At 41.8% G+C, this 144179-nt stretch overlaps 5 protein-coding genes and 3 pseudogenes across 6 annotated transcripts; 3 read left to right on the forward strand and 5 right to left on the reverse strand.

Moving 5' to 3' along the window:
• Positions 1-4370: 4370 nt before the first annotated feature.
• On the forward strand, positions 4371-11976 carry TRIM21 (tripartite motif containing 21). Of its 2 annotated transcripts, XM_060605792.3 has the most exons (7): positions 4371-4435; positions 5518-5962; positions 6445-6540; positions 7625-7855; positions 9646-9668; positions 10546-10646; positions 10915-11976. In XM_060605792.3, exons 2-7 carry the CDS (start codon positions 5555-5557, stop codon positions 11463-11465), a joined length of 1410 nt encoding a protein of 469 aa, XP_060461775.3. In that variant the 5' UTR covers positions 4371-4435; positions 5518-5554; the 3' UTR covers positions 11466-11976. The 2 variants fall into 2 exon arrangements, with proteins under 2 accessions (XP_060461775.3, XP_060461774.3); XM_060605791.3 differs by lacking the exon at positions 4371-4435 and having other exon boundaries at positions 5512-5962.
• Positions 11977-22541: 10565 nt separating this feature from the next.
• Positions 22542-23480, reverse strand: LOC132662348 (olfactory receptor 52B4-like). Its single transcript, XM_060607823.3, has one exon. It carries the CDS (start codon positions 23478-23480, stop codon positions 22542-22544), a length of 939 nt encoding a protein of 312 aa, XP_060463806.1.
• Positions 23481-38360: 14880 nt separating this feature from the next.
• LOC132674485 (olfactory receptor 52B4-like) lies at positions 38361-39335 on the reverse strand. The gene has a single exon (XM_060627099.1). The coding sequence runs from the start codon at positions 39303-39305 to the stop codon at positions 38361-38363; it is 945 nt and encodes a 314-aa protein (XP_060483082.1). The 5' UTR covers positions 39306-39335.
• A 22753-nt stretch (positions 39336-62088) lies between these two features.
• Positions 62089-63032, reverse strand: LOC132662345 (olfactory receptor 52B4-like; annotated as a pseudogene).
• A 13404-nt stretch (positions 63033-76436) lies between these two features.
• Positions 76437-77399, reverse strand: LOC132662346 (olfactory receptor 52B4-like). The gene has a single exon (XM_060607821.1). The coding sequence runs from the start codon at positions 77379-77381 to the stop codon at positions 76437-76439; it is 945 nt and encodes a 314-aa protein (XP_060463804.1). The 5' UTR covers positions 77382-77399.
• A 3767-nt stretch (positions 77400-81166) lies between these two features.
• LOC132661340 (myosin regulatory light polypeptide 9) lies at positions 81167-81808 on the forward strand. The gene has a single exon (XM_078433137.1). It carries the CDS (start codon positions 81277-81279, stop codon positions 81793-81795), a length of 519 nt encoding a protein of 172 aa, XP_078289263.1. The 5' UTR covers positions 81167-81276; the 3' UTR covers positions 81796-81808.
• A 1406-nt stretch (positions 81809-83214) lies between these two features.
• On the reverse strand, positions 83215-83842 carry LOC132662347 (RNA polymerase II subunit A C-terminal domain phosphatase SSU72 like protein 2 pseudogene; annotated as a pseudogene).
• Positions 83843-135235: 51393 nt separating this feature from the next.
• On the forward strand, positions 135236-136197 carry LOC132660595 (olfactory receptor 52K1-like; annotated as a pseudogene).
• Positions 136198-144179: the final 7982 nt, after the last annotated feature.

The following is a 144179-nucleotide window of genomic DNA, read 5'->3' on the forward strand; positions in this document are numbered from 1 at the left end:
TTTTACTTAGATCTTGACAGTTTTTCCATTAGTATCTACTTCTTTGGTCCTGGATCCAGCATAGGGAACCACATTGTAACTAATCATCATGTCTCCTTAATCCAGCCTGGTCTGTGACAACTTCTCAGCTTTTCCTTGGTTTCCATGACCTTGAGAGTCTTGAAAAATATTGGTCAGTAATTTTGTTAAAAGCTCTGATGTTCTAACTCACTAACTTCAGCCATCCTTTCCTCCTTTCTCACCCCCCTGGAGAGGAGGACAATGTAGAGGTGCCAGGCTATCCTGCAGGGTGTGCTGACTCCTCTTTACTCCCCTCCAGGTCTCCATATGTCCTGCAGATTCAAGAATGGGACATTTCAGGGTTCTGTCTGCTTGAGGTCATTAGCAGTTCCTGAGGTTTTCCTGGAGGTTCTCCCAATTAGGAAACCAAACTCTGTCCTCCATAGGCTGCACCCCAATGTTAGACTTTCCCATTTCTATCACATCCCTTTTTTCATTCATTGAAATTTTAGACATTTTTCAGGTTCTTCTCATGCTCCAAGTTCTAAAAGGTAAAGAGATCATTTTTAATGGATTCTTAACTGTGTTGAAATACTGACATCTCTGATGGAATCATTTCTTTAGCTTTCCTGGCATTGCATTCTGAGAGGCATTCTTTGCCTTAAAATAATAAATATGGCTAATGCCAGGTTGTCTCTCAAATCTGGCATTGGAGGGAAAATGATAAATGGAGGTAAATTGGTGAAATCTGAGACCAATTCCATTTGCTGATGAGAGATTGATCCCTGTTGTGTTGATTCCAAAATCTACATTATCCAACAGTCTTTAAAATGGTTCACAATATTGGAGTTCCTTTTATTCATTGTGCTTTACCTAGAGATTAATCAGGTACCAATCCTATTCTTTAGTAGACCATGCCTCTGAAAGAGTAAAGCATGTGCAAAACCTAAAACGGACTTGACAGACAAGAGAAAAATAGAGAAGTCTTTATATAAATAAGATGGTGTTTGAGTTGGCCTTAAGATCTGGAAATAAAAGGCTTACCAGGATTATATTAGTTAAGAATATTGTATATGGAATCAAACAGGGCTTAAACTCCTTATTACTACACTAAATACCCCGTCCCAAGTACCTAGACTCTAAATGCATCAATTTTAATTAGTCATGGGTAAACAAGAAGACCCATTCTATGGATATTGATCAGTTTCTGCCCCAGGCACCTATTGCTATTCAGTGAGCTCCTGTGCAAGTGTCCATATTAATAGTCATAAACAAAGAAGACTTAGGAGAAACCTGTTCTCAGGCAGAGCCTCTATCCCTACTGCTATGGATACATACATTAAAGGACAACTCTGAGCCTGATTTTTCACTATTTCTAGGAGAGTCTAGACAGTCTTCTAGTGTCACGTTAATTGTATTAAACTAATTTGTATTGCCCTTACAATATAGGTGGTAATATTCCATAGACAGATTCATTTTCTTTCCTACACTGCTTCTGCCAACACCACCATTTTTAGATTTACACCATCAGGGTATCCCAAAAGCATCACTGGCAACCAAGGAACTGATTTTGTAATCAAAGAATTCTGTTAATGGGCTTGCCCTATGGAATGCATTGGTCTTACAGTATACACCATCAGGCAGAAAAAGTTGACCCAATAAAACTATGAGATGCCCTGCTGAAGGCTCAGGTATGACACCAACTTGGAAACCCCACCCTATGAGATAGGAAGGTTGTCCTATAAATTCTGGTACATGATCAAAATCAACTAATATATGGTTGCATTTTTTCATATGCACTATATACACACACTTTAAAGAATCCATGGGGGGAGGTGTAAGTGACCCCTATCACCATCAAACAAGTAACTCATCTATAGAACATTTTCTTTCCATCTTCCAACATAGGACTCAGCCCTGTTTTAGAGGGTGTAGTAAAAAAAAGGGGGGGGGGTTAGAGGGGGGAGAAGACCTACCAGAGTAAGCAAACCTGGTTCTAATAAACTGGAATTTGCAACTATCCCCTGGCTCTATGGGGCTTCTTCAGCCACTGATTAAAGAGGCACGGGATGGAGTTTCTATACTGGCTGGAGTGACTTATTTCTAATACCAAGGAGAATTTAAGTTGTTGGTACATAATGGGGCAAGGAGGACCTTGCCTAAAACCCAAAATATACATTGGAAAGATTCCTACTTATGATTGCCTGATAACAATAACCAGTGCATTAAAGACAGGAACATTAAGGATACTGATCCTTCAGGAATGATTTGGATTACCCACCAGGGAAAGAACACTGAAGTACTAAACGTACTGGCAGTGAGTAAGGGGAATTTGGAATGAGTGGCAATTTTGATCTTCTAGACAATACCAAGTTGGGGACTGTTGCAGCATGTATATGTTATATTGATCTGTGTGTGTATTATTGAACATGTACAAAGCAACCCTGTGGTGTATATATTAATATCTTTATTTAATAAATAAATTGTAGCTCAGAGGGATGGCACATGGCTGGTAAATAGCAGGGTTAGCACTGAATCCATGTCGGCACTATCATGAGATCTATGCTCTTTTCTACCCCACCCCACAGCAGCTTGCTCGGTGCCTATAGGAATGAGTGAGGGCAGTGATGTGAAGTACTCATTTTCTGAGTGTCTGCTAATTCACATATAGGTTTCTTTTTCTTCTCCTCCTCCTTCTTCTTCTCCTTCTTCTTTTACTGTTTCCACTTTTCTTTCTGGAACTATGTTCCTGGAATAAAATCATTACGGTGATACAATTTGAATATTAGATGTCACTTGATAACCTTCCACTAAGCAAATTCTCATAAAAACAGAACTGGAATTTACAAAGAGGCATGAAGTGTTTTTAGGTTTCCTAATCTATACAAAACATTAAGCAAATTTCAACTGATGTTTTTAACCTTAAGTTATACAGGGACCAAAAAAAAAAAAAAAAAATCTGAGTTGGAAGGAATTGAGAATCCTAGCCTCCTCACCCTTCCTTTTTTTCTCCTTCCTCCTCCACAGCTTGTGACCACATCCCTACCAGCTGCCCCTACAGCTTCTGCTTGAGCTGACAGGGCAGCCAGTCTTCTCTGGGCTGTCACTAAAATGAGGTTCTTCCCTGCACATTTTAATTCTCATACATCTACTTTGTCACTTCACTCCATTCAGCCTCAGTGTCCTCTCCTGTAACATGAGTTTAATAACTCCTGAATCACTAAATTGTTATGTGGCTTAAATAATATAACTGAACATAGCAACAGTATTCACAATGGTCAAAAGCTAGAAGTCACCCAAGTGTCCACTGACAGATGAATGGGGAAACAAAATGCACATACAGACATTGGAATATTATTCAGCCTGTAAAAGGAAAGAAAGCCTGTCATGTTATTCACAACATGAATAAACCCTGAGGACATTGTGTTAAGTAAAATAAGCCAGTCACAAAAGGACAAATACTGTATGACTCTACTTTTATTGGGGCACGTAAAGAAGTCAAATTCATAGAGATGGAAAATTGAATGGTGGCTTTCAGGAGCTCAGAGGAGGAGATAATGGGCAGTTATTGTTTAATAGGTAACAGTTTCCAATATGACGAGATGAAAAAAGTTCTATGGACGATGCTGATCTGATGGTCACACAATGAGGTGAATGTATTTAATACCACCACTGAACTGTATACTTAAATGATTACGATGGTAAATTTCGTTATGTAATTTTACTACAATTTTACTACAATTTAAGTAATTGCAATTTTTTTTGCAATTTAAGAAATAACTTTTTACTACAATTTTTACTATAATTAAGAAATACAATTTACTACAATTTAGGAAATAACCTGTGAAAATCCCTAGTTCAGTGACAAGTACACAGTTGGTGCTCAATAAATGTCAATTCCTTTCTTACCACTCACTGGTGTGATACCTGCCTTTGGGTCAGGCAGTATAAATCCCTCACCCCTTGATGTTAAAAGAATATCCACACTCTCCTGAAAAGGACTGGTTTCTGGAAGTAGGAAGCACAGGATGGCACTTTAGGAAGAGCTCCAGGAACTCTTGTCCCCATCCAGACCTCCTTAGGAGCAGCTCCCACACGTAGGCACAGCATAGGGCTGTGGAGTGATGGTGACCAGCGTCAAAGAAGGCAGTATGAATCCTCCATCTAGTAGGTGCTGAGGACCATTAGTTACTGAGGACCTGGCAGGGAGCGCGCAGCAAGGCTGAAACGCTGAAGGGCTTTCGCTTAGTGTCAGCCCGGGGCGTCTGAGCCTCCTCCACCCACTGCCCCTTAGCTCCGCCCTGCGCATCACCCTCTCCTCCCAAGCTCCTCCCACTCCCTGCCCCTCGGCCCGCCTCCCTTTCAGACTTGCCTCTGAAGGAAAATCGAAAGTGAAATAGGGAACTTGCCGCCAGCTGCGGACTCCCCTGAAAAGGTGAGTGACTTGCCCAAACCCAAGCGCCCCAGCCCTGGCTGGGGGACATCTCCCCCTTGCCCCGGATCTGAGGGTCCCCTTGCATCCAGGTCTCATCCCTAGAGCCTGGGGTCCCTGTTCTCCCTTCTCCGCAGAGGGACTGGTCTCGATCAGCCCAAGCCCAGCGGTTCCTCCCGGGCTGACAGCCTGCCTGGGAGGGGGCCTGGCTGTGTACGTGACTTCCAAGTTACAGGAAAGGGGGAAGGGGCGAGGGCCGCCTTACTGCTGCTGCCGCCTGGGCAGGGAGAACGGGGCAGCAACCTAGCTTGGAGCGTGGTCTAGGGCAGCCCAGCGTGGGTAGGTCCGCAGTCCTGGAGACCCTCCTCTCCACAGTTCCCCTCTGGGAGTGAGAGGGGCAGGGTGGTAGATAGGTCTGGGTCTGTGCCCCAGAGGCAATGAGGACAGTTACCAGGTTCCGGAAGCTGAGAGGAGAGCCCGGGAAGTGCTCTACCACGTGGGTGGGTGGGTGTGAACACGTACATACACATACAAGCACAGACATGTATACGTACTACACGTATATGTACACACTTGTAAACATATTCTTATGTATGCAGTCCTGTAACCTGTGTGTAACGCCTGCCATCATCGCGCAGACTAACGAAGACGTACGCAAAGCACGCAGCACCTCCTGTAGCGCATGGAGAGTGCGTGGTAAAAGGCCGCACCTGTTACCACGAGCTGCTTGGCAGTGCACTTGGCACCCGACATGGGAGAAGACGCACAGGAAAAGGCCAGGGGCCGAGGGTTTAAGTAGCGGTGGACCTGATGAAGATGGAGTTGCACACAGCTCTGTCTCTGAAGTTCCCAAAAACAATCTTGCTCTCTTTTGGGGACTGCGTTTCCCCGCTGTCTGGCTGGATCAGTGGATGAGATTAGGGAGGAGAAGCTCTTGTTGCTCAAGTTAACGTTCTCATTTTATTTTCACACCCTCCACCTCACTCTTCCTCAGGGTTTCCTTGGGATTGCTTCCCCCCCCCCCCCCCCCACAACCCTTCTCATCTTCTCTTTTCCTTTTCTCCCCTCCTACTATGCTTCCGCAGGCTCTCCACAGGGCTGCCTCATAGGAACGTTACCGCAATGGCCTCAGCAGCGCCCCTGGCGATGATGTGGGAGGAGGTCACTTGCCCTATCTGCCTGGATCCTGTCGTGGAGCCTGTGAGCATTGAATGTGGCCACAGCTTCTGCCACGACTGCATCTCTCAGGTCGGAAAAGATGGGGGCGGCGTCTGCCCTGTGTGTCAGCACATCTTCTTGCTCCGGAACGTCAGGCCCAACTGGCCGCTGGCCAACATGGTGGACAACCTTAAACAAATTGGCCAGAGTGCCAAGGAGGGCATGCAGCGGGAGCGGTGCGAGGTGCACGGAGAGAAACTGCACCTGTTCTGCGAGAAAGACGGGAAGATCCTTTGCTGGGTGTGTTCCCAGTCCCAGAACCACCGTAACCACCACATGGTCCCTATTGAGGAGGCTGCTCAGGAGTACAAGGTGAGGCCTCAGCACAGAGGCGAAAGCATGTAGAAGGAGAGGCATCCCTGGTGGGTGCTTTGTTCCCCAGAGCCGGGGAGGTAGAGTCACCTGTGGAGTTGAGGGGTTGGGGAAAGGAAGGGTGCCTCCCACCTTCCGTGTCTAACTTAAGCCAAGAACTGCAAACTTGGTACAACTTTCTCATTTCCCAGGAGCGGGGAATACACTGAGGAAATGCTACAAGAATCACATTTCCTTGTCTCCTGATTAATTAGGAATGAGCATGCCCCCTACCAACAGTGTAGCTCTATGTTGTAAGAAACATTAGGCTTTTTCCAAAGTCTTCCCATCCACAGAATTTCCACCCCAGTCAGACTGTAGTCTCCCCTCTTTCTCAGCACTCAGTCTTTTCAAAGAACCAGCATGGTTTTCTCCTTTCTTATGCCACCCCACCCCACCCCACTTCTTGGTCTGATTGGGCACTAACCTATCGTTCTCTACAGGAGAAGCTCCAGGTGGCATTAGGGAACCTGAGAAAAGGACAACGGTTGGCGGAGGAGTTGGAAGTGGATATTGCAATGAAGAGAGCAGCCTGGAAGGCAAGAATCATGTCCTAAAGGAATCTCAGATCAGAAGCCAGGGCAGAGTCCAGCGTCCCAAACTCAAGCTCTAACCATAGCTATGCCCATCTGAGGAGTGATAGTCAGTATATCTCACTCTCCAAGAACCAGCTATCCTCTAGGCCTCCTGACAGAGAGGAATAAAAAGGAGAGAGCTCCCAATCAGATAGAAAAATCAAGAGTCTTAGGAAAAAGTGCTGAGAGGAACAAGCCATACCCTAAAGCTTCTGCTCCCTGAACCCAGTCTTAAGAAATGACAGGATCACTGCCTCAGCAGTGACCTCCTGGGGACAGAGGTCTCCCAGGAGAGATGCCCAGTGTCCAGGCCTGTCAGTAAATGACAAGGGCTGTGAGGAACAGACCTAAGGGAATGACCAAGACCAAATGTAGAAAAACCAATCTGACCAGGTGGTTGCTTAACCATATCCAGATCACTGGTCCAAAGTAGAATGGAGACCTAAAGCTTGTTCTATACCCATAACTTGGAGGTAGGGTAGTCAGGGATTAGAAGAGTGGAGGGAACTCATGGCCTGTAGAGCCCAGAAAAGGAAGATTTGGGATCAGAGAAGGATGAGTCAGGCTGTGGTGGCAAAAGGAGTCATCCTGTGTCGTCAGGTGACCTTCCAGTCACCAGCAGGAGAGGACAAGCAGAGATTATCCCAAAGACTCCCTTTCCTCAGGACTTCAGAGCAGTGTTGTGAGCCTGTCTTTGTGAGGTTGTTGGGGGTAGGGATGGATGTGACTCTCTCAGGAACTCCCTGAGAAATGAAGACACGGGGGCACATTTGGGTACTGGGTGGGTTTTGAAAGTCTGTTACCATACATATGCGACTGTAGGACAGCTACAGTGTGCCCCCCAAAAATAATCCCATTCCCCTCTGAGCCCAGAAGCCTCACTCACTTATCTCCTCAGAAAAATTCTGTGTGTGTGTGTGTTTGTGTTTGCTCTAGACCCAGAGTTTGAGTGGTGAATCTACAGGGAATAGAAACCGATAGGAGTACCTTCATTCCTGAAGCTTAGGAGATTTTGATAAAAACCTCTCTCTTTCCATTTACACCAAAGAGTCAGGTTGAGACACACAAACTGAGGATTCACACAGAGTTTGTGCAGCAGCAGAACTTCCTGGCTGCAGAGGAACAGAGACAGCTACAGAAACTAGAGATGGAGGACAAGGAGCAGCTGAGAATCCTGGGCGAGAGGGAGGCCACACTGGCCCAGAAGAGCCAGGCCCTGCAGGAGCTGGTCGTGGAGCTGGAGAAGAGGAGCAGGGGCTCAGCCCTGGAGCTGCTGCAGGTGAGCCATCCCCCTCCCTGAGGTTCAAGGAACAACTGAAAAAAGGCTAAACCTGGTCCCTGGAATATTCCCAAACTGGAATTCAGACCCATGCTTGGTTTGCACTCAAGTCATGGGAAAGGTGCAGAGTTAGGAGGAAATATTCCATCCAGCAATTCAAAGAACCAGCCATCCCAGGTAAGTGCCTGCTCTGACACCTTCCAGGTTCATGACCTTGAGAAAGTTCCATAACTTTTCTGAGTATCAGGTTTCTCCTATGTTAAATGTATACTATAATGTTACATATCTCAAGGGATTTTTGTGAGGATTAAATGAGAGAAACCACAAAAACTTTTACGTGAGCATTTGACCAGGAGCAGGTTTTCATAAATGTAACTAAAGACAGTGCCCTGGAAATTAAGAGACAGTGCCCAGCCCTGCCACCAATTCGCTCCATAATTCTAGGTTAAGTCCCTTCCTTTTCCTAGATCTAATGTCTCCATCTGTGGAACAAGGGGAGGGAGTGGACTGAATAATAAGGATCCCCCAGTGTTAGTCATAAATGTACCCTCTTCCCACTTTCTGCTGCTTCTGTGAACTACCCAAACCTGTTGGCATATGTTTGTTCTTTACAACTCACTCTTTCACCTGAAGAAATTTAGCTTAACAGGAAATTTGTCCTAAGCAATAGGAGCCAAGAAATCCTGTGTTGATAGGTTACTGATTTTTTTCTAATTTTGTAACCACCGCCGATTCTTAAATGGCACATAGTATCTGCCTCTGTGTACTCAGGCTGTCACAGCAATACAGTGAGTTGGATGTCGTTATCCCCATTTCATAGATGAGAAAACAGAGGGGCAGAGATGTTGAGAAACTTAGACACTACAGCTAAATAACTTGACCAAGTTCACCCAAATAGTAAGTGGCAGAGCTGAAATTAAAATGAGCACATAACTATTTTTTAAACACTCATTGATGTGTGTGCTACTTAAAATCCTCTCGCATCCCTTAATGTGTTTGCCTCGTTTGGGGAAACTATTGACTAGCGGGTCTCTAAAGTCCCCTCTGCTCTAACCTTATACAGTTTTTCTCTTCCCAAACTTGCCAGTGTCTCTGTCAGATGTGGTCATGAAGCCAATTTTTTTGTTTAGTTTGGTTTGTGCAGAAAGGCTTCCTGGATTGGCTTGACTTGGTAGGCCCTCTTCTCATTGTCTAAATCTTGCTTCTGCCCAACACTGAGCCACACTTTCTAATGCACTTTTGACTGAGCCTAGGAGTGTGCCAATTCCTGGGTAAGGGTTCCCAAGCCCTGCAACAGCATATTCTCAAGTGATTTGATTTCACATACATATGAGAAGGCAGCATTAACTCCAACATAGGACAGAGCCTTTCCTTCCCCCAAATGCAAGCCTGCAAATGAGATAGAGCAGTTTCTGTGCATCCTGACTTGGCCATTCTTTCCCTGTGACTGCCTCTGGGACTCAGCCAGGCTGGGCTACTTGTTCCTTTCCACTCTTCTTCCAGGAATCGGGGCTTTCTAATTTGTCCTCTGAATCAGAGTCCTTAAATTGGTCATCCTTCTCTTAGCTATAGGTCACACCCATGGTGGTTACCCTGGTTACCCCACAAGCATCCACACCCCTTCTGCTTCAAGCTGGTCAGAAATGTCTTTCAGGCATTGGCCCCAGAGGAATGGGGTAAAGCAGTGTCTTGTGGGTCTTGGGGGCTGGGGGGCATCACCCAACCCACAGAAATGAGGTCTAATGGTAAACCAGTGAGTCCAGAATTTACACACTCTCTTTTCTCCTCAGGAGGTGAAAAGTGTCCTGGGAAGGTAAGGAGTTTTCTTTGTAAGAGGAAGGGGCAGGGGGTTGCCTGGGTGGCTCAGTGGGTTAAGTGTCCAGCTTTGGCTCAGGTCATGATCTTGTGGTTTGTGGGTTCGAGCCCCACATTGGGCTCTGTGCTGACAGCTCAGAGCCTGGAACCCGCTTTGAATTCTTTATCTCCCTCTCTCTCTGCCCCTCCCCCACTCACACTCTGTCTCTCACCCTTTCAAAAATAAACATTAAAAAAAAAGGAGGGGGTGGTAGGAAGCACATATACCTGTGGAAGAGGTTTTTGAGTTAGAAAAACATGCACTCATTTTTCCCCCCATTCTCGTCCCTATTCTCAAATACCCAAACCTCCATAAAATATTTTCTGTTGTGAAGCTAATTAACAGACATCTTGGTGAGCTGCCGAAAGTAATTAGACTATATCATCCTTACAAAGTGAAGCCCCAACCAACAGGGAAATTTCTATTAAGTTCTGAGTCTACAGCCAGTTATGAATCTCCTAGAAAGAGCCAGAGAGTAAGACCCATGATATGGGGAGACGCCTTGAGGTTCCTTACAGAAGTGATTCCATCTGTATTAGATGCCTTGTGATAAAATGAAACAGTGTAAAACAGTGAGTGCCTGTTGACCTCAGGCTTGGAGAGGAGATACAAACTATCCATAGCTGCAGGGGCTGTGTAACCAGTAAGGCCTAGAAAGGAACTAAATCCTACCTCCTTTTGCCTCCCACCCCCACCCCCAGGGATCCCAGCAAAGGAGGTTTTTGTAAATTTGCATTGAGTTAAATTTTCATCTACAAGGGAGGTTATATAGTGTCAGGGTTCAGGAGGGTGAGGTGGGAGTTGGGGACAGGGTCTGTAACTCTGTTTGCCTCAGGAGTGAGTGTTGGAACCTGAAGAATCTGGACATCACCCCTCCAGACCTGAGGAGTGTGTGCCTCGTGCCAGGGCTGAAAAGGATGCTGAGGACTTATGGAGGTGAGGCGACCACCAAGAGACTGGGACTGGGGAACAGAAGTGGGTGATGAGGAAGCAGAGTCCCAGAGTCAGGGAGAGAGAGCAGGTCAGGGTAGGTGAGGCAGGGACAGGTAGAGAAGGTGGTTCCCTCAACGGTCAGGCCTGGCTGGGGGTCATTTCCTTCCACAGTGAGGCTCACAGATACCTCCTCATCCTCATCCCCAACCAGAGACACCAGGTTCCTGATTCCCCACACTCTCCCAGCCTGACTCTGGTCCCCTCTCTGCAGTAAACATCACTCTGGATCCATACACAGCCAATCCGTGGCTCATCCTGTCAGAGGATCGGAGACAAGTGAGGCTTGGAGGCAGCCGGCAGGAAGTGCCTGAAAATGAGGGCAGATTTGACACTTATCCCATGGTCCTGGGTGCCCAGTTCTTTGACTCTGGAAAGGTTTACTGGGAGGTAGATGTGACAGGAAAGGAGGCCTGGGACCTGGGTGTTTGTAGAGACTCTGTGCGGAGGAAAGGGCATTTTTTGCTCAGCCCCCAAAATGGCTTCTGGACAATTTGGCTGTGGAACAAACAAAAATATGAGGCTGGCACCAGCCCCCAGACTCCCCTCCACCTTCGGGTGCCTCCGTGCCAAGTTGGGATCTTCCTTGACTATGAGGCCAGCACTGTCTCCTTCTACAACATCACTGACCATGGCTCCCTCATCTACGCTTTCTCCGAATGTGCCTTCGCTGGACCTCTGCGGCCCTTCTTCAGTACTGGTTTTAATGATGAAGGAAGTAACTCAGCCCCTCTTGTCCTCCGTCCATTGGGGGTGGGTTGGTAGGGATCCTCTGACCACTGGTAGCACCCCCTCTGTGGGTGCCCTTCTCAGCCACTGACCCTGCCTCATCTCCGCATGAACTCTGAACCACTTTGTCTCTGCAGACCTGTCAGGACACCAGCAAGCAGACTTTGGCAGGGACTTCACCGAAAATTTATGTCAGATGACCTTCACCATCAGCGTCCCTCCCTAGATTGCTTTATAATTCCCTCTATGAAACAAACTAATTGGCCCAAATCTTCTGGATCAACCAAAACATGTTTCTTTCTTCTTTATGTGACTCAAGTCTCATTTTCTCCTCTCCATCACTAGGCCTTTAGTCAGATCTCGGTTATTTACCTTTGCAGAGTTTGCAAAGGGGCTTCCTTTGTACGTGGGGCCTCAATCTAACCCATTCGATCCTTGTTCTCATATACATCTAGGATTATTGTTCCAATGTACACACATATAAGTAGCTCCACAACACCTATAGAAAAACAGCCATACTTTGAAAATAAAGACTGAATGATCCAGACCTTAGACTTCCACGTTACATATCCAGCCTGCTGTACTCCCCATCCCTGCCATGCTCTCCCAACCACATCTTGTTGATATTGGAGTTGGTTAAGGGGCGCATCAATCTAAATCGAAGGGGTAATGGTTTTTTGATAGGTGAGCTTGGCTAGGCTATAAGCCATCAGGTTTTCAATCACTAATCTAGATATTGCTGTGAAGGTATTTTGTAGGTGTTATTAAAAGTCCATAATCATTTGACTTTAACGGAGATTGTCCTGGATAAATTGGGTGGGTCTAATCCAATCAAGTGAAAGACCTTAAAAGCAGAACTGAAGCTTCACTGAAGATAATCCATCTATGAGTAGCAGCTTCAGCTCATGCCAGAGTTCCAGCCTGCCCCTCCTAATGGCCTGCCCTGCAGATTTAGGTCCTGCCTTGCCAGCCCTCACAATTGTATAAATGCAATAAGTCTCTGCATGTCTCCTACTAGTTCTGCTTCTTTGGTTGAACCTGATTGATGTGAAGGCCAGGACTCAGGTAATGGCATCACCTGGTGACAGCAAACACTTTCTTGAATTTAAGCTCTTAAGGTTGGAATGAAGCTCTACACCCAAGCAATAGCAGGCTGTGAGGGAACCACTATTCTTCAAGCACAATACTATTCTTCAAGACAAATAGATTCTATTTGTCTAAAATAGAATCTCAGGGGGAGGCGGGGAAGATGACAGAGTAGGAAGACCCTAAACTCGCTTCATCCCATGGATACAACTAGATAACACCCACATCAGCATAAATAACCCAGAAAATGACCCAAAGCCTGGCAGAACAAACTCCACAACTAAAGGCAGAGAAGAGGCCACACTGAAGAGGGTAGAAAGGGTGGAGATCAGTCGGGAGATAAACAGATGGAAAGCTGGGCCCTCCACAGGAAGAAGGGAGCCAGTGGCACAGAGAAGGGCAAGAAGCAGCCTCTACCACACTAGGAAACCTGCACAGGGAAAACAAATTCCCATAACCTTTGGCTTTGAAAACCAGAGGAGTTGAATTTCATTAAGTTCTTACAACCAGTGGGACTTAAAGCCTAGCATTTTACAAATCAGCTGACTTAGCTTTGGGAGAGACAATAGGAAGCTGAGTGCCCGCCTTAAAGAGACAGTGGGACAAACAGCCCTCAAAAATACAGCATAGAAGTAGCAGTTTGAAAAACATCTGGGGCATATGGAAGGGAGACTTACTCCTCTCAGAGCCTGTACCTGAAGAGCAGGGTATGCTGAGGGACTCATCCAGGAGACACCATTCACTGGCACATCTCTCTCCCACAATGCCCAGAATAAACATGGCAATCTACAAGAAACAACATGATGCCAACACTCATTACCTAACTTGCTTATACCAAGTCCCACCCACCCACATAGCAGTGGGTCTGTCCTTTCTAGTCATGCTTGCCTCAGTCCCAGCGCTGCTGTCCCCTCCCCCAGAAGACCAGTGCAAACTGTACCAATACTACAGCCCCCAACCATGCACATTGTGCAGCCTTGGTCCTTGAGGCAGATGCAGCAGGCCCCCTCCTGAGGAAACAAGCACACACCTTGTTAAAATTGCTTGTTTCACCCACCTGCTTTGCAGATCAGCTCCTACTGACCTGGTACCAGCAGCTGCAGTGGTAGCAAGTCTCATTTCACAAGCAGACCATGGTGCACCCTGTTAAACCATGGGCCCTACCCTGACCAGCCTGGTTTCAGAGGTGGCAGCAGGTCCCCTCTTGCTGGCATGCAAACCTTGCAGGCACAGCGCAGTCCACCTCCTCCAATATGCTCTTTGCCAGAGGCCACTCAAACCGGGACCACAAGCCTGACCACGTGACTCCAAAGTGACTCCTTTCCTGGGTTGAGGGTAAGACAACCACATAATGTCAGTCCGAAGGGTGCCCCAGCAGTGGGCTGGGGGAAGACATCTGGTCTGACAGCAGACCGTGCCCAATAACAAAAATTTCTCAGGAACAACACAGGAAAGGCACCTTGGTGCTACTGCATCTCTGGCAAATGTATGATCTAACTCCAGATGAAGGAGGCTCCCAGCTGGTCTAGTAACACCACAGAGACAAAACACTGCCCACGATAGGCAGAGAAAACCACTGGAGACAACTGGACTAAAGGAAAAAGCATCTAAGACACAACAGCAGGGCATGTGCACACACATAGGAGATACTTCTGAAGTGCCAGATTCTGGTGAACAGGGGACACTGCATTACAGGGTACTACAAGACCTCTCCTTCACATGGCTGTTACTTTCCAGAGAAGGAGACATAGCTGACTGTCCTAACACACAGAAACAGAGTAAGACAAAATGAAGAGACAGAAGAATATGTCCCAAATGGAAGAACAGCACAATACCACAGCAAGAGACCTAAACAAAACAGATATATATGCCTGATAGGGGATTTAAAGATACTGGACTTGAGAAAAGAGTGGGGAACATCAAAGATACCCTTAATAGTGAGATAAAGAACCAATCAGAAAAGAACACAATAAAAATTTTAAATACACTAGATGGAATAGATAGCAGGCTAAGAGAGCAGAAGAATGAATTAGTGACCCGGAGGACAGAGTAATGGAAAGTAGTCAAGCTGAACAGATGATAGGGAAAAAATTAAAATGCAAAATGAGAATAGACTTAGGGAACTCAGTGAGTCCATCAAGCATAATAACATTTGCATTATAAGGATCCCAGAAGAGGAGGAAGAAAAGAGAGAAGAGAGCAGAAAATTTATTTGAAGAAATAATAGCTAAAAATGTCCCTAATCTGGAAAAGGAAACAAATCCATATTCAGGACAGAGGTCCCCCAATAAAATCAACCCAAGGAGGTCCACATGAGGACACATAGTAATTAAAATGGCAAAAAGTAGTGATAAGGAGACAATTTTAAAAGCAGCAAGATAAAAGAAGACAGTTAAATACAAGAGAAAACCCATAAGGCTATATGTATATTTTTCACCAGAAACTTTGTGGGCCAGAAAGGAGTGGAATGATAAATTCAGAGTGCTGAAAGGAAAAAATCTGCAGCCAAGAATATTCTATCCAGCAAGGCTATCATTCAGAATAGAAGGAGAAAGAGTTTCCCAGACAAACAAACGCTAAACCACTAAACTAGCCCTCCAAGAAATGTTAAAGGGGACTCTTTAAAAGGAAAGGAAAGACCATAAATAAGAGTAAGAAAAGTAGGAAGGACAAAAGCAGTAAAAATGAGTATATCTGTAAAAAACAGCAACAGACTCACAAAATAAAAAAATGTATGACACCATTACCTAAAACATGGGAGAGAAGAGTAAAGAATGAGTCCAATCTTAAGCAACCATCAACTTAATATAGACTGCTATATGCAGATGTTACATACACAAACCAAAAATCAGTAATAAACATGCAAAAAATAATAATAAAGGAATCCAAGTATATCACTAAAGAAAGCCAGCAAACAATGAGAGAAGAGAGCAAGAGAAGAAAGGATCAGAGAAGAGCTACAAAAACAACCACAAAACAAGTTTTAAAAAGTGGCAATAAATACATATGTATTAATAATTATTTTGAATATAAATGAACTAAATGCTCCAATAAAAAGACATAGGGTGACAGAGTGAATTAAAAAAACAAGACCCATCTATATGCTACCTACAGGAGACCCATTCCAGACCTAAAGACACATGCAAATTGAAAGTGAGGGGATGGAGAAACATTTATCATGCAAACAGATATGAAAAAGAAAGGTAAGGTAGCAATATTTGGACAAAATAGACATATTTTGGGACATATCACAAAACAAAATCAACAAGAAACAATGGCTTTGAATGACTCACTAGACCAGATAGATTTAACAGATATATTCAGAACATTCCATCCTAAAACAGCAGAATACACATTCTTTTCAAGTGCAAATGGAACATTCTCCAGAATAGATCACATATTAGGCCATAAAACAAGTCTCAACAAATTCAGAATATCAAAGTCCTACCATCTATTTTGACCACAACATTATGAAACTGGAAATCAACCACAAGAAAAAAAATCTGGAAAGGGCACAAATACATGGAGGTTAAATAACATGCTACTAAACTATGAATAGGTCAACCAAGAGATCAAAGAAGAAATAGAAAACTACATGGAGAGAAATGAAAATAAAAACCCAACAGCTCAAAACCTTTGAGATACAGCAAAAGTTCTGAGGGAAACTTATAGCAATAAAGGCCCATCTCAAAAGCAAGAAAAATCTCAAATAAGCAACCTAACCTTACACCTAAAGGAGCTAGAAAAACAACAACAATAAAACCAGTAATAAAGGATATAGAAACAAACAAACACAATAGAACAGATCAAAGAACCAGGAGCTTTGTTCTTTGAAAAATCAAAATTGATAAACCTCTAGCGAGACTCATCAAAAAAAAAAAAAAAAGAGTACTCAAATAAAATCACAAGAGAAATAACAACCAACATCACAGAAACACAAAGGATTATAACAATATGAAAAATTATATGCCAACAAGACAACCTAGAAGAGATGGATAAATAACTAGAAACATATAACCTACCAAAACTAAAGCAGGAAGAAACACAAAATCTGAACATACTGATTACCAGCAAGGAACCTGAATCAGTAATCAAAAAAACCTCAACAAACAAAAGTTCAGGTCCAGATGGCTTCACAGAAAAATTCTACCAAACACTTAGAGTCAATATCTATTCTCAAACTTAAAAAAAAAAAAAAAAAAAAAAAGAAGAGGAAGTAAAACTTCCAAATTCATTCAATGAGCCCAGCATTACCCTGATGCCAAAACCAGATAAAAACCCCACAAGAAAAGAGAACTACAGGCCAATATCCCTGATGAGCATAAATGCAAAAATCCTCAACAAAATATTACCAAACTGAATCCATCAATACATTTTTAAAAAGCATTTAGCACAATCAAGTTAAATTTTTTCTCTGGATGCAAGGGTGCTACAGTATCTACACATCAATCAACATGATACATCACATCAACAAGAGAAAGGATTAAAACCGTATGATCATTTCAATAAATGCAGAAAAAGCATTTGACAAAGTACAACCTCCATTCATGATAGAAACATTCAACAAAATAATTTTAGAGGGAACATATCTCAACATAATAAAGGCCTTATATAAAAAAAACCACAGCTAACATCATCCTTCCTGGGGAAAAAGTGAGAGATTTTACCCTAAGGTCAGGAACAAGACAAAGATGTATGTCCACTCTCACCACTTTTATTCAACATAGTACTAGAAGTTCTAGCCACAACAATCAGACAACAAAAAGGCAACCCAATTGATAAGGAAGAAGTAAAACTTTCACTATTGCAGCTGACATGATACTATGTATAGAAAACCCTAAAGGCTCCACCAAAAAAAACCTGCTAGAACTGATAATTCAATAAGGTTGCACCATACAAAATCAACATGGAAATCTGTTGCATTTCTGTACACCAACAATGAAGCAGCAGAAAGAGAAATTAAGAAAACAATTCCATTTACAATTGCACCAAAACAATAAAATACCTAAGAATAAAAATAACCAAAGAGGTGAAAGACCTGTACTCTGAAAACTATAAAAAATTGTTGAAAGAAATTCAAAACAACACCAAGAAATGGAAAGACACTCTATGCTCATGGGTTAGAACAAATATTGTTCAAATGTCTATACTACCCAGAACAATCGACACATTTAATGCAATCCCAATCAAAATAGCATTTTTCACAGAACTAGAACAAACAATCCTAAAATTTGTATGGAACCACAAAGGACCTTGAATAGCCAAAGCAATCTTGAAAAATAAAATCAGAGGCATCACAATTCCAGACTTCAAGTTCTATTACAAAGTGGTAATAATTAAAACAGTATGATTCTGACATAAAAATAGATGCATTGATCAATGGACTAGAATAGAAAACCTAGAAATAAAACCACAATTATATTATCAGTTAATCTTTGACAAAGGAAGAATGAATATCCAATGAGAAAATGTATCTTCAACAAATGATGATTGGAAAACTGGACAGTAACATGCAAAAGAATGAAACTAGACTACTTTCTTTCACCATACACAAAAATTAGCTCAAAATGGTTTAATAGACCTAAATGTGTGGCCTGAAACCATAAATATCCTACAGGAGGACACAAGCAGTAACCTATTGACATAGGCCATAGAAACTTTTTTCTAGGTATGCCTCCTGAGGCAAGGAAAACAAAAGCAAAAATAAACTATTGGGGCTACATCAAAATAAAAAGCTCTGCTTAACAAAGGAAATAACCTAAAACTAAAAGACAACCTACTGAATGAGAAAAGATATTTTCAAATGACATATCCAATAAAGAATTAGTATCCAAAATATATTAAAAACTTACACAATTTAACACACACAAGAAAAAACCCAAATCATCTAGTTAAAAATGGGCAGAAGATATTAAGAGACATTTCTCCAAAGACATAGATGGCCAACAGACATATGAAAAGGTTCTCAACATCACTGATCATCAGGGAAATACAAATCAAAACCACAATGAGATATCATCTCACACCTGTCAGAATAGCTAAAAGCAAAAACTCAAGAAACAAGTGTTGGTAAGTATGTGGAGAAAAAGGAACCCTCATGTACTGTTGGTGGGAATGCAAGCTGGGCATCCACAGTGGAAAACAGTATGGAGATTCCTCAAAACATTAAAAATAGAGCTATCCTACTATCCAGTAATTGCTGTACTGGATATTTACCCAAAAAAACATGAAAATACTAATCCGATGGGATATATGTACCCCTATATATTTATTGCAGCTTATTTACAATAGCCAAATTATGGAAGCAGCCCAAGTGTAATTGATAAATCAATGGATAATAAGATGTGGTGTGTATATATATATAGGAATATGTATATTTTATTATATGTATATAATGGAATATTACTCAGCCATAATAAAGAATGAAAATTTGCCATTTGCAACAGCATGGATAGCACTAGAGAATATAATGATAAGTGGAATAAGCCAGTCAGAGAAAAACAAATACCATATGATTTCATTAAAATGTGGAATTTAAGAAACAAATAAAGAGAGACAAACAAAAGACAGACTCATCTCTATAGAAAACAAACAGATGGTTACCAGAGGGGAGGTGGGTGGAGGAATGGATGAGACAGGTGAAGGGGATTAAAAGTACACTCACCTTGATGAGCACCGAGTAACGTAAGGAACTGTTGAATCACTATATGGTACACCTGAAACTAATGGAACACTGTATGTTAACTACACTGGAATTAAAAATTTTTTAATAAAATAGAATCTCACATTTCCTTCAGGAAATCTGCTAGTCTTTAGCAAATCTGCTATCCACTTCATGAAATGTAGATACTGTACAAAGATATCAGCAACCTTAAAATTTAGTGATGAGTTATTTGTAAGTATGAGTAATGGTCTGTCTTAACACTGGACAGAAGGTACTTTGAAGAAAAGATAAAGAGAACAAAATCCTCAGGCGAGATGGCAACATTGCAGAGCTAAATCAATATAAGTTGACAAAATTAATCATGCTTTGGTTGATAAACTGAAGGAAGAAAAGGAGAGCTAAGTTCTCTATGAATGGGGATATAACTGGGGAATGGTTGGATTCTGCATGTCAAGGTTATAGAGAAATTTTTTTAAGGGTGAATTATAAAATATACTTTTCTGCTTCTGTGTCTCTGCTTTGGAGTTGACCAATGTAAATGATGATTTGTTCCCTTTAATTGATACACTTATGGGAGAAAGCTATCATGATATAAACTTAAATACTCTCATTTCTCAAAATCTGAATTCCTTGGCATATCAGGTTACTCCAATACTTGGAGATGTCTATTACACAGATGACATACTACCATTGCTTTGGTCCCCACTGAAAGAAATTAAGTGGTAAAGATAATAGTATCTTGATTTCTATCCCCATCGGTAATTACTAACAAGTGATCTGTATACCGCACAGATCACACATCCCTTTATGAAACTATGTATTTATATTTAATTTTTTCCATTCTCTTGAGAAATGAAGATTCTACCAGCACCAATTCCAGTTATGATTAATATTTTCCTTTAAAATGCAAATAAGGCCTGTTAACTTTTGTGATCTCCTTTGATTCCATAACTTCTTTTTGAATTAGAAGAGGCAGAAATTATTGCACTACATTTTAAAAGATAAGCTAAGGTAGAAGTTAAACACTTATCCACTGCTTACTCTATGTCATGCATATCAAGATCCTGTTTATATTTTTAGTTCTATCACAGCCCTATGATAAAGGTATAATCAGGGGACGCCTGGGTGGCGCAGTCGGTTAAGCGTCCGACTTCAGCCAGGTCACGATCTCGCGGTCCGTGAGTTCGAGCCCCGCGTCAGGCTCTGGGCTGATGGCTCGGAGCCTGGAGCCTGTTTCCGATTCTGTGTCTCCCTCTCTCTCTGCCCCTCCCCCGTTCATGCTCTGTCTCTCTCTGTCCCAAAAATAAATAAAAAAAAAAAAAAAAAAGTTGAAAAAAAAAAATTTAAAAAAAAAAAAAAAAAGGTATAATCAGGGAATTTAGAGATTGTGGTGCCCATCCCTTTATGAAACTATGTATTTATATTTAATTTTTTCCAGTTTTATTGTGGTATAAGTGACATAAAAACTGTATACACTTAAGATGTACACTTAAATATATATGCATATTTTGTAAAATGATTACCACAATGAAGCTAATTGACAGATTCCTTGCCTCACATAGTTACCTTTTGTATATGTATAGTGAGAACACTTAATATCAACTCTCAGTATATATTAACTATAGTCATCATACTGTACATTAGATCCTCAGAACTTATAACTGAAAGTTTGTAACCTTCAACCAATACCTATTTCCCCCACCCCTGTGCCCCTGGAAACCACCATTCTACTCTCTGCTTCTGGAAGTTTGAGGTTTTTAGATCCCATCTATAAGAGAGCACACAGTCTTTGTTTTTCTATATCTGGCTTATTTCACTTGGTATAGTGTCCTCCAGGTTCATCCATGTTATCACAAATAGCAGGCTTTTCTTTTTATGGTTGAATAATATTCCATTGTATATATGTACCACATTTTTTTCATCCAGATTTATTAAGGTATAATTGACATAGAACATTTTGTAAGTTTAAGGTATACAACATAATGATTTGACACATTTATATTGCAAAATGATTACCACACAATAAAGTTTGTTACCCCATCCACCACCTCATGTAGTTAAATTTTTCTGTGTGTGTGGTAGGAACTGTTAAGATATACTCTCTTAGAGACTTTCAAATATGCAATACAGTATTAACTGTAGTCATCATGTAGTACATTACATTCCTAGAACTGATTCATTTATAACTGGAAGTTGTACACTTTGACAACCTTCATCCCTTTCTCCCATCCCCCACTACTCATCTCTAGCAACCATCAAACTGTTCTGTTTCTATGAGTTCAGTTTTAGATTCCACATACAAGTGAGCTCATATAGTATTTGTCTTTCTCTGTCTGACTTATTTTACTTAGCTTAATGTCTTCAGGATTCATCCATGTTGTCACAGATGGCAGGATTTCCTTTTTATGTCTGAATAGTATTCCAGTGTGTGTGTGTGTGTGTGTGTGTGTGTGTACGCGCACGCACCCCACATTTTTTTTTTTCATCTGTCAGTGGACACAGGTTGTTTCCATGTCTTGTCTATTATAAATAATGCTGCCATGAACATGAGGGGATACAGACATCTCTTCAAGATAGTGATTTCATTTCCTTCATATATATACCCAGAAGTGGAATTTCTGGACAATATGGCAGTTCTAGTTTTCAGTTTTTGAGGAACCTCCACACTATTTTCCTTAATAGCTCTACCAATTTACATTCCTACCAACAGTGCACAAGGGTTCCTTTTTCTCCACATCCTCATCAACATATATTATCTCTTTTTGATAATAGCTATGCTAAAATGTGTGAGGTGAAGTTTCATTGTGGCTTTGATTTGCATTTCCCTGATAATTAGTGATGTTGAGAACTTTTTCACGTACCTGTTGGCCATTTGTATGTCTTCTCTGGAAAAAAAAAAAAAGTTTATTCAGGTCCTTTTCCCATATTTAAGCCAGGTTATTTGTTCCTTTACTATTGAGTTTTGTTATTGAGTTATATGGATTTCTTATATATTTTGGCTATTTACCCCTTATCAGATAATGATTTGCAAATATTTTCTCCCATTCCATATGTTGCCTATTTGTTCTGTTGAGTGCTTTCTTTGCTGTGCAGAAGCTTTTTGGTTTGATGTGGTCCCGCTTGTTTATTTTGCTTTTATTGCCTGTACTTTTGATATCATATCCAAAAAACCTCATGCTCTTTTCTAAACATTACCTTATAAAGGCAACATGACAATCTATCTTTCAAAGTCATGATAAATCCATTTGTTCACAGTCAGTAGAACCCTTAGTTAATAAGTTTCTACAAAATAGGGAAAGAAAATGTGAGACACCATAGTGGTGAACATACCACCAGATCAGTCACACAGACTCAACATGTTTCTACTGTGAAGACAGAGTACTGACCACACACTCTCGAATCTGCCTGGTCTTGACCCCATAAATGATAGGGTTCAGCATGGGAGGGGCTAATGTGCAGATATTGGCCAGCAGAATGTGAGTATGGAGGGGAACATGATGCCCAAACCGCTGGGTAATTACAGTAAAAATGCCAGGCAAATAGAACATGGAAATGACCCCAAGGTGGGAGCCACATGTGCCTAGAGCCTTTTGCCGAGCTCCTCGGGAAGGGAGGTGGAAGACTGCATTGAGGATGAGGGTATATGAAACCAAGATGAGCAAGGCATCTGGCATTACAGTAGAGAGAAGAACAGACAAGCCATACCAGACATTGACACGAATATCAGCACAAGCAAACTTGGCAACAGCCATGTGCTCACAGTAGGTATGTGGTAACACATTGCTATGGCAGAAAGGCAGTCTCTTCACCAGGAACACATCTGGGAGTATCACAGAGAAGCTTCTCAGGACCACAGCCAGACCAACCTTTATGATTACTGCATGACTGAGCACTGTAGTATATCGCAGTGGGTCACAGATGGCCACATAGCGGTCAAATGCCATGGCCAACAGAATCCCTGATTCAGCAATGAAGGTGGCATGGATGAAGAAGATTTGAGTGATGCAGCCATCAAGGGAGATCTCCCCAGCATGAAACCAGAATATGGCCAGGGCTTTGGGCACAGTGGTAGTGGACAGGATGAGGTCAGCCACAGCTAGCATGCAGAGAAAGAGGTACATGGGTTCATGGAGGCTGCGTTCAGTAATGATGATGAAGACAAGGAGGCTATTCCCAAGGACAGCAACCAGGTAGGAAATAAAGAAGGGAAGAGAAATCCATATGTGCTGGTCTTCCAGGCCAGGGATGCCCCGCAGAATGAAGAGTGAGTGGCTGGCACCAGTGTGGTTAGGGGTTGCCATTCCCAGGACAAGTCACCTAGATGTTGGTGTATAAGATTTGCAGTCACTTCTATCTTGCCAAAAAAGGTGAAAAGGGTTGAAGTAAGGGAGGTAGGACTAGATCATTTGTCACTGGATGAGCAGTGGAAAGGATCCTGGTCAGAAAGTCAGGAAACATGGGTTAAAACTCTTTGACATTCTATTTACTATTTGATCTCAGTAAAATACTTCCCTGCTCTGGATCTCTCTCTTATCACCTTAAATCTAATGTTGGGGAGAAGCTGGATTAGATCATCTGTAAGAGAGTTGTTCCAGCTCTAGAACACCATAGATCTTAGTCTGAGGTTGTTATAAATAGTTAAGAGCTGTGAAAAACAAACACTGCCATTTCTACTTTGACCATCTGAATGTGATATGTATCTCAAAACCAGTCACTGAGTTGACTATAATTTAATAAGCCTTACTGAGCACCTACCATGGCTCCTAGAGGACCTACCCGGAGGAGAAAATTAAGCAAAATATCTAAATGATAAGGACAATGTAAAGGAAAAGTTAAACACAATGAGCTGTGGAAACATGGAGAGCTTCCCGGAAGTTCAGAAAAGATTTTCTAAAAGTGTCACCCTAAGTTGAACCTTGAAGAAGAAGTAAGGTTTTGCCAAGTCAAGTCATGTGAGGAGGGAATAACATGAACAAAGTCACAGAAATCTGAAAGGATATAGATTATGGAGGAAAATTATAATGATTCAGGGTTACTGTAGCAAAGAGGGCTTCACACAAAATGGTAGAAAATAATGTCACGCAGTGAGGTAGGGACCAAATCACTGAGGATTTTGAGTATAAGTGTAAGAAGTTTAGAATTTATGTTGAAGCAGTGAGAGCCACTGAAGGATTTGTAGTAAGAGAATGGCATGATGAAGTTGGCATTTTAGGTAGCTCTCTCACTCTTGCAATATTGTGTAAGATGGATGGGGAATGGAGGAGGCAGGTTGGAAAATGGAGACAGATCAGTTAGGAGGGGCTCTGTACTAAGGACTGCATGTGCACTGTTTTAATCACCACAGTGTGAGATAATTGTAGTCATTTCCCTCATTTTACTGATAAGGGAGCAAACAGAGCTTGGAGGATTTAAGTAGTGCCCTACCCAAGGTCACCTGGCTAGTAAATGGTGGAGCTAGAATTTGCCTACATACACCATCCTCCGAATCACTTCATACATGCCTTATTCTACGCTGGTCCCCTTCATCAGATAATTGTGATTTCCTGATTCCTGACCTAAGGAGAAAAAACAATAAAAACATCTATTTTTCATTCCCTTAACCTCTTCACCCTCACTCTGCCATCTACAAATTTATTTATATTTGAATCGCCTTGTCTCTTTTTCTCCAATTCAAGACTCAACCCTCCATCTGTCTCCATCTGCACACTGGACTCCAACCTTCTCGTTAAGTACCTCTTCCTACTAATCTGTCACTCTAGTAACTTCAATCTCTCTTTCTCTCTCTCTCTGTTGGCTCCTTCTCCTTCATCTGTATATATGATCAATGGTCTCTTCCCCCTTCACTTTGGTTTCACAGAACGGATATGCTTTCTTTCTTCTATCTTTTTACCATCCTTTAATCTTTACCCAAACCACTTTACTTACAACACAAATATGCTGCTGAAGCTTCTAAATAATGCTTCTAAATAATGCTGCTGAAGCTTCTCTAAAATAATCTATCATAGCATGCTTGCCAAATCTAAATTAATTTTAGGTTTAAATTAAGTGCCAGATTAATTTCTCATTATTAGGAATCTCCAATTTCCATTATTAATACTTTTGTGTGATAATAGCAACCATTAAATGCCTACTGTTAGATATGTTATTTCTAATAATCACACAAAACCTATGAAATTGAACATATCACTAGTTCATGCATGAAGAAATTGACTCTCAGATAAGTAAATACCCAAAGTCAAACACCTTGTTCGTAGATAAGCTGATATTTGAATCCAAAAGTATTAGCATCAAAGCTTCCATTAGCTTTAAAAACTTCCATTTTGTTATGTTGACTACTACACAACCTTTCCTTCGCTTCCTCCCTACTCCCTTCAATTCTCCTATATATTCCACAATATCTAAGACATGTAAGACAATGTATCATAGGACAAACAAGCGATTGAAGATTTAGAGTCTGACCTACCTGGGTTCAATTCCAGTTCTGCTTGCTACAAATCCACATACAAACACACAATCTTCCATTCAGATGCATATTATCACATACCTTCATTTGTACAGTCACCACACACATATTCACTCATAAAAATTTTGATGAAGATCTACACACACATTTTCACTATTCATACAAACAGCCCTTCACTGTGAACACATTCACACACACATGCACACTCACATACACTTTTAAACTTTCCTTCACATAATAGCCACCCAAATCCATACACAGTCATTAACCAGTCAAACTCACTGTCACAGAGACAAGTTATGACTTACTTAAGTCATAAATTTGCCTATCTTCATTCAGCACACTGATTCTCCTCTTCTTGAATCAGTTTCTTCCAGGAGATGAGGCTTCCAGAGGCTATTCCACTCTTACCCCTGTCTCCAGCCTTACAGCCCCCTTATCCCTGCCATAAGGGACTCTCATAGAAATGCAACTCATAGGACAACACCACTGCTTCACCAGTTCCATTCTTGATTTACCCAAACATGAGTCAGAGATATAAAATATCAATTCTGGTTGGCACGTTATACCAGGGCTCATCAAACTGCAGCCTGTGGGCCAAATCTTGTCTACCACCTGCTTTTTTTTTATGGGTAAAATTTTATTGGAATACACCCATTCCCCATATCTACTAGGACTGCTTTTTTGGGACAGAGTAGTTGCAACAGAGACCATCTTTGAAGCTTAACACTTTTACTCTTGCCCTTTACAAAAAAATTTTGCCAGCTCCTGCTTTAGAATAACCTTGTCATATAACTCACTATTTAGCAAGGCCACAGAAGGAAAGTCAGTTTTCCCAAGTTCACAAAAGAAATGAGTCAAGAAGGTCTCATGCCTCTCCTTCCATTAGTGTTTCCACTATGCCACAAAGCATCCAGGGGAACATTTTTGTCTGTCCTCTCAGGGAATGGTGAATTTTTGTCTGCTCTCTCAAGGAATGGAGAATTCCAAATATAGTGCCTAAAGAGTTATCAAATGTTGAAGGCAATCTATTATTGTCCCCCATGTCTCTCATCAGTAATTCAGTGTTTTCCACCTTCTTTATCCCCACCCTCAGCCAGACCCCACCATTGATGCCCATGGACAGAAGGGCCCAGAAAGTCACCAACCTATCCTGGTCAGTACCAACCTACTCTCTCCTCACCCCAAACTCTCCATCACAGCCATCAGGAACCACAGACTGGAGTTATGCCCCTGCCTGGATTGCAGGGTATTCTCACAATAAGCAGACTGTATGCAGTGGCTAAGGGATTAAGTTGGAGGAGGAATTGCAGGGTAAATTATTCTTTCTCTGAGCATCTTTGGGGACTATGGACTTATTCATGTGACTTTCTTCTCCCCTAGGATCTCCTCTACTGCCAGTGACATAACAATAAGCCCTGAACCCTTCCTTGTCTGAAGAGCTGCATGAGCTTGACAGGAGAGGAGGTGGAAGAGAGGTTTTAGATTGGAGAGGTGAGGGTAGAGGACAGAAGTGTGGAAGGGACTTTCATCAAGGCTCCACACGTCACTCCAGTTCACCCTCTTCAACCCTGACTTCCAGAAGGCACAGAAGCATATTAGGAGCTGGAATTCTAAAGATTCTCCCAAACATTCATTTACTCCTTCACCACCCATTCAACCAACTATGTTCACCACACCACGATAAAATGTTAATCAAATCAAATCCACTGAAAATGTATTAATATTGTTTTGTGTACAGGACTAATACTTTCATTCCATCATGCAAGGGACTTAATGGAACATTTTCATTGATAACCCTCTAAGATTTTTTTCTTCCCTATTCATGGATTTATTTATCGTTGAGATCAAACTGTGCATGTGGTATACTTTTTTATTTAATTTCATAATATAGGAATTTCCAATTAACAATTGGTAATAAATGTTCCCAGTTGTAACAAATGTTCTGTAAACCATGTAGCTCCTTTAATTCAGCTGCATGTGTCTCCTGTCTGATGCAATGACACATAGTTAGTAATCCATAAATATTTCTTTAAAAATTTGAGTGACTAAATATTATACCTTGGTGACATAATACAATACATTTAACCATTTCACTTATTGAATATTTATAAAGTTTCTGTTTTTCTCTGTTGAAATTGTTCTGCAATGAACATATATATGTATAAATTTGTATATGTGTTCTGGATTATTTCACTTAAATATTTGATATTTCAAAGAAGGAAATTATTATGGCAATGTTTCTATTTCCATGTAGTATTTTTTATTGTTGATAGAAATTTTTCTTTAATAATTTTGTTCCCAGCTAGTGCTCATTCACTTTAGTGTAGGAGCTAATGCTGCTTTGAGATTTATGTTATCTGTCTTCTCCTATTCCTCAAGGCTATCTGAAGGTCCCCTGGATTCCCTCACAAACAAATGCATGGAAGTCTTACACTTGTATCATAAAGACTTCCATGTCCATCTGGAAAACTTCTTCACCTCGTCCCATTGATTCCATTTCCTCCTCTGATCTCAGTTGAATTTCCCTTCACTCTGCCTTCATTATGCACTCCCATAGTCACATCCTTTCTCCACTTCCAAGTATACTAATTCAAACATCCCACTGCCTAGCCACACAATTACTTGCCCAAGCATATGCTGACTGTATCTGCTTCCTAACCTCACCAAAACAGCTAATCTATTAATACCACAAGTTCCTTTCTAAATCTTCAGCCCACTCTGTATGATTTCCATTCTTAATTAACTTTTAGATTCTATGCCCTTTTTATGATAGCTTTCTTTTAAGTATGTTCAACCTTAAAATTGTTTTCTCCATTCTATCTAGTCCATCTCAACATTAATATAAACTGAAACAAGAACATAATTGGGTAGTCACCTGGAGAACAAAATGGTGCCACTAAAATGATTACCAACATAGACTATTAGCAGGGTCCAGCAAGCTTACACATTGCCTCAAGTTAGCTCACTCTCCCACTCTGCCTAATTAACACTTCATATGTACACCCTATTCAAACCTCCAATCTTGATTCCAGAACCTAGCTCTTTACTCTTGGAAGAGAACCTTGTCTACTAAATCAGAATCAATCAGTTGGAAACTCACACAAATTCAAAACACTGGATATAAAAACATATCTGCATCTGCTCCTACCCACTCCTGCTTCCTCCTTATAGGAGGAACTGTCTGTCCTGTCAAGGAATAATCCCTCCATTTGTTCTCTGGACACCTAAGAAAGACTAGCCCGAACAGGCACAACCATGGACCTCTAAAGTATTATATAGGGCTAAAATTTGCAGTATATGTACTATCTAGGAAAAAACAATATGAGAAATCTGGTGTAAAGAATCCATTGACATGGCAGAAAAGCATATGAGAAGATAATCAACATCATCATATTTCATTTTAAAATTGCAGATCAAAAAACAACAATGAGGTACCACTATATACCTATTAGAATGGCTAAAATTCAATACACTGACAACACCAAATGTTGGCAAGGATGTGAATCAACAAGACCCTCATTCAGTGCTGGTGGGAATGCACAATGGTACAACCACTTAGGAAAACAGTTTGGCAGTTCCTTACAAAGCTAAGCATACACTTACTATACAGTCATGCTCCTTAGTATTAACCCAAAGGAGCTGAAAACTTATGTCCACACAAACACCTGCATACAGATGTTATAGAAGCTTTATTCATAATTGTCAAAACTTGGAAGCAGCCAAAATATCTCTGAACAGGTGAATGGATAAGCAAACTCTAGTATATCCATACAATGGATTATTAGTCAGCAATAAAAAGAAACAAGATATCATGCACTCACCAGACATGAAGGAATTTTAAGTGCATAACACTAAGGGAAAGAGGCAGCACGTAAAGGTTACACACTGTATAATTCCAAACTTATGTCATTCTGGCAAAGGCAAAACTATGGAGACAATAAAAAACATCAGTGTTTTCCAGGAGTTCAAGGAGAGAAAGAGAAGGACAAATAGGAGATATGTGAGCATTGAAAATACTCTGTATGATACTATAAGGGTGGATACATGTCGGTATACATTTTTCAAAACCCATAGAATTGTACAACACAAAGAGCATGCCATAATGTAAACTTTGGACTCTTATTAATAATAATTTATCAGTATTGGTTCGTTAGTTGTAACAAATATACCACACAAATGCAAGATGCTAAAAATAAGAGAAACTCTCTGAGCAAGACTGGGGGGGGGGGGATAAAGATGTATTTGGGAACACTGTACTCTCCACTCAATTTTTCTATAAGCCTAAAACTGGTCTAAAAAAAAATATCTATTTGGGCACCTGGCTGGCTCAGTTGGTTAAGTGTCTGAGTTTCACTCAAGTCATAATCTCGCGATTTGTAAGTTCAAGTCCTGCATCTGGGCTCCGTGCTGACAGCTCAGAGCCAGAGCCTACTTCGGATCCTGTGTCTCCCTCTTTCTCTGTCCCTCCCCCACACTCTCTCTTTCTCTCTCAAAAATAAACATTAAAAATATTTTAATAATATTTATTAATTTTCAATGCAATCCTTGAAATAAAAAAACATTCAGCAGATTGGTTAGATAGCTTATTAAATAGAGCTAAAAAGATCATTAGAAACTTGGAGATAGAAACAAAGAGATGCATAAAGACAAGCTAAATTATTTGCAGGATAGAGGCAGAAGAATCAACTTTTTAAAACAATATCTTAGGAGGAGGGTCCAACATGGCAGAGAAGTGGGGGGATCTGAACTTTCTGTGTCTCTCAAAGAAGGGTTAAAGCCAAAGGACCTTGAACCCCAAGAGTCTGGGAGGAAAAGAGACTGAGTTGCTACCAGGGAGACACTGGAACAACCTGATGGGCCATAGGTGGGTGATTGCGAACGAGGAGAGATAAAACAGGCCATGTAGGCATGGAGGGGAGGGATCCCCTTCTGTGGAGAGATGAAGAGAAAGAGAGTCTGGGGAAGCATAGGACTGCATCTGGACAAGAGAAAAACCTTGGACCATGGTGGAGAGGGATCCCATCTCTAACTGCAGGGCTTTCTCCAGACTGGGCTGGCTGCCCTGTTCATGCACCTGGGGAGGAGGAGAACCAACCCCAGGCTCGGTGGCTAGGTCAGTGGCACAGTCCACGGTAGGAGAAAGTGACCCCCTCCCTGGAGTGCTGCAGTACAGGACAAAACCAGCCAGGACCACATATCAGGCAGCATGGAGAGTTGTTTCCCCAATACAGGTTGCATGGAGCAGGAGTTTGAATCCCAGCCAAGTGCCAGGGCACCAGAGTCAGGCGAGTGAGACAGACCACCTCATCTGCACCCACAGCACAGTGAGGACAGCTCCAACTGAGTGATTTGGGACACTGGTCCATGGAGAAGAGACTGGGGGGCCGCCATTTTTCTCCCCACCACCACCAAGGTGAGGGGCCTCAGGGATTGGTCCACAGGGCCCACAGTGGAGGTGGGACCCTCCTACACCAAAACACCCCTCGGAGCCAGGTAACTGCATATCTACTGGAGCAGGATAGACGCTGTGGAACCAGATGGCCACCTCCTCCAGACCAGCACTGCTGCATTGCCTGGATTAATTCTAGGGCAATTCTTGTTATTTACATATATTCTTCCTTCCTTTTCTCCTTGTCTCTTCCCTCCTCTAGTCTGGTCACTCTGGTTGTTGGTTTGTATAAGCAGACATATTTAATCCATTCTCTTGACACATATTCTACACATCCTTCTTTCCTTTCTCTTTCTCTGGAATAATTAAGCTTATAGTTTCTCTGCCTGGGTAACTTTATCTTTGTTTCTTTTCTCCCCCACCTCCTTCTTTATTTTCCTTTCTCTCTCTCTGGATTAAGCCATTTAGTGGCTCTGCCTGGTCAGTGTTTATTTATTCTTTTTCCCCGCCCCTGTCATTTCTCTCTTTGTATGTGCTCTTCCATCAGCACTGCCTCCATCCTGTTCTTTAGTTGTAGCTGGTGTTTCTGGTTTTCTGTTTTTGGATTTTTCTTTGTTTGTTTGTTTCTGTGTTTGCATGTTTTTGTTTTCTGTTTTTTTGTATGTTTGTTTTCCTTTCCAGGGCTACATAAGGAACAAATCAAAGTAGACCTGGTGGAAGGCCCAAAACATCACTATAAGTAGGGAGATAAAGTAACCAAAGTCACAACAACAGAAAGCAAGTACCCCTCTCCAAAGAACACTGGACAGTGTATGACCTCCCTTTAATATAGCAGTGCTTGCAGGTACGGAGCACATAACAAGCTTTTAAAACTCATAAGGGACAAAAACTTGCCAAAATGATGAAATGGAAGAATTCGCCTCAAAGAAATTCCAGGAAGAAGTGACAGCTAAAGAATTGATCAAAACAGATATAAGCAATAAGACTGAAAAAGAATTTAGAATAATAGTCATAAGATTAATCACTGGGCTTGAAAAAAAGCATAGAAGATAGCAGAGAATCTATTGCTACAGAGATGAAGCAACTAAAAAATAGTCATGATGAATTAAAAATGGTATAAATGAGGTGCAAAATAAAATAAGGTGGCCATAGCATGGACTGAAAAAGCAGAGGGGAGAATAGGTGAATTAGAAGATAAAATTATGGAAAAAGAGGAACTGAGAAAAAGAGAGAGAAAAGAATCCAGGATCACAAGGGGAGAATTAGAGAACAAAGTGATTCAATCAAATGGAATAATATCTGTATCATAGGAATTCCAGAAGAAGAGAGAGAGAAAAGGGCTGGAGGTGTACTTGAACAAATCATAGCTGAGAACTTCCCCGATCTGGGGAAGAAAACAGGCATTGAAATCCAAGAGGCACAGAGAACTCCCTTCAGACGTAACTTGAATCGATCTTCTGCATGACATGTCATAGTGAAACTGGCAAAATATAAGGATAAAGAGAAAATTCTTAAAGCAGCTAGGGATGAACAGGCTCTAACTTACAAAGGTAGACACAGAAAAATAGTAGCAGACCTATCTACTGAAACATGGCAGTCCAGAAAGGAATGGCAGGAAATCTTCAATGTGATGAACAGGAAAAATATGCAGCCAAGAATCCTTTATCCAGCATGCCTGTAATTCAGAATAGAAGGAGAGATAAAGTTTTTCCCAAACAAACAAAAACTGAAGGAATTCATCACCACTAAACCAGCTCTACAAGACATCCTAAGGGGGATTCTGTGAGTGAAATGTTGCAAGGACCACAAAGTACCAGAGACATCACTACAAGCATGAAACCTACAGACATCACAATGACTCTAAACCCATATCTTTCAATAATAACACTGAATGTAAATGGGCTAAATGCTCCAACCAAAAGACATAGGGTATCAGAATGGATGAAAACCCAAGACCCCTCTATTTGCTGTCTACAAGAGACTCATTTTAGACCTGAGGACACCTTCAGATTGAAAATGAGGGGATGGAGAACTATCTATCATGCTACTGGAAGTCAAAAGAAAGCTGGAGTTGTCATACTTATATCAGACAAACTAGACTTTAAATTAAAGGCTGTAACAAGAGATGAAGAAGGGCATTATATAATAATTACAGGGTCTATCCATCAGGAAGAGGTAACAATTATAAATGTCTATGCGCCGAATATGAGAGCCCCCATATATAAAACAATTAATCACAAACACAATCAACCTTATTGATAAGAATGTGGTAATTGTAGGGGACTTTAATACCCCACTTACAACAATGGATAGATTAGCCCACAGCTAATATCATCCTCAATGGGGAAAAACAGAGCTTTCCCCCTGAGATCAGGAAAATGACAGGGATGTCCACTCTCACCACTGTTGTTTAACATAGTGTTGGAAGTCCTAGCATCAGCATTCAGACATCAAAATAATATAAAAGGCATCAAAATTGTCAAAGAAGTCAAGCTTTCACTTTCTGCAGACAACATGTTATTCTACATGGAAAACCTGATAGACTCCACCAAAAGTCTGCTAGAACTGATACATGAATTCAGCAAAGTCACAGGGTACAAAATTTATGTACAGAAATCGGTTGCATTTTTATACACCAATAATGAAGCAACAGAAAGAGAAATAAAGAAACTGATCCCATTCACAATTGTACCAGAATCATAAAATACCTAGGAATAAACCTAACTAAGGTTGTAAAAGATCTGTATGCTGAAAACTATAGAAAGTTTATGAAGGAAATGGAAGAAGATACAAAGAAATGGAAAAACATTCCATGCTCACGGATTGGGGGAAGAAATATTAAAATGTCAGTACTACCCAAAGCAATCTACACATTCAATGCAAGCCCAATCAAAATTGCACCAGCATTCTTCTCGAAGCTAGAACAAGCAATCCTAAAATTTGTATGGAACCACAAAAGACCCAGAATAGCCAAAGTAATATTGAAGAAGAAAACCAAAGCAGGAAGCATCACAATCCCAGACTTTAGCCTTTACTACAAAGCCTCTACTACATACTATGAAGACAGTATGGTATTGGCACAAAAACGGCACATAGACCAATGGAATACAATAGAGAACCCAGAACTGGACCCACAAATGTATGGCCAAATAAGTCTTTGACAAAGCAGGAAGCGTATCCAATGGAAAACAGACAGTTTCTTTAACAAATGGTACTGGGAGAACTGAACAGCAACATGCAGAAGAATGAAACTAGATCATTTTCTTATACAATACACACACAAAAAAGCTCAAAATGGATGATAGACCTGAACGTGAGACAGGAAACCATCAAAACCCTAGAAGAGAAAGCAGGAAGAAACCTCTTTGACCTTAGTTGCAGCAATTTCTTACTCGACACATCTCCAAAGGCAAGGGACTTAGAAGAAAAAATGAACTATTGGGACCTCATGAAGATAAAAAGCTTCTGCACTACAAAGGAAACAATCAACAAAACTAAAATTCAACTGACAGAATGGGAAAAGATGTTTGCAAATGACATATCAGATAAAGGGCTAGTATCCAAAATCTATAAAGAACTCACCAAACTCCACACCCAAAAAACAAATAATCCAGTGAAGAAATGGGCAGAAGACATGAATAGACACTTTTCCAAAGAAGACATCCAGATGGCCAACAGACACATGAAACAATGCTCAACATCACTCCTCGTCAGGGAAATACAAATCAGAGTCACACTGAGATATCACCTCATGCCAGTCAGAGTGGCTAAAATGAAAAACTCAGGAGACTATAGATGCTGGCGAGGATGTGGAGAAATGGGAAACCTCTTGCACTGTTGGTGGGAATGCAAAGTGGTGCAACCACTGTGGAAAACAGTGTGGAAGTTCCTCAAAAAATTAAAAGTAGATCTGCCCTATGACCCAGCAATAGCACTGCTAGGAATTTACCCAAGGAATACAGGAGTGCTGATGCATAGGGGCACATGTACCCCAATGTTTATAGCAGCACCTTCAATAATAGCCAAATTATGAAAAGTGCCTAAACGTCCATCAACTGATGAATGGATAAAGAAGATGTGATTTATATATACAATGCAATACTACTTGGCAATGAGAAAGAATGAAATCTTGCTATTTTCAGAAACATGGATGGAACTGGAGAGTGTTATGCTAAGTGAAATAAGTCAGTCAGAGAAAGACAGATACCATATGTTTTCACTCATATGTGGATGTTGAGAAACTTAACAGAAGACCATGGGGGAGGGGAAGAAGAAAAAAAAAACTATAAACAGAGGGAGGGAGGCAAACCGTAAGAGATTCTTAAATACAGAGAACAAACCGAGGGCTGATGGGGGGTGGGGGACAAGGGAAAGCGGGTGATGGGCATTGAAGAAGGCACTTGTTGGGATGAGCACTGGGTGTTGTATAGAAGCCAATTCGACAATAAATTATATTTTAAAAATAATGATAATAAATAAAAACAATAAAAACAATGTCTTAAGTTCATAATAAATATAACGACTCTACCTATCAGATAAGTTCAAAGATTATCAGATATCATAGAAACAAAAAATCCAGTTTCATGTGGTTTAAAGGATATCAACCTAAACCATATGAGCATAAAATACTTGGGAGAAGATGCAAATGGTTTACTAAAAGAACACTAATCAACAGAAAATTTACACAGCTATAATCATACTCAACTAAACAGTACACAATCTCAAAATTGTTGTTTCAAAGATTAGCTGTCTCAGAGAAAAAAATTACAAGAATTACAAGAAACTGGCAAATAATCACTGTGATGAATTTAACTCTTTTCCCCAAAAATTGCCGAATCATTTTTAATTGGTATGTATACCAAAGTTTGAACAGTACGATAAGCTTGTTCCACCTATTATTTAACTCACAAAACATATTAGAAAATTTGCAACACCTTTTATTGAGTGACAAACATGTCACAGAAAAAAAGTGAACTGTATCATATATGCAGAAAGACATAATCATATAAAAACTGGAAAATACACTAAAATTTAACAATTATGCCCCGTTTTTCTGATTATTGATCATTGAAGTTTTTCTTTCTTTTCTTAGTCTTGTTTATTTAGTAATATGTGTCCTTGAAAAATTAAATATAAAAAGCAACCATAGAAAACTAAAACTATAAGAACAATAATCAAATCATAGGTTGAAGAAATAGCCTAAAATGAAAACAATAAAACCCATAAAGGAAAACAATGACGGACTTGAAAATATTTAATACTATATCTCTTTAGGGTTAAAACAAAAGGCAAAGAAGCCAACCAAAGAAAATTGCAGAATTTATAATTTAAACAACCTGAGAAAATACTTTCAATAAATACTAATACCTTGGGGAAGTTATATATCCTCTCTGAGCTCCGAATTACGTCTTTAAAATGAATAAAATAGAGGCAATAACGAGTTTGATGTGAAGATTCAATAAGGTAAGGTATGAAATAAGTTTTGCACAGGTTCAATAAATGGTTGTTACTATTAACCCACAAAGAAATACAATATCCCATAACAATTGTTCCATGTGTCTATTAGCTAAATCAGTTCAAATGAAAGGACAATGAAAATGGTTTTACTCTGTCACATGGCAGACTTAAAAAATAGAACTACTTACTAAGTGCTAGTAAGGATACAATAAATTTTGACATTTTCATGTATTTCTGATGAGTGAAAATTAATAACAACTTCTTTTTTCAATGTGCCAGAGGAGCCTAAAATCCACATACCACTAACCTAGTAATTCTTTTTAAGGCTAAAAACAGGCAAAGCTTACTGCACAAAAAATAGATAAACCTTATGCACAAAAATGTCCCTAGCACAGCATTTACATTGCTAATGATTAGAAAAACGTAAGAATTAAAAAATAAAAGGATGAACACTACCTCAGCTGATGTAAAAAAGAATTTTTAAGCATAATTTTTATATAATTAATTAAAAGATATATAGTCATTAAAGTTATTATGTCTTTCCAAATGTAGTGTCATTTAAAAATAGCCACACTGTGGGCCTATGCATTAATACTGAATAAGTTCTGAATATATGTGTATGGTTATAGTTATTAGAGTTAGAATTACACATATGTGGATCTTGAGAAACTTAACAGAAGACCATGGGGGAAGAGATGGGGGAAAATTACTTACAAACAGAGAGGGAGGGAGGCAAACCACAAAAGACTCTTAAATACAGAGAACAAACTGAGGGCAGATGGAGGGGTGGGGAAAGGGAAAATGGGTTTTGGGCACTGAGGAGGACACTTGTTGGGATGAGCACTGGGTGTTGTATGTAAGCCAATTTGACTAATTATATTTTAAAAAGAGAGTTACATATAAAATCTGGAAGATTCTACATCAAAATGATAACAGTACATTTCTTTGGGTGGTGAGAGTGTGTGTAATTTTCATTTTCTTCCTATCATTTCTCTATGGAATACTTATATAAAAATAAGTAAATATTTTCAACAGAAGTATCAACAATATAGTATCATCTAATAGAGGCAGTCATATCTCTTCTTGAGAGGAGGTGGTTATAATGACCTCACTGAGTAGATGACACCAAGCTGGGCCTTGAAAGATAAATAAAGGGAATCTATTAAAAACTCAAGGAAAGGAGCAGTCATTCCAGGTAAATGAATCACTTAGGGGAAATGTGACAAGACAAGATGACTGGATGTCGAGAGATTAGAGACAGACAGTTCCCTAAGACTGAAGCACAGATTGTGTGAAAGTGATGTGGAAATTGTTGTTGGAAAGGAAGTCTGAATTTATTCTGTACCACACTGAGGGGCATGATTTTTGAGAAACAACTTTCAAATATCAAAATTTAGGAGGAGTACAGTTCCCTTACTGTTCTCTTAATGCCCATGGTAATTTAAGAAAGCATATGAAAGAATGAAGATTTTATTTAGGTATCCAGCAGGCATGTGGTGAAATGTCTCATGGTTTGACATAGCTCAAGACAGAAAATTTACTATTTATCTAAATGAGACTTACTATTACATTGTCTGTTCCCAAAGTTGAGTTGAATATTACAGAGTTAGACATGACTACTACAGAGAAACCTGCCCTTTCCCCCAAATAAGGAGCTGTAAGTATCTCAGTCAATCCACAGGGACTGCTTTCAGATTGATTCGGGGGGGAGGGGCAAGTCTCACAGTCTCAGGTAAGTTGCTCCAGAGGCCCATAACTCAATGAGCTATGTATGCTGTGACTCATTTCTAGTTCTGTGGTTTGCTGCTGTGAAAGCACATCTCAGGAAGGACCAAAGTTTCTGAAAAACCAGATTCTGCTACCCCATAGTCATTTCTGCTTTGGAAACAACACATAAACTACTTGGTCTCGTATCTGTTTTATTTTGACCCCATAAATGATAGGATTCAGCATCGGTGGAGCAAGCATGCTGACATTGGCCAACAGAATGTGGACATGTAGTGGGATGTGACGTCCAAAGCGCTGAGTGAGAACCGAGAAGATCCCAGGCCCATAAAAAAGGACAATGACACAGACATGGGAGCCACATGTGTTGAGAGCTTTGTGGCGAGCATCTCGGGAAGGGATACAGTAGACAGCATGGAGTATCAGAGTATAGGAAACAAAAATGAGGACAATGTCTAGGATCACTGTGGACATTAGGACAAAAAATCCATACCAGATGTTTACACGGATATCATCACAGGCATACTTGGCCAAACCAATGTGTTCACAGAATGTATGTGGTAGGATGTTATTTCTGCAAAAAGTGAGTCTCTTCAGAAGAAATATCATGGGGAAAATTGTACAATGTGCTCTCAAGAAAACAGCCACACCAATTTTCCCTATCAGAGAATGAGTGAGTATCATAGTGTACCTCAGTGGGTAACATATTGCAATGTAGCGGTCAAATGCCATAATCAGCAAGATGCCAGACTCAGAAATGAAGGAGGAATGCTGGAAGTAGAGCTGGGCAATGCAGCTATTAAGAGAGATCTCCCTATTATTGAACCAAAAAATGGCCAATGCCTTGGGTTCTGTGGTTGTGGCAAAGACAATGTCAACTCCAGCCAGCATGCAGAGGAAAAGATACATAGGTTCATGGAGGCTGCTCTTGGTGAGGATAATATAGATGAGCAGACCATTTCCAAGAAGAGCAAAGACATAGGAGATGAGTAAGGGGATGGAAATCCATATGTGTAGGTCTTCTCGGCCTGGAATGCCCAGCAGATAGAAGACTATATGGTTAACACCAGTGTGATTGAAGCTAGCCATTTCAGAAGCAGGTCAATGTGGACTTTAACTTCACCTAATAAGAGAGAAATACAGATTATATATAAATGTTTTCCTTGAGTTTTCTGGTTAACTATATCTAAACAAATGCCTGTGTTTACCACTGTTTCCTCCTAATACCTTGTTAAGACGTCAGTAAAATAACAGAAACATCAATGCAAAAAATAGAAGAAAAGATAATAACAGAGAAGGGACAACATTTTGAAAGCAGATAGATGACTAGTGACTAAGCAGAGGGGATAAAACTAATAGGTTTGAGTAGAAAACAAGAGCCAAGATAATTTTCACTGCAGAACCCAGATCGTCTCAAGAATTAAGGCATCATGAACTTTTCTAAATAGGGATAAGCATGGGATTTTTAAAGATCATTGGTTGAAAATCTGCATAAAAAGCAGCTAGGCTCTTGGATCCTCTTTCCCAACCTGTCCATTCAGGTACCACTTTCCATATCCAGCAGAATGCTAGAAGTCTGTTCTCTGATGGAGTTAAGGCTGGAGACTCAGCCTAGGCATGGATGGGGTAGGGATAGTATGCTAAAAGCAGAGGATAAAATTAAAGGCTACATACTGAACAAAATGAAACCCCATGAACTTCTATTTATTTATGTCTGGTAGTGCTAGCTTACATTACCCAATGCCCAGGTCTTACAATTCATTTTCGTTTAAGAATGAGGCACCAAAGGGGCAGTTTGCTGGCTCAGATGGAAGAGCATGCGACTCTTGATCTTGGGGCCATGAGTTCGAGCCCCACGTCGGGTGTAGAGATTACAATCAATCAATCAATCAATCAATAAACGAACGAACTTAAAAAAAAAAAGAAGAAGAAGAATGAGGCACCAAAAAGTGAATTCAAGGTGCTATGTGCAGGCATGAAATTTATTCAGGGAGAGACTTCCTGCCAAGTTACTCCAATCCAGAACTTTACACCAAAGTAAATGAAAAACTTGTAAGCATAAAAAGGTTATTTAGCACCTTCAAAGAACTCAAAGACTGACCTCTCATTAAGTCTTCTACAGGAATCTACTGGAAGATAAGCAACAACAAAGTGAGGAAATGAACCAAAAATAGAGAAACGTGGGTTCCAACAAAGGAGTTAAACCAAAGCGCTGCAATGCCGGAGAGGGCATAGGCTGTGAGGAAGTGAAAGGGTTCCTCAAATTATGGTGAAGGCCAGCCACTGTGGCCTGGAGTAGCATGAGTCTGGACTGGATCAAGGGGGTAGAGTCACTGAAAGGAAAGCCTCAAAGGGAACAAGGAAACGCTTGTTTTGAAATTTAATTTATATTCTTAGTAGAAGGTAAGTCACATAAAAACTAACCAAACAAGGAAAAAAAAATAAACAATTATTAACTACAGGAAAGAAAAAAATGTTGCACAAGAAAAGAAATGTGACCACATGTCACTGTATAATTCAGTTATTAAAATCATAATAATGTAAACATAAGTACACATCTTAAAAATCACAATATAGCTCTTTAATAAATCAAGAAAAGGGAGGTTTGTGTGTGTCTGAATTTGTATGTATGTATTTGGTATGGGGGCGTTACATGTAGGAAAGCTAAATGCCCATCTTCCATATATAAAAGTCAATGGATGACATATAAAAATTATTTAAAAATATAAATCAAGAAATAACAATATAAACATGCTCTCTACATATAAGGAAGTAAATACTAAAGAAATAGCTGTGTTAAAGTGGTTTTCTGAGGAGCCAGAATCACACATGAGATGGGACAGGGAGACTATTGTTTATTGTAAAGAGATGGAGAACTTTTGGAGGTTTTTAAACAATTTATATGTATAATATTCATAAAATAACACTAAAAACAAGTTATCTTAATAAAGTACCTAGCACTTCACCTAAAATAAATGTATAACATGTTCTCTTCTCTCACCCTTTCCCTCTCCCTTTCTGTCTATGTCTCTCTGTCTCTCCCTTTCTCTCTCTCCTCATTTTAATTTCTGAAACCAAAATATTCCTCTTCTCTTTGGGCACCAGATTACCTTCTCAGGGAAGATAGATTGGCTCAACTGGGCTGACTCTTCTCTCCTGAGAGGAAAGTCTAGGGAGGTTGGAATTTGAGGAGGCATAGATGGTCTAATGGAGTTTTTTCCTGCAATGCCTTCTACACTGGATGGTTGGTCACACAGATGCTGTAAGAAAATATACTTTTTCCAAGAAATGCCCCATTCCTACAGGAAATAGAAAAGCGACACTTGAAAAAATGAGAGCCCCAGAGATCTAACGACCAAAGAACAGAGCCAGAGATTGAACACAATCAGAAGTTGGGATGAAGAAGCTCCTTCAGAAGCTTTTGGAATCTTTGAGAAAAGGAATAGCCAAGAGGATTTGCTTTGGTTGGAACCATAGAGGAAAGTAGAGGGGTTGGAGAATGGCCTTTAGAACAGCTGCCTAGAACTGCTAGTCCAATTCCAATGTATTTTAACAGACTCTTCCCCATACCTCCTTCCAAAAGAAATTTTCCTGAGCCTGCGCCAGACATCACCTTGCTTTGGGCTGCTGAGTGCTTTCCTTCCCTGTCCCTGTCACCTAGGACTTCTTAGAATCTGCCAAGGGTAGCAGTGCTTTGCCTATGTGATCCATCTCCCCTAAGTCACAATTTTCTAAATATTGGAAAACATATCTCACTAATCAGAAATTACTTTCTTATCTATCAATCATCTCTAACAACCTTTGAATCCCTTGATGGATTGGACATGTCCCTTCAACAATGTGTACCTAAAACAGTGCAGAAGGAAAGTAGGAAACAGGACAGTAAGAAGGAAGGGGAGACAGTAAGAAGGAAGGTAAGAGAGAAGATATAAGATAAGTAGCCAAAGCAAGAGTTTCCTTTAAGAATTTAGGTTCCTGAATCCAAATGAGACTTACAAAGTCCTTTGAGAGGCATCTGGGTGGCTCAGTCGGTTAAGCTCTGACTCTTGATTTCAGCTCAGGTCATCATCTCACAGTTGTGAGATTGAGCCCCACATTGAGCCCCACATCAGGCTCCACCTGGGCGTGGAGCCTGCCTATGATTCTGTCTCTCCCTCTATCCCTGGCCCTCCCCCTTCTATCCCCGGCCCTCCTCCTTCTCAATAAACTAACAAAATAAAAAATAGAGATAAAGATAAAAATAAAGTCCTTTGAGAACCTACCTTCTATTTCTGCCCTATCAGTCCAAATGTTGGCTATTTGTCTCCTCTACAATCTTTTCACAAGACTCCAAACAAAAATCCTGACAATCCAACATTTCAAATGTGTTCCATTACCTTGGGCCTGTAAGGAGTTCTAGTATCTAGCTCTACTCTCCCCTACTCCTAGAATCTCACCTCACTTATAACAAAATCAGCCATCAGCTTCAGATAGTCTTTCAAAGCAGACATGAAATCAGTGACTGGAGGAAATTTAGCAAGTTGCAGATTAGACTACAGAGAGGTTATGTTTGTGAGGCTCAGGAGGTCACTTTTATTCCAACCCAGTGCCCTTGGGTTCTGACTCCACCAACTCATCCACAGTCCCATATGGGCTAATTCATTATGCTCACTTCCTAACACCATTTTCTCTTGACACCTGGTCCTCTGGCACCCTCCCTGTTATTTGATATCTGTCTTCAAAGTTTATGTATGCATCTTTGTGCCTTTCCATACTCAGATGTTCTCACTCCTAACCTAATATTTCCTTATAAGAAATCCCTTTGCCTCTTTCAAGAAGCATTACACTCACTGTAATCAACACTCTCCATTACTCAAAACAGGCATCCATTTATATTTATCTTATTTACTTTAATAGGCATCTCTTCCTAGAAAATATTTCTTCATAATTAAAATAAAATTCAAAGTTCAATTTATCCAGTGCTGTGATAAAATTCGTATTTTGGAATCTTTAACTAAAGGAATACATATGATACACAGGGCTATTTGCAGGCACACGTGGATTATAATTGTTATGGGGGTGCCTGGGTGGCTCAGTCAGTTAAGCATCCAACTTCAGTTCAGGTCATGATCTCACAGTTCATGAGTTCAAGCCCTGCATCAGGCTCTGTGCTAACAGCTCAGAGCCTGGAGCCTGCTTTGGATTCTGTGTCTCTGTCTCTCTCTGCCCCTCCCCCACTCATGCTCTGTCACTCTCCATCTCTCAAAAATAAATAAACATTTAAAAAACAATTTTTTAAATAATTGTTATGAAAGCACCACTTCCTTTGGCTGACTAGAACCACAACAAGCCATTTAATGTTCAATGCAAAATATACTATCATAGAGATCGGTAATTTAGTCACTTTTCTTCATATTCTTTTCTTCCTTTGTTTTTATCTCACTATAAATGTTTGATTATAGAAGTAATACATAAACATAAAAGAAAATAAAGCATCAAGTAATTCAGAATGGCATACAATAGTAAATAACCAGTATGTATGTAATTTACTAATGACATTCGTCCTAATACATATCATTGTGGAGGACATTAGAAGATTACCAACACATTTTTATTTATTCAAAAAATTAAGGGGCGCCTGGGTGGCGTAGTCGGTTAAGCGTCCGACTTCAGCCAGGTCACGATCTTGCGGTCCGTGAGTCCGTGAGTTCGAGCCCCGCGTCGGGCTCTGGGCTGATGGCTCGGAGCCTGGAGCCTGTTTCCGATTCTGTGTCTCCCTCTCTCTCTGCCCCTCCCCCGCTCATGCTGTGTCTCTCTCTGTCCCAAAAATAAATAAAAAACGTTGAAAAAAAAAATTAAAAAAAAAAAAATTAATTGTAAGTCAATTAAGTTTTTCTCATACACTGGCTATCTACTTCCATGCCTTCTCTCACTGTGTGTTGAATTTAACATTCCATCTCCACTCTCAGGAGAGGAGCTTGGTGCTAAACTCAGGTAGTGAGAAGTTCAGGGATCCAAACTATCTGAGCTATGGTGAAGTTCACAGATAAACAACCCTCATCAACTCTGCATTCACTCAGTGTCTGACTCAAATATTAACACACAGTGAGTACATGTAAACATAGTTCTCTCTCTCTCTCTCTCTCTCTCTCTCTCTCTCTCTGGGTTCTATTCTCCTCATCTCTGCATTTTATTTCTGCAGTAGGAAAATCACCTGTTTTTGTTCCTGTATAACTCTCTCAGTGTGGTGAAACCACTGAAAATAAATCACATGAAAGAAGTGCCAGTAGAAGCTTATGAGACCTGCCTGCTGTGGACAGATAACACCAGATCATTCTGTGGCCAAAACACCACTTTGAGAACACACATCCCTGAAAAAAACTATCCTCCTGGAGGAGATGGAAGCATTAAAAATAGACATGATAATACTACTAAGGTTTGGTGGCCAGCTGTTCATGCAACGCTCATGAAAAAAATAGGAAATAGAAATGAATCTGAAGCAAAGTAAGAGTCTGAAGAGGACCAGCTTACAAACGCTGGTACTCATTGCACGCTTCTGGAGTAGCAAAGAGAATTTTTCTACTGTGAGCAAAAGAGTAGAGGCTAAGAGGCCCAGTGATTGGGGTCTGGTGTACAGGTGAATTTGCATATACTAGAACAGTTGATTACCTAGCCCAGGGTCACTGTAAGATAATTTCTCAAATGTCTCATGAATCCTTTGTAGCCTTGATCCAGGTGCTTCCACAATCCTGGACAATTCACCTCTATCTCCCTACTTTGTGTTTGTGGTATATATGAGTGCTTTTCTTTCTCATAATCTTGCCAACAGAGTATGTTGTCAAGCTTTTGAACATTTGTCAATCTGACAGTTTGTCAAAGGTGGTTGACACTTTGCAAAAATCTCAGCAAATAGGGAGGGGCCAAGATGGCAGAATAGCATGGAAGCTTTTATTGTGTCTCAAATCCATGAAATACATCCAGATCAACACTAAACCATCCTGCACACCTAGAAACCTGATTTGAGGATTAACACAACAATCTGCACAACCTAAACCAAAGAACTCAGAAGGCACTTGGTGCAGAGAGAAGTCACAGAGGGCAGGGAGCTGTTTTTGCTTGCAGAAAGAGGACAGAGACAGGGGGAGAGTATGGGAAAAGCACCCACTCCCAGCCAAAAGCAGCTGGAGAGAAAGTGGAAATAGCTGCAGGTACTGAAGAAAAAAGGGAGAAAGGAGAGGGTTTAAATTCCACTTAGACTCTATAAACAGGGGGGGGCACAGAGTCTGAAACTCTGCAGCTCAATACCTGGCAGTGCTCTGGTGAAAAGGCCGAAACCCCAGGAGCAGAGTGCGGTGTGGGAGGTCCTCAGGCCACATGGAGAGAAGTGGTTCCACTGCTGGAAGGACATTTGGTAGAGGTTGTGAGGCCACTAGGGTCCCAGCAGACCCCAGAAAACAACCACATTCGCTGGTGCTGGAACAAGGACATTAAGGGGGAAGCCTGGTGCCAGATGTGTGTTGTGACTTACCATAATCCCTGAAACACTGTGCTACATGATCGTGTGAACTTTTTCTGGGGTGGGCTGGCACCCAGCCACAGTCTCTGGGCATCAGCAGCAGCATAGTCCTGTGAAGGTTCCTAGGTGCGGCTGACACCCAGCCATTGCTTGGTGAGACCTTCCCCCAGGGGATCTGAATGGGTCAAAGCCGCAGTCCCTCAGAAGTGAAGGATCAGGAAACACAGCCACATCTGAGATAAAACTCAGGAGGGATGTGCCAACTGGTGACTTGACAGCTTGGTCATGGACAGTATAAAAGCGGGGAGTGGATGGAAGCTGGAGTCAAAGGACAGGTGCCCAGTTGCTGATAGGGGAGAACAGAGTTCCAATATTAGAGACTGGGTAGCTGGGTGATGCCATTTTCATCCCTCCTGCACATGTGCATACACACCTACAAGCACCACAACAATCCACCCCAGTAAGCTAAGCTGCGCCATCTAGTGGAGAATGGAGCCATTACACTTAGCCCCACCAACTGGGCCAACCTCGCTCTTCACCAACACAAGTCTTTCCACCTGCTTAGTTTACGGACTATAAAGTGCTTCATAATTTGACTTCTAGGAGGAAACGATGTAACTTAAATCATACTTCAGTCTGTTTGCTGGTCCATCTATTCAATTTTTCTCTTTTTGTTATTCTTCAATACAGAAAGAAAAAAATTATTTTTGTTTTCAATTTTTTTTAAAAACATTTTTCTTTAATTTTTTCTACTATATTTTTTACTTTTTTGCACATTTTTCAAATTCAATTTTCCTTCCATCATTTTATTTTATTATATTTCATTTTATTCATATGTTCAAATGTTTTGAACAACAATGAAATGGATTAATTTGTTCAAAATTTTTCCTTTAATATGGTTCTTTTTTATTGTCTTTTCCAGTTATTCTCTAATCTATCAAGATCCTTTCAACAACCAGACCAAAACACACCTAGGATCTAGCGTCATTTATTTGATTTTTTGTGCTGTTTTTAATTTTATAATTTCAATTTTTTTAACTTATTAATTCCTTTTCTTCCTTCAAAATGACGAAATGAAGGAATTCACCCCAAAATAAAGAGCAGGAAGAAAAGATAGCCAGGGATTTAACCAACACAGATACAAGCAAGATGTCTGAACCAGAATTTAGAATCAAAATAGTAAGAATACTAGCTGGGGTTGAAAAGGGATTAGAATTCCTTTCTGCAGAGATAAAAGAAGTAAAAGCTAGTCAGGATGAAATAAAAAATGTATAACTGAGCTGCAATCTCCAATGAATGTCATAGCAGCAAGGATGGGTGAAGCAGAGCAAAAAGTCAGCAATACAGAGGAGAAACTTATGGAAAATAATGAAGCAGAAAAAAAGAGGTGGACTAAGGCAAAAGAGCATGATTTAAGAATTAAAGAAATCAGTGACTCATTAAAAAGGAACAACATCAGAATCATAGGGATCCCAAAAGGTGAAGAGAGAGAAAAATGGGTAGAAGGGTTATGTGAGCAACTCCTAGTGTAAAACTGTCCTAACCTGGGGAAAGACACAGACATCAAAACCCACGAAGCACACAGGACTCCCATTAGATTCAACAAAAACCGACCATCATCAAGGCATAACATAGTCAAATTCACAAAATACTCAGGTAAGGAATGAATCATGAAAGCATTAAGGGAAAAAAGTCCTTAACCTACAAGGGAAGACAGATGAGGTTTTCAGCAGAACTATCCACAGAAACTTGGCAGGCAAGAAAAAGTGGCAGAATACATTCAATGTGGTGAATAGGAAAAATATGCACCCAAGAATTCTTTATCCAGCAAGGATGTCATTCAAAATAGGAGAGATTAAAAGTTTCCCAGAAAAACAGAAAGTAAAGGAGTTTGTGACCACTAAACCTGCCCTGCAAGAAATTTTAAGGGGGACTCTCTCAGGGGAGAAAAGATGACTAAATGAATAAATAAATAAACAAATAAATAAGTAAATACCAAAAGCAACACAGACGAGAAAGAACCAGAAAACACCACCAGAAACTCTAATTCTACAAGCAACATAATGGCAATAATTCATATCATTAGATATGATATCTTTATTTTTTGTTTTTTAATATGAAATTTATTGTCAAACTGGTTTCCATACAACACCCAGTGCTCATCCCAACAGGTGTCCTCTTAATGCCCATCACCCACTTTCCCCTCCCTCCCATCCCCCATCAACCCTCAGTTTATTCTCAGTCTTTAAGAGTCTCCTATGGTTTGGCTCCCTCCCTCTCTTTTTTTTTCCCTCCCCTCCCCCATGGCCTTCTGTTAAGTTTCTCAGGATCCACATATGAGTGAAAACATATGGTAGCTGTCTTTCTCTGCCTGACTTATTTCCCTTAGCATAACACTCTCCAGTTCCATCCACGTTGCTACAAAAGGCCATGTTTCATTCTTTCTCATTGCCAAGTAGTATTCCATTGTGCATATAAACCACAACTTCTTTGTCCATTCATCAGTTGATGGACATTTAGGCTCTTTCCATAATTTGGCTATTGTTGAGAGTGCTGCTATAAACATTGCGGTACATGTGCCCCTATGCATCAGCACCCCTGTATCCCTTGGGTAAATTCCTAGCAGTGCTATTGCTGGGTCATAGGGTAGATCTACTTTTAATTTTTTGAGGAACCTCCACACTGTTTTCCAGAGTGGCTGCACCACTTTGTATTCCCACCAACAGTACAAGAGGGTTCCCGTTTTTCCGCATCTTCACCAGCATCTATAGTCTCCTGATTTGTTCATTTTAGCCACTCTGACTGGTATGAGGTGGTATCTCAGTGTGACTCTGATTTATATGGTCCCTGATGAGCAGCAACATTGAGCATCTTTTCATGTGCCTGTTGGCCATCTGGATGTCTTCTTTGGAAAAGTGTCTATTCATGTCTTCTGCCCATTTCTTCACTGGATTATTTGTTTTTTGAGTGTGGAGTTTGGTGAGTCCTTATAGATTTTGGATACTAGCCCTTTATCTGATATGTCATTTGCAAACATCTTTTCCCATTCTGTCAGTTGACTTTTAGTTTTGTTGATTTTTTCCTTTGTAGTGCAGAAGTTTTTTATCTTCATGAGGTCCCAATAGTTCATTTTTTCTTCTAAGTCCCTTGCTTTTGGAGATGTGTCGAGTAAGAAATTGCTGCAACTAAGGTCAAAGAGGTTTCTTCCTGCTTTCTCTTCTAGGGTTTTGATGGTTTCCTGTCTCACATTCAAGTCTATCATCCATTTTGAGCTTTTTTGTGTGTATGGTATAAGAAAGTGAACTAGTTTCATTCTTCTGCATGTTGCTGTTCAGTTCTCCCAGTACCATTTGTTAAAGAAACTGTCTGGGGGCGCCTGGGTGGCGCAGTCGGTTAAGCGTCCGACTTCAGCCAGGTCACGATCTCGCGGTCCGTGAGTTCGAGCCCCGCGTCAGGCTCTGGGCTGATGGCTCGGAGCCTGGAGCCTGTTTCCGATTCTGTGTCTCCCTCTCTCTCTGACCCTTCCCCGTTCATGCTCTGTCTCTCTCTGTCCCAAAATAAATAAAAAACGTTGAAAAAAAAATTTAAAAAAAAAAAAAAAAAAAGAAACTGTCTGTTTTCCATTGGATACGCTTCCTGCTTTGTCAAAGACTTATTTGGCCATACATTTGTGGGTCCAGTTCTGGGTTCTCTATTGTATTCCATTGGTCTATGTGCCGTTTTTGTGCCAATACCATACTGTCTTCATAGTACGTAGTAGAGGCTTTGTAGTAAAGGCTAAAGTCTGGGATTGTGATGCTTCCTGCTTTGGTTTTCTTCTTCAATATTACTTTGGCTATTCTGGGTCTTTTGTGGTTCCATACAAATTTTAGGATTGCTTGTTCTAGCTTCGAGAAGAATGCTGGTGCAATTTTGATTGGGCTTGCATTGAATGTGTAGATTGCTTTGGGTAGTACTGACATTTTAATATTTCTTCCCCCAATCCGTGAGCATGGAATGTTTTTCCATTTCTTTGTATCTTCTTCCATTTCCTTCATAAACTTTCTATAGTTTTCAGCATACAAATCTTTTACAACTTTAGTTAGGTTTATTCCTAGGTATTTTATGATTCTGGTGCAATTGTGAATGGGATCAGTTTCTTTATTTCTCTTTCTGTTGCTTCATTATTGGTGTATAAAAATGCAACCGATTTCTGTACATAAATTTTGTACCCTGTGACTTTGCTGAATTCATGTATCAGTTCTAGCAGACTTTTGGTGGAGTCTATCAGTTTTCCATGTAGAATAACATGTTGTCTGCAGAAAGTGAAAGCTTGACTTGACAATTTTGATGCCTTTTATATTATTTTGATGTCTGAATGCTGATGCTAGGACTTCTAACACTATGTTAAACAACAGTGGTGATAGTGGACATCCCTGTCATGTTCCTGATCTCAGGGGGAATCTCTCAGTTTTTCCCCATTGAGGATGATGTTAGCTGTGGGCTTTTCATAAATGGCTTTTATGATGTTGAAGTATGTTCCTTCTATACCAACTTTCTCGAGGGTTTTTATTTCGAAAGGATGCTGAATTTTGTCAAATGCTTTTTCTGCATCGATTGCCAGGATCATATGGTTCTTATCTTTTCTTTTATTAACGTGATGTATCACATTGATTGATTTGCGAATGTTTAACCAGCCCTACAGCCCAGGAATGAATCCCACTTGATCATGGTGAATAATTCTTTTTATATGCCATTGAATTTGATTTGCTAGTATCTTGTTGAGAATTTTTGCATCCATATTCATCAGGGATATTGGCCTGTAGTTCTCTTTTTTTACTGGGTCTCTGTCTGGTTTGGGAATCAAAGTAATTCTGGCTTCATAGAATGAGTCTGGAAGTTTTCCTTCCCTTTCTATGTTTTGGAACAGCTTGAGAAGGATAAGTATTATCTCTGCTTTAAATGTCAGATAGAATTCCCCTGGGAAGCCATCTGGTCTTGGACTCTTAATTGTTGGGAGATTTTTGATAATTTATTCAATTTCTTCACTGGTTATGGGTCTGTTCAAGTTTCTATTTCTTCCTATTTGAGTTTTGGAAGTGGGTGGGTGCTTAGGAATCTGTCCATTTCTTCCACTTTGTCCAGTTTGTTGGCATATAATTTTTCATAGTATTCCCTGATAATTGCTTGTATTTCTGAGGGATTGGTTGTAATAAATCCATCTTCATTTGTGATTTTATCTATTTGGATCCTCTCTTTTCTTTTTGAGAGCTTGGCTAAGGGGTTTATCGATTTTGTTTATTTTCTCAAAAAATCAACTCTTAGTTTCATTGATCTGTTCTACTGGTTTGTTTGGGTTTTTTGATTCTATATTGTTTATTTCTGCTCTGCTCTTTATTATTTCTCTTTTCTGCTTGGTTTGGGGTGTCTTTGCTGTTCCCCTTCTATTTCCTTTAGGTGTGATGTTAGATTTTGTATTTGGGATTTTTCTTGTTTCTTGAGATAGGCCTGGATTGCAAGGTATTTTCATCTTAGGACTGCCTTCACTGCATCCCAAAGGGTTTGGATTGTTGTGTTTTCATTTTCATTTGTTTCCATATATTTTTAAATTTCTTCTCTAATTGCCTGGTTGACCCACTCATTCGTTAGTAGGGTGTTCTTTAACCTCCATGCTTTTGGAGGTTTTCCAGACTTTTTCCTGTGTTTGATTTCAAGTTTCATAGCATTGTGATCTGAAAGTGTGCATGGTATGATCTCAATTATTTTATACTTATGAAGAGTTGTTTTGTGACCCAGTATGTGATCTTGGAAAATGTTCCATGTGCACTAGAGAAGAAAGTATATTCTGCTGCTTTGGGATGCAGAGTTCTAAATATATGTGTCAATTCCATCTGATCCAATGTATCATTCAGGACCCTTGTTTCTTTATTGATCCTGTGTCTAGATGATCTATCCATTGTTGTAAGTGGGGTATTAAAGTCCCCTACAATTACCACATTCTTATCAATAAGGTTGCTTGTGTTTGTGATTAATTGTTTTATATATTTGGGGACTCTCACATTCGGCACATAGACATTTATAATTGTTACCTCTTCCTGATGGATAGACCCTGTAATTATTATATAATGCCCTTCTTCATCTCTTGTTACAGCCTTTAATTTAAAGTCTAGTTTGTCTGATATAAGTATGACAACTCCAGCTTTCTTTTGACTTCCAGTAGCATGATAGATAGTTCTCCATCCCCTCATTTTCAATCTGAAGGTGTCCTCAGGTCTAAAATGAGTCTCTTGTAGACAGCAAATAGAGGGGTCTTGGGTTTTCATCCATTCTGATACCCTATGTCTTTTGGTTGGAGCATTTAGCCCATTTACATTCAGTGTTATTATTGAAAGATATGGGTTTAGAGTCATTGTGATGTCTGTAGGTTTCATGCTTGTAGTGATGTCTCTGGTACTTTGTGGTCCTTGCAACATTTCACTCACAGAATCCCCCTTAGGATGTCTTGTAGAGCTGGTTTAGTGGTGATGAATTCCTTCAGTTTTTGTTTGTTTGGGAAAAACTTTATCTCTCCTTCTATTCTGAATTACAGGCATGCTGGATAAAGGATTCTTGGCTGCATATTTTTCCTGTTCATCACATTGAAGATTTCCTGCCATTCCTTTCTGGACTGCCATGTTTCAGTAGATAGGTCTGCTACTATTCTTCTGTGTCTACCTTTGTAAGTTAGAGCCTGTTCATCCCTAGCTGCTTTAAGAATTTTCTCTTTATCCTTATATTTTGCCAGTTTCACTATGATATGTCGTGCAGAAGATCGATTCAAGTTACGTCTGAAGGGAGTTCTCTGTGCCTCTTGGATTTCCATGTCTGTTTCCTTCTCCAGATTGGGGAAGTTCTCAGCTATGATTTGTTCAGGTACACCTTCAGCCCCTTTCTCTCTCTTCTTCTTCTGGAATTCCTATGATACAGATATTATTCCATTTGATTGTATCATGTAGTTCTCTAATTCTCCCCTCATATTCCTGGATTCTTTTCTCTCTCTTTTTCTCAGTTCCTCTTTTTCCATAATTTTATCTTCTAATTCACCTATTCTCCCCTCTGCCTCTTCAATCCATGCTATGGCCACCTCCATTTATTTTGCACCTCATTTATAGCATTTTTAGTTCCTCATGACCATTTCTTGGTCCCTTTATCTCTGTAGCAATAAATTCTCTGCTGTCCTCTATGCTGTTTTCAAGCCCAGAGATTAATTGTATGACTATTTTTCTAAATTCTTGTTCCATTACAATGCTTAAATCATTTTTGATCAATTTGTTAGCTGTCGCTACTTCCTGGAGTTTCTTTTGAGGAGAATTTTTCTGTTTCATCATTTTGGGTAGTCCCTGTGGTGACTCCAATCTGCAGGGCACTTCCCCTGTGCTGTCTGGAGTAATGTGTTGGTGGGCAGGGCCACAGTCAGACCCGATGTCTGTCCCCAGCCCACCGCTGGGGACCACAGTCAGACTGGTGGGTACCTTATCTTCCCCTCTTCCAGGGGCAGGACTCACTGTGGAGTAGTGTGGCCCCTGTCTGGGCTACTTGCACACTGCCAGGCTTGTGGTGCTGCTTCGATGGGATCTGGCTAAGGGCGTATTAGCTGGGGTGGATCTGCAAGGTGCACAGGGGCAGGAGGGGCAAGCTTAGCTTGCTTTGGTCGGTGGTCCCCTGTGGGAGGGGCCCTACAGCACCAGGAGGGAGGCAGGCCCAGCGGAGGGGTGGATCCATAGAAGCACAGCATTGGGCATTTGCGCAGTGCAAGCAAGTTTGGTGATGGGAACTGCTTCCCTTTGGAATTTTGGCTGGGGGATGGGAGAGGGAAATGGCGCTTGCCAGCACCTTTGTTCCCCTGCTGAGCTGAGCTCTGTCACCTGGGGCTCAACAAACCTCCCTCCCAGCATCCTCTCACCCTCCCTGCTCTCCGAGAGCAGAGCTATTGACTTTTAACATTCCAGATGTTAAGTACCGCTGGCTGTCAGAACTCACAGAGTCTGGCCCCTCCACTTTGGCAAGCCAGACTTCAGGGCCTCTGCCTTGCCGGGCCGGCTGCCCCTCCACCACCACCCCGGCTCCCTCCCACCAGTCCATGTAGCACGCACCACCTCTCCGCCCTTCCTACCCTCTTCTGTGGGCCTCTTGTCTACGTGTGGCTCTGGAGAGTCCATTCTGCTCATCTTCTGGTGGTTTCCTGAGTTATTTAGGCAGTTGTGGGTGGAATCTAAGCGATCAGCAGGATGAGGTGAGGCCAGCGTCCTCCTATGCTGCCATCTTCCCAGGTCTGCAGATATGATATCTTTAGAGTACTCACTCTATAAGCCAATGTAATAATGCTCCCATCAAAATATGTAGGGTAACAGAACGGATAAGAAAACAAGATCCATCTACATGCTGTTTACAAGAGACCCACTTTAGACCTCAAGACACCTTCAGGTTGAAAGTAATGGGATGGAGAACTATCTATCATGTTAATGGTTGAAAAAGAAAGCCACAGTAGCCATACTTATATTAGACAATCTAGACATTAAAATAAAGACTGTAACAAGATGAAGACAGGCATTATATCATACTTAAGAGGTCTATCCACCAAGAAGACGTAACAATTGTAAACATTTATGCGCCAAATGTGAGAGCACCCAAATATATAAATCACTTAATCACAAACATAAATAAACTCATCGATAGTAATACCATAATAGTAGGAGACTTCAATACCCCACTTACAACACGGGACAGATCATCTAATGAAAAAATCAACAAGGAAACAATGGCTTTGAATGACACACTGGACCAGATGGACTTAACAGATATATTCAGAACATTTCATCCTAAAGCAGCAAAATATACATTCTTCTCCAGTGCACATGAAATATTCTCCAGAATAGACCACATACTGGGACACAAATCAGCCCTCAGCAAGTACACAAAGATCGAGATCATACCATGCATATTTTCAGTCCACAACACTATGAAACTTGAAATCAGCTACAAGAAAAAATTTGGAAAGGTAACACATACTTGGAGACTGAAAAACATCCTACTAAAGAATGAATGGGCTAACCAAGAAGTTAAAGAGGAGATTAAAAAGTATATGGAAGTCAATGAAAATGGTAACACCACAACTGAAAACCTCTGGGATGCAGCAAAGGCGGTCGTAAGAGGAAAGTATATAGCAATCCAGGCTTTCCTAAAGAAGGAAGAAAGGTCTCAGATACACAACCTAACCTTACAACTTAGAGAGCTGGAAAAAGAACAGCAAATAAAACCCAAAACCAGCAGAAGACAGGAAATAATAAAGATTAGAGCAGAAATTAATGCCATCGAAACAAAAAAACAAAAAAAAGTAAAACAGATCAATGAAACCAGAAGCTGGTTCTTTGAAGGAATTAACAGAATTGATAAACCACTAGCCAGTTTGATCAAGAATAAAAAGGAAAAGACACAAATAAGTAAAATCAAGAATGAAAGATGAGAGATCACAACCAACACAGCATAAATAAAAACAATAATAAGAGAATATTATGAGCAATTATATGCCAATAAAATGAGTAATCTAGAAGAAATGGACAAATTCCTAGAAACATGTACACTACCAAAACTGAAACAGGAAGAAATAGAAAATTTGAACAGACTCATAACCAGTAAGGAACTCGAATTAATAATCCAAACTCTGCCAAAAAACAAGAGTCCAGGGCCAGATGGCTTTCTAGGGGAATTCTACCAAACATTTAAGGAAGAGTTAACACCTATTCTCTTGAAGGTGTTCCAAAAAATAGAAATGGAATGAAAACTTCCAAACTCTTTCTATGAGGCCAGCATTACCTTGATTCCAAAACCAAAGACCCCACTAGAAAGGGGAACTACAGACAAATTTCCCTGATGAACATGGATGCAAAAATCCTCAACAAGATATTAACCAACCATATCCAACAATACATTAAAAAATATATTCACTAACACCAAGTGGAATTTATACCTGGGATGCAGGGCTGGTTCAATATCCACAAGACAATCAATGTGATTCATCACATCAATAAAAAAAAAAAGACAGGAACCATATGATCCTCTCAATAGATGCAGAGAAAGCATTTGACAAAATACAGCATCTTTCTTGACAAAAACTCTCAATAAAGTAGGGATAGAAGTATCATACTTGGAGATCATAAAAGTCATTTATGAAAGACCCACCACTAATATCCTCAATGGCAAAAAAATGAGAGCTTTCCCCCTAAGGTCAAGAACAAGACAGGGATGTCCACTCTTGACACTGTTATTCAACATAGTATTGGAAGTCTTAGCCTCTGCAATCAGACAACACAAAGAAATAAAAGGCATCCAAATCGGCCAGGAGGAGGTCAAACTTTCACTCCTCGCAGATGACATGATACTCTATATGGAAAACCCAAAATATTCTACCAGAAAACTGCTAGAAATGATCCATGAATTCAGCAAAGTGGAAGGATATAAAATCAAAGCACAGAAATCGGTTGCATTCCTATACACCAATAATGAAGCAATAAAAAGAGAAATCAAGGCATCGATCCCATTTACAGTTGCACCCAAAGCCATAAAATACCTAGGAATAAATCTAACCAAAGAGGTAAAAAATGTAGACACTGAAAACTATAGAAAACTTATGAAAGAAACTGAAGAAGACACCAATAAATGGAAACATATTCCATGCTCCTGGATAGAAAGAACAAATATTGTTAAAATGTCAATACTACCCAAAGTAATATACATATTCAATGCAATACCTGTCAAAATAATACCAGCATTCACAGAGCTAGAACAAACAATCCTAAAATTTGTGTGGAACCACAAAAGACCCCGAATAGACAAAGCAATCTTGGAAAAGAAAACCAAAGCTGGAGGCATCACAACCACGGACTTCAAGCTGTATTACAAAGCTATAATCATCAAGACAGTATGATACTGGCACAAGAACAGACACTCAGATCAATGGAACGGGATAGAGACCCCAGAATTGAACCCACAAACATATGGCCAACTAATCTTTGACAAAGCAGGAAAGAATATCCAATGGAATAAAGGCAGTCTCTTCAGGAAGTGGTGCTTGAAAACTGGACAGCGACATGCAGAAGAATGAATTTGGACTACTTTCTTACACCATACATAAAAATAAACTCAAAATGGATGAAAGACCTCAATGTAGGACAGGAAGCCATCAAAATCCTCAAGGAGAAAGTAGGCAAAAATCTCTTTGATCTTGGCCATAGCAACTTCTTACTCAACAAGTCTCCAGAGGCAAGGGAAACAAAAGCAAAAATGAACTATTGGGAACTCACCAAGATAAAAAGCTTCTGCACAGTGAAGGAAACAATCAGCAAAACTAAAAGGCAACTGGTGGAATGGGAGAAGATATTTGCAAATGACATATCAGATAAAGGGTTAGTATCCAAAATCTACAAGGAACTTATCAAACTCAACACCCAAAAAACAAATAATCCAGTGAAGAAATGGGCAAAAGACATGAATGGACACTTCTCCAAAGAAGATATCCCAATGGCCAACCGACACATGAAACATTGCTCAACATCACTCCTCATCAGGCTAATACAAACCAAAACCACAGTGAGATACCACCTCACACCTGTCAGAATGGCTAACATTAACAACTCAGGCAACAACAGATGTTGGCGAGGATGGGGAGAAAGAGGATCTCTTTTGCACTATTGGTGGGAATGCAAGCTGGTGCAGCCACTCTGGAAAACAGTATGAAGGTTTCTCAAAAAATTAAAAATAGAACTACCCTATGACCCAGCAATTGCGGTGGGAATGCAAGCTGGTGCAGCCACTCTGGAAAACAGTATGAAGGTTTCTCAAAAAATTAAAAATAGAACTACCCTATGACCCAGCAATTGCACTACTAGGTATTTATCTAAGGGATACAAGTGTGCTGTTTTGAAAGGGCACATGCACCCCCATGTTTATAGCAGCACTATCAACAATAGCCAAAGTATGGAAAGAGCCCAAATGTCCATCGTTGGATAAATGGATAAAGAAGATGTGGTGTGTGTGTATATATATATATATATATATATATATATATATATATATATATGTGTGTGTGTGTGTGTGTGTGTGTGTATATATATACACACACACATATATATGCATATATATGTACATATATATGTATATATATGCATATATATACATATATATATGTATATATGCATATATATGTACCCCCACACAGTGGAGTATTACTTGGCAGTCAAAAAGAATGAAATCTTGCCATTTGCAACTATGTGGATGGAACTGGAGGGTATTATGCAAAGCGAAATTAGTCACAGAAAGACAAAAATCATACGACTTCACTCATATGAGGACTTGAAGAGACAAAACAGATGAACATAAGGGAAAGGAAACAAAAATAATATAAAAACAGGGAGGGGGACAAAACAGAAGAGACTCATGAATATGGAGAACAAACTGAGGGTTATGGAAGGGGCTGTGGGAGGAGGAATGGGCTAAATGGGTAAGGGGCACTAAGGAATCTACTCCCGAAATCATTGTTGCACTAGATTCTAACTAATTTGGATGTAAATTTAAAAAAATTAAAAATAAAACAAGTTTAAAATAAAAAGAATCTAAAAAAAATTAGCTACTAAGGAATTAGTTTCATGATGTCTACACTGGCTTTTCTCATGCTTTTCTTTCCTGGGAAGTCTATATATATATATATAGTCTATATATATATATAGTCTATATATATATAGACTATATATATATATAGTCTATATATATATATATAGTCTATATATATATATAGTCTATATATATATATAGTCTATATTATATATAGTCTATATTATATATAGTCTATATATATATAGTCTATATTATATATGTTATATATATATAACAACTAACAACTGGAGAATGGTATCTTCCCGAATGACAAAGACCCTTTAATGCTTCAAAGGATAATCTCTACCAGGATACAAACCCTAACAGTCCTTTCTATAATCTAGATGAAATGTATTTCAACATTTGTTTTTGTCTTTAAAACATCATCTGTGTTACTTTTATATAAATGAAGACCAACCAAATGAGAACTAGCAAAGTCCATTTATTCAGAGAGTACTAGTAGGGAAATCAGCCACTTACGTCATTTGGATTTTGGCAGAGACTTAAAGGTAGGCAGGGGAATGGGAAAGTTTTAGAGTGGAAAAAGGGAAGACTTCAAATGTGCTCTAATTGAAGGCTGTTAAAGTGAAGAAGCTGTAGGTGAGCTAACTAGAAGTGGGGCATCCCATGTTATTGGTTAGGGGCACATATTTGTCTTTTCCTGGTTGGCCTAAGTTGGTAGCAGGAACAAAAATTAGAGAAGCTGTCACTTATTCTTCAAGACCTGGATGTTTGGGGCGGACTGTTACAGGGTTCATTGTTTGGCTTCCTAGATTGATATTAGAGACAGCAGTCTGACTACAAGTCTTGACTTGTAGGAGGCTGGCTATTGTAGATAACAAATTGGTTTCCTGGGCAAGTTGCTTCAGGTTGTGGGTCAGTGTTCTATATTTATATATGGTCTGGTCATTGTCCCTCTGTGTATTCAGTCACTGCATAAAACAAAAAAAAATAAAATTTACATTTTCAGAGAATTGAACTCTTAAAAGTATCATCAGACTTTAATTTTTTCATAGATTTTTTGTTTTCTAATGTCTGAAATAAAACATCACCAAGTAAGAAAAAAAAAGAAAAGGGCGCAGAGCCACAGAGTGGTGAGATGTCACAGGGATTACAATCTTACATGGGATGTTATGATGGTTAATTTTACGTGTCAACCTGGCTAGACTTTGGTGCCCAATTATTTGGTCAAGCACCAGTCTAGATGTTGCTGTGACGATGTTTTTTTAATGTGATTAATATTTAAATCATTAAAGTTTGAGTAAAGCAGATAACCCTCCATAAGGTGTATAGGCTTCATTCAATAAGTTAAGGGCCTTAAGAGCAAAGACACAGGAGAATGGAATTCTGCCTTCAGATTGCAACATGGTATTTCTGCGTGAGTTGACAGCCTTCTAAACCAAAACCATAACATCAGCTCTTTTTTTCATGAAAAGGAAGAAATAAAACTTTATTTTTCTGAAAACAACATGGCTGTACATATGCAGGAAAAACTACAGATAGAATCTACAACAACAACAAAGCTACAAGAACTAGTAAGTGGAATAAGGTAAAGCTGCAGGATGAAGGTCAACATATAAATCAATTGTGTTTCTACAGATGTAGAATTCAATATTGTTTGGCAACTTTGGAAAACAACGCACATTTGGAAAAGAAAATTTTTTTAAATACCACTTATAGTAGCTTCTCAAAACAAACTTCTGAGGGACTAAACACACAAACAGCAAACAGCAACAGATTCATTGATACAGAAAACAAACTGGTGTTGCCAGAGAGAAGAGGGGTCTGGGGATGGGAGAAATTAGGTGAAGGGGATTAAGATGTACAAATTGCCAGTTATAAAATAAGTAAGTCACAAGGATGAAAAGAAGAGTTTGGCAACTGTCAGAAGAAAATCACTGCCCAAGATTCATCTTATGTAATTCTCCAGTCTAGGGTTAGAGAGGTAAGAGAAGAAGACACAGAGAGGTACCCTGATCTAGTTCTCAATTCTGTGGGGAGAAAGTTAACCAAGGCCCCAAAGACGCTGATATTCAATGACATATTAGAGACTTTGGAAGAAACATGTACAAAAATCACATTCATGCAATTTCACTAGAAACAGCAACACCTGGAGTCATTTGACTAGTATCTTACCTGCTTCCATAAACTGGTGCTAAAGCTTACTCCATCCATGGAGAGGATTGCTAACAAAAAAAGAATGCCAGCTTCCACATCAAAATTATTTCTGCTTTGCTGTCATCATCAAGACAGCATGGTATTGGCATAAAAACAGACACATAGACCAATGGAATAGAATAGAAACCCCAGAACTAGACCCACAAACGTATGGCCAACTCATCTTTGACAAAGCAGGAAAGAACATCCAATGGAAAAAAGACAGTCTCTTTAACAAATGGTGCTGGGAGAACTGGACAGCAACATGCAGAAGGTTGAAACTAGACCACTTTCTCACACCATTCACAAAAATAAACTCAAAATGGATAAAGGACCTGAATGTGAGACAGGAAACCACCAAAACCCTAGAGGAGAAAGCAGGAAAAGACCTCTCTGACCTCAGCCGTAGCAATCTCTTACTCGGCACATCCCCAAAGGCAAGGGAATTAAAAGCAAAAGTGAATTACTGGGACCTTATGAAGATAAAAAGCTTCTGCACAGCAAAGGAAACAACCAACAAAACTAAAAGGCAACCAACGGAATGGGAAAAGATATTTGCAAATGACACATCGGACAAAGGGCTAGTATCCAAAATCTATAAAGAGCTCATCAAACTCCACACCCGAAAAACAAATAACCCAGTGAAGAAATGGGCAGAAAACATGAATAGACACTTCTCTAAAGAAGACATCCGGATGGCCAACAGGCACATGAAAAGATGCTCAACGTCCCTCCTTATCAGGGAAATACAAATCAAAACCACACTCAGATACCACCTCACGCCAGTCAGAGTGGCCAAAATGAAGAAATCAGGAGACTATAGATGCTGGAGAGCATGTGGAGAAACAGGAACCCTCTTGCACTGTTGGTGGGAATGCAAATTGGTGCAGCCGCTCTGGAAAGCAGTGTGGAGGTTCCTCAGAAAATTAAAAATAGACCTACCCTATGACCCAGCAATAGCACTGCTAGGAATTTATCCAAGGGATACAGGAGTACTGATGCATAGGGGCACCTGTACCCCAATGTTTATAGCGGCACTCTCAACAATAGCCAAATTATGGAAAGAGCCTAAATGTCCATCAACTGATGAATGGATAAAGAAATTGTGGTTTATATACACAATGGAATACTACGTGGCAATGAGAAAAAATGAAATATGGCCTTTTGTAGCAACATGGATGGAACTGGAGAGTGTGATGCTAAGTGAAATAAGCCATACAGAGAAAGACAGATACCATATGGTTTCACTCTTATGTGGATCCTGAGAAACATAACAGAAACCCATGGGGGAGGGGAAGGAAAAAAAAAAAAAAAAAAAAAAAAAAGGTTAGAGTGGGAGAGAGCCAAAGCATTAGAGACTGTTAAAAACTGAGAACAAACTGAGGGTTGAAGGGGGGTGGGAGGGAGGGCAGGGTGGGTGATGGGTATTGAGGAGGGCACCTTTTGGGATGAGCACTGGGTGTTGTATGGAAACCAATTTGACAGTAAATTTCATATATTAAAAAAAAAATAAATAAATAAATAAAAAAATAAAAACACACAAAAAAAAAAAAATTATTTCTGCTTTGTGAACAATGCATAAACCACCTGGTCCTGGATCTGTTTGGTCTTTATCCCATACATGATGGGATTTAGCATAGGAGGAGCCATAATGCAGATACTGGCCAGCAGAACATGAATATGGGGTGTGATGTGGCATCCAAACTGCTGAGTAAGTGTTGTAAAGATCCCAGGTCCATAAAAGAGGACAATGACACGGACATGGGAGCCGCAAGTATTGAGAGCTTTGTGACAAGCATCTCCAGAAGGGATGCAGATGACAGCGTGGAGAATCAGCACATATGAAATAAAAATTAGCACGATACCTAAGACCACTGTTGACATTAGGACAAAACCGCATACCAGATGTTTAGTCATATGTCATTACAGGAAGCACGGGCCAAGACAGTATGCTTACAGGCTGTATTTGGGAGGATGCTACTTTTGCAAAAAGCCAATCTTTTCAGAAGAAACGTTATAGGGAAAATTGTACCATAACTTCTCAGAAAGATAGTCAATCCAACTTTCCCAATCAGTGCACATGTAAGAATAGTGGTGTATCTCTGTAGGTAGCATACGGCAATGTAGCAGTCAAACTCCATCACCAGCAAGATCCCTGACTCAGAGATGAAGGTGGTATGTATGAAGAAGAGCTAAGTGATGCAGCGATCCAGAGAGATCTCCCCAGCACGGAACCAGAAGATGCCCAAGGCCTGAGTTACTGTGCACGTGAAGAGGACAACGTCTGCTCCGGCCAGCATGCAGAGGAAGAGGTACATGGGTTCGTGGAGGCTGCGCTTTGTGAGGATAATGCAGATGAGCAGGCTGTTCCCAAGCAGGGCGATGACATAGGAAATGAAGAAGGGGATGGAAACCCACACATGCTGGTCCTCAAGGCCAGGAATGGCCAGCAAACAGAAGACCATGTGACTAACAGCAGTGTGGTTTAAGGTAGTCATGCCTGGATCAGACAAGTTTCCTATTAACAGAGAGGAAAATTCAGTTCATACACCAAGATTGTTTTTGCTGTTGCCAGCAGCTTTTCACATTTATCTAATTCTATTCCATTCTGAAGGTGCCAGGAACTATGATACTAAAGGTAAATAAGATGATTTGTTCAAGCAAAGGGGAAAAAAAACAGAGAGAGAAACAAACCAGGAAAGAGACACTTAACTACAGAAAACAAACTGAAGGTTGACAGAGGGGAGGTGGGGAGGAGGTGGGTGGGGAATAGGTGAAATAGGTGATGGGGATTAAGGAGAGCACTTGCTGAGATGAGCACCTGGTGTGTATGGAAGTGTTAAATCATGGAGCACCTGAGTGGCTCAGTCGGTTAAGCATCCGACTTCGGCTCAGGTCATGATCTCATGGTTCTTGAGTTTGAGCCCTGCGTCAGGCTCTGTGCTGACATCTCAGAGCCTGGAGTCTGCTTCAGATTCTCTTTCTCTGACCCTCCTCTGCTCACGCTTTGTGTCTCTCCCAAAAATCAATAAACATTAAAAAAAAATTTTTTAAAAAGGAAGTGTTAAATCACTGTATTGTACACCTGAAACTAATATAACACCGTATGTTAACTGGAATTTAAATAAAAACTTCTTAAAAATAAAAAATAAATTTTAAAAAAGATGGTTTGTTTTCTAAATAAGGTCCTAAGCTCATAAGAGACATTTACATTAATTAAAATTAAATTATTAAGTTGACATATTAGTTTTACAAGTAAATTTTAGTATGGAAACACAATGGAAGTAATTCTCATTGTTTATATTTGTAATGGTTTTAAGAATGACTTCATATCTGAACTTAGCCTTGAAAATAAAGTAGGATGCCATCAGGTTGAGGAAGTATCAAGTAATGAATGGGGGAAAGTCATCTGAGAATTCAAGAAGAAATGCTTGGCCCACAAATGCAAAATATGTTTAAAGCAGCTTTCAGCTCTGTGAGGCTGTGATGCGGCAAATTTGGAGCAGTTAGAAAAAAAGATGGCAACAAAAGTAGACTGACTCTGAAAGTAAAGGGGATGAACTTCATCAGTTAGGAAAAAAGATCAGCCATGAACAGTTTTGAAATTGGAAAGCACTTTGGATATATTTATCTAACAACTATGTGGAAGAGAGAAGTGGTGGAAAAAGAGAGCAAAGACTGGAATTTGATGAAGTTTGCCCTAGTGAGAGAAATTCATGTATTGATGAATTACTATTGCAGTGAAGTAAGATCAAGAAAGTATCATCTTAAAGTAGCTTCACATTTTTCGGCAGTGATATGAAAATGTTACTTACTACACACCATTCATTTCTTCTGCCAACACAGGCTAGTAAGGACTGTCACCATCCACTGTTGCAGGGACTACGGCCAGAGTCGCAAAAGATGAGTCCGCAAACAAACTGCAGTTAACTGAAGGTCCTCGTACTAGAGTCGGAATGAGGCCCCGACTCCAGAATGAAGGTTCTTTTTATTAGGATAATTGCTAAAGACTACGTGCATAAAGTCAGCTAAGCAAGTGTGTTAATCAATCTAATGGTTTAGCTTTTCAAGGTTGAATTTCGAGTTAATTGGTTTTTATAACACTAGGAAGGGTCAGGTGTAAAGGAGGATCCGGCCTTGGACAATGTTAATGGCTCTAGGCTTTCTGAGCCGCAGCTGTGTAAACATGTCCTAAGGTTTTGCACCTTCTCCAGCCCTTCCCTTTTGAAGTCTTTTCCTTTGATGCTTCTCTCCTGCATCTCCCACAATCCACTTCTTAGAACAGAAATTTCAGCCTCAAAAATATCATTACAACTCAAAGCACAGAGCTGGAAACTTTTCAAAATTTCCTGGACGTAATTTCCTCATCTTTGAAATGGGTTAAGAAAAAGAGACCTTTCTAAACAACTGGAAGTGAGATGCCCTCCCGACCTGGGGCAGGTTCAAGGGGTGAGCGCAGTGGAACAAAGACAGCCCCCCAACAGGCAGCCATATCCTACCCCCTTCACCACAGGGTCAAGACCAGGAATAATACTACAAAGTCTTCATAATTACTTATCATTGAAACTCCACCCACTTTTGCTATTGCTTCATTGCTAATGTCTCTAAAAAGAAAAGGGGTAAATTTTTGGTGAAGACACAGAACACTGTGTCCTGAATCCAAGCCAGGAGAAGTGTGAGAAGCTGAGAGATGGCTCTGTTGTCCAGTGTCCTACAGAAGAAAGAACCAGGTGCTAACATGGATCGAGGCAAAGCAGGACTGTGAGGACTGGTGGAGAAGACAGAAAAAGAAGTTATTGTCTTCATCATTGTATTCACTCCATGTCTGCTCAGTGTCTTGCACGTAGTAAGTGCACATGCAAATAATAGCCTCGCTTCCAGGTTTGTTCTCCTCACCTATAAATTTAACATCGAGGGGGTGCCTGGGTGGCTCAGTTGGTTGAGCGACTAACTTTGGCTCAGGTCATGATCTTGTGGTTCACGAGTTCAAACCCTACATCGGGTTCCATGCTGACATCTCAGAGCCCAGAGCCTACTTCAGATTCTGTGTCTCCCTCTCTCTCTTCCCCTTCCCTACTCATGCTCGCTTGCTCTCTCTCTCTTTCTCTCTCTCTCTCTCAAAAATAAATAAACATTTTTTAAAAATTAATTTCCAGACCAGGAAAATCCAGTCCTATTTTCATTGCTATATTGCCCCTGAGAAATGGCTAACACTGTCCTGAAAATAAAATCACATGAACAGAGCCCCCAAGAGGCTTGTGAAGTTGTGCGTGGGTGGACAGCAGCTACCACTAGGTCAGTCTGTGGCCACACAACTATAAGAATAAATAGGGATGGGGGGAAAGCCATCCTACTGGAGAAGTAGATAGAAATCGAAATTGCTATGAAAATGCCACTGGGGGTGATGGACAAGTGTGTGTGCCACTATACTGGCAAAGGAATAGCAGGGAAAAGTGATGAAGGGAAAGAAACTAAGTCTCAAGTAACTAGAAAGAGAAGAAGAGGACCAGCTTACACAGGTTGATGGACTCTGGATATCTTGGAAGCAGCACACAGAAGGGTTCTTTGGAGTAGAAAAGAATATAGGCTACGGAGCTTGCCAGTTGGGGGCTGGTCTCTGGGTGAACTTGCATGAACTGGAATGGCTCCTTATGTAACTCATGGCCACCTTAAAAACCTTCTCGAGTGACAGGACACCTGGGTGGCTCAGTTGGTTAAGCATGGTCTCTTAGTTGACTTCAGCTCAGGTCATGATCATTGAGTTCAAGTCCCACATCAGACTCCACACTGACAGTGCAGAGTCTGCTTGGGATTCTCTCTCTCTCTCTCTCTCTCTCTCTCTCTCTCTCTCTCTCTCTCTTTCTCTCTCTGCCCCTCCCCCCCAAAATAAATAAACTGGAAAAAAAACACCACTACCTTCTCAAGTGCCTCATGAAGGCTTCTGCAACTTTGATCCAGGCATCTTCAATCCCCTGGACAAGTTGCCTCTATCCCTGATTTGTGCTGTGGAGCCATGGCACCAACCCAGGGCCCTCTCACTGTCTGTCCCCTACATCAGGAGTGTGCTCACATGATGCCTCTTGCCACAACTCATTCTTTCCCCTCCTTTGATTTCACAAGAAGTCTAATCATCAGAGCACCTACCTCAGAGATATTGGCCTATTGTGTTTCCCAATTGACTGTAAACTTTCTGAGGTCTGTTTAAGATATGTATGCTCCCATAATCCAGAACACTGAGGCACCGTGTGATTACTCTGTAATGATAAATACTGGATGGAAAGTATAAAGGGTGATGATAGGAGCCATGAATGAGGCTCTTCTGATGCCTAAAATGTTCACAGTAATCAAGGTCTGCTGCTAGTGTGGAATCCTCTCTGGAGGGACTTGAGGCTCCAAGCACACTGAGAGCCAAAGTGTGGGTGCAAGCCCAAAGTCTCCCCCCTCTCCCCTCCTAGACAGCCCTTTCCATTCTACTGGAACAGTCCATACTTGTACCTCCAGTCTAGGGGTGTGCTGGTAAAACAGCTCCTTAAATTTTTTTTTAGAAGCCCCAGTTTTACAGTGCCTGACAATTCCTTAGGTGAAAATATTCCTGTGTCATCAGCTTCAAACTATGAAGATGATATCCCTATATGCATATTATATATTGCATATATATAATAAGAAATATTATATATATATATATATCTTAAACAGACAATTCTCAGACCTCAGAAACACTGACTACAGGCCACTGTCCTTGAGGTAGGCAGTCTGATGATCAGAACGCTCTTGCAATCAGAGGGGACAGAATGAGCTTCAGCCCCTGCTGCTGTCCCTGTTCAACACACCTGACTCCCCACAAAAGTCCTAATACTTTCAACCATCAGCCTTATGCCCCATAACCCCACAATTCCTGGTCTTCTTCCTGAAATTTCATTTCATAGCAATTAAAGTTTCACCTGCTTCAAAGGGAGTCCTCACGAGCTAGAATGGGATGAATCAAGTAAAGGCTGAGAAACAGGCATCAGGCAGCAGAGATTTATGCATTTGCCTAAAGACTGCAGAGGAAGCTGATACCCAAGGGACCATAGCAGAATGTACATGGGTCAGGTCCTGATGGTTCCTCAGTCATGCCCACACCAGCTGCTCCTCCAACCAAGATTACATGTATACACATATTATTTTCAAGAAATTCAATGTTAGCATTGTTATGTGAAATATCCCTATTTCCATTATAATCGGAAGTAGTAAGCATTAATCCCATTATCAATCAAAAAATATAACTTGAGGAGGAGGGGCAAGATGGTGGAACAGTATGGAAGGTTTTTTTGTGTCTCACATCCATGAAATACACCCAGATCAACACTAAACCATCCTGCACACCTAGAAAACTGATGGGAGGATTAACGCAACAATCTGCACAACCTGAACCACAGAATTCAGCAGGTACGCAGCACTGACAGGTGAACTGGGGGAGAGAGAAGCTGTGGAGGGCAGAGAGCCACTTTTGTATGTAGAGAGAGGAAAGAGATGGGGGGTGGGGGGAGTATGGGAAAAGCACCCACCACCCCCCAAAGCAGCTGGAGAGAAAGTGAAAAAGTGGAAACAGCTGTAGGGACTGAAGAATAAAGGGAGAAAGGAGAAAGGAGAGTGTTTAAATTCCATTAAGACTCTATATAAACAGGGGGAGCACAGAGTCTGAAATGCCGCAGCTCGATGCCTGGTGGTGCTCTGGTGGGAAAGGCGAATCCCCAGGAGCAGAGAGTGAGACCTGCGAGGTGTACAGGCAACATGGGGAGAGGAGGTTCCCCTGCTGGAGGACATTTGGTAGAGGCTGTGAGGCCACCAAGGTCCCAGCAGACCCCAGAAAACAACTACATTTGCTGGTGCTGGAACAAGGACATTAAGGGGGAAGCCTGGTGCCAGATGTGTGTTGTGATTTACCATAATCCCTGAAACACTGCTGCTACACAATCTTGTGAACTTTTTCTGGGGCGTGCTGGCACCCAGTCGCAGTCTCTGGGCATCAGCAGCAGCATGGTCCCCCAAACATTCCTGGGTGCAGCTGGGTGACCAAGCCATTGCTTGGTGAGACCCTCCCCCAGGGGATCTGAGTGGGCCCAAGCCGCAGTCCCTCAGAAGTGAGGGGTCGGGAAACACAGCCGCATCTGAGATAAAACTCAGGAGGGAGGTGCCCCCTGGCAACCTGATGGCTTGGTCACAGACAGTGTAAAAGTGAGAAGTGGATGGAGGCCAGAGACAGAGGACTGGTGCACGATTGCTGGTCAGGGAGAGCACAGAGTTCCAACACTAGAGACTGAGTAGCTAGGTGATGCCATTTTCACTCCTCCCACGCACGTGCATACACACCTACAAGCACCATAATAATTCACCCCAGTAAGCCAAGTAGAGCCATCTAGTGGAGAACAGAGCCATTAAACTAAGCCCCTCCCAACTGGGCCAATATCACTTTTCAGGAACACCACAAGTCTCTCCACCTGCTTAGTTTACAGATTATAAAGTGCTTCATAGTTTCACTTCTAGGGGAAAGGATGTAATTTCAGTCATATTTCAGTCTACTGGCTTGTCCATCTATTCAATTATTGTTTCTTTTTTGTTTCTTTTCTTTTTCTTGAATACAGAAAGAGAAAAAATTTATTTTTATTTTCAATTTTTATTAAAAATATTTTTCTTTAATTTTTTCTACTATATTTTTTAATTTTTTGTACATTTTTCAAATTCTATTTTACTTCCATCATTTCATTTTATTCTATTTCATTGTATTCATTTGTTCAAATTTTCAAATGTTTTCCTTTTTTTTCTTTTTTTTAATTTTCTTTTCCCTTTTTTCTCTAATCTGTGAAGATCCTTTCAACAACCAGATAAAAACACACCTAGGATCTAGCATCATTTATTTGATTTTTTGTGTTGTTTTTAATTTTATAATTTAAAAAGTTTTTACCTTATTATTCCTTTTCTTTCTTCAAAATGATGAAATGAAGGAACTCACCCCAAAAGAAAGAGCAGTAAGAAACGACAGCCAGGGACCTAACACAGACACAAGCAAGATGTCTGAACCAGAATTTAGAATCACACTAATAAGAATACTAGCTGGGGTTGAAAATAGATTGGAATCCTTTCTGCAGAGATAAAAGAAATAAAAGCTAGTCAGAATTAAATAAAAAATGCTATAACTGAGCTGCAGTCTCCAATGGATGCCTCAGTGATGGGTGAGACAGAACAGCAAATCTGCGATAGAGAGGACAAACTTATGGAGAATAATGAAGCAAAAAAAAGGGGGGAGAATACGGCAAAAGAGCATGATTTAAGAATTAGAGAAATTGGAGCACCTGGGTGACTCAGTTGGTTAGGCATCCAACTTCAGCTCAGGTTATGATCTCACAGTTCATGGGTTCAAGCCTGTGGTGGACTATATGCTGACAACTCAGAGCCTGGAGCTTTCTTCAGATTCTGTGTCTCCCTCTCTCTCTGCCCCACCCTGGCGCCTGCTCTCGCTCTCTCTCTCTCTCTCTCTCTCTCTCTCTCAAAATTAAATAAACATTTAAAAAAAGAAGATTTAGAGAAATCAGTGACTCATTAAAAAGGATCATCAGAATCAGAGGGGTCCCAGAAGATGAAGAGAGAGAAAAAGGGGTAGAAGGGTTATGTGAGCAAATCATAGTGGAAAACTTTCCTAACCTGGGTAAAGACACATACATCAAAATCCAGGAAGCACAGAAGACTCCTATTAGATGCAACAAAACCTGACCATCGACAAGGCATATCATAGTCAAATTCACAAAATACTCAGGTAAGGAAAGAATCATGAAAGCAGCAAGGGAAAAAAAGTCCTTAAGCTACAAGGGAAGACAGATGAGGTTTGCAGCAGAAGTTTCCACAGAAACTTGGCAAGCCAGAAAGGAGTGGCAGGATATATTAAACGTGCTGAATCAGAAACATATGCAGCCAAGAATACTGTATCCAGCAAGGCTGTCATTCAAAATAGAAGGAGAGATAAAACGTTTCCCAGACAACCAAAAATTAATGGAGTTTGTGACCACTAAACCAGCCCTGCAAGAAATTTTAATGGGGACTTTCTGAGGGGAGAAAAGATGAAAAAAATACATACATACATACATACATACATACCAAAAGCAACAAAGACTAGAAAGTACCAGAGAACACCACCAGAAACTCCAACTCTACAAGCATCATAATGGCAATAAACTCATATCTTTCAGTACTCACTCTAAACCTCAATGGACTCAATGCTCCAATCAAAAGACATAGGGTAACAAAATGGATAAGAAAACAAGATCCATCTATATGCTGTTTACAAGAGACCCACTTTAGACCTAAAGACACCTTCAGGTTGAAAGTAAGGGGATGTAGAACCATCTATCATGCTAATGGTCAACAAAAGAAAGCCAGAGTAGCCATACTTATATCAGACAATCTAGACTTTAAAATAAAGATTGTAACAAGAGATGAAGAGAGGCATTATATTATAATTAAGGGGTTTATCCACCAAGAAGACGTAACAATTGTAAACATTTATATACCAAATGTGAGAGCACCCAAATATATAAATCAATTAATCACAAATATAAGGAAACTCATTGATAATAACACCATAATAGTAGAGGACTTCAACACCCCACTTACAACAATGGACAGATCATCTAAACAGAAAATCGACAAGGAAACAATGGCTTTATATATATATATATATACAGATATATTCAGAACATCTCATCCTAAAGCAGTGGAATATGCATTCTTCTCCAGTGCACATGGAACGTTCTCCAAAATAGACCACATACTGGACACAAATCAGCCCTCAACAAGTACAAAAAGATCAAGATCATACCATGCATATTTTCAGACCACAACGCTATGAAACTCAAAATCAAACACAAGAAAACATTTGGAAAGGTAACAAATACTCGGAGACTTAAGAACATCCTATTAAAGAATGAATGGGTCAACCAAGAAGTTAAAGAGGAAGTTAAAAAGTACATGGAAGCCGATGAAAATGATAACACCACAACCCAAAACCTCTGGGATGCAACAAAGCAGTCATAAGAGGAAAGTATATAGCAATCCAGTCCTTCCTAAAGAAGGAAGAAAAGGGGCACCTGGGTGGCTCAGTCGGTTGGGCGGCCGACTTCGGCTCAGGTCATGATCTCGCGGTCCGTGAGTTCGAGCCTCGCGTCGGGCTCTGTGCTGACAGCTCAGAGCCTGGAGCCTGTTTCAGATTCTGTGTCTCCCTCTCTCTGACCCTCCCCCGTTCATGCTTTGTCTCTCTCTATCTCAAAAATAAAAAACGTTAAAAAAAAATTAAAAAAAAAAAAAAAAAAAAAGAAGGAAGAAAGGTCTCAGATACACAACCTAACCTTACAACTTAAAGAGCTGGAAAAAGAACAGCAAATAAAACCCAACACCAGCAGAAGACAGGAAATAATAAAGATTAGAGCAGAAATTAATGTTAGCAAAACCAAAAAAACAGTAGAACAAATCAATTAAACCACAAGCTGGTTGGAGCATTAAGGAATCTACCCCTGAAATCGTTGTTGCACTCTATGCTAACTTTGATGTAAATTTAAAAATAATAAAATAACAAAGAAGAAATAAAGAAAAGAAAAGGAAAGAAGAAAAGAAAGAAAAGAGAAAAGAAAAGAAAAGAAAAGAAAAGAAAAGAAAAGAAAAGAGAAAGAAAAGGAATGGGAAGACAAAGGGTTTGGGCTGGGGGCAGGAAATGTGGTGATGTGACTAAAAGCTATCTGGGGAAGGGATACAGGAAGTGGCAGAATATAAGGGTTTTTTTAGTAAGTTTGTACAGATCCATTTCAGCACGGATTCCCAGTCTCTGGGAATGAGAATGTTCTTCCCTTTCTGGAACAGAAAGGGCACTTTTCTCAAGGGAAATTATATAGCTACTTTTTAGGTAGGAAGGGGTAATTCAGAGAATTCTTGTTGTATCTTCTGTTTCTTAAGCACCTTAAGCTCAAAATAATCAGTATTCCACAGTGGTATATGTTGGGATGGCATGTTTTGAACTCTTTCTTATTGTAGTGGCCAAGGGCAGGCCGCTCCAAAATGCACCACTTTGGCACATTGATGATTTTAAGTAAAATTTACTTGAGAACAGCCAATGCAAAAGAACACGCTGACATCACCACCACCGCCCCTTGCTTCCAGGAAATAATGAATCAATCTTCCATGTGAAAGATACCCTCCCTGTACCAGAGGGTAAAGAGACATCCTTATCACTAGAGGTGGGAATTTGAGCTGAGAAGTCTGTATAAACAACCCTTGTTACATTTTACTAATTAACCTCCCCAGCCCAAGTTCTGTTTCAAATTCCTTCCAAATTGAAGCTCCCAAAGTTTTCTTTGTCCTGTTAACTCCTCACAAATATATTGTCTCTTTGTTTAAAAGTATAAAAACTACCTGCCTTAGTTATTTACTGAGGTCTCAATTTCATTACTTGGCCTCTGTACACATATAATAAAACTTCAGATTTTTTTCCTGTTAATCTATCTCTTGTCAATTTAATTCTTAGTGCAGTTGAAAGACCTTGACTGGCAGAGGAAATTGCTGCTTCCCTACAATATTGGTTTTCCTGCTCTCCTCCTTCCTATCTCTTCAGGAATGTCTCTTGCCCCTCCTCTTCCATACACTGCTTTCCTCACCTTGCCACTATTCAGATTGGCCACTTCCTATTGTCAAGCCCTTGACCTGGCTAATTCTAGGTACCTGTCCACATTCAGCACAGGAATATGCAGGAAGAGTTCTCTCTCTCACAGTTGGGAGACTCACACTTCTCACAGAAGTGACTGTCCTACCCTATCCCACAGTGCTTTCTACATTATTTATCACATTGTGTTTTAATCCCTTAATTTTTGTCAACTCTAGTTTATGGACTCCCTAAGAAAGGGGACTGTGATACTGATTATCTCCAGGCCTTAGCTTAGTCCTGGTAATTTATAGTGGGCATAATTTAATGTTTGTTGAGTTATTCCTTTATTTACAAACTTTTGTTTGTTTAAGGTGTGTTTATTGAACAATATATACCTAAATATGTTTTAATCCTAAGAGTGTTCTTATATAAATGACTTGGATCCATTTATACAAGTAACTCATTCAATAGCTTACAGTGGTGGTAGTGCCTAGTATTTTTTTTTTTTTTAAGCAAGTTGGAGCGGGAAGGAGATGGGATGACATTTGGCTTTTGTGAGGAGCATTCAGGCTGCACTATGGAATCGAAGACCCAGAGTAAGTGAAGGGAAAATACACATGGGAAACAACTTCTTTTTTCTTTATTTTAGAGAGAGAGAGAGAGAAAGTGTGAGCGGGAGATAGGGACAGAGGGGGAGAGAGAAAGAATCTCAAGCAGGCTCCACATTCAGTGCAGAGCCTGATGCAGCACTTAGTCCCACAACCCTGGGATCATGACCTGAACCAAAATTCAAGAGTTGGATGCTCAACCAACTGAGCCACCCAGGCATCCTGGGAAACAACTTCTTAAAGCAAACATTTACTTGCTGCTACTCAGGATGGCAATCTCAGCATGAGTTCACATCCATGTCTGTGCTTGTCAGGCATTTGTGTTTCATACAAAGAGGGTTTGAGGAGTTGTTTTGACTCCATCTCTGTGGAATGTCTTTCCAGTACACCATTACATCCATCATTTCAAAAATAATGGTCTCATCTTGGGCTCATGCAATGGCTCCTGTGTCTAGCACAGACTCTATTCTACCTTCCAAAATAACATGCTGCTATAAATGGAACTGGTAAAAACACATGTTGTGGTTCCACTATTCAAGTGTTGGCTGTAATAGGCCAGCTCTCTAGAGCATCACAGTGTCCCCCCATTTCCTCTGGCCAAGAGTCAACATCATATCAGTAGGATTATCCCTTGTCAAGAGTAGGAAGACAATTTCCAGTGTCTGTGACCAGTGTTCTACAAACAATTTCTTTTCCCTTTTTAGGGATTAATACTTACCAATGGCCCTTTCACAACTTACTGATGTAGGTCATGAACAAGTGAAGTGATGGTATCTTATAGACTGCTATAGTTAATATTCCACCTTTTCCTTTTTTAATGTTTATTTATTTATTTTTGAGTGAGAGGGAGAGCACAAGTGAGGGAAGAGCAGAGAGGGAGAGGCAGACACAGAATCTGAAGCAGGCTCCAGGCTCTGAGCTGTCAGCCCAGAGCCTGACACAGGGCTTAAACCCATGAGCAGTGAGATCATGACCTGAGCCAAAGTTGGACACTTAACCCACTGAGCCATCTAGGAGTCCCAATATTCCACCTTTTCCAAAGATACAACTACATATGTGTCTGTCTATATTTATGAGTATGTTTATATTTTTTTATTATTTTTACACAGATACATAAAGATACATACAGAAAAATATGGACAGATGCATACCAAATATTTAACAAATCTAATTGTCATATTTGAGATGAGTTCTTTTTTCCTGCTTTATTAAAGTATAATTGAGAGGTAAAAATTTATATATTTAAGGTATACAATGTGATATTTTGACATATGTATACATTATGTGTGAATGATTGCCACAATCAAGCTAATTAACATATCATTCACCTTTCATAGCTGCAATTTGAGTGAGGGGGGTGAGAACACTTAAAGTCAAATCTCTTAGCAAATATCAAATATGCAATAGGTTTTTTAAATTTATTTATTTATTTATTTATCTGTTTGTTTGTTTTGAGAAAGAGAGAGACAGAGAGAGAATCTCAAGCAGGCTCCACGCTGTCAGCATAGAGGCCAATGTGGGACACAAACTCACAAACCCATGAGATCATGACCTGAACCAAAATCAAGAGTCAGACACCTAACCAGGTGCCCCTATGCAATGAAGTATTATTAACTCTCATCACCATGCTGTCCATAAGATCTCCAGAAGTCTTTCGTCCTGCATAACTGAAACATTGGGCCGTTTGTATGTGATTGTCCAGGGATATCACAAGATGTCTCAGAGGACATGAATTCAGTGAGGAATAATTTAACAACTTCTAAGACCAGAGCAATACCCTCTTTTTATAGGGGCCAAGGGAGGGTGCCCCAAAATGTGCCACTTTGGCACATTAATTATTTTCAATAAAAACTACTTAAGAAACAGTCAATGCAAGGACACTCAGACCCTTATCTGTCCCCCTGAAAGTAGAAAACAAATCATCCATGTGAAAAATATCCTCCCAGTGCCAAGAAGTACAAAGACATCCTTATCACCAGAGAAAGGTATTTTAAAGTTGAAAACACTGTAGAAACAAATCTTTGTTCTCCTTTTCTAATCTACTACCTCAGCCTTAGTTCTACTTAGAATTCCCTACTAATTTAAGCTCCCAAATACCTGTTTTCTTTATACTGTCAATTCTTCACAGATGTATTGTCCCTTTGTCTAAAAACTATAAAAACTACCTGCCTTTGTCATTTCTTTAGGTCTCAATTTCATTATTGGGCTTCTGTGCACACATAATAAAACTTATTTTTTTCTTCTTCTGTTAACTAACTCAAGTCAACTTAATTCTTACTCCAGCTGGAACACCTTCAAGGGCAGAGAAAGAATTTTTCCTTCCCAACAATTTCATCTATAACCAAAAATCAGACTAGTGACATAAGGACACATGACTCTGGAAATTCATATGTCCAGCCACAGGCTCTGTTCAGGAGGTAACCTGTTCAGTCAAACATGGCATGGCTCTCTCTGTTGCTTTGACAGAAGATGTTAAGTCCTCTCATCTCCCTGGTGAACCTGCCCCAGAAACAGAATTCACTAGGCTACTTCCTAGTAGTTCAGCTTGCCATTAGTGTTTCCACCCACTGCTTCCTCAGACCACATCATGGAGAACTAGAGGTGCTGAAAATAATGTTCCTCTTCCAAAGTCATTTCTGCTTTGGAAAAAATACGTGAACCACCTGCTCTCGGATTTGCTTGGTCTTAATCCCATAAATGATGGGATTCAGCATAGGTGGAACCAGAATGCAGACATTAGCCAATAATATGTGAATATGAGGTGGAATGTGGCGTCCAAACCGCTGAGTAAGGGTTGTAAAGATCGCAGGGCCGTAAAAGAGGACAATGATGCAGACATGGGAGCCACATGTGTTGAGAGCTTTGTGGCGAGCATCTCGTGAAGGCATGTGGAAGACAGCATGGAGAATCAGCAGATATGAAACAAAAATTAACAGGACATCTAAGACCACTGTAGACACGATGACAAAAAGCCCATACCAGATGTTCACGCTAATGTCATTACAAGCATATTTGGCCAAGCCAATGTGTTCACAATAAGTGTGTGGAATAATCTTATTTTGGCAGAAAGTCAATCTTTTCAAAAGAAATATTATGGGGAAGATCATACAAAAACTTCTCAGGAAGATGGTCACACCAATTTTCCCAATGAGTGCATGTGTAAGAATAGTGGTGTATCTCAGTGGGTAGCATATGGCAATGTAGCGGTCAAATGCCATCACCAGCAAGATCCCTGACTCAGAGATGAAAGTGCAGTGGATAATGAAGAACTGAGTGATGCATCGATCCAGGGAGATCTCCCCAGCACGGAACCAGAAGATGGCCAAGGCCTGAGGTACTGTGCACGTGGAGAGGACAATGTCTGCTCCGGCCAGCATGCAGAGGAAGAGGTACATGGGTTCATGGAGGCTGTGCTTTGTGAGGATAATGCAGATGAGCAGGCTGTTCCCAAGCAGGGCAATGACATAGGAAATGAAGAAGGGGATGGAAACCCACACATGCTGGTCCTCTAGCCCAGGGATGCCCAGGAAGTGGAAGATTGTGTGGCTAACATCAGTGTGGTTTAAGGAAATCATACCTGTGGAGACTACCAGAGATATCACCTTTGATTCATTGACAGAAATGAAAATACAGATTTTCTTGTAATATTCCTTGTGAAGTCACAAGGAGCTTTTGGCATATCGCATACTCTTCATCTTCTCTGAACATGCAAACAATAAGAAACACAAAAAGTCAATAGGACATGTTCTCTACCTCAATAAGTAATAGTCTAATTGACATGTATATATCCCCAGCTAATCAAATAAAACATATTATTGTATTTTCCTCTCAGAGGATTATGAATATACAAAGGAAATCATTGTATGTATCTGAAAAGGCTGTAAATAAGGTGTTTCTTGAACTTGAACTTGACCTTTTGGTAGGTAGTTTAACATAAGGAAAAGAATGAAAAAGGAGGGAAACAAGAAAATGTGGGTATTCAAATCAAAACATAGCCTGTTCACTGAACAGTGTTTATTCAGCTCCAGGTAGCTTTGCATAGGGAATACTGAAGAAAGTAGGGTAGGTGTTTATACAGGCAGATTTGGCCTAATTGATGAAAATGAGATTTGATATCTCTCTGACTTCACCACATTCAGTTGGCTCACTTGTGACGAGAGTCAACAGACCTTTAAGAAGTAACATTGACAGAACCTGTGTGTACCTGAATGAGGCACTGCTCATGTTCACAACCTAAGAAACTAAGTTTAGAAATTATTGAATTTGGAAAATAAGGCATTATTGTTGGGAAAGGATGTCCATAATATTTGGAAGAATGAAAAGTGGAAATTTTATCAATTAGTTCTTAGTGTACATTCACTCATTCACTCAGTCATTTAGGAAGCAGTAACTATTTTTTAGACACCATATTACAAACTGGGGAAATAGAAAAAAATGGGAATTTGCCTGAGATCTGTGCTCATGGTTTCAGAGAAAATCAACTTCGTAAGCAGATAGGTTGAAGAACTGGAGATAAATGTTAATTCCCCCTATTGAAGGGGTAGTTTAAAATATCTAACTTAGTAGCTAAGGTGTATCTTATGCTCATGAACATTATTTCTTCCACTCCAGTTACCCTCTTGGTGCCCCTGATTTTTCATTCTGGGGGGGAAAAATCATCTCGAATTTCCACCCTCCAGGTGCTGGGAGAAAGTGTTTGCTATCAGAGTCACCAATCAAAGGAGTCCACTCAGCGGGCCTAAGTCAGGGCACTGTCTCCTATAGAGCATATGGCTGCTCTATGAGAAGGTTCTCTCTGGTGAGGGCAGCTGATCTCCTGCAGGAAAACCAGTGGGGTGGCATCAGAGGTATGTGAGGGTAGGTATGTACCCCACAGACCTGATTGTGAAAGGAAAGGAGAAAAATGGCAAGAAGGAAGAGGCCATGGAAGACATAAATCAACAAAGGCAGAGCTGGAGAGGGGGGCATATTATGGAAACCAATGATGGTCATGGATTTGGGGAAAGGGAGAAGCAGAAGACATTTTATTAATTGGAGCCAAAGAGAGAAGCCAGGTGGCTCAGAGGTTGAGAATTTGCCTGTTTGCTTCATCCTAAATGTCCCACTCAATGCTGCTCTCCCATAGTTCCCTTCTCACACCTGCCTGAGGTGTCCTGGTCTACTTCCCATACCATGATTTGGGAAGCTCAGCAGAGATCCCAGTCATTCTCTGGGCTCTCGTCTTGTTTGCCAAGAAAGATTTGAAGTAAGTCTATGTCATTTCTGTTTTCTCATGTTTAGTCAATTCACTACAGCACTTGCCATATATTGATTACTTCTCTTTATTTAGCACCCTTCATTAACCTCACCTGCCCATATAGCTTCCCAGACCTCCTCTCCACTTCTGCTCTAACGAGACAGATTGGTGTTTCTGGTCTTTTACCATTCTTAGTGCATGAGAGTCCTATCTCGTCTGGCCTGCTCGGAACATAACACCAGCCCAATCCTTATCTTGATCTTGGAATCTTCCCCTCCACACACACACATCTAATTCACTCACCAGCTCTTTGGAGATGACATTCAGCTTGTTGAGGAGCTGGGCATTGGGCTGTTTATATTCTTTCATGAGACCTCTTGAGGGAGGTAGTTACATCAGGACCCCAGGGACACAGCTGTCTCCATCACCCTTGCCCTCTTCCACATGGTCTGGATCCCAGATCCCTAAGTGCCATTCTCCCTCCCTAGCCTTCTCCTGACTATTTTCTCTCACACTCCTCCCACCTTCTTGGATCTCCATCCCACATTGAATGTTCACATTTATGATGTTTCACTAAAAAAAGCTTTCCCAGCTAAACCAGCCTTGCTACAGGCCTCTTTTAATCCCTTCACTGACATTAAATATAATTAAATTAGGGTTGCCTGGGTGGCTTGTCGGTTAAGCATCAACTTCAGCTCAGGTCATGATCTCACAGTTCATGGGTTTGTGTCCTGTGTCAGACTCTGTGCTGACAGCTCAGAGACTGGAGCCTGCTTCAGATTCCGTGTCTCCCTCTCTCTCGCTCTCTTGCTGTCTCAAAAATAAACATTAAAAATTTTTAATGTAATTAAATTAATGGATAGTAAACTTATTTTCAATCTGCAATATGAACACATGCAATATGCAAAGATGACTTTCAATTTTTTTTCATGTGAAGGATGATGTTGCAGTTATATTCATCCCAGGATTGGTCATGAGATTCATATTTTGTTTTTGTTTTAAATTTATTTATCTTAAGAGAAAGAGAGAGAGTGGGTAACAGGCAGAGAGAGAGAGAATCCCAGGCAGGCTACTCTCTACCAGAGACTCAGGGCTCATATTCATGAACCATGAGGTCATAACCTGAACTGAAACCAAGAGTTGGAAGCTTAACCAATTGAGCCACCCAGGCACTCCAAGATTCAAATTCTGGAGTCACAATGAGTTTTCATTTTTCCTAAGGGTTCCTAAATGTCCATGCACAATTTGTAGATCATATATGATTCTTGACATTTGTGACCCATTTTTATTTCATTTGCCACCTAGTAATGCTTGGTCACCAAAAATCCACATTTATGATTGCTAGAAGAAAAAATTCTCCTGCTTTCTTTATATTCTTTTATAAGTAATTTTATTTGGTTTTGCTCATCCTGACTGTAGGGTGGGAACTTTTTTTCAACTTGGAAGTAACTTTATATTCTAACTGATTATAAAACCAATCTTGTACATTATTGTTTTTAATCATATAACAAAGACAGGAAGAAAATAATCCCACCTTCAGAAAAATGTGTCTTTTGATATAAATACATACAAGTATATTATTATAGCTAGTTCCCCATATTTCATGCTCTTCTAAAAACTTATTAGTGAAAAGAAGGAAAAATTCTTTTCTACCCTTCAAGGTATACCAGTTGGACTAAGAATTAAGTGGACATTGATGCAGGATTGTTAAGCCCAGTAGTGAAGCCCCGTGTCAGGCTCTGTGCTGACAGCTCAGAGCCTGGAGCTGCTTCAGGTTCTGCGTCTCCCTCTCTCTCTGCCCCTCCCCCCATTTCTCTCTCAAAAAATGAATGACCATTTTAAAAATCTAAAGAAAAAACCCTTATAATTAACATAGCATTCAAAATAAGCAAAAGGAAATTGTTTCTTTAACAAGTGATATAGCCTATACTTCTAATTCTAACACACTACATTTTGTTTGTATGTTTAATGAAATCCAAAGGGCTCCTCATAATTTATGCCAGTGAAGAGACTTCCATGTTTACTTTCCTAGAGACCTCTAATTGTTTCATTCCAGTCTATTTCCAGAGGCAACACTCTCAAATTTTGTAAGCGGTACACTTTAAAAGTAATATGTACAGGTTGGTTTTAGGGGGCTGTGGGAGTAGAAGAGTGCTGATACCGGCAGCGAGGGCAGCGAAGGGGTTACCGAAGTGCTGGGATTCTTGCGGCTGTGCAGGGATTTAACCACCACCATGTCGAGCAAAAGGGCAAAGACCAAGACCACCAAGAAGCGCCCGCAGCGCGCAACATCCAATGTGTTTGCCATGTTTGACCAGTCACAGATTCAGGAATTCAAAGAGGCCTTCAACATGATTGATCAGAACAGAGATGGTTTCATTGACAAGGAAGATTTGCATGATATGCTTGCCTCCCTGGGGAAAAATCCAACTGATGAGTATCTGGATGCCATGATGAATGAGGCTCCAGGGCCCATAAATTTCACCATGTTTCTCACGATGTTCGGTGAGAAGTTAAATGGCACAGATCCAGAAGATGTCATCAGAAATGCTTTTGCTTGCTTTGATGAAGAAGCAACTGGCACCATCCAGGAAGACTACCTGAGAGAGCTGCTGACAACGATGGGAGACCGGTTTACGGATGAAGAGGTGGACGAGCTGTACAGAGAAGCGCCTATCGACAAAAAGGGGAATTTCAATTACATCGAGTTCACGCGCATCCTTAAACATGGAGCAAAAGACAAAGATGATTGAAAGAACTTCAGATTCCAGCCAAACGTTCCTTGTTGCCACTTTGGGTATTTCTGAGACGTTCTCTTAGAGTCTGTTGCATGCCCTTAGCTTTGCAGCTTTTGCCTTTCTTGTATTTATTCTCAGCCATTTTGGGCACATGCATCTCTATATTCAGACTGGAAATGGGACTTTTTATGATTTTCAGATAGAAAATAGGGCAATTTAACTTACCAGCCCCTCCCCCTCAATAACTGCAGTCTACACAGATTCAGTATATTTTTTCAGAGAAAGTTATTCACTCAATTTTTTCTGAACCATAATTAAACTTTATGATAAAAAAAAAATAAAAATAAAAATAAAAGTAATATGTACAGATGGGATTAAGTTTCCTAATCTACTGTTAAATAACAAAAATTCAAACCACTACATTGTAAAGATCTAATTGGCTTTATTACTCAATTCATGAATTAGGTAGCATCCCATGTACAGAGTAGAAGGAAGGTCCAAGGAGTTATACATATGCAAGGTTTTTATAGGAAGGACAATGAGGCAAAAAGTTATTAGTAAAATAAAAGAAACAACTGTTTCAGGCAAGGTCCCCTTCCCTCAGTGGGAATGGGAGGGAGTCTTATTAGGTGGATGACCTCATCTTCCTTTGGGAGATGGAGAGGACCCACATAACAGATTATCCCATTTGTACTGAGTACAAAATTCCAGACCGATTTATAAGTCCACTCCTGGAGAAATTGAAAATTTCAGTTAAGCCTTGGTTTGCAGTCCAGGGTGCAAGCAACACCACCTTGGGTCTGTGGCATTCTTTTTAACACCGCTGACCTTAAAATTGGGAGATCAATCTGAATTTTCTGGGTGAGCCCAATGTAATTATAAGGGTCCTTAAATGTGAAAGAGGGAGGCAGAAATGATGTCATGTGAAATGATTCAACTTGACATGGCTGACTCTGAAGATGGTAGAAGGGGACCTTGAGCCAAGGAACATGGGTGGGTGGTTTCTAGAAGTTAGAAAAGGCAAGGAAATTAATTCTCCCCCAGAGCCTCCAGAAAGAAGGCTGGGGAAACAGTGATGGCCCAGACCATATTGTTTGTTTGCTGAATATCCTTCAACAAATCACTTGTCCAGCATTCCATTATAAACTTTGACTTGCTCATCTGCAAAACACAGGCCATGACAGCAACTTCCTCACAGATCCACACTGGCGCTGAATTACTTCTTGTGCACCAAGTACCTAGAACATATGCCCAAGTTTGGACTGTTTCCATGACTATTACGCCTTGTCCCCGACTCCCAAAAAATGCTTTTTCTTGCTCATATCTCTTCCCCAGTGGTATATACCTAAAAATCACAGAAAGAGAAGTTCATGAAAAGGAGTTGAAACCTATTCTCACAGAAAATACAGACGAATCCGAAACCCCACGCACAAGTTCTTAATGAGCAAGGGACCAAATCCAGCCATGACCGTCAGTAAAAGCAGACTGTGTGAAGAATGCTCTTTCCTGTTTTCTCCTCTGCTGCCTGCAGCAGCTGATCCAGACTGTCTTCCATGTCGTCTGCCTGCTGGAAGCTCTGGCACAGCTCACAGATGAGGAACGCCGGGAAGGTGGCCTCCTCCAAGGTGTCCTCGATGTCCACGTCCACCACGTGCACAGCCCGGAAGGTCACCTGCTCCCTGGCACACAGCTCTTGCACCACTCGGTCGTATACCCTCTCCTCGCAGGTGAAAATGACTTCGAAGGAGTCGCTGCACTCCTGAAACCTTTCTGGGTGAGGCTTGATTCTCTCCTTCCTCTCCAAGATGCGCAGGATTCCGTTGCCACGGTAGCATTCCGGGTCTTTCCTGGAGAGGTCGTCATACATGTGCATGTACCTCGTGGAGAAATCGTACCTCATGGGATGCGGACGACAGCGTGTGGGTCCTGGGAGCCTCACCAGAGATATGGCTCCAAAAGAGCGCACGCTGAACCCTCTCTTCTGGAGGATACTGTGGGCTTCCATGCTCCTGTTCATGTTGATCATGCACACCACAGCCACCCCAAGAGCTGACGGGGACATGATGGCGGCCCCTGGGGGCTTCGGGGGCTGCCAGAACACTGTGGGTGTCCACCTGGTTTCGACTCTTCCAACCAGCACAGTGTTCGAGAACAGGCACCGGGCTTATATTCCATCACCCCCACCGAGCGGGCGGAGACTTCTAGGACTTCCTGATGGAATTGGTTTCATCAGGTGCAGTGCCATCCGATCCTGAGACCCATAACCTCATCACGACAGCCATGCACTCCTGGCATCAACTAAACCACTGGATCCCAAAAAGGATGTGACCACCCAGCACAGCCATGTGAAACCCGCAGTTCGCCCTGTTGGTTTACATGGTGAATGAGGGCTGAGGTTGACAGTGACCACATCAAGCAGGCTAACTGTAAGCATGTCACTGCTCTGCCATGAACTGGTCATGAATATGAGTGGAAAATCTGCTTTCAGATTTTGAAGGTACAACCAATTCAGTTCTACATATAAGTATCCTTGCACGTTAATGTGCATTTGGATTTTCCAGAAATGCCATTGTGTAAATCATAGGAGGATTGTATATAGTTTTGCCTAAAAATTCATCAAGTCATTCACCAGTACAAACAAATCACATACTGGACAACATCCCTGCTGATAGTATAGTAGGAGTCACCACATAGCATTTTCTGTATTTGATATTCTTAAAATAATGGTTTGCAAGTAAAATCAAGAATTGATGGAAGCTCTTCCAACTAGCAAAGTGCCCCAGAACAGGAACAGGGTTTGTGTTCAGTTACCTTTAAGGAGTGGGTGGAGACAAACAGGATTCCTTGACTGACTGAATATGATCAGATGGAGTGCCATCTAATCGTGCTAAGCATAACATGATCATTAGAACAGTTGGATGATTAAATCACTTGTGCTTCTAATTCTCTTGACAAGGGTGTTGCTAGAGGGAGCGCTTTTAAATCTGGAGTTAGCCCTGTTGGTTCAGTTTTGTATGTAATTAGAGAGAAGGGATAGGATAAAGGAAGGAAGGAAAGAAACTTCTGGAGGAAATGGATATGTTCATGGCAAAGATTGTGGTGATGGTTTCTCAACGTATATTTATCTCCAAACCCATCAAGTTGTATACACTAAATATGTACAGCTTTTTGTATATCATTCATACCTCAGTAAAATGTTTTTTAAAGGAAATCTTATTATAGCTATAAATGTCAACTAAGAGTATTGTATTGCAATGGCTTTTTGAGTCAGCACAAATCCGGCTAGTGAATTAAAGACATCTCAAAGACCTTACCAACATAGATCCCATGTTTCAAACCATCAAAAAGACCAATTTTATCAAACCATTTTTTTGCTTAAATTTTGTAATTCATATAAAAAGAGAACACACAGGGGTGCCTGGGTGGCTCAGTCGTTAAGCATCTGACAGCTCAGGTCATGATCTCACAGTTGGGGAGTTCGAGTCCCACATCGGATGAGCTTGAGCCCCGCTTTGGGTAAGCATGAGCCCTGCTTCAGATAAAACATGAGCCCCGGATGAGCCCCACTTCTCCCTCTTTCTCTCTCTCTCTGCCCCTTGCTCACTTGCACCCTCGAGAGAGAGAGAGAGAGAGAGACAGAACACACAGAAGAGGAGAGTAGATGGCAGTCACTAGGGGTTGGAAGAAATGGATATAAAATTTCAGTTATGCAAGATGATTAAGTTCTTTTTTTAATTTTTTAAATGTTTTTATATTTATTTTTGAGAGAGAGAGAGAGCATGTACAGGGCTCAAACTCGTGAACCGAGAGACCATGACCTGAGCCGAAGTCAGATACTTAACTGACTAAGCCACCCAGGTGCCCCAAAATGATTAAGTTCTAAAGATATTCTGTATAACATTGTGCCTATAATGAACAATACTGTATTGCACACATAAAATTTTAAGAGATAGATAGATAGATAGATAGATAGATAGATAAATAGATAGATACACAGACAGATAATAGATAGAGATGTAATCAACTCCTGGAGCACATCCCAGACCAATTAAATCAGAATCTCCAGGGTATGGAATGCATTGTGGTTCTAATTTTATTTGCTAATTTTTGCCATTCCTTTGCCCATGAAGCCTTTACTTTTCAAAATTTATTTATTGCCAGAATTTAGTCCATACACATTTGATGTAAGGACTATTGTACTTCATTCCTTGAGTTTTATTTATTTTACATTTTTGTTTCTGCCCTTGATTTTTGTTATTTTTATGATTTTTATCAAGTTGTTATATACTCCAGTCCGCCCTTATTAATTTGGAAGTTCTATCTTGATTTTCCATTCCATTAAATGGTTACCTGCACTTTCCCTGCCCTTCCTAATTAGATCATATTTCCCTATTATTATTTGAAAAAAAGTTTTATAAATCTCTTAATTCTTTTTCACTGACCTATTCCTAACTCCCAGATTTTGCTGAGACATTAAGTTAATTCTAATTCAATGGTCTTAATCTAATTTATTTTGGAGATAGCCCTTTTGATTTCTGAGTCCCTGTAACTTAGAATGGACTCTCCCTGAAGCCTCACCTTTTTCCATTAGACTTTATAATAAATTATTTAAATATTTAACTCAACCTTCACTGCCTCTGTTTTCTTGCTTTTCTTCCCATTCCTCCACTCCCATTTTGTTCTGGTTCACATAAGTGATATGTAACGGTTTTCTCTTGCTCCTTAGAATTAAAAATCTTTACCAGAGTATTCCTTTCTCATCAGTCTATTCCAGTACTTCTCAATCTTTCATTCTTTATCACTTACCTAATGTCTTTCATTCTTTATCACCTACCTAATGAGTCTTTTTAGACATTTTTTTCCAAATTCCTCCTATGAGATTTTAATAGCACAGATAAATCACATATTGGCTTATGTACTGTATCTAGACTTTATACATAAAAAGAGTGAGATTTTTTTTTCCCCACCACCACCGCCGCCAGCCCCCAAAATCATTTTCCCTTCCTTAGGGGTGATATCACCCCTGTTGAGGAAGTATGATCTAGCCTGAAACACCCTGAGCCTTTTATAACATCTCAAGAAATATTCTACTATTTCATTCTTTTTGATAGCTGAGTAATATTCCATTATATATATATATATATATATATATCACATCTTCTTTATCCATGCATCATCAGTCAATGGACATTTTAGTTCTTTCCATAATTTGACTATTGTTGATAGTGCTGCCATAAAAATTGGGGTGCATGTGCCCCTTTGGATCAGTATCTTTGTGTCCTTTAGATAAATACCTAATAGTGCAATTGCTGGATCATAGGGTAATTCTATTTTTAAGTTTTTGAGGAACCTCCACGTGATTTTCCAGAGTGGCTGCACTAGTTTGCATTTTCACTAACAGTGTAAGAGGGTTCCCCTTTCTCTGCATACTTGCCAATATCTGTTGTTTCCTGAGTTGTTAATTTCAGCCATTCTTACTGGTGGTATCTCATTCTGGTTTTGATTTGTATTTCCCTGATGATGAGTGATGTTGAGCATCTTTTCATGCATCTTTTAGCCATTTGTACATCTTCTTTGGAGAAATGTCTGTTCGTGTCTTCTGCCCATTTCTTAACTAGGTTATTTATTTTTGGGGTGTTGAGTTTGATAAATTCTTTATAGATTTTGGATACTAGTCATTTGCAATGACATGGATAGAACTAGAGTGTATTATGCCAAGCGAAATAAGTCAGTCAGAAAAAGAAAAATACCATATGATTTCACTCATATGTGGAATTTAAGAAACAAAACATAGGGGAAGGGAATGAAAAATAAAATAAGATAAAAACAGAGAGGGAGGTAAATTATAAAAGACTCTCAACTATAGAGAACAAACTGAGGGTAGTGGAGGGGATGTGGGGGAGGAATGGGCTAAATGGTTGATGGGCATTAAGGAGGGCACTTGTTGGGATGAGCACTGGGTGTTATATGTAAGTGATGAATCAGTAAATTCTACCCTGAAACCAATACTACACTATATGTTAACTAACCTGAATTTAAATAAAGTCTTGGAAATAAGTGAAAGAAAGAAGAAAGAAAGAAAGAAAGAAAGAAAGAAAGAAAGAAAGAAAGAAAAAAGAAGAAGAAAAGGAAAGAAAAGAAATAGTCTACTAGTGTTTAGTTCATTATTGTCTCCCAATCATTGATGCTCCTTACTCCTTCTGGTATTCCAGTAACTTACAATTTGTTATTCTTGATTAATTTTTTATATTTTTTGCTGCTTGTTTTGAGATACAGCTCAAATCTAGCTTGTATCTCAGAAAAGCCATTTCTTCCTTCAATTCATTCACTAAATTATTTATAAGAGAAATTATATTATGGACTCAGAAAATGTTTTTTGTCATCTTCCTCCTTCAATTTCTTTAATGGGATTTACCTTTTATCTGAGTTGTCTTCTTTCTCCCCTAGTACCTGTATGGCAGTGGGTGAATGTGCAGTTTGTTCTAAGGAACCATCTCTTGCTGCTGGGCCCACTGACAAAGGATTCATATACCCAGCTCACTGAGGCTCAAGTCTGACTGTTCCTAGACCCCAAATGGGAGCAGACCCAGAGATGGTGGAAGGAAAAGTGGTCTCTACTCCCCACAAGGGTGATGGCAAAAAACAGAGTAAGCAGCAGCTCTCCTCTGATGCACCTGAAGAAAGCCTTCCAGTCCCCTGGTCTACATTCTGCTCGTGATTTCACCTTGACTTTTTGGGTCCATGGAGAGTATAGTTTCAAGATACCAAAATCAATCTCTCCCATCTTCCCTCCTTGGATCTTAAGCCTAGGCACTAAGTTAATAGCATTCAGAAAGCACTCCCACACACCATCAGGCCTTCGTGTAACCAAGATTCCCTCCTGTGCTATCATTTTACATCTCTCTTATAGTACATGGGACAGATATAACAATCTACTTATGCCAACCCTAAGTGAGTCCATCTCTAAGATACCAATACCGTCTGTTTCATTACAGGGTGGTTGAAAATTGAGGTTTATGTCCTTCTTACTGTGGTCTCACTGAGGAGGACCCAGCTGGGTGAGGGGAACAGGACCCAGGCTGAGGAATCCTGGGTAGGCATAGAGCCACCAGATGCAGTGACAGCACCACAGGGTGCCTCCAATCAGCTGAGTAGACACCAGTAGGTGCTTTGTCTTTAACCAGAAAGGGGAGTGAGAGGATGCATCCCCAGGACCAAGCTGCCAGTTCTCACCTTTCCCCTGCCAGGCAGTTGGAGGTGCAAGGCCTGAGGCACACAGCTGCCTCAGCCTGAGGAAAGACTTGGGTGGCCGGAGGCCCAGCTCTGGACCACTGGCTGCCTCTCCTCCACTACGACCCATGGGAAAGGGAAAGTTTAAGTATGGCAGGTGAGATCTTGCAGGGTGAGAAAGAAAGCATCCCAGACGGGCACTGGGGCCTGAGGAGTGAGGGGGAGGAGGAATAGATCAGCAAGAGGAGAACCAGACAATGAGTATTCTCAAGGCCAAGGGAGGGAGTCTCCGTGAGAGTGGAGTGCTATGCCACTGAAGTGTCTTGTGGAGTAATAACACCCAAAAGGGGGTATTGCATTTGGCTAGGAGCAGTCTGTAGAACACAGTGTCCCACTTACACTGAAGCCTAGAAAGCTCAAGATGTGGCACTGGAAATAGAGTTTATAAAAGAAAAACATGTTTTGGGGCACCTGGGTGGCTCAGTTAGTTAAGAGTCTGACTTTGGCTCAGGTCACAATCTCACGGTTTGTGGGTTCCAGCCCCACACCCGGGGTCTGTGCTGCCAGCTCGGAGCCTGGAGCCTGCTTCGGATTCTGTGTCTCCCTCTCTTTGCCCCTCCCCAGCTCACTCACCTGTGCTCACTCTCTCTCTCTCTCTCTCTCAAAAATAAACATTAAAAAAAAAGAGAGAGAGAAGAGAAGCATGTTTAAAGGTCTCCTCTTACCTGCTTTCAAAATAATGAATTACTCCCCTAGAACTTCCAAAAGTAAATCATTTTTTTTTTCACACTCAGAATAAACTCTTGGCTTATAATATCTATAGTAGATGGGTTTCAATCCATTGTAGATATTCTTTTTGATGTTCATATTGTCCTGACTTGAGGCCTCTGTCTCCATGCTAACATGGATGGGAAGGGGTAAGCCTGGAGGCAGAGACCAGTTACCACTCAGGTGGCCAAGGATGAAACCTAAACCAGTCGGTACCTTGGAGCTTTAGGACATCTGTGGATGAGCAGTAAGTATATCCAGCCTCCACAGCTAAGCACAATGGAGTAGCTTATGCCACACTAACCCTCCTGTCAATAGTAAGTGTAAAAGCTGGATAAAATACATAAAGTCACTGAAGGTATTAGGGAGAAATCAAGCCAGGCAGGCCTTAAAGGAGAAAAATTGCTGGAGAGAATGTAGGTGTACCTAGACAATGCCACATTTGCCTGTGCTTTTTCCCTCAGAGCATTTGCTGAGTCCAGGTATGGAGAATAGACTACGCGGAAAGAGGGGGCTGGGCTTGTGGCATTTCCAGTGGGCTGGAAAGAAGGAAGCTGGAGTTCAGAGATGCCATGGAGTCTGAGACTTGAGATGGAAGAGGGAACCTTAGAGAAATGAGCCCAAAATTTAGCATGTAATTTCCCCTTGAGGTGTTTTTCAGTTCCTAACCTGTGCAACTCCAAGGCAAGATTCCCCACACCTAAGTTGAAAGCAACAGCTATGAGGGTAAACAGCTATGCAAAAGTTTTAGCAGCTCTATGTTGCTGGGGATTCAGAGGTTATAGGTCAGGGCCTGAGAAGGTAGGGTAACACTTGTAAGCACTCCAGGCTTACCTCTGAGACAGCAGAAGGGCTGTGCTCTAGGAGTAACGGCAACCAATAAAAGATTAGCGCTAACAAAGTGGGATCAAAACCTGCCAGTACTCTATCTGCCTTTTTGGAGAAAGAGAACATTAGCCAAGAACATGAGCCAAAGCTTCTACAGTTTTTCACATACAATGATTTTATCCACACAACCCAAATCAAATATTACTAAGCATGCCAAGAAACAGTACCAAATAACTAAAAATAATGAGGGGCAAAAAACAACAGAAACAGAGCCAAAGATCTAAATATTGAACCAAACAGACAGGGATTTTTAAATAAAATGAAGACCCAAGTCTTCAAGGTGAAAAAGATGTGAAAAAGAAGCCCACATCCAGGATCTCCAGAACCTCAAGTAGCTAGCTACCTGTTGCCACCACCAGAAGATACACAGAAACAGTCCCGCTGAGTGATGGTCCAAGCCTTAAATAATGCTATGAATTGAGCTACCAAATGTGAGCCAGGAGGATTCGTATCTTGGACCTGATGCCTGTATTAAATAGACCTCTGTGATCCCATTCACTAAAGCCTTTATCCAAATATTTGTCCTCTAGATCTTACCATTCTAAAGAGAAAAGAAAGAATTACCCCCATAGAAAGTGGACTAAGGGGAAAAAAAATTATTTTCAGTATATATTTGCTTAGCCTCTTTCAAAACAAAAACCTACCCCTAGAATTAGAAACCAATTGCTCAGCACCCTTGGGCAGCCACATTTGAAATTCTTCTCTGCAAATGGAGTTATGGGGGATGGGGAAGTGTCTGAATTTGAATGAGAATTTACAGTGCACCATATGTTAGTGATGGAGAGGAGAAAATGGGTTTCAGAAACATTTAGGAGTAATCTTGTTAAGACTTCATGACTGATTGGTTCTGGGAAGGTCCAGAATGACTCTCAGGTTTCTCCACAGAGTGACTGCCCTTGAAGTCCTACAACGAACTAACATGAATTAAGGAGAAGTAGGAAGTTGTTACTTTTGCCAAGTTCAACTTAAAGCATAAACAGGAAAAGGTATGCTGATGCCGTTTAGATATTGAATTCTGAAGATTACAGAAGAAGCCTAAGATGGAACTTCAGATTTCAGTGGCATCAGTGTATTCAGGTGAGAGTAGATGAACCAAAAGGAAAAACAAAATAAAATAAAATATAAAATAAAATGTATCTGCTAAGTATTTGTTTATATCTCATCTCATTTCAAAAACCAATTTGAGTCAGCAGGAGAGCATGTTGCACAAGAATAAAAATCATCTGAGGATAGTTGCCTAACAGACTTTAAATTTAGGGTGAAAGAGGAACTGTCTTAGACACAATAAGAGGAATTCAGGTTTTGTTTCATTGAAGCAAAGGATTCAGAAAGTTTTAAGAAGTTGAGACTGAGAAAAATGTTGAATTCGGTGGAGAGTGCCAGTGTGGGAGGAATTAGGCTTTAATTTGGCACAGAAAAGCCCTCAGGGAACTCTGCAAGAATGCTAAAGTATAAGCTAAGGTGTAAGCCAGATGGCAGCAGGCTGTAGAGGGAATAAGGACAGACAGCTGGCTTGTGAAGGGCGGGAGGTGGGGAGGGGGGCGGGTTTTAACTTGAGATTTGGCCTTGAAAAAGGCCCAACACATGAGTGGAAGGTTTGTTTTGAAAATAGGAGGTACTAAACTGTTTCATCCTGAGGAGATTTAAACAACCATCCAGGAGATCAAAGACATTTGCTATAGCAAGGTCCTAGATGAGATGAAAGGAAGTTATTAGAAGGGCAGTGTGGGATGCAGTGATCTTGAATAATAGGGACACTCTGTCCCTGAGCCAAGAGGAAGGTAATAACAATTACTATGGTTACTGTGTTGGCACTCTTAGCTGGTAAGCATAGTAAAACTTTAGGTATTTTATCCCCTTTAACCGTAAGGGCATAGAATTATCCACTGAGGGACTGAGAAATCAAGACATTGCCTAAGGTCGTTACCACTTGTACCCAATTGATATGATTAAAATATCCTAAGCCTTTGGCCAGTAGGTCCCACTGCCCCCATGGAGATCATAGGTGTTGATGATTCTAAGTTGGAAACTGGGGTGGTTGGAGGTTAAAAGAGAGCACACCTGATGCCTTCCTATATTGATGATACAGCAAAGATACTACAGTTTGAATACAGAGCTTGATAAGTGTGAGAAGTTAGTTGAGGATGAGAAAACCACCCTCTTCTGTACCTCCCTTTCTTCCTGCCTTCTTTTAGTATTCCCACCCTTCATCGTTTCTTCCCTTCCACCCTCACCACCCACACCTTTGCGGCCCCTCCGCAGTTTGCCCACCATCAATGTTCCTTCCACTTCCCACCAGCCTGGTTCTCCTCCATGACCCCCACCCACCCCAACATTTCTATTTACTCATCTGACAAGTAGACTGCCTTATCCCCACTCAGGTAGTTCCTGACTGGACAGAAATCTGACATATTTTCACATTTCAGTGACATTACCTAGGAAGGAAGTAAAAGTCAGTGAACCGTAAACACCCACCACCCCAAGACCAAAGTTCAGGGGCCATGTTCTGAGTCAGTGACCCACTGGTATCACCAGAGTAAAGCTGAAGGGGACCAAAAAGATGTGCATGCTACTTTTAGAGACTCTGTGGTAGAGTTTTAAGGGGGACATGAACAACTTTCTCCTCCTCAGCCAGAGGCAACGCATACCACAGAGCTCAGAGGTAAAGGTCTCTAGCACCACTTTCCTGGGGAGTGAGTGGCACATTTCACACCCATCTCAGTGTTCTTGCCTACTGTTTTCTGGACTGGGTTTTAGTCTGTTGTGAAGCTTAATTAATAAGGAGAAAATGTTCCTCTGGTTGACTGAAAGAGGCCAACCCCTCCCCAGGTGATATGAATCTAGATGGAACCGAAGTGACTTTCTTTACAGCCATTTATTGTAGGAGCCCCACAATAAGATGGGGAAGAGGCAGGACAGGACAGCCATATCCAAGGACACCACTCTGAGCAATCTAGAGGGTCAGGAGACACAGAGAGCCACCCCCTCTGCAACATGGGCAGAGGGTTCCCAAGATCCTGAAAGCAAGTTTACTTGCTTTTTGACAGGCTTTTTTCTAGGTCAGACCACAAAGCCTAACAATCCCTAATGTGTCCCTACTGCCAACTCCTGTGTTCATTCCAAGGGGAGACATATTGTCTCTTGAGCAAATTTAAGAACCCTGTATGTTATGGAAGCTTCTATGCTAGGATGATTCCTCTGGTCATTCCAAGACTCTTCAATGCTTTTCAGAAGATTCCTAGGCTCCTGGTAGAATCAACCCTACTCCCTCGTGTTCCAGATGCAATGAAGCCTCTTAACCAGGGAATACTGAGTCCAGGAGAAAAAGAGAAGAGAGAGCACAAGGGCGGAGAGGAGTTGGGTTCACACTGTCCATTCAGGGATTCCTTTCCTACCTGAGTAACAACTCAGGAGCACCAGGTGGGGTTGGGGATGCAGAAAAGGAGGGGACTTTTGTCCCTAACAGCCCATGCCATCCATCATTGCCATCATTCTGTGAGCCCCTTCACACTCTTTCTCAGCCTCTGTGCCTCCCACAAGGACCTGAATTCTTCTTCTCACTGCCCAGCACCCTAAAAAGGAACACCCCACCAGAACACAAAGGCACAGGGAGAGGGGGATGTTTCTGATGTCTGCTTCTCTGAGGCCCACTTCTTTTTTTTTTTTTAATATAATTTATTGTCAAGTTAGCTAACATACAGTATATAGTGTGCTCTTGGTTTCAGGGGTAAGTTGCCGTGATTCATCACTTACATACAACACCCAGTGCTCATCCCAACAAGTGCCCTCCTTCATGCCCATCATCCATTTTCCCCTCTCCTCTCAAATCCTTAGTTTGTTCCTGTGTTTAAGAGTCTCTTATGGTTTGCCTCCCTCCCTCTCAGTAACTTTTTTTCCCCCCTTCCCCTCCCCTATGGTCTTCTGTTAAGTTTCTCAAGTTCTACATATGAGTAAAAACACATGATATCTGTCTTTCTCTGACTGACTTATTTCACTTAGCAAAATATCCTGAGACCCCCATTTCTTTTGACACCCTTTAATGTCCAAGTTCACCAATTCAATCATATTTTTCTGTATATTCCTAACTCTTCCAGAGTTTTGGCACTCCATTCTACTACAAATCTTTAGCCTACATTTTTGACGTACCATAAAGAGAAGAACCAGGCCCAAATAAAAGGGCCACTGTAGTACAGAGAGGAGAAAGGTAATTGGAAGAAATAAGGAGAGGCCATTCTGTAAACACGGGACATTAATAAAGCTTGAGTTTTGTGGAGTTATTCTAACCCTTTGTACTTTATATCAATAATATTTTTATGGGAAGCCACTACTCTTTTAACTCAGAATTTTTCTTCTGTCTTATCAACTCAAAAACATCTGAATCAATTATTAACAATTTTTTTTCTTCAATTATACCTAGTGTACAGAGTATGGGATTAGTCATAATCCTCATTTTGGAGCACGGAAACATCATCAGTGTGTATGAGGCCCATCTATATTTTATTCCTAGTACCCATTCCCCCCATACATCCTCATTCTAATGTATTTACTATATTAACTTAAGCTTGCATTTTACTCTTATAAAACATATATAACTGTTGTTCGAATTGTTTTAATTATAAAACGTGTTGTTCTAAAAATGTCATTCTGTTTCTTACTGCGTTTCACTCATCACCATTTTTGAGATCTCTCTTGCTGGGGTGCCTGGGTGGTTCAGTCGGTTAAGCGCCCGACTTCGGCTCGGGTCACGATCTCATGGTTCGTGGGTTCAAGCTCCGCATCTGGCTCTGTGCTACCAGCCTGGAGCCTGCTTCCGATTCTGTGTCTCCCTTTCTCTCTGCTCCTCCCCTGCTCATACTCTATCTCTCTTTCTCTCTCTCAAAAATAAATAATAAAGATTTAAAAAAATTTTTTTAATCTCTCACCTGCTAATACTTACATCTAGTTTATTATTTTTACCTCGTATATTCCCTTAATTACCTACTCTCCCAATGCTGGACACACCCAGTTCCCAGATGTCACGAAAAATTCTGGGACACATATCCTCATACCGGTCACATTATGAACTCTTGTTAAGAATTTCTCTGGGGCGGGCATGGTGGGTGCTGCTTGGCCGAAGCCGGACAGCGCTCAGATGTGTCCGGCTGAGGGTTTTTCTCACATATCCAGGCTGTTCTGTCTTCCGGTTGTAAGCCTATTGTTTGCCACGGCCTCCAGAGTCTTACTGAGTTACAACAACGTGCACCCCTGAAGTGTAATGGAAGGAGAGGCCTGCAAGAGGACTCTTACTGAACCTCAGACTCCAGTTGGAAAACTGCACGGCAGCATTTCAGAGGAGCTGGTTTTGCTGGTTTCAGGAATTCTGTTACCAGAAAAACTCTCCGCCCCAAGCCGGCTCCAGCAGTTCAGTTGACAATGGCTGAGGCCAGCTCCTGACCACTGAGCCTGAGGAGTGCCAGATCCCAGCTCTTGTACACAGTCAAGAAGTAATCTAGCAAGAAACGCCCTCCCTCTGGAGCAAAGGGAGAGTCACTGTCTCCCCCACTCCTACCCAGGAATGCACCGTTGAAATATCAATTACATAGGGGCCCTTTTCCCTACAGGAGAGTTGTGGCCAGCTCAGAAACCACAGAAAGGGAAGCCTCCAGGGCCTTAGAGCGGCCCTCGAGGTGCCCCACACGTGGCCTCCACAGAAGTCAACCTCTCCCTGGACCCTCCTGGCCTCCATCCTTCTAGCCCCGGATATCCAGAGTCAAGGCTCAAAGTACGAAGAAGGTGTTGATTCTGAAGGTAAGATTTTTGCAAGGATGGACCCTTAGATTGTCAGCATATGTAATAGGGATATATTATATCTGTATATCATATAGGAGTATGAAAAATTTTACCAGCATATGAACCAGGTAGAAAAGCATGAGGGCAGGCCCATGGGAGAAAGACAGTTATGCATGTAGTGAATGTGGAAAGAAGTTTTCCTGGAGCCCAGGCCTTGTTGAACATTGGAGAATCCACACTGGAGAGTAACCCTATGAATGTAATCACTACCAAAAAGCCTTCAGTGTGCGTTCCACCCTCACTGTGCATGAAAGATTCCACACTGGTGAGAAGCCCTGTACTTGTAACTACTGTAGGAAAGGCTTCAGTGTGAGGGCACACCTGATTATACATCAGAGAATCCACAATGGAGAGAAACCCTATGAATGTCATGGGAAAGCATTTAGTGTGAGCTCAGACCTCAAACATCAGAAAATCCACTCTGGTGAAAAACCTTATAAATGTTAGGAGTGTGGGAATGCATTCTATGTAAACTTAGCCCTTATTAATAACCAGAGCATTCACTCTGGAGAAAAGCCTTCTGAATGTGGAGAATGCAGGAAAGCATACAGTCAAGGTTAAACCCTATTCATAACTAGAGAATCCAAACTGTATAGAATAAACATACAAGAAACCTTTCCATGGGATCTCTAATCCTACTAAACACAAGAAAATACATGCCAAAGGAAAGTGTCATCAGTGATTTATGTGATGAAGATTTTCCAAAGACCTTTTTTTGTATCAGAAGTTACTATGAAAATAAGGGTATATTTAAGTTAATGTTCTGATACTTGATCCCTTAGAATATTGAAGAAGTGAGGGATCAGTAGAAACTGACTCCATCAGAATGATGACTGGTTAAATCTCTAAAATCACACCTGCTTCTGAGAATGCAGTTCTACGACTCATAAGGATGGAGATTTGCAAACAAAATCTTCTGGGTGGAGAACATTCTTCTGGGATCAGCACTGAAGTGATGATGACCATATCCCACCCCAAACTGAATCCTAAACAGAGAGGGATGTTGACTCCTGGTCTTAAACAAGAAGTCCATTATCAAAGCAGTTTTGCAGAATTCCAATACAGGGGTCAATGTCCAGAGGACTAAATGGGAACGTTCCTGAGGGCCTCTGCAATGGACAAGTCGAGGAGCCTCTGAATCATTTAGCCAAGTGCAGGAGGAAGCAGAGCTTACATCACCTCAAGCCAAAGAGAGTATCACTCTGATAAAGGGACCTAAGACACCTGGTAGAATTTGCCCTGAAGTTCAGTCCTGTCAGTACTCTGGGACTAACAAATTCTCCATTCAGCCTATGCACACTTTTCTTTTTTTTTTTTTTTTTTCCTTTTTTTTTAATTTAATGTTTATTTATTTTTTTAATTTTTTTTATTTATTTTTTTCAATATATGAAGTTTATTGTCAAATTGGTTTCCATACAACACCCAGTGCTCATCCCAAAAGGTGCCCTCCTCAATGCCCATCACCCACCCTCCCCTCCCTCCCACCCCCCATCAACCCTCAGTTTGTTCTCAGTTTTTAAGAGTCTCTTATGCTTTGGCTCTCTTCCACTCTAACCTCTTTTTTTTTCCTTCCCCTCCCCCATGGGTTTCTGTTAAGTTTCTCAGGATCCACATAAGAGTGAAACCATATGGTATCTGTCTTTCTCTGTATGGCTTATTTCACTTAGCATCACACTCTCCAGTTCCAACCACGTTGCTACAAAGGGCCATATTTCATTCTTTCTCATTGCCACGTAGTACTCCATTGTGTATATAAACCACAATTTCTTTATCCATTCATCAGTTGATGGACATTTAGGCTCTTTCCATAATTTCGCTATTGTTGAGGGCGCTGCTATAAACATTGGGGTACAAGTGCCCCTATGCATCAGTACTCCTGTATCCCTTGGGTAAATTCCTAGCAGTGCTATTGCTGGCTCATAGGGTAGGTCTATTGTTAATTTTTTGAGGAACCTCCACACTGTTTTCCAGAGTGGCTGCACCAATTTGCATTCCCACCAACAGTACAAGAGGGTTCCCGTTTCTCCACATCCTCGCCAGCATCTATAGTCTCCTGATTTGTTCATTTTGGCTACTCTGACTGGCGTGAGGTGATATCTGAGTGTGGTTTTGATTTGTATTTCCCTGATGAGGAGCGACGTTGAGCATCTTTTCATGTGCCTGTTGGCCATCCGGATGTCTTCTTTAGAGAAGTGTCTATTCATGTTTTCTGCCCATTTCTTCACTGGGTTATTTGTTTTTTGGGTGTGAAGTTTGGTGAGCTCTTTATAGATTTTGGATACTAGCCCTTTGTCCAATATGTCATTTACAAATATCTTTTCCCATTCCGTTGGTTGCCTTTTAGTTTTGTTGGTTGTTTCCTTTGCTGTATGCACACTTTTCAACTTCAACTGTAATGTATGAAGCAGCTGCTTAATGTAAAACAGTGGAAAAGTCATTGGTCCAAAAGTGTCTCTCCCTAATCAAACAAACCCTGGTACAACAGCAGCCCTGACTAAGCACCAGCATGTCCAAACTTAAGGAAACCCTCTGAGTATCTTCAACTGGAAAAAATCTTCAGTATAAATCCAAGTCCCATTATACTACACAACAGAGAAGCCCTCCTGGATCTGAGTCCCATGAAAGTAAACAATGTGGGAAAACCTTCAGATACTAGAATGATCTTGCACATCAGAGAAGCCTTGGGGATATCTTCAGTGTCAGAAGTCTTCTGTATGAGCCCAAGTCTCATTAAACATAAGCAAATTCATTTTGTACAGGAGAAAGTGGGGGGAAGGTCTTCTTGTGGAAGTCAGAAAACCCATAAATATAAAAATGTGGGAAGACTCTCACTAAAAACTCAATCTTATACATCAGTCAGTCAACATTGGAACAAAACCCTATATGCATAACCATTCTGGGGATGCTTTCAGTGTTAGCTCAATTCTTAAAGTGTATCAAAGATTCCATATGGAGGAAAGCTCTTTGAGTGTAGGTGATATTGGAAAGCCTTCAGTCAATGTTCAGATCTTAACTAAACATCAATCCATAGTGGAGAGAAGTCTTATGACTGGAACGAGTGTGGGAAAACCTTTCAATGAACCCATCTCTTACCAGACATCAGAGGATACATAACAAAAATAAACCTCAATTGTCATATATGTGGTAGACTTATAGTACCAGACTTTCTCAACATCAAGCATCATCATTTAGAAAAACCCCAACTGGGACTCCTGGGTGGCTTAGTCAGTTGAGTATCCAACTTTTGATTTCAGTTCAGGTCACGATGCCAGCATTGTGCAGCCAAGCCCTGTGTCAGGCTCCACACTGAGTGTGGAACCTGCTTAAGATTCTCTCTTTCTCTCCCTCTGCCCCTCTCTCCCACTTGTGCACTCGCTCTCTCGCTCTCTCTCTCTCTCTCTCTGTGTGTGTGTGTGTGTGTGTCTCTGTCTCTGTCTCTCTCTCTCTCTCTCACACATACACACACACAAATAAAAATCCCCATTTGCACATAATCACTTCAGCATTATTTTATGGAATTAAAGACAAGTGTTATTAGAGACTTTGTCAGGTCATTCATGGGCAAAGTTGAATTAAAACAGATCTCTATATATATTTAACCGGATATTTAACTGGTTTCATGTCCCTGAATTAAAATCCATGTTTGCAGTGTCCATGGGTTGTAGCCCAGGGAAAGTGCCTTGATTCTCTGTGATGAAGAGACCCTTGTTTTTTCATACCATAATAAAGAGGGGCTGCTGATTGTCTCCTGTTTTGTGTTTTCATTCTGTCTCTTGCTGATGTAAAAAGCAAGAAAGTACAGAAAACATATGATGGAGAAGTTCCAGCTTATGAAGACCAGGGACTCTCATCCTGGGGAGTGCAAAAATTTTCATCCTTTCTTCATAAAGCTGTTTCTTCTGCATGCATATCGTCACCAGAAACAAGGAACTTGAGCTCCTGGCCTCTAGTAGGAAACACAGCAAGAAGAGTTGGTAAAGCTGTCTGCTTTATTTGGTCCTTATGAGGAGATAGCAGCCCAGTCTTGGGCTCTGATGCTGCAGGGGGCTTCTGATGCTATAAGGTGCTGCCCAGGAAGTGGGCATTGACCTGGGTGAAAGGAATGCACTTCCAGGAGAGGTTCCACTAAGTTCTCAATTGAAGCTTCAGAGAACTGAACAAGCTGAGAGACAGTTTGCTGATGTGATCACCCACTATCGATGTGGCCCCCAGGTCTCAATCCAGAGATCCTGGCCCAGCCTAAGACACTCTTGTTCTTCCTATATTGATCTAATGAACTGATATTACCCTGTAAGGCTCACACATATGATTCATTAAGACTGGGTGGAGCAGCAGCCAATACCTCTCCTGCCGAGCAATTTACTGCAGAGGGTTCTGCTTCCCAAAACCTCCCACCTTTTCACCACTTGACTTATTGCCTGGCAATTCTTTGGCTCTCGGAAGATTTTCCACCATCTAGAAATCCCGGGCTTCTCCAAGGAGGGCAGGAAGAAGTTCTGTAAATATTTTAAAGACAAGGACTAACTATGGGAAACAGTATGGAGGTTCCTCAAAAAGTTAAAAATAGAACTACCCTACAACCCAGCAATTTCATTATTTACTGAAAGGATGCAAAAATACTAATTTGAAGGGGCACATGCACCCCAATGTTTATAGTAGCGTTGTCAACAATAGCCAAACTATGGAGAGAGCCCATACACACACACACACACACACACACACACACACACACACACACACACACATAGAAATATATTGGAATCTTACTCAGCCATCAAAAAAGAATGAGGGGCTCCTGGGTGATTCAGTCGGTTAAGCATCCAACTTGACTTTAGCTCAGGTCATGATCCCAGGGCTGTGAGATCAAGCCCCACATCAGGTTCTGCACTGAGTGTGGAGCCTGCCTAAGATTCTCTCCTTCTCTTCTTCCGCCCCTTTCCCTCACTTGCACTTTCTCTCTAAAATAAAAAAATAATAAATAAAATAAATTTTAAAAAAACATTTTCTCGCTGAAAACACAATATACACAATTTATAGGCTAGCCAGATTGATTTTAATAATATTAAAGAAGTCATTATAATCAGATCAAAAAATGTTTGAATAGTGAGCAGGTTCGATTTTCCAGGACAATTTATTTTCTCTATCATGCACTTTTAATGAATGTAGTTTACTACTCTAGACATACATACAAGCTTTGAATCCTAGGATGAAGTGTTGTATTTCACAACAGATAATAAGTTCTTTAATTTTATAAAATGGTATAGGAAAACCTCAGAAAAAATAATCTAAGAATCAATTTTATGACAAAGTAGAGAATATGCATATATCTAACAAATAGGAGCTTTGCTCCACTTCAGTAATGTTGTAGTCATTTTTATGATTATTAAAATAATCTGTAACTTCCTTATTGTTACAATAGGAAGCCCATTAGTTAACCCAATAGTTAGCCTATTAGGATTGGATTTCAACACTGCTTATATCTATCACTTCTCCCTTTTAAGTTTTTGGCGAAATAGTATTTTATTTTGTTTTTTCATTTAAGTTTTTTTGTAATGCTTATTTATTTTGAGAGAAGGTGGGAGAGGGGCAGAGAATGGGGGAGAGAGAATCCCAAGCAAGCTCCGCACTGTCAGTGCAGAGCCTGATGCAGGGCTCTATCTCGTGAACTGTGAGCTCATGGCCTGAACCAAAATCAAGAGTTAGATGCTTAACTGACTGAGCCACCCAGGCACCCCAATAGTATTTTATTTTGTATCCTTTGTTTTCAATTAAATTTTTAACCAAGGATGTATTAAAGTGTTTGGGGTGTATAAGGTTTTGGTATCTGGTTTGGTACCTTGAAAGGGGGAAGCTTGAAAGGAATGAAAGTGGGAAATGCTGTGTGATCATCTCCCCCTGTGGCCTGCAAAGTGAATGTGAGACTTCCAGACACTGGGAAAGGCTCCAGTGCAGCAGGGCCTATGCTCTGGTAAGCCACTGTCACCACTGTGGCCCTAGGACCAGAAAGCCTAGTAATGGAGTTCTCCATGGACAGCCTATTCTGTCCAATCTTTCCCTCCTTCAGGATGTTCTCATAAATACCCCTTGAATATCATATCCCACTGACACCACCCTCTGGACTAGATATCTACTTGGAGATAAGTCATTCCATGGGGAATCTTGAGGCTGCAGAAGTGACCAAGGAGAGGCACAAAGGGAAGGTGAACATGAGCCACCTAGTTTCTGTTCCCAAGAGCTGGAGAGGGCCAATGTTAGTGTCCCACTGTCCTTCTTGGTCTCTTCACAGCCTGCAAACCCTTTCAACTCATGAAATGGACCCATGTAAGAACAGTGGCTTACACAGTTCTCATTTAATTCTGTCAATATTGCAATAATGTATTTGTTCTGTTATCATTTTGTAAAACAGGAGGCTGAGGCTTAGCAAAGCAACCTAAACTGCTCCGAATCACAAGGCTAATATGGGACACAGCCAGGTCTCCATCTCTAAAGCATCTGCACAGAGATCTCATGCTCATATCTCTGGGTCACGTTGCTACCTCTAGAGTGCTCCATTCCCTCTGGCAGGAAAGGACTCCATGTACCCAGGGGTAGGTTATCTCTTAGGGAAATGTCAATTTTTAATTATAATTCATACCCCTGCTACTTCTGAAAAGTATTTGAGGGAACATCCCTTTCCCTCAAAAAAAAGAGAGAGAGAGAGAGAGAATGAATAAAACAAAAAAGTAGCATATAGATCTAGCACCACATACAGGAGGGCAGGAATAGAGGAAATAACTGTTCCATAACTTAGAAAAACGGTCTGCTGTGATTATCCATAATGGGGATCTCTGAGTTACCAAGCATCCATGACACCGTGGAAATATAAATCTAGTAGTTTTGTTCCTCACTAGAAAGAACTTTGCCAGATGATTCATTCTAGGAGATATTTGTCATGTATGTAGAGTTGCGGGAGGAAGCTACCTTGTTATTCCCATAGTGCATCTGACCTGGAGGAGCCTGGCGTACCTGCAGAATCCCCAAAAGCCTCAGCTCTGAGGTCACATGGACGATTTTCTTACATTACACATGATATTTGTTTCAGAAACAAATTGTATTTCCACCAGTAGCTGTTCTAATCACTTTATAAATATGTATTTATTTAGCAAAAATTAATTCAGTCCATACGATGATCCAAAGACTGTCCTAGTCATATGAGATGCATTAGTGAAGATGGGACATTTTGAACAAAGATTCTGCCTTTGCAATGCTTGTAGTGTGGCCAAGGGAGAGAGATAATAAACCATAAATGCAATGAATGAGCAATGGTATCATATGTTAGAAGAAGAGCTGTGGAAATAGAAAACTGTAGAGGGTAAGAGGATTGGGGTAACAGGTCAGGATAGTTAGCCTATGAATATGAGGTGTGAGCCCCATAGTAGGAAGGGACTAGCCAAGCCTATTCCAACTCTTGGAAGAGAGATCAGGAAGAAAGATGAGCACAGAAGCTGCCTAGATGAGGAATCACTCGTGGATTACTCAAAAACCAGCCGGGAGGTGTGGCTGCAGTGAGAGTGAGCAAGGGTGAGTGTTGTGTGATCTCACTAAGCTGCATCTCAAGACCATCCATGGGGGGGAGACAGTAAAAACTGTATCCACTGGCTCCATCTCCCACTAGTTAAAGGCTTACCCTGTGGGGCATGATTCCCCTGCACGCCGCTGATGCACACATGCCAGGGGCAATCGGACAACAGCCTCAATGGGGAGGCCCCAAGAGGAGAGGCAGGAGGCTGGAAGTACAGGCTGGAGGAGAGGTACTGCCTGGCTGCAAGAAGCTGGGTGGAGCTGGTGGCCACAGCAGTGATGGGAAAAAGAGGGATGGGGCCAACCTGATCTGAAGTGGTACATAAAAGACTTCTGGTTCGGTGATCATGAGGATTCACTTACACAACCATAGAACCAAATTTCTTGGGCAACTATGAGGTCACAGTGCTCCTAGTTCTTTTACATTTTGTGGTGTATATTAATTGGTCATTATAAAAGTAATAAGTGAGGTATGGGGCAGCAGGAGAGGATGACAATGATAAAGCCCCTTCAGACTCCCTTCTTTATCCCATCAATGTTGGTTCACTATCATGGCCAGTTTATCTCTTCTATCGTAGGTAATATCATCAAGCACTTTCATTTGTTTCCACTTTTATAATGGCCATCTGCTTATGTTAATGGAAAAATATCTCAGGATTCTTTTTTTTTTTTTTTAGTTCTTTTTAATTTTATTAAATTTTTTTATTTTAATTCAAGCATATTTAACATACAGTATTATATTAGTTTCAGGTGTACAATATAGTGATTCAACAATTCTATACATTACTCAATGCTTGTTGGAGAACAAGAAGCCAGAGGCACCGTAAGAATGTCCTAAAGGAAAGGGACGGAGCAGCAAGGAACTGAAAGAAGTTCCATTCCTAGGCAGAAAGCTACCGGGACTGCACATTCTCTCCAGAAGGACATCACAGGGGCACGAGACCAGGGATAAGAATGTTTTGTGTTTTGTCTGGTGCCAGATGTACTCATGACCCAGTATGGAATACACTGCAGGTGGGTGACCTGTCAAGATGCCAAATACTATGTTGTATGTGCTTGCTGTTATCAGACAAATTGCAAAAAATAAAAGAGGCTTGAGCCAGGGGACCGAAGCTTCGGCTCCTGGAGATACTTACCCCCTGCTTTGTAATTCTCTTGTCACCGCACCTTTAGGACCAGTCTGTCTACAGCGCTTATCCTCATAGGTGTACTCTTAATCCCCTTCACCTATTTAACCCATCCCCCAACTCACCTCCCCTCTGGTAGCCATTAGTTTGTTCTCTATATTTAAGAGTCTGTTTCTTGGTTTGTCTCTCTTTTTTTCCCCTTTGTTCATTTGTTTTGTTTCTTAAATTCCACACGAGTGGTATTTGTCTTTCCTGACTTATTTCACTTAGCATAATACTCTCTAGCTCCATCCATGTTGTTGCAAATGGTAAGATTTCATTCTTTTTATGGCTGAGTAATATTCCATCGTGTGTGGAATATTACTAATATTCACACACACAATGGAATATTACTCAGCGAATTCATCTATCGATGGATACTTGGGTTGCTTCCATAATTTGGCTATTGTTAATAACGATGCAATAAACATAGGGATGCATATATCCTTTTGAATTAGTGTTTTTGTATTCCTTGGGTAAATACCCAGGAATGTGATTACTGGATTGTAGAGTAGTTCTGTTTTTAACTTTTTGAGGAAACTCCATACTGTTTTCCACAGTGGCTACACCAGCTTGCATTCCCACCAAACATATAAGAGGGTTCCTTTTTCTCTACATCTTTGTCAACACTTGTTGTTCCTTGTGTTTTTGATTTTCGACTGACAGGTGAGAGATGATATCTCATCATAGTTTTGATTTGCATTTCCCTGATGATGAGTGATGTTGGGCACCTTTTCATGTGTCAGGTTGGCTATCTGGATATCTTCTTTGGAGAAATGTCTTTTCATGTCTTCTGCCAATTTTTAAATGGATTATTTGGTTTTTCAGTGTTGAAATGTATTAGTTCTTTACATATATTGGATACTGACCCTTTATCAGATGTCATTTGCATATATCTTCTCCCGTCCAGTCGGCTGTCTTTTATTTTTATTGATGGTTTCCTTCTTTGTGCAGAAGCTTTTTATTTTGATGCAGTCCCAATAGTTTATTTTTGCTTTTACTTCCCTTGCCTCAGGACACATCTCTAGAAAAATGTTGCTATGGCTGATGTCACAGAAATTACTGCCCATGCTCTCTTCCAGGATTTGTATGGTATCAGGTCTGACATTAGGTCTTTAATCCATTTTGAGTTTATTTTTATGTATGGTATAGAAAGTGGTCCAGTTTTACCCTTTTGCATGTAGCTGTCCAGTTTTCCTTAATACTATTTGTTGAAGAGATTGTCTTTTTTCCATCACATATTCTTGCCTCTTCTGTTAAAGATTAATTAACCATATAATCATGAGTTTGTTTCTGGGCTTCCTATCCTGTTCCATTAATCGATGTGTCTATTTTTGTGCCAGTACTATACTCTTTTGAATACTATAGCTTTGTACTGTAACTTGAAATCTGTAATTGTGATACCTCCAACTTTGTCTTTGTTTTTTAAGATTGTCTTGAGGATCCTGGGAAGATGGCGGCATAGGAGGACGCTGGGCTCACCATGCGTCCTGCTGATCACTAAGATTCCACCTACACCTGCCTAAATAACCCAGAAAACTGCCAGAGGATTAGCAGAACGGAGTCTCCAGAGCCAAGCACAGACGAGAGGCCCATGGAAGAGGGTAGGAAGGGCGGTGAGGCGGTGCGCGCTCCACGGACTGGCGGGAGGGAGCCGGGGCGGAGGGGCAGCCTGCCGGCAAGCAGAGCCCCCGAGTCTGGCTGGCAAAAGCGGAGGGGCCGGACCGAGTGTGTTCCGACAGCAAGCACGACTTAGCATCTGGGAGGTCATAAGTTAACAGCTCTGCTCGGAAAGCGGGAAGGCTGGAGGACAAAGGGAGAGAGAGCTGCTGAGCCCCTGGACGACAGAGCTCAGTTTGGTGGGGAACAAAGGTGCTCGCCAGCACCATCTCCCCCGCCCATCCCCCAGCCAAAATCCCAAAGGGAACCAGTTCCTGCCAGGGAACATGCTTGCACCGCGCAAACACCCAACACTGTGCTTCTGCGGATCCATCCCTCTGGCGGATCTGACTGCCTCCCTGTGCCGCAGGGCCCCTCCCAAAGCGAATCTCCAAAAGAAAAGTGAGCTGAGCCTGCCCCTCCTGCCCCCATGCACCTTGCCGATCTACCCCAGCTAATACGCCAGATCCCCAGCACCACAAGCCTGGCAGTGTGCAAGTAGCCCAGATGGGCCACGCCACCCCACAGTGAATCCCGCCCCTAGGAGAGGGGAAGAGAAGGCACACACCAGTCTGACTGTGGCCCCAGCGGTGGGCTGGGGGCAGACATCAGGTCTGACTGCAGCCCCGCCCACCAACGCAGTTATTCAAGACAGCACAGGGGAAGTGCCCTGCAGGCCCACACCACTCCAGGGACTATCCAAAATGATGAAACGGAAGAATTCCCCTCAGAAAAATGTCCAGGAAATAACAACAGCTAACAAACTGATCAAAAATGATTTAAACAATATAACAGAAAGTGAATTTAGAATAATAGTCATAAAATTAATCGCTGGGCTTGAAAACAGTATAAAGGACAGCAGAGAATCTCATGCTACAGAGATCAAGGGATTAAGGAACAGCCAGGAGGAGCTAAAAAATGCTATCAATGAACTGCAAAATAAAATGGAAACAACTACGGCTCAGATTGAAGAGACAGAGGAGAGAATAGGTGAACTAGAAGATAAAATTATGGAAAAAGAAGAAGCTGAGAAAAAGAGAGATAAAAAAATCCAGGAGTATGAGGGGAAAATTAGAGAACTAAGTGATGCACTAAAGAGAAATAATATACACATAATTGGTATTCCAGAGGAGGAAGAGAGAGGGAAAGGTGCTGAAGGTGTACTTGAAGAAATAATAGCTGAGAACTTCCCTGATCTGGGGAAGGAAAAAGGCATTGAAATCCAAGAGGCACAGAGAACTCCCTTCAGACGTAACTTGAATCGATCTTCTGCATGACATATCATAGTGAAACTGGCAAAATACAAGGATAAAGAGAAAATTCTCAAAGCAGCTAGAGATAAACGTGCTCTAACATACAAAGGGAGACCTATAAGACTCGTGACTGATCTCTCTACTGAAACTTGGCAGGCCAGAAAGGAATGGCAGGAGATCTTCAATGTGATGAACAGAAAAAATATGCAGCCGAGAATCCTTTATCCAGCAAGTCTGTCATTTAGAATAGAAGGAGAGATAAAGGTCTTCCCAAACAAACAAAAACTGAAGGAATTCATTACCACTAAACCAGCCCTACAAGAGATCCTAAGGGGGATCCTGTGAGACAAAGTACCAGAGACATCGCTACAAGCATGAAACCTACGGACATCACAATGACTCTAAACCCATATCTTTCAATAATAACACTGAATGTAAATGGACTAAATCTGCCAACCAAAAGACATAGGGTATCAGAATGGATAAAAAAACAAGACCCATCTATTTGCTGTCTACAAGAGACTCATTTTAGACCTGAGGACACCTTCAGATTGAAAATGAGGGGATGGAGAACTATTTATCATGCCACTGGAAGTCAAAAGAAAGCTGGAGTAGCCATACTTAGATCAGACAAACTAGACTTTAAATTAAAGGTTGTAACCAGAGATGAAGAAGGGCATTATATAATAATTGCAGGGTCTATCCATCAGGAAGAGCTAACAATTATAAATGTCTATGCACCGAATACAGGAGCCCCCAAATATATAAAACAATTACTCACAAACATAAGCAACCTTATTGATAAGAATGTGGTAATGGCAGAGGACTTTAACACTCCACTTACAGAAATGGATAGATCATCTAGACACACGGTCAATAAAGAAACAAAGGCCCTGAATGATACATTGGATCAGATGGACTTGGCAGATATATTTAGAACTCTACATCCCAAAGCAACAGAATATACTTTCTTCTCAAGTGCACATGGAACATTCTCCAACATAGATCACATACTGGGTCACAAAACAGCCCTTCATAAGTATACAAGAATTGAAATCATACCATGCATACTTTTGGACCACAATGCTATGAAGCTTGAAATCAACCACAGGAAAAAGTCTGGAAAACCTCCAAAAGCATGGAGGTTAAAGAACACCCTACTAAAGAATGAATGGGTCAACCAGGCAATTAGAGAAGAAATTAAAAAACATATGGAAACAAATGAAAATAAAAATACAACAATCCAAACGCTTTGGGATGCAGCGAAGGCAGTCCTGAGAGGAAAATACATTGCAATCCAGGCCTATCTCAAGAAACAAGAAAAATCCCAAATACAAAATCTAACAGCACACCTAAAGGAAATAGAAGCAGAACAGCAAAGACAGCCTAAATCCAGCAGAAGAAGAGAAATAATAAAGAGCAGAAATAAACAATATAGAATCTAAAAAAACTGTAGAGCAGATCAACAAAACCAAGAGTTGGTTTTTTGAAAAAATAAACAAAATTGATAAACCTCTAGCCAGGCTTCTCAAAAAGAAAAGGGAGATGACCCAAATAGATAAAATCATGAATGAAAATGGAATTATTACAACCAATCCCCCAGAGATACAAACAATTATCAGGGAATACTATGAAAACTTATATGCCAACAAACTGGACAACCTGGAAGAAATGGACAAATTCCTAAACACCCACACACTTCCAAAACTCAATCAGGAGGAAATAGAAAGCTTGAACAGACCCATAACCAGTGAAGAAATTGAATCAGTCATCAAAAATCTCCCAACAAATAAGAGTCCAGGACCAGATGGCTTCCCATGGGAGTTCTACCAGATGTTTAAAGCAGAGATAATACCTATCCTTCTCAAGCTATTCCAAAAAATAGAAAGGGAAGGAAAACTTCCAGATTCATTCTATGAAGCCAGTATTACTTTGATTCCTAAACCAGACAGAGACCCAGTAAAAAAAGAGAACTACAGGCCAATATCCCTGATGAATATGGATGCAAAAATTCTCAATAAGATACTAGCAAATCGAATTCAACGGCATATAAAAAGAATTATTCACCATGATCAAGTGGGATTCATTCCTGGGATGCAGGGCTGGTTCAACATTCACAAATCAATCAACGTGATACACCACATTAATAAAAGAAAAGATAAGAACCATATGATCCTGTCAATAGATGCAGAAAAGGCCTTTGACAAAATTCAGCAACCTTTCTTAGTAAAAACCCTCGAGAAAGTCAGGATAGAAGGAATATACTTAAAGATCATAAAAGCCATTTATGAAAAGCCCACAGCTAACATCATCTTCAATGGGGAAAAACTGAGAGCTTTCCCCCCAAGATCAGGAACACGACAGGGATGTCCACTCTCACCACTGTTGTTTAACATAGTGTTGGAAGTTCTAGCATCAGCAATCAGACAACAAAAGGAAATCAAAGGCATCAAAATCAGCAAAGATGAAGTTAAGCTTTCACTTTTTGCATATGACATGATATTATACATGGAAAATCCAATAGACTCCACAAGAAGTCTGCTAGAACGGATACATGAATTTAGCAAAGTTGCAGGATACAAAATCAATGTACAGAAATCAGTTGCATTCTTATACACTAATAATGAAGCAACAGAAAGACAAATAAAGAAACTGATCCCATTCATAATTGCACCAAGAAGCATAAAATACCTAGGAATAAATCTAACCAAAGATGTAAAAGATCTGTATGCTGAAAACTATAGAAAGCTTATGAAGGTAATTGAAGAAGATATAAAGAAATGGAAAAACATTCCGTGCTCATGGATTGGAAGAATAAATATTGTCAAAATGTCAATACTACCCAAAGCTATCTACATATTCAATGCAATCCCAATCAAAATCGCACCAGCATTCTTCTCGAAACTAGAACAAGCAATCCTAAAATTCATATGGAACCACAAAAGGCCCTGAATAGCCAAAGTAATTTTGAAGAAGAAGACCAAAGCAGGAGGCATCACAATCCCAGACTTTAGCCTCTACTACAAAGCTGTAATCAGCAAGACAGCATGGTATTGGCACAAAAACAGACACATAGACCAATGGAATAGAATAGAAACCCCAGAACTAGACCCACAAACGTATGGGCAAGTAATCTTTGACAAAGCAGGAAAGAATATCCAATGGAAAAAAGACAGTCTCTTTAACAGATGGTGCTGGGAGAACTGGACAGCAACATGCAGAAGATTGAAACTAGACCACTTTCTCACACCATTCACAAAAATAAACTCAAAATGGATAAAGGACCTGAATATGAGACAGGAAACCATCAAAACCCTAGAGGAGAAAGCAGGAAAAGACCTCTCTGACCTCAGCTGTAGCAATTTCTTACTTGACACATCCCCAAAGGCAAGGGAATTAAAAGCAAAAATGAACTACTGGGACCTTATGAAGATAAAAAGCTTCTGCACAGCAAAGGAAACAACCAACAAAACTAAAAGGCAACCAACGGAACGGGAAAAGATATTTGCAAATGACATATCGGACAAAGGGCTAGTATCCAAAATCTATAAAGAGCTCACCAAACTCCACACCCAAAAAACAAATAACCCAGTGAAGAAATGGGCAGAAAACATGAATAGACACTTCTCTAAAGAAGACATCCGGATGGCCAACAGGCACATGAAAAGATGCTCAACGTCGCTCCTCATCAGGGAAATACAAATCAAAACCACACTCAGATATCACCTCACGCCAGTCAGAGTGGCCAAAATGAACAAATCAGGAGACTGTAGATGCTGGAGAGGATGTGGAAAAATGGGAACCCTCTTGCACTGTTGGTGGGAATGCAAATTGGTGCAGCCACTCTGGAAAACAGTGTGGAGGTTCCTCAAAAAATTAACAATAGACCTACCCTATGAGCCAGCAATAGCACTGCTAGGAATTTATCCAAGGAATACAGGAGTACTGATGCACAGGGGCACTTGTACCCCAATGTTTATAGCAGCACTCTCAACAATAGCCAAATTATAGAAAGAGCCTAAATGTCCATCAACTGATGAATGGATAAAGAAATTGTGGTTTATATACACAATGGAGTACTACGTGGCAATGAGAAAGAATGAAATATGGCCCTTTGTAGCAACGTGGATGGAACTGGAGAGTGTGATGCTAAGTGAAATAAGCCATACGGAGAAAGACAGATACCATATGGTTTCACTCTTATGTGGATCCTGAGAAACTTAACAGAAACCCATGGGGGAGGGGAAGGAAAAAAAAAAAGAGGTTAGAGTGGGAGAGAGCCAAAGCATAAGAGACTCTTAAAGAACAAACTGAGGGTTGATGGGGGGTGGGAAGGAGGGGAGGGTGGGTGATGGGTATTGAGGAGGGCACCTTTTGGGATGAGCACTGGGTGTTGTATGGAAACCAATTTGACAATAAACTTCAGATATTGAAAAAAATAAATAAATAAAAATAAAATGTTAAAATCTGGAAAAAAAAGAAAAAGAAAAAAAAGACACAAAGATGATTCATTAGTAGACACCCTATAGTAAAACTTTAGACACCGTAGCTCTGTATTCATAAATAAAAATTAATTGAACTGCAAAAAAAAAAAAAAAAAAAAAAAGATTGTCTTGGCTACTCTCAAGATTCTTTTATTTGCTGTCCATTTTATAGGAATTCCTGTAACAGGAAATCTCTTTGTTTTTAAAGTATTTCAAAATCATGGACTAACCCCAAATTTTACCTACCATCAGTACAAGTATTTGTTTTTTTATCTTTCATTGGTTAGCAGATGTGAACAAAGGCAATTAATTTAGCCATCTGAACTGATTTTGTTTCTGTGAGAAGCTTAAAGGTAAATTAAAGTCTGCTTGGGAAGTTTTACTTTTTCTTTGTTTTTAAGTTTTTAAATGTTTGTTTATTTCTGAGAGAGAGACAGAGAGGCAGAATGTGAGCAGGGGAGGGTCAGAGAGAGACACAGAATCTGAAGCAGGCTCCAGGCTCTGAACTGTCAGCACAGAGCCCCATGTGGGGCTCAAACTCACAAACCACGAGATCATGACCTGAGCCAAAGTCGGACACTTAACCAACTGAGCTACCCAGACACCCCTTTACTTTTTCTTTTTTAGGTATGAATCATCTGCAAACAGCTGAAAAAGGGATATGTCTAAAGGAGTGTCTAAAAGATCTACAGGCAGGATGGATATTTCCTTAACAGAGGTAGAGTGATCCAGGGCTGCCCAACTAGAGATAAGGGAAAGAGGGGCTGGGTTTAGGGTACTGTAGTCCCCATTACAGTAATATGTGAAGGGGAAGGCAACAATATGGAAAGCCGTGTTTTACTAGGCAACTATGGAAAAGCGGTGAGGGTTTTCTGTAAGTCTGTTCAACATGGGAAACCATGAAATTTAGTGGAATCCTTAGAACCAAGTCAGCTGAGGCTTCTGTGAGCTTTGCCACCGCTGGTATAGTTCTTGAACAGGTGGCTATCTATGCCTGGCTACTGAAGTTCATGGAAGACTAAGCAAAAGGCCCCTCATCAGTCCCATGCTGAGCCATACTGGAGCCTAGGCCCTTAGGTACATGCTCTATGTATTTTGTTAAGTGGTTCAGTTTTTCCAGAATATGTTCTAAAAAAGTGAAAACTATTGGGGCGCCTGGGTGGCTCAGTCAGTTATGCATCTGACATCCCCTCAGGTTATGATCTCACATCTGTGAGTTCGAGCCCCCGCATCAGCCTCTGTGCTGACAGCTCAGAACCTGGAGCCTGCTTCGGATTCTGTGTCTCCCTCTCTCTCTGCCCTTCTCCCACTCGCACTCTGTCTCTCTCTCTGAAAAGTAAACATTAAAAAAAATTTTTTTAAGTGAAAAATATTGAAAAGTTGAAAAGTAGGTTATTAAAACTCACATAAATTTCAAATATTTTATTCGGTATTTTCTTTATACTAAAGAGTTTACTATAATTTAATATCCCTGGGTTTAATGAAAGCAAACCTGTCCAGAACAAATAAAAGATTAATAAATTGCTCTTTATGAAAATAAAATTATTTTATTACCCCTCACAAAAAAAAGGAAAGCCAAAAAATAAGTGACAAGCTGAGAGAAAATATTTGCAACATGTAACACAGATAAATGTCTAACATCTCTAATATACAAAGAACTTTTTAAAAATGGGGGACAGGTGGGGCACCTGGGTGGCTCAGTCGGTTAAGCGTCCGACTTCGGCTCAGGTCACGATCTCGCGGTCCGTGAGTTCGAGCCCCGCATCGGCTCTGGGCTGATGGCTCAGAGCCTGGAGCCTGCTTCCGATTCTGTGTCTCCCTCTCTCTCTGACCCTCCCCGTTCATGCTCTGTCTTTCTCTGTCTCAAAAATAAATAAACTTAAAAAAAATTTTTTTTTTTAAATGGGGGACAGGAGTTTCAAAAACCTGATAGAAAAAAAGGACAAAGATGTGTACAGTTCACCAAAAAAAGAATTTAAAATGTCCTTTAAACATATGGAAAAATATTCAACCTCACTTGTAATAAGAGAAACGTAAATTAAAATAACACCAGAGCACTATTTCTCACCAAATCAGATTGGCAAGCATTGAAAAGCACACCTACACATTCTGTTGGCAAACCTGGGGGGAAACAGACACTTGCATACATCACTGGTCAGAATGCAAATTGGTACAACCCTAATCAGTGAGAATTTGGCATTTTCTAACAAAATGATGCATGCTTTCCCCACAAATTATAATTTACCCTGGTCAGACATCTCTATCTGTACAAGAATATTTATGCCCAAGGGAATTCATTGTAAGATTCTTTGCGATTGCAAAATATTAGAAACCCTAAGGAACATACACAGCAGAATGGCTGAACAAGCCATGGTCATTCCACCCAGTGGAATACTATGCAGCTATAAAAAATGAGAACAGGGCAGTCGGTTGAGTGTCCAACTTCGACTCAGGTCATGATCTCACAGTTCATGGGTTCAAGCCCTGTGTTGGGCTCTGTGCTGACATCTCAGAGCCTGGAGCCTGCTTCTGATTCTGTGTGTGTGTGTGTGTGTGTGTGTGTGTGTGTGTGTGTGTGCCCTTCTCCCATTCTCTCTCTCTCTCTCTCTCAAAAATAAAATAAACTTAAAAAAATTTTTTTTAATGAGAACAGGAGTGCCTGGGTGGCTCAGTTGGTTAAGCATCAGGCTCTTGGTTTCAGCTCAGGTTATGATCTCACAGTCCGTGAGTTCAAGCCCTCATCAGGCTTTGAGCTGACAGAGTGGAGCCTGCTTGGGATTCTCTCTCTCCCTCTCTCTCTCTGCCCCTCCCATGTGCGCTCGCTCTCTCTCTCTCTCTCTTTCAAAATAAATAAGTAAACTTTTAAAAAATGAGAACAATATCTATAAACTGGTATGGAAAGCCTTCCAAAATGTATTGTTAAACAAAAAAGCAGAATGTGAGAAAGTCTTTAATGGATGCCACCTCTTGTGAAAGAGGGGGGAATAAAGAAAGTATTTTGTTGTCTGCACAAAAAGAAACAGGAAAGGTAACCGGAAGCTGGTGAGATTGGTTATATCCCCAGAGTGGGGGGTGGAAAGAATGAGTGGTGGACACAGAGTAGAAGGAGGAAGGAAGTGACTCAGGAGAGTTACGGGTTTGTTCAGGTCTGACTCTTAGAGCCATGTGAACATTTCATGTACTCAATTTTTTTAATGAATGAAATCAAGGATAAATGAGAGAAACCTTAACATAGAATACACAGGAGAGCAAATGAACCTAACCATATTTCAAATGAGCACCAAGGGTCTCGTTTGGGCTCAGCACCCCCATGGAAAGGAAGCCTATCCAGCAAAGAAGTGCATCCTGACTATCCCATCTTCCCTGAGCTGTCACCCCCAACCACACTGCTCCCAGCCCCTTCACAAAGTCCTCTGGACTTTGGAGTCTTCTTCTCAACCTGGACATCAGCACCTGCCTGGGCCACAGCCCCCAGCCCCTCAGCAGCTAACCTTAGGCTGCAAGGATGCTGTTCCCCTCTCCCAGGTAAAGAACATTGTTGTTCTAGGAGAAATTCTTCCCAGGCACTGAGCTAGGAGCAGGAGTGACAGTAAGGAGGCAGACTACCTTCCGGAAGTAGACCCCAGAATTCATAGATTTCACCACTGGAATCCAGTGCCATTGCGGGGGGGGGGGGGGGGGTGGAAGAGAAGGGCCAAAGCCACAAGGGCACACCAGGCTACAGGGGAAGGACTCCCACAGCACAAAGCCCTCCTCCGCCCTGAGGCCAGGCAGACCCACTGAAGGAACAAACAGGCCAAGGTGAGTGAGTAGGGACAATCCCCGGGGTTGTCATGGAGGCCAGTTGAATGGCCTGGGCAGCAGACTGCTGTAAACCATCAAGAAGGAAAGACTATTTCACCAGCTCTTACAAACCTCAATTTGCCCAAACTCAGACCCTCAAGGTATCATGCAGACATAATGAGCACCCACATTTCTCCCTAGTGAGCTCCCACACACACACCAGGTAGCTTCCTGGGCCCACTCTAAGCCAAGTATCTCTCCATGTGGCCTAGTGATGCAACCAAACAACCCTTTCTCACTGCCCTTACAGACTAACCCCAAAGCTGCTGCTCTTGTGAGAGAATTTCCCTATTGGTTTCAGACCAGCAAGCTGGGAGCTACAGCAGGCTCCAGATTCTCCTGACCCCTCTGATGTCTGCCCCATTTAGTAGACTCACAGCTGCCCCCTGAAAAATTGCTGGACACCTGTCCCATTTAGACCCTGAGGATGAGTTCTTGCACAAAGCCCTGTCCCGGGGCCCAAAGGTAGAGTCTGAGTCAATCCTTGAGGAATTCTGCCCACTCCTGGGCCCTCCATCTCAAGGGTACCACGTGCTCTTTGAGGGGCTTCTGAGTATCTGATGAGATAAAATCTCAAAGTGCTTTGGAAACAGTAAAGCACCCTAAAAACACCAAAAGAGTTTAAAGGAAAAACTCCAGGAAAGTGATTGGCTGCTGGACCAGCAAGAGGAATACCCTGGAAGGATTCCAGGGAAATGGGGAAGCAATGGGACTAGGCTTGCCTGGCAGACAACCCACATGCAGCCTGCTCTGCCAGAGAGGGCTCCTTGCCAGGCATGGGCCACAGGGAGGAGATTAGCTGTGGCAGGAACTGGCCAAGGGAAGCAGAGACCCAGACTGCGAACTGCCCACAGAGGGCAGAGGCAGAATGGCTCCCAGCCTTTGGCAGGCACTGGCTCCCAGCAGGATTCCACTCCCAGGAATGCAGCAAGGGGCTTGTGCCAGGAATGAGGGTAGGTGACAGGATCTGCTGTGCCAAATTGATGACCCTGCCCAGGGGAGGAGGTACCAGAGTCTCTGGGAGCCCCTGTGGGCTCCACCACAGCTAAAGAGAACCAGAAGCCAGCCAGGTGCTGCCACTCTATGCCCACAGAGGAGAGAACAGATGCCCAGAACAGAATTCCTCACCCTGCTGTCTCTACGCTATCCAGGAGTGACTGTCAAAATATTTAACAACTGAAAACAGTTCACACTGGAGGCGGGAGTTCCCACAAGCTGCCACGTGGAGGTGACTGGCACCATACAGAAGCCACAGCCGGAGGGCCTCACGAGTGCATCTGGGAATTCCAGAACTGTCCCCGGGGAACTTGTCTACCCGCCAGGGTCCAGGCCCTGGTCAGGAGGACACATAGAGACAGGGGTCAGAGCCCAGGCACTACAGCAGGTGTATGGTAACCAGCTCTCCAACCCTGATAGTGTCCATCCAGGGTGTCTGGAGACCAAGGAGACTGGGGTAATCAGGGGGCTTGGGGCCTTAGCTGTTTCTAAATGGTACCTAGTGTTTCGATACTTTAGTAACTGCTACTGCCCTACATGGCTCACAAGCTGAGTATCAGTCCTGCCCTTCCCAGTCTCAAGCTCTTCCTGACACCCCACTGCCCACCTCCCGCATGGGGAGTCCCAAGGCAGAGGACTGGAATATGGATGGACCATCCACCCACTCCTGTGACCCGCTTCCCAGACTGGCCTGTGACAAAGTGGCCCTCCTCCTTGTACTTCCTGCTTCATACTCACGGCCATGATTCCACGTGAGCCTCACAACAAGAGCCAAGTTTGATGCCAGACAAGTATTAGGAAGTAGGAAAACTAACACCTGGCACAGGTGGGCATGCTGTAGCCAACCACCCATGGCCCAGTTCTCACCTCTGTAAAGCCTTAAGAGAACCTAAAGGTCATCTTCCAGCCCCAGAATCATGATCTCTCTGTCCCAACCCCAGGTCCATCTCAGCCTATCTTACCCAAGGCCTCCCTCCTACAGGCCCTGCTATAAAGAATCTTATACAATCTACCAAGACCTCTTCCCTTTTCCTACCTCGGCCTGGATGTGGAAGGAGGAGACTCAAGTGCTGAAAGATCCCCTAAGGATTATTCTGCCCAAGATTCTGATAAGGACAAAGAAATGACTTTTCCAAGGCTCTGGTGAGTCAGAGATTGAGCAGAGAGATGGAACCAGTACCCAATTCCTATCTGGTGATTTCTTCCCTGTTGCCCTCCAGACCCAGGAGGGACCCTCTTTCTTCTCAGCTCTTGTCAGCCTGTGGGTCTTTACTAAGCATTAGGCCAGGTAAGGCCTTGGGATATAATATAGACTACAGAGAAGATCACTTTGGGCAGACCCAAAGGCACAGCAGCCTACTGAGAGAGTTTGTTTGCTTGCTGTTATTTCATGCAAGGGGATGGGAGGGAGTTGTCAGAAGGGCAGTGCCACCAAGGTGAGTGTCCCCTAGCCTCCAGACAGCAGCCTGGCTTTCATGCCATTTCTCTATCTTCAGGAACACAGTAGCCATGATTGCCACCCAATATGGCCAAGTCAACCTCATCTAAATGGAGTCAAAAGTTACAATGACAGTTGTAACCTTAGAAGGCAGGCCAGGTGCAGAGGGGAGCACAGGACACACAGAACTGCCTTCCCATCCATCTATATGGATTTCTGTGGGGAGCCACAAAAGTGAGGCCATCCCCCTCCATGCACAATGACGAGTCCGGTCCTAGGGGAGGCCTTCCTAAGAAGTATCCCCTCACAGTTGCCACTCTCCTCACAAACTCAGGAGGGATCCTCACCAGCCAGCTCTGATCCAACCTGGTAATGTGTTAGAAAGGAATTAAGTCTCTTTGTCATCCAAGTAACAAGTTAAGGTTGGCCTGCACATTTGAAAGGGAAATAGAAAATACTATAAAATACGGGATTTTGAGGAGCCAGAAGAGGTCACTTTTTAGCCAAAATTTCACTCTTAGTCAAGACTTCTTGGCCTTTTCTATGTAGCAGCCAAACCTTCCCCATCCCACTGTAGTCAGACATGACCCTGGAAACAGTGGGGGTGTAGTGCAGCCCTATTACTACTGTCAGGAGCCATCCTCACACAGCCAGCCTCACTGGCCAATGCCATCTAACAGTGCAGGCAGTGGGCACCACAGTCCAGAGGCTACACAGTAGAAAGAGGTGGGGACTTAGGTAAAAGCAAAGACCAGCTATTTGCAGAAGAGGTAGCATTACAGCTTTGTGGACCAGGGGGATAATGATACAACACAGAGGGAAGACAGCCAGTGCCCGGTCCACATTCTGTGGACTAACAGAGCATCACAGGCATATAGCCCTGGTCTATTAAGTCACGAGTACATGCTCCTGCGAGGGTTGGCTGGCCCTGAGGCAGAGAGGCTCCGTTTCTCAAAACAGGCTACTAGGAGAGTTGGTGAACATCCTGAGACCCCAAGCTACTTTCACTGATACGGCTAACGAGAAAAAGCACACGCTTCAAGTTGCGACTGAGACATCCCAGGTTAATTGTGTTCTTTTTCCTCTGGTAAGGGAAGGAGAAAGATGAAGTGGGTTTAAGACCAGAACAGAAAATTGTCATGGAGTAAAAAAGGCTGCTGCCAGGCAATAAAGTGAAAACTAAAAGGAGGCATCCAAAAATCTCAGAGCGAAGACCGTGTCTCACAGCTCTACCAGCCTTGGACCATGACTTCAACCCTTCGACGTTCTTCTTAAAATAGCTGTGTGAGCAAGAGTCGGGATCGGTGCTTCCTCTCGCAGAACCACCCTGTGCCCCAGGTCCTCTAAGCCCCCACCCACTAAGCAAGCAGGCAGGTAAACCTGCGACTCCTCGGCCAGGTGCCCAGCTCATTCCGTGGACTCGGGCGCCCCCGCGCGGCCGCGGCTCGCGGCGCTGCCTCTGGCGCACTCTGTCCCCGCGGCCGCTCCCGCGAGGCCGGCGCGCTCGCGCAGCCTCAGCCTCCCCCAGGCCTCGTCAGCGCGCGGCGGATCCGGTGTTTGCGCGGTCGTGCGCCGCTAACGAGCCCCGCGGGAGTGCGGCGGCGGAGAGGCCCGCTCGTGGCAACCGGGCTAGCTCGGCCATGCGGCCGGCCCCGCCGCCCGCTGCCAGCGCAGGGGCGACCCTCGCCGCTTCCCGCCTCTCGTGTCCCCGGGGGCCCCGCGCGCTTCCAGCCGCCCCCCTCCCCGCGCCGCCCACGGCCTGGCTGCCCCGAGGCTCCAGCCCACCCCTGGCTCCAGCCCACCCCTGGCTCCCCACCTGTGGCGCGCCCTCCCGCCCCACCCCGCCGGAATCCTTGGTGACCCGAGGGCTCACCACCCAGACTGCACTATGAGGGCTCTACCGATCCTCCTAAAATCCAGAAGGCCGGGTGGGGTGTTGGGAGCTACCTGCCAACCTCTCTGAGTTCGGCTTGTCTGCTTGGGGATATAATGGGATCCACTCCGTCAATGTTCATGTGGATAATAATACACATTTGTTCCCTGTTTACCACTTGCCAGGAATTATGCTGGGTCCACAGTCACACCGTTTACCTCATTTAGGCCTCAAAACACTGATGGGACCTGTCATATGCGCATGTTATTCCCATTTTATAGATAGGAAAACTGAGGTCACACAACTTCACCGGAAGGCACACAGCCAGTGAGTGGCGCAAAGCCAATGAATGTTCTTTAGTGTTTTCGTGTTTTCTAGGCCTCACAACCCATACAGATGCTATTCAGAACCTGGGATTCCATGGAGAAACTGGATAATAATTAGGAGAAGCTCTGCATTGGTGGAGGCTGACAACCCATTTTTAGGGAGTTGGAGTCTCTCAGGAGAAAACTGTTTACCTTGGTTTCAGTGTTTTCCAAACTTACTTGAATGAAGAATCTCTTTTTTAAAAAACAGTCTTGGGGCACCTGGGTCTGACTCTTGATTTCAGGTCAGGTTATGATCTCAGGGTTCATGAGATCCAGCCCAGCATCCGGTCCTAAGATGACAGCACAGAGCCTTCTTAGGATTTAGGATTTTCTCCCTTTCTCCCTCTGTCTCTCTCTGTCTCTGTCTCTCTGTCTCTCTGTCTCTCTCTGTCTCTCCCTCCCCCACTTGCACGCACATTCTAAATAAATAAACATTTAAAAAATAATACAAATAATAAACACTCTTATGAGCCTCCTGTGGAAGTATGTTCTGTGAAATACACTTTGGGACACACTGGCCTTCATAGTCTCAAATGAAAGAATAGCTGTGTAAGCCACTGTACCTGAAAAGTGCTATGGAGCCACGAGGAAATGTTTTATTCTTATTACTATTGTGGTCATTGTCACCTTCATTATCTTTCAGGGAATCCTGTCTGTGGCCTTGCTGAGCACTTCCTAAGTGCCCAGCACCGTTCTAACTGCTTTGCGTGTATTAACTAAATTATACCTTACAACTTCGCAGGTGTTAGCCCCACCTGGAAAAAACATATAGGATCATGATCATTAAATGAATAATAGATGCAAAATTCTTAGAAGAAAGCATTACTACAAGCATTTGCTATTATCATTATTCCCATTTTACAGAGAAAACTGAGGCACAGAAGAATTAGGTAACCACACTGCTGGTCAGTGAATCGGAATCCAGGCAGCCTGGGGACAGGGCCTATGCTAGGAAATATTGTACATTCTGCCTCTGCCAGAGGTGGAGGGGAAACCCCAGATCTGGGCCTGTCAGCAAAGCCAGGATTCCCTGTGAGAATATCTCCTCTCTATGAAGGGCCACCACCCCCCAATCCTGCCCATCCCACCTGCCAGTCATAACCACCACCACAAATGGGAGAAGAAAGGGGACAGGATCTGGGGTTATACAATCCTGGGTTGGATCTCAGCTCTGCCATTTCCTGGTTGGATGATCTTATACAAGTAACTTAACCATCAGTTTCCTCATCAGTAAAAGGACAGCATCATCTACCTCACAGGTGTGTGTGAGGAAGGACTGAGATGACAGAAATAAAGCAATTAACACAGGACCTGACCCATCTGAAGCCCTCAGTAAATGTTGGCTCAGCACCTGCCCAGCACTCCGACCTCTTCTGGGTCCCTGGCTTGTCCCCACTTCTGCCTGTCACAGTCCCAGGTCTTGAAATTATGGTTCTATGTGTCTGTCTTCCCTACAAGATTGAGCCCTAATGGTTGGTCTTATTCACTGCTGCACCCCCAGGGCCCAGCACATCAAGCTCAGCACACACCAGAAACCCAGTCAGTGTTTGCTGAGCGAACAGGTGCATTATGACAAGAAAGCTATTAGTAATTATTGAGAACCCATTGTGCACTAGGCAGAGTTCCAAATATTTAACATGGATTCTAACTCAACATGATATACAACAACCATGTTAGGTAAGTACTACTGTTTTCTCATTTGAGAAAATTGAGGCACAGAAATGTGCCTGGTAAATAGTGGAGACAGGATTTGAACCCAGGCAGTCTGGCTTTTGATCCTGCAAGCTTAGCCACAATAACCAAGTGAACAGATGGATGCCTACCTGCCTTCACAGGGCTGCTGAGAAGGCCAGAATATACTAAAAGCCCTATCTATGCACAAAAGTTTGTTACTAAACCCCAGAAAAGGAAGGCCTGTTTCGCCCAGGCCTCAGTTTCCCTATCTATGAAGTAAGGGTGGGACTTAATAATGTCAGGAGTCTTACACTCATGGTGGAAGGGAGGAGAAAGGAAAAGGGAGCTTGAGCCAAGAGAAACATATGAACAGCACAGTAACTAGATGGGCCCAGCCTGGAGCAGAGGCCAGGCCAGGGGCCAACAAAGCAGGGAGGGGCCCCATCACTGCCTCTGTGAACAACCAGGTCAGAGTGGGCTGTAATTCACCTAGGAGTGGGGGTCAGGGTCAAGATCCCAGCCAGAATCATGTGATACAATAATTAAGGGCAATAATGATCATTCACAAGGAGCTAGCACTTTACAGTTTCTGTTACCTCACCTGACTCTCACATCACCCCATGACTATTACTCCTAAGAACTAAGGCCTAGAGAGGTCTGGGACTTGCCCAGGGTCACACAGCGGGTCAACATCTAGACCCCACATGACAGAGCTATTGATTGACCAATTAATTCAAAACTGCAGCAAGCCATGCTCTAGAAATTGCTCTGGCCCTTTAAGGAGGGAGTGAGCAGGACCCAGGTGGCATGCCTAGGCCACAGTCAAGTGAGAGAGTAGCCATTTCCACTCATTAAAAGTTTAGCCAGGCGAGCAAAGTGGGCACTTGGGGACGGTGGATCTCCTTGGGGCTCTGGCCATATCTGGACCCAGCGTCAGGCCCAGGCTGCTGTAATTGGGCCCCAGGTGTCCTGCTGAGCCTGCGTCCCACCAGAGAGCCTCTGAGGCCACTAAGGCCCAGCTCATTATGGCCTAATTGGTGGCAAATCATTCAGCCAGCCCCAGGGATAGAGAGTGATGAGCTCACAGTGAGAAAAGTTTGAGCAGCCACAACTTTCTCCACAGTGGCCCAAACTTTCCCAGTCCTGGGGGACGCCAAGGTCCCTGCCGGTGCCCAGGCTTCTCCAGGCTGCCCAGGCCCAGCTGCACCACTGATACACTGCTGTCACCACTGGGACTGGCCGTCTGAGGTTCCTCCCAGAGCCTCCAGGGTGCAAGGGGGGCTCTAGCTCTACCCTCCACTTCTCCACCCCATCCCGGGACACCTAGGGGGGCAGCAGCCCCCTCCACATCCAGGAACAGGGCCTGGACACTCCCGGGCCAACCACTACCTCCCTCAAGGGGAGAAGATGTCTGGTTGTCAACATGACGTTGGGCCGGGGTCAGTTCACAGAGGCCGCTCCCTGCCTTAGCCCATTTCCTCTCACACCAGCCACAGGAGGGAGGGACCGGGGCCATAAACAAAAGGTTGTTACTTCAGAGCTAAATGTCTTCTATGCGTCAGCCTGTTTACTCTTCAGAGAAGCCCCGTGAGGTGCCAGTCCTATCCCTATTTCACAGATAAGGAAACTGAGGCACAGAGATTTTGAGTTCACCCACCTCCTGCAGGCTTTCCCTGTAGAGAATACTCGATTTGTCATTAAGATAGAAGAAAAAAACAAAACACTCGCTTTGAAGCGAAATTAATCTAGGTTCAAATCTCTGCCACTCAACCAGCTGTGTAAACTGCTCCAATTCATTTAACTTCTCTGAGTTTTTGCTTCTTCATCCGTAAAATGGAGATGTTATCATATCTATTTCATGAGAGTGGGAAGCTAAAGACCATGTTTATAAAAGGCCTATCAGGGGTGCCTGGGTGGCTCAGTCAGTTAAGCGTCCAACTCTTGATTTCAGCTCAGGTGATGATCTTGTGTTTTGTGAGATCAAGCCTGGCATCAGGCTCTGCAAAGTCAGCGCAGAGCCTGCTTGGGATTCATTCTCCCTCTCTCTCTGTCCCTACCCTACTCACATGCACTCTCTCTCTCTCTCAGAATAAATAAACTTAAAAATAATAAAATCAAATGCTGAATGTAGCCCTGACAGAGTAAATGTTCATTCGATGACTGGTGATACTATTTTGTAGCATCGTGGAATAAAAAAAGCACAGGGGTTAGAGCCAGCAATTCAAAAAATATGATTGTTCCAGGCTCTGTACCAGCCCTGGAGCTTCTGGTGTCAGTTAGATGCTCTCCCTGCCCTCCCCACGCAGGATGAGACAGGAAATAAGTGCAGTGGCAGGACAGGTCAGCGGTCAGTCTGAGAGGTCACTTAATGTCTCCAGCCTTAGCTTTATCATTTGGTAAGTGGTGGGCAGTGCCTGCCCCAAAATAACTCGGGTTATTGTGAGGCCTGAGGGCCTCAATGTAATTAAGCATGGCCTACAAATTCTAGAACAGTATAGAAATAGCCCCGCTGTCTGAGGTTCAGGACCTGGAGTCATTGCCCAAAGTCACCCAGCTGGTGGAGGCCAAACCTAGAAAGAATCCCAGGGCTTTTCCTCCCAGGGAACACTCAGCACCCTGCAGGAACGGCAGCCTTCCTCAGCCTTTGGCCCCCGTCACACCCTGCACACACCAGGGTAGATACCCTGGCCAATGGGTGGAATGTGTGAGGCAGACCCTGCCTCTTTCCAGGGTGCTCACAACCGTGGGTCAGTAAGACAAGCAAGAGGTACTCAAAATACATGAGAAGGGGAGGCATCCTGAGAGGATAGGGTGACAGACACCTTTTCCTGCCTCTCCTTGATCAGGTGTAAACTGTGAGCCCCAAGACCCTCTCTCTTCTGCTTCCTTTGCCTCCAGAGAAACCCACGGCCCATGCAGAAATGGAGAGCTTGCTGTGGACATGTCCTACAGCCCCAAGACAGAATTCTTAGGTGCTCTCTGCCCCTCAGGAAAGGTCTGAGCTCAGCAGTCCCAGCTCAGTGTGATGGACGATCACAATGGAGACAGCACCAGGGCCAGATAGCTCTGACCGCCATTCCCTGGCAGGATTTGACCCCTGGTGGCAGCAGAAGGGAGCTGGGCCTAGGTCCTTCTTCAAGCCCCTGAATCATTGGTGGCCACTGACTTTCCCTGTCAGAAAGAACCAAACCTGCAGAAGGAGGCAGAGACTCTGGGGGAGGGAGGAGACTGAGGATTTGGATGGGGAAGTTCTGAAGAAATGACCCACGTTGGCCCAAGCTCCCCTGGGGAAGATCTGGAGAGAGCTCAGAGGACACACACACACACACACACACACACACACACACACACACACACTAAATGTGGGAACCATCAGCAGTGGGATTTAGAGTCAGACAGCCCAAGTTCAAGTCCCATCTCTGCCGCTTACTGGCTGTATGGCCTTGGACAGGTGTGTGGCCTTTACCTGTTTTCTCCTCCATAAAATGGGGATAATACTAGGGCCAACCACATAGAGTTGTCATAAGGATTAGAGACATCATCTTAGCTAATTTATATAGAGTTCGTATTGTGTGTTAGTAACTGTGCTAAATAAGGTACAGACATAAACTCATTTGATGCTTGTAACAGCCCTGTGAAGTTTTGCTTGTTCACAACTATACTACACATAGCCTACTCGGTGCTCCATAAATATGTGTCGAATGAATGAACGAATGGAAATAAGGTTGGTGTTATTGTTAGTCAGAAAAGCACACTGAGGCTCAAAGACAGAAAGCAACTTGCCAGGACCACACAGAACCAGGTCTCCTGCCCCGGGGCCTGACACCAGCATGTTCTGATTGACTCAAACTCACAGTCTAGGGGGTAGGGTGGGAGGCTGGGAGAGTGGTAGGCCACACCAGGAATGTCCAAAGATGAGGCATCTCTATCTCCACCAGGCCTAGAGGGCACCAGCCCCAGGGCACAATCCCTGGCAGCCTCTGCCAGACATGGTGCTTGGGTGCCACTCTGTGGCTCCTCTTGGAAGTGCAGGCTGCACTTGGCCTGGACTGGAGGCCTCTGCATGAGGAAAGTCAGCCCTGCACCAGGGAGCCACCAGTCCACAGCCCAGACATGGATAAAGAGGGTCAGGCTTCTCTAAAAGCTTTGCTCAGAGACTGAAGGGCCCCCAGAGCCAAATAACTTGTTTATGGGCAGTGAAGGCAGAGATGGGGGCAGGGGGTGTTCATGAGTCCAACAGGGAACTTCGGCCTCCTGGCTTTCTGAAATGCCAACCCCAGAAGGCCCTTCTCACACAACACAAACACACACAAGAGCCATATCAGGCCACTTGCCAGATTTCCCACTGCCCACAGCCTGAGGTCTTTGGGTCCACAATCTGCTTTTCTAGGACTAGGGTGTTCAACCCAAAAGACCCTCATAGTAGAGAGTTCTCCTTCCTTCCTAATGTACATGATACCCAGAAGGACAGCCCCTGGCCAGGGGGGAACCCGTGAGGGGGCTTCCTTTCCCAGTGGGGCAGCTCCAAAATTTCCCGTGCAGGGAGGAAAGAGATCCATCCTAACAGTCTTATGCGACCCTGCCTGTCTAGGCTAGAGGGAGGATCCTGAGGAAGGTCTTTCAGCAGGGGGTGTGGGCAGAACTAGGTTGTCCCCTGGCCTCATGGGGCCCCCTCATCAGGGCCAGGGCCTACTGGCCTGCTCTTTATGAAAGGCATCCTCAGCCCCCTCCCGAGAGCAGGAGATAAGGTTGGAGAGGCCAGGGGGTCTGCTGAAGAGACAGAGACCCATTTTCAGGACTGGACACAGCAAGACTGGTGGGATGTCAGGCTGAGGGAGGAGAGAGTACAAAGCAGGAAGGCCTGCCTAGTCCTTGTCCCATGCCTGCCTCCCATGGAGAGAAGAATCACCCAACATTCCCAGTACCGAGAGGCCCTCTGAAACCCCAGCAGCAGGATGGGCCCGGGAGACACTAGGAGGCAGGGGCAGCTCCAGGGCCTGTTCTGGTGCACAGTGGCTGCAAGACTGCTGGCTGCCAGCCTCAGTTCCCTCACCTGCAAAGTGGACTGGTGCCTCCACCTCCCAGGTGTGCTGTGGAAATCAAATCAACTGAGAAACATGAAAGAGGGTAGATCTTACATTCAGTATTTTATCACTAATAATAAATAGGCAGGAGGAAACTTCTGGAAGTGATGGTATGTTTATGGCATAGATTGTGGCAGGGGTTTCATGGGTATTTATTATCTCCAAATTAATCAAGCTGTATACAATAAATTTATTATCTCCAAATTAATCAAGCTGTATACAATAAATATGTACAGCATTTTGTATGTCAAAGACCATAAAGTGGTATTTAAAAAAAAAAAAAAAAACAGAGGGGAGCCTGGGTGGTTCAGATGGTTGAGGTCAGACTTCAGCTCAGGTCATGATCTCACAGTCTGTGAGTTCAAGTCCCATGTCAGGCTCTGTGCTTACAGCTCAGAGTCTGGAGCCTGCTTTGGATTCTGTGTGTGTGTGTGTGTGTGTGTGTGTGTGTGTGTGTGTGTGTGTCTGCCCCTCCCTTCCTTGTGTGCTCCCTCTCTCTTTCTCTCTCAAAAATAATAAAAAAAAAAACATTAAAAAGATGAGCTTCCTAAACTATAATCACATGAAGTTTATTAGAATCATCAGAAGTGGGATCTAGGAAGGGAAGGCTGTAAGAGACCACCCCGTCCTCCTTTTATGGAAGGGGAAACAGAGGCCCAAGGGTACCCTGCCAGAGTCTGAGTCAGATCTCAAGGCACTGGACTTGCTTCTCCACGCTGCCTCCCATCTGGTGCCAGTGGCCGGGGCGGTGGTGGGTAGAGAGGCACAGGTTAGAAGTTCAGAGCAGATGATGACCTCAGATGGATTTCAGGGACTTCAGTGAGATTCCTATGCCCAAAAAGCCTCCCCATCTACTCCATGTGGTAGATATCACCACCAATCCTCAGAGATCCAAGCCATCATCAGGCTTTTACTCACCAGTGTGTGCTTTGGATCTCATCAGAGAGCAGATTTTGAAATAGGGAATCCTTACCACCTTGACAGGAAGAAAAGTCTAGAGAGGAGAGTTCAGCACAGAGGGGGATCATGGGGCCATAAAAGGGTGAAGAGAGGGGAGACAGTGGACAAATGGGCTGCCCTGGAGTCCTGCGGAGGAGTGGGAAGCTGTCAGGGAGGTCCCAGGGCAGCTGGGCTGTCCACAGTGCCTTCCACAGTGGAATGCTAACTGAGTCCTGAACCCAAAGATTCCTCACCCTGTAGCAACTCAGAGCAGCTGGGGCAAGACCAGTCAGCAGGGGCTTCCTGCAGCAGGTGGCACCTGAGGTCCGAGAGCAAGCACAGGCAGAGCCGGATGCAGAGGGCAGGAAGGACTGGTGGGCAGGGGGGGGGTGGGCAAAGTGCAAGCCCAGTGTGGCCTTGCTGGAGGGCAGCAGCCCCTCCAGGAGGAACAGAAGATGAGAGCTTCGAATGCCAGCCTTTCCTTTGTTGGCACTGGGGAGCCTCTGCAGGGTTTTACTAAGGGTGACGAGGTCAGGTCTGCTTTCCTGAGGATCCTTCTAGCAGCAGAGGTGGAGACAGACTAGCCCCCACTCAAGGCCTGGAGGTCAGCTGGGAACTGGCTTCAAGAGCCAGAGCAGAGAGGAGACAGGTGGTGGGGTGGGCTGGACTTGGGGGCAGACCAGACCGGGGATGTGAGGGAGAGAACAAGCAGGGTGACGTCCCAGAATTTGGCTGGGGCAGTGGCTGGACCCCCCGAGAAAGGGGATTGAGAGGCAAACCACAAGGGTGGGAAGGGGCACAGTCAGCTGTGGGAAGGTTGCACGGAATGTGTGTGCACCCTCCTCATGTCTCAGCTCCCCTGTCACCCCTGATGTGGAGTCCTGGTGACAGTCCGGAGGGCCTCAGAGGCATCCCCAGTGCCCTGAGGACCATACTCCTGTCTGTGCTTTACAGCCACAACATCTCACCTTGTCACTAAAAGTTGGCCAGCAGGAACGTACACCAGTCTGACAGAGGCAGCCCATCTCTGCCCCAGAAAGCCCCAGAATGAGGGGAGGCATGGCTGGGAGCTCTCGGTATAATAAGGAAACTTGATTAATATCTCCTCAGCCTGTTTTGCTCACTTAGCTCCCCTCAACTGATCTCTTTGTTCTAAGACAAAGCTAGAAGTACATGTCCTCCAGGAAGCCTTCCTGGCTTAGCCCTGCCTCATACACAGGGTTGAGTTTCCACTCTTCTGAGCTGAACTCTTGGAGCCCAGACTAGATGGGCTTCCTGAGAGCAGCCCCTTGCCCCCCCCCCCATCATGGGTGTTACACATCCATACCCTCCCCTACCACACCCCTGTGCACCCACCGCCTGCCTAGGCCAAAGCCACCCTCACTGTCCCTCTTTCATTCTTTTGAGCCACAGGTATGGAGGCTGTAGTGGGTTTAGTGGTGGCCCCCAAAAAGATATGTCTAAGGCCCTCAAAGTTATGAATGTGACTTTATTTGGAAAAAGGGTCTTTGCAAATGTAAGTAAATAAAGGATCTTCACATGAGGTCATCCCGGATTACCCAGGTTGGCTCTAAATCCAACGACAAATGTCCTTATAAGAGACAGAAGAGAAGGCCTTGTGAAGAAGGCAGAGATTGGAGTTTTGCAGCATAAGCCCCCAGAAGCTGGAAGAGGTGAGGGAGGGTTCTCCCCCAGAGGCTTCAGAGAGAGCCCAGCCCTGCCCATACCTTGATCTCAGACTTCTCGCCTGACGAACTATGGCAGAATAAATTTCTATTGTTGTAAGTCACCCAGTTTGTGGCCGTTGGTATGGCAGCCCCAGGAAACTAATACAGACTTAAAGCAGCCAGCAAGCAGTTCTCAGAGGTCTAAGCCCGCACAGTGTGAGCTGACCCAGTTCTGTGTCCAGCAAGAGCCGCCATTGCCCCAGGGCTTCTGCCTCCTGGCCCAGGTCCCACCCCAAGGGAGGGTCATGGATGAACTGGACAGAGCCTGGTGAAAAGGGCACTCACTGGGGACCATGTTGCCAGGACTACCCTGTGTGGGGGGCAGGGAGTAGTGGACAGAAGAGCCTCAATAAGCAGGGGAGTGCACATGAGAAAGCCCCTCCTCCAGGCAAACCTCACACTTGGTCCTGAGGCACAAGCAGCGTTTGAGATCCTCCAGCCCCGGCAGCCTGCCGGCCACCTCTGACCACCCTGCTGCCACCTCAACGCAGCAGGGCTGGAGCAAGTCCAAGCCAGATGCCTTCGGGTGGAGAGGGGACACTCCGGGGCTCCAAACCACAATGATCTTCACTGATTCCCACCTTTACCGCCCCCCCCTCCCCGCGGCTTTGGGTTCAACCACACCCACCATCGCCATTCCTGCCCTCCTGTTACACCTCAGCTTAGCCATCTGAGGCCCTCCTTCTCTCTGCCTCTGGCTGTTTCTGGACCTTCCAGGCTGACGCATATGTCCCCTCCTCCACGAAGCCTTACCTGACCCCCATCTGCTCCTCCACCATGTCCAGAGCAGTGATGAGACAGGGCAAAGTGGAGAGAATCAGTTTGGGTCAGATGACCTATCCTAAGTAGATAATTAAGATAATTAATTAAGTAGATTAAGATTAAGTAGATTAAGATAATTAAGATAATTAATTAAGTAGATAAGCCTAAATAGATTAATTACCACGGAAGAAATCAGAAAGGGCTACCAAATAGTTAGCCGAAAAAGATTTGCCCCCACATTGTTTTATTGGTGATTTTCCTTCCAAACTCTTAAGAGATGAATAATTCCTGTGCTATAAAAACTATTCTAGAAAATAGAACTTAAAAAGGAAAGTGAGTCAATTCATTATGAAGCTGGCATAGCTGTGATACTAAAACCTCATAAAAATTGTTCTGGGGGCGCCTGGGTGGCGCAGTCGGTTAAGCGTCCGACTTCAGCCAGGTCACGATCTCGCGGTCTGTGAGTTCGAGCCCCGTGTCAGGCTCTGGGCTAATGGCTCGGAGCCTGGAGCCTGTTTCCGATTCTGTGTCTCTCTCTCTGCCCCTCCCCCGTTCATGCTCTGTCTCTCTCTGTCCCAAAAATAAATAAAAAACGTTGAAAAAAAAAATTTTTTTTTTAAATTGTTCTGAAAAAGAAACTTGTAGACCTATTCTAAATAAAATACTAGCAGAATGTCAGAATTTAAAAATATAAACACTGTGTGAGATATCTACTTGTCAACAAGTCAAATTTTAAAAACATTGGCTCATTATAGTTGCTTCCAGAAAGAAGCATTTGAAAACGTTAAACACAATGTCCCATTTTGTTCATTATCAAAAACTAGAAACAGAACAGTATCTTATTAACATAAAAAATAGTATTTTTCTCAAAATACTTTCTCAAAGTACAAGCAACTTTGTACTTAACATTAGAAACAGGGGTTCTAATAAAATTGGGGAAAAATAAATATACCTTTTCTTATCGTTATTCTTTAATATTGTTCTGGAAGTTCTTTTTTATGAAATACAATATAAAACAGAAACAAAAATCTAGTTTAAATTTTTTTTTCAACATTTTTTATTTATTTTTGGGACAGAGAGAGACAGAGCATGAACGGGGGAGGGGCAGAGAGAGAGGGAGACACAGAATCGGAAACAGGCTCAAGGCTCCGAGCCATCAGCCCAGAGCCCGACGCGGGGCTCGAACTCACGGACCGCGAGATCGTGACCTGGCTGAAGTCAGACGCTTAACCGACTACGCCACCCAGGCGCCCCAACAAAAATCTAGTTTAAAAAAAGATGAAAAAGGATAATTCTCCTTTGAATATTCAATAAAATCAACTGAAAATAGTTTTCAGTTAATAAGGGAATTTTTAAAAGTACAATTTGTAATATATATATAATATAGAAGATAAATGTACAAATGTACAAAATCAAGAAATTTCTATATAAAATTATTGCCAATTCAAAAAAATGATAGAAAATATTGTATTCTCAATGGTAGCAAATAGCAAAACACTTACAATACACTTAAGAGCAATGAGGGGGACCTATTCATTATTCAAAAAATACTGAGTATCTTTTATGTGTCAAATTCTATATTCAGTGTGTGGAACATAACTGTGAGTGAAGTAGATAGAGTGCCCGCTGCCGTGGACCTGTACAAATAAAACTAAGAAACTGTTGAGAGATGTAAATCAAGACTTTTTCAGAATGCCGTACTTTGATAGTAGATGGAAAGACTGAATGTTATCAATGTCATCCACAGATTAATTTACAGGATTAATGAAATCCCAATTTTTAAAAATCACAATGAGATTGTTTCTGAAAATTGGCTAAATGTTTCTAAAGTTTGGAAGAATAAAACTTGAGAATAACAAAAATTAATTTTAATCAAAGTACTTATAAAGGTAAGTTTCACTAAAAAGAAAAATAAGTGATGAAACTATAATGGCTAAAATAGTAGAGTACTCTCTTACAAGTCAATAGCATAAGACAATTCAATTAAAAACAGGCAGAGGAGGGGCACCTGGGTGGCTCAGTCAGTTGAAGGTCCGACTTTGGCTGAGGTCATGATCTCGCAGTCTGTGAGTTCGAGCCCCAAGTCGGGCTCTGTGCTGACAGCTCAGAGTCTGGATCCTGCTTCAGATTCTATGTCTCACTCTTTGAACATCCCCCACTTGTGCTCTGTCTCCCTCTCTCTCTCTCAAAAATAAATAAATGTTCAAAAAATATTTTAATAAAAACAGGGAGGGGATTTGAATAGAGATTTCTCCAAATAAAAGCACATGAAAACATGTTCAACATCATTAGCCCTCAGAGAAACACAAATCAGAACACCATGGATGGCTAGAATTTTTAAAAAGATCATAATAACTGTTGACAATGACATGAAGAAATTATAACCCTCATACACTGCTGGTGGGAAAGTAAAATGGTGCAGCTGCTTTGGAAAACAATATGGTACTTCCTCAAAAGATTAAACAGAGAGTATATAGATACCCAGTAATTCTACTCCTAGAAATGAAAACATGTGTACATAAAAACTTGTACATTAGTGTTCACAGCAACATTGTTGAAAATAGCCAAAAAATGGAAACAGCCCAAATATCCAATAACTGATGAGTGGATCAATACAATGAGGTTTATCCACATGATGGAGTACTATTCAGCCACTAAAAGGAAATGGCATACTCATGGCTATAGCATATTGAAACTCGAAAACAGTATGCTAAGTGAAAGAAGCCAGCCATGAAAGACCACATGCTGTATGATTCCATTTATATGAAACATTCAGAATAGTCCAATCCAATGACATAGAAAGTGGTTGCCTCGGGCTGAGGGGATTGGGAGAAACGGGGAGTGACTATCAGTTGGTAAAGGGTGTCTATTTGATGTGATGAAAATGTTGATTGTGGTGATGGTTGTGCAGCTCTGTGAATTTACTAAAAAAAAAACAAAAAAAAAACATTGAATTGTACATTTAAATGGGTAAACTGTATGGTCTGCAAATTATACCTCAATAAAGCTTTTATTTTTTAAAAAATGTATGGTATTGGCACAAGAACAATCAGAGCATCACTACCTGTAAAACAACCCTATGACATACAAGAACTTAATCTAGGATAAAGATAGTAACACAAAGCAATGGAGAAGCTGAAACAAGAACAATGTATTTAGTTCCTTGGGGAGGAATATACCAACTTAGATTGTCACTTTGTGACAAAAACAAATTTCTTGTGGATCAAAATTTAATATGAAAAAATCATGCCATATTTTAAAGGGGAACAAAATCTTTGAATGAGAAAAGACTTTCCAAGCTTAAAACCAACTCATAAGGAGAAATGCCCATAGATTTCATTTTATAAATTTAAAGTTTTTAGTCTTAATATCAGAAACAAAATAAAAATACGAGATTTGAAAATTTTGTTTCAGTGGATGAAAGAGGAATAATTAATTTTAATAATTAAATTGCTAAGGGAAATACTTAACACCTTATACACATGGGCAAAGCATAATGAACAGATATTTCAGAAACAAGAACCTGCAAATTACAATGAGATAGTATTTTTCAATCATCAAATTACTAAAATAAAAATTATTAAATCATATTAATTTAATACTAGCACCAGTGACTTAGACATGAGACTGATACAGCTTTCTCAGAAATCTACTTGGCATGCTCAAAAATGTTCAGATTGTTTGACCCAATAATCCTACATCCGAAATCTACCCTGAGAAATATATTTGAAATGCAAAAACTTATTGAAAGGTTCATATGTCATTAAATTATGACCCTTAGCTTCTCATTTTTTTCTCCAGGACTATTGACTCATGAAGACCAAAGCCTGGTGAAGGTGGGGCGGGCCCTAGTAGGGGTCAAGGTACGGAAACCAGACCATCCTGCTCCCAGACCATTCTGCTTCCCAAGGAAGATGTTGGCATGGAGCAACAGCAGCTCCAATGGGTCCTACACCAGCTTCCTCTGGGTGGGCTTCCCTGGGCTGCAGGAGCACTCGCGCCCTTCTGGTGCTGCCCTTCCTCAGCCTCTACCTGGTGATCATCTCTGCCAATGCCCTGGTCACTCACATGGTGGTGGCCCAGCAGAGCCTGCACCAGCCCATGTACCTGCTCATTTCCCTTCTGGCTGTCAGCATCTGTGTTGCCGCCACTGTGATGCCCACCATGCTGTTCAGCTTCTCTACCCACTTCAACCGCATCTCCCTGCCTTGCTGTCTACTCCAGATGTTCTGCATCTACTTCTTCATTGTCTTTGACTGCAACATCCTCCTGGTCATGGCCCTGGACTGCTACATTGCCATCTGCTACCCTCTGTGCTACCCTGAGATAGTGATGGGTCAGTTGCTGGCTGGCCTGGTGGGGGCGGCAGCTGCCAGGAACACTTGCATTGTTGCCCCCCCTCGTGGGGCTTGCCTCCCAGGTTCACTTCTGCTGCTCAGACCTGATCCACCACTTTGCCTGTGAGCACATGGCCCTCATGAAGCTCTCCAGTGGGGACATCTCCCCGAACAAGTCTGTGGGTCTCACTGTCCACATCTTCAACAGAGTCCTGGACATGCTGCTACTTGGAGCCTCCTACTCTCACATTATCCATGCTGCCTTCTGGATTTCATCAGGCAGAGCAAATTCCAAGGCCCTGAACACCTGTGGCTCCCACCTGCTGGTCATCTTCACTGTCTACTCTTCCACCATGTCCTCATCCATCATCTACCGTGTGGCTCCCACCGCCTCCCCGGCCATGCACAACTCACTCAGCGCCCTCTACCTGCTGCTCCCATGTCTGGTTAACCCTGTCATCTACGGGGCCGGGACCAAGGAAATCAGGCAGCACCTGGCAACTCTGTTCCAACTCTGTTCCAAAAGGCAGAGCTACTAGCCCCTCTAGTAGCTGGGCAGAGGGCCCAGCCCCTGCCCACACACAGGGAGCTTCCCACCTGACTCTTTGGGACTTGTAGGTCCTACAAGTACTCTCACTATCAAGTGGGTATATGTGCAAATGAGTCATCCCTGCTGTATTTTGGCTTTGACTATCTGCATTCATCTTTGAAAGTATTTTATCCATTTTCTGAAAATAGCTACTCATCCAGAATTATACAGTAACCAACTCCAAAGGAAGCTTCTGTCTCTAGCTTCTAAATTTTCTCCCCTTCTTTCTGCATGTGATATTCATGCATTCTCACATTCATTCATCAAACATCTATTTTACATACATCATGCTAGCCCCATGATTGCAAAGAAAAAGAAACTGGTCTCCTCCCTGAAGGAGGCTCTAGTCTATAAAGCTTCCAAACTATAAAGACAGGTAATGTTCAATAATACCTTTATGCACAAAACTCTGTGGGAACATAAAGGAAGACAATTACTAAGACAGAACACTTCACAGAGAAGGTCAATTTGAGTTATGTTTGAAAGACAAGATAAGGTGTTTACTGAAGAGGAAGGAGATAGAAGAAAAAGAATTCCAGGCCATAACAGCATGGTAGGCAAAGGCACAGAGGCACGGGTACATGGCTGAGTGGGAAACTCCCAGCCAGGCCCAGTTTCCCTGGCACAGGGGCAGGTGGGGGCCTGGCAGGGAAGGAGGCTGAATGCATAAGCAGAGGCCAAGTGATAGAAGGCCTCATCTGTTGTGATAAGGAGTTTGAGTGCTTACTCCATGCAGTATTTAGCCATTTAAAGAGTCCAAAGCAGCAAAATGGCAAGATCCTACCTGTGTTTTGGAACGATGGCTCTGCAGCCCTAGTAGAATGTGGATCAGAAAGACACAAGCCTGGAGGCTGGGATACTGGAGATGACGGTGGCCTGGACCTGACGGTGGCCTGGGCCTGACTGGTAACAGCAGAAATGAGGAGTGGAAGACAGAAACAAGAGATTCCAGAAGGTTGGGTTTGTGTATGAGGGTTAGAGAGGCAAGAGGAAACTAAAGGGAGAGTGGCCTCACCAAAGCCCAGAGAGGAGACTGTTCTAAGAAGGTTAATGGTCAGCAAATGGAAGTCCATCAGAGGACCTGTAGGTGGTTTAACCAACAATGAACTAGTATCCAGAATATATAAAGAACAACTACAAATCAGTAAGAAAAAGACAATAGTAAAATAGGCAGAAGACTTGAACAGTCACTTCAGAAAATAAGCATAAAAGGCATTTGACCGCCAGCCTCTCACATATAGATGTTCACGTTGTGCACTGTACAACTTCACATATCTATTGTATAAACATAGCATATTTGTATATGTATTTCAAAATTTCCCAGAAGATGACCACGAAAACTCTCAATGCACTACTAATGAGATTGTAGATTGCTGAACCACTTTGAGGACAATTTGCCATTATCTAGTGAAACTAAAGATATGCATACCTCTTAACCCCCAAAATATCCTCAGACACATGGTCATCAAAATACACGTACAAGAATATTCACAGTGGCATTGTTCCTAATTGTGAAAAACTAGAAATAAAATAATGTCCTTTGGCAATAAAATGTGTAAATACATTATGGTACATTCATACATTAGAATGCTATTAACAATAAAATACATTCACAAGTACAACACCCATTCATGATAAAAACCCTGTGCAAAGTAGGTCTAGAGGGAATATTCCTCAACGTAATAAAAGCCATATATGAAAAACCCACAGCTAACATATTCAGTGGTAAAAAAAAAAAACTGAGACATTGTCCCCTAAAATCAGGAACAAGACAAAGATGTCCACTCACCACTTTGATTCAACATAGTACTAGAAGCAATGAGACAACATAAAGAAATAAAAGACAGGGTGCCTGGGGGGCTTAACTTGTCAGTTAAGTGTCCGACTTTCAGCTCAGATCATGATCTCACAGTTCTCCAGTTCAAGCCCATTGGGCTCTGTGCTAACAGCTTGGAGCCTGGAGCCTGCTTCAGATTCTGGGTCTCCCACTCTTTTAGCTCTTCCCTTGCTTGCACACAAGCACTCGATGTCTCTCTCTCTCTCGATCTCTCTCTCTCAATCTCTGTCTCTCTCTCCCCAAAGTAAAGAAAACTTTAAAAAAAAAAAAAGTTAAAGACATCCAAATTGGGAAGGAAGACATAAAACACTCACATTTTGTAGATGACATAATACTAAATACAGAAAACCCTAAAGAGTCCACCAAAAACTACTAGAACTGATAAATGGATTCAGTAAAGTTGTGGGATACAAAATTAATGTAGAGAAATCTGTTGCATTCCTATACACTAATAATGAATCAGCAGAAACTGAATTTAAGGAAACAACCCCATTCCAGTTGCTCCAAAAACAATCAAATATCTAGGAATAAACTTAACTGAAGAGGTGAAAGACCTGTACCCTGAAAACTACAAAATAGTGATGAAAGAAATTCAAGACAACACAAAGAAATGGAAAGACATTCCATGCTCATGGGTTAGAAGAACAAATAGTGTTCAAATGTCTATACTGCCCAAAGCAATCTACACATTTAATGCAATTCCTCTCAAAATACCAACAGCATTTTTCACAGAGCTAAAACAAACAATCCTAAAATTGGTATCAAACCACAAAAGACCTCGAAAAGCCAAAGCAATCTTGAAAAAGAAAAAACCAGAAGTATCACAATTCCAGACTTCAAGCTCTATTACAAAGCAGCAATAACTGAAACAGTATAGTACTGGAGGGGAGGAGCCAAGATGGTGTCACAGCAAGGAAGTCTTTTTTGTGTCTCTTGTGTATGAAATACAGCCAGATCAACACTAAACCATCCTGCATACCTAGAAAACTGATTTGAGAATTAACATAACAATCTGCACAACCTGAACCACAGAACTCAGCAGGTACACGGCGCGGACAGGTGAACTGTGGGGGAGAGAGGAGCCGTGGAGGGCAGGGAGCTGATTTGCTTGTGGAGAGAGGACGGAGGCTGGGGGGAGGGGAGGAGAGAGTATGGGAAAAGAACCCCACCCCGAAAGCAGCTGGAGAGAAAGTGGAAAAGTGGAAACAGCCACAAGGACTTAACAAGAAAGGGAGAAAGGAGAAAAGAGAGGGTTTAAATTCCATTAAGATTCTACACACAGGGAAGGAGCCAAGATGGCAGAACAGCATGGAAGTTTTTTGTGTGTCTCGCGTCCATGAAATACATCCAGACCAACACTAAACCATCCTGCAAACCTAGAAAACTGATTAGAGGATTAACACAACAATCTGCACAAATGGAACCACAGAATTCAGCAGGTACGTGGCACAGAGAGGTGAACTTGGGGAGTGAGGGGCCGCAGTGGGCAGGGAGCCGCTTTTGCAGGTGGAGAGAGGACAGAGATGGGGGGGGGGGGGGGGGCGGGTGGAGAGAATATGGGAAAAGCACTCCTCTCCAAAAGCAGCTGGAGAGAAAGTGGAAAATTGGAAACAGCCGCAGGGACTAAACTAAAAAGGGAGAAAGGAGAGGGTTTAAATTCCATTAAGACTGTAAACAAGGGGAGCGCAAAGGCTGCAACTCTGCAGCTCCATACCTGGCAGTGCTCTGGTGGGAATGGCGAATCCCCAGGAGCAAAGTGGGGTCCAGGAGGTTCTTGGGCCACACAGGGAAAAGCGGTTCCACTGCTAGAAGGACATTTGGTAGAGACTGCTGAAGCCACCTGGTCCCAGCAGACCCCGGAAGGTAACTGCATTCGCTGGTGCTGGGGCAACGTTGTTGAGAGTGAAGCCTGGTGCCAGATGTGTGTTGTGATTTTCCATAATCCCTGAGACGCTGCTGCTACACTATCTCGTGAACTTTTTCTGGGGCGGGCTGGCACCCAGCCACAGTCTCGGGGCACAGGCAGCAGCAGGGTCCAGCAAGCGTTCCTGGGTGCAGCAGACATTCAGCCATTGCTCAGTGAGACCCGCCCACAGAGGGGCAGAACGGGTCAAAGCTGCAGTCCTTCAGAAGTAAGGGGCCAGGGAAAACAGCCACACCTGAGACAAAACACAGGAGACAAGTACTGCCTGGGGCTTGGTCATGGACAGTGAAAAAGAGGGGAGTGGACAAAAGCTGAAGACAGAGGATGGGTGAGCAATTGCTAACCGGGGAGAACAGAGTCCCAATACTAGAGACTGTGTGGCTGGGTGACGCCATTGCGCTCCCGCATGCGCATATGCACCTACGATTGAGCGCTACAACACTCAACCCCCATAGTCTAGCAGCGCCATCTAGTGGAGGACGGAGCCACTACACTAAGCCCTGCCCAACTGGGCCAACCTCGCTCTTCAGAACACAAGTCTCACCGCCTGCTTAGTTTATGGACTATAAAGCGATTCATAGTCTGACTTCTAGGGGAAAACGAAGTAATTTCAGTCCTATTTCAATCTGCTAGCAGGTCCATCTATTCAATTTTCTTTCTTTCTTTTTTTTTTCTCTTTCTCTTTTCACTTCTTTTCTTTTTCTTGAATACAGAAAGAGAAAAAATTCATTTTTATTTTCAATTTTTATTCAAAATATTGTTCTTTAATTTTTTTACTATATTTTTTGCTTTTGTGTAAATTTTTTCAAATTCTATTTTACTTCCATCATTATTCACTTTTTCAAATTTTCAAAAGATTTCCTTTTTTTCCCTCTTTTTTCTCTTTTTGGTTTATTTTCTTTTTCTTGAATACAGAAAGAGAAAAACTTCATTTTTACTTTAAATTTCTATTAAAATGTTTTTCTTTTATTTTTTCTACTATAGTCTTTACTTTTGTGTAAATTTTTTCAAATTCTATTTTACTCCCATAGTTTAATTTTAGTCTACTTCAGTGTATTCATGTTTTCAAATTCTCAAACAATTTCCTTTCTCCCCCCTTTTTACTCTAATCTAGCAAACCACTTTGAACACAGAGACCAAAACACACCTAGGATTTTTCATCATTTATTAGATTTTGTGTGTGTGTTTTTAATTTTTTAATTTTAATATTTTTTTAATTTTAATTTTTTTAATTTTAATTTTTCTACCTCATTAATTCCTTTTCTCCCTTCAAAATGACAAAATGAATGAATTCACCCCAAAAGAAAGGGCATGAAGAAACAACAGCCAGGGATTTAACCAACACAGATACAAGCAAGATATCTGAACCAGAATTTAGAATCACGATAATAAGAATACTAGCTGGACTCAAAAATAGATTAGAATCCCTTTCTGCAGAGATAAAAGAAGTAAAAAATAGAATGAAATTAAAAATGCTATAACTGAGCTGCAATCATGGATGGATGCAGCGGTGGCAAGGATGGATGAGGCAGAACTGAGAATCAGCAATATAGAGGACAAACTTATAGAGAATAATGAAGCAAAAAAAAAAGAGGGAGATTAAGGCAAAAGAGCACGATTTAAGGATTAGAGAAATCAGTGACTCATTAAAAGGGAACAACATCAGAATTATAGAGGTCCCAGAAGAGGAAGAGAGAGAAATAGGGGTAGAAGGGTTATGTGAGCAAATCATAGCAGTAAACTTTCCGAACCTGGGGAAAGACACAGACATCAAAATCCAGGAAGCAACAGAGGAACTCCATTAGATTCAACAAAAACCAACCATCAACAAGGCATATCATAGTCAAATTCACAAAATACTCAGGCAAGGAGAGAATCATGAAAGCAGCAAGGGAAAAAAAAGTCCCTAACCTACAAGAGAACACAGATCAGGTGTGCAGCAGACCTATCCACAGAAACTTGGCAGGCCAGAAAAGAGTGGCAGGATATATTCAATGTGCTGAATCAGAAAAAATATGCAGCCAAGAATTCTTTACCCAGAAAGGCTGTCATTCAAAATAGAAGGAGAGATAAAAAGTTTCCCAGACCAACAAAAATTAAAAGAGTTTGTGACCACTAAACCAGCCCTGCAAGAAATTTTAAGGCGGATTCTCTGAGGAGAGAAAAGATAAAATATATATATATCAAAAGCAACAAAGATTAGAAAGGACCAGAGAACACCACCAGAAACTCCAACTCTACAAGCATCATAATGGCAATAAATTCATATCTTTCAGTACTCACTCTAAACATCAATGGACACAATGCTCCAATCAAAAGACATAGGGTAATAGAATGGATAAGAAAACAAGATCCATCTATATGCTGTTTACAAGAGACCCACTTTAGACCTCAAGACACCTTCAGATTGAAAATAAGGGGGTAGAGAACCATCTATCATGCTAATAGTCAACAAAAGAAAGCTGGAGTAGCCATACTTATATCAGACAATCTAGACTTTAAAATAAAGCCTTTATCAAGAGATGAAGAAGGCATTATATCATAATCAAGGGGACTATCCACCAAGAAGACCTAACAATTGTAAACATATTTATGCTCCAAATGTGAAAGCACCCAAATATGTAAATCAATTAATTACAAACATAAAGAAACTCATCAATAGTAATACCATAATAGTAGAAGACTTCAACACCCCACTCAACAATGGACAGATCATATACTCAAAAAATCAACAAGGAAACAATGGCTTTGAATGACACACTGGACCAGATGGCCTTAACAGATATATTCAAAACATTTCATCCTAAAGCAGCAGAATATACATTCTTCTCCAGTGCACATAGAATGTTCTCCAGAATAGACTATATACTTGGATACAAATCATCCCTAAGTAAGTACAAAAAGACTGAGATCATACCATGCATATTTTCAGACCACAACGCTATGAAACTGAAAATCAACCACAAGAAAAAATTTGGAAAGGTAACAAATACTTGGAGACTGAAAAACATCCTACTAAAGAATGAATGGGCTAACCAAGAAGTTAAAGAGGAAATTATTATTAATTTTTTAAAGAGGAAATTAAAAAATATATGGAAGCCAATGAAAATGATAACACCACAACCCAAAACCTCTGGGATGCAGCAAAAGTGGTCACAAGAGGAAAGTATATAGCAATCTAGGTCTTCCTAAAGAAGGAAGAATGATCTCAGATACACAGCCTAACCTTACGCCTTAAGGAGCTGGAAAAAGAACAGCAAATAAAACCCAACACCAGCAGAAACAGGAAATAATAAAGATTAGAGCAGAAATAAATGCTACCGAAACCAAAAAAAAAAAAAAAAAAAATCAGAACAGATCAAAGAAACCAGAATCTGGTTCTTTGAAAGAATTAACAAAATTGATAAACCACTAGCCAGTTGGATCAAAAAGAAAAAGGAAAGGACCCAAATAAATAAAAACAAGAATGAAAGAGGAGAGATCACAACCAACATAGCAGAAATAAAAACAATAATAAAAGAATATTATGAGCAACTACACGCCAATAAAATGGGAAATCTGGAATAAATGGACAAATTCCTAGAAATGTATACACTACCAAAACTGAAATGGGAAGAAATAGAAAATTTGAACAGACCCATTACCAGCAAAGAAAAATTAGTAGTCAAAAATCTTCCAAAAAAATAAGAGTCCAAAGCCAGATGGCTTTCCAGGGGAATTCTACCAAACACTTAAGGAAGAGTTAGCACTTATTCTCTTCAGGCTGTTCCAAAAAATAGAAATGGAAGGAAAACTTCCAAACTCTTTCTATGAAGCCAGCATTACCTTGATTCCAAAACCAGACAGAGACCCCACCAAAAAGGAGAACTATAGACCAATGTCCCTGATGAATATGGATGCAAAAATTCTCTACAAGATATTAGCCAACTGGATCCAACAATACATTAAAAAAATTATTCACCAACACCAAGTGGGATTTATACAGGGCATGCAGGGCTGGTTCAATATCTGCAAACAATCAGTGTGATTTGTCACATCAAAAAAGAAAGGACAAGAACCAAATGATCCTCTCAATAGATGCAGAGAAAATACAGTATCCTTTCTTGATAAAAACCTCTAAGAAAGTAGGGATAAAAGGAGCATACCTTGAGATCATAAAAGCTGTATATGA

The sequence above is a fragment of the Panthera onca genome, chromosome D1 (genome assembly GCF_046562875.1).
Source record: "Panthera onca isolate mPanOnc1 chromosome D1, mPanOnc1 haplotype 2, whole genome shotgun sequence".
In the NCBI taxonomy this organism is placed as follows: domain Eukaryota; kingdom Metazoa; phylum Chordata; class Mammalia; order Carnivora; family Felidae; genus Panthera; species Panthera onca.

Bases quoted from the DNA above. Each gene is read 5' to 3' on its own strand.
- LOC132674485 (XM_060627099.1), bottom strand. From the start codon at position 39,305: ATGGCTAGCTTCAATCACACTGGTGTTAACCATATAGTCTTCTATCTG.
- LOC132662348 (XM_060607823.3), bottom strand. From the start codon at position 23,480: ATGGCAACCCCTAACCACACTGGTGCCAGCCACTCACTCTTCATTCTG.
- LOC132661340 (XM_078433137.1), top strand. From the start codon at position 81,277: ATGTCGAGCAAAAGGGCAAAGACCAAGACCACCAAGAAGCGCCCGCAG.
- LOC132662346 (XM_060607821.1), bottom strand. From the start codon at position 77,381: ATGATTTCCTTAAACCACACTGATGTTAGCCACACAATCTTCCACTTC.
- TRIM21 (XM_060605792.3), top strand. From the start codon at position 5,555: ATGGCCTCAGCAGCGCCCCTGGCGATGATGTGGGAGGAGGTCACTTGC. The intron at 9,669-10,545 runs GTAAGGAGTTTT...TGTTTGCCTCAG, and splicing joins GTGAAAAGTGTCCTGGGAAG to GAGTGAGTGTTGGAACCTGA. The intron at 10,647-10,914 runs GTGAGGCGACCA...CCCTCTCTGCAG, and splicing joins GATGCTGAGGACTTATGGAG to TAAACATCACTCTGGATCCA.